Source organism: Dipodomys merriami, unplaced genomic scaffold (genome assembly GCF_024711535.1).
Source record: "Dipodomys merriami isolate MVZ:Mamm:240054 unplaced genomic scaffold, mDipMer1.0.p SCAF_2, whole genome shotgun sequence".
NCBI classification, from domain to species: domain Eukaryota; kingdom Metazoa; phylum Chordata; class Mammalia; order Rodentia; family Heteromyidae; genus Dipodomys; species Dipodomys merriami.
This window is the reverse complement of record NW_027203381.1, coordinates 16,470,718-16,614,896: the sequence shown is the minus strand read 5'-3', so window position 1 is coordinate 16,614,896 and position 144,179 is coordinate 16,470,718. Positions and strand designations below refer to the sequence as shown.

General features: G+C 38.4%; 1 long non-coding RNA gene and 1 pseudogene across 1 annotated transcript; one reads left to right on the top strand and one right to left on the bottom strand.

Moving 5' to 3' along the window:
• The first annotated feature begins 39,566 nt into the window (after positions 1-39,566).
• LOC138831984 (uncharacterized) lies at positions 39,567-116,697 on the top strand. The gene is made up of 4 exons (XR_011373473.1): positions 39,567-39,625; positions 110,942-111,023; positions 113,316-113,507; positions 116,259-116,697. It is a non-coding gene; the product is annotated as an uncharacterized lncRNA (long non-coding RNA).
• Positions 116,698-125,142: 8,445 nt separating this feature from the next.
• LOC138831811 (uncharacterized) lies at positions 125,143-126,826 on the bottom strand (annotated as a pseudogene).
• Between the last annotated feature and the right edge of the window lie 17,353 nt (positions 126,827-144,179).

The window sequence follows — 144,179 nt, the reverse complement described above, 5'->3', positions numbered from 1 at the left end:
TAGTGGATCAGCATCCTGTCCCTTTGTCTTTCATACCCTCTTCATTTAAAGCCCACTATGGACTAAGCACTAGTCTTTGAAGTCATCTATTATCTCAGGGTCATACTAAGATCAGGGCTGAGGACAGGGTGGGATAGATATGAGATTTTTCTCCCAAGCATCAACTCTCAGAATGTCTGCAAGTATGTTTCATTCTATAACAAACAATCAAAGGGGAAAATAAAAAACATAGCACATGACAAAATGAGAGCCTACATTCTTTTTTGGGGGGAAAGAATAACAATAGTATTTTTATGGTTCTGAAATCTAATATAATCATGGGAGGAAATTTACCCTCAAATGATGCTCATCAGCTTTGCTGGGAAGTCTCTCCTATCCTCATCCCCTGGAGTGCCTTGGTGCTCCCATGGCAGGGTCATTGGGCTCAGGGGCCCCTTCTGTCCAGTGATTCTTGGCCACTAGTCCAGGGTCACCAACTTTGGAGTTGCAGAGCCTGCCCACCCTTTCCACCCCTCGCCCCCGAAAGACTGGCTAACTCGCTAGTCATAGAAGGAACTTTTGGATGATTAATTTGGGACTTTGGCTTTCATCAAGTCAGTCGCCAACATTTTCGGTAGTTTGAGCCTGCTGGGATGTGAAAAAAATTAAAGTCAATAGGCCTACTGAGCAGATCTCTGATTTACAGAACTCAGCTCACCTTGGGGGAAACATCATGGCACAGAAATTAACATGGGGAGCTTACAAGGAAAATGTCTACTTGCTTTATATTATTTATTTATTTATTTATTTATTTATTTATTTATTTATTTATTTATTTATTTATTTATTTATTCTGGGTCTGGTCGTGGGGCCTGAACTCTGGGCCTGGGCCCTGTCCCTCAGCTCTTCAGCTCAAGGCTAGTGCTCTACCACTTGCACCACAGCACCACTTCTGGCTTTTTTTTTTTTTTTTTTTTTTTTTTTGCTTATGTGGTGCTGAGGAATCGAACCCAGGGCCTCATGCATGCAAGGCAAAGTGCTGTACCACTGAGCCACTTTCCCAGCCTTTGCTTTATATGTTAAAGCCAACAAATACTTCTAGTTTTATCTTACACCACACATGACTTCCGGTTTTAATGGGATGCTTCCTGTCATCAAACAAGGCACAGACTTGCTCTATGCCCCATCCATGTCCAGGCAGCTGTTCTCTGCTTAATCTAAGAGCCCAGATCAAACATACCCCCTTCTTTGCCCCTTCCTCAGCCTCTCTCCACCCTCTTTTGGAGGCTACCTTCTTTACTCTGGTAATGTGACCCCAGAATGCCTCACTTGGCCTGGTTGGTGGTAGTTCATGGTCTGTGTCCTCTGCTTCACCCTCAGTGAGCTGGGTCCAGATGATTCCTTTCACTGTGCTCTCGCATCCTTATGTAAGTAATTTGGCAAAACTTACTGTGTTTTTTCTTCTGTTCTTTCTTTCCTAAAGCCTACATTCTTAAGACAAGCATACTCCTGTCCATCAACCATGTGCTACTGGTGGGTACATGCTGAGAGATAGAAGGTAAGATGCTATATCTCTTTTGTCTAGCTACAATTTAGGGACATTTTCCCCTATCTTACCCTCTGAAGGCAAGTACTGTAATATATCCTAAGGTGATTCATGTAGGCTGATTTCAACATCGCAAACTATTTTAAAGCATGATATTTTAATTCTGCATATGTGGAGGCACTAGGAAACGAGTTCACTGAGACCAACTGAGTATTAATTATATATTTTTTCATATCATAAAGCACTACGCCTGCACATTCAACTCAAGTCCTCCCTCCCACGCAAACTTAAGTTTGAAGGATTCAATTTTTTGAATCTTTAAAGTATAAAACTACCCTGTGCATTTTTTCCCCTAAATCTGTTCAGTGGTACCCTCTACAATCCTTGGTCATCACTTCCCTAGACCTGGGGATTTGGGTAACATCAGAGTACACACATAAAAGGTTTCCTTTGTCCCAAACTGAATGGTCCAGTGCAGCTGAAGCAGATGCATCAACACAGGTTAACCATCCTGATTGATTCCGTGAAACAAAACTTCGCTGCCATGTGGTGAAGACTACTGGAAACCAAAGCTGCCTGAACAGGTCAGGTGGAAATGAATGGTGCCAGCTGGCAAGTTAGACCTACTGCCTAACTTGTGTTTATCATCAAGCTTTGCAAAACATCAGCAGTGGTTCTTGGAATTAAACAAAGGAATATGTCTCCATACTTAACTGCAGCTTATAAGTGTCACTTCTCTGCCCAACTCGCTAGGGGCTGGGTTCAAGTTCTAAGAATTGAATAAACATTGAACAAAGCACATTCTTAAGACATGACCAGTTTTCTGTGCATAGTTTCTGGGTTGGGGACTGAGGAAAGTCACATAAGATCGTCTGCCATCAGATCGTGTTTAACTTCCTCCAAAACTCCTCCTGTGAGGGTTGTACACTGGACTAATGAAGCAATAAGGATGTGGTATGCATTGGATGTTAACATTTGCTTTTCACCTGGGAGAATGGCTTCAGTTCTTCCAAAAGTAGAATCCCTCAGAAGGGGAATATGAATTTGAGTTAAGCAGAGGATGATTACATCTGCACATATGAGTGAAATGGTCACAAGCTTCCTGGGAATATGCTTGGGAAGGTCAAAGTACAATTATCATACTCTGTCTAAAGCTGCAGAGAAGTCATTTCCTGTGAGTAGAGTTAGTTTATTATGCAAGAAGCAGAGGAAGGGAGGGAGGTAGTTGAGGATTTGTTCCATCTCATTTATTTTACAGCACAACAACCTGTTGTTGCTATTGACAACTTGGATGTGAAAGAAAATGGAAGTGAAAGAATTGAACTTTGCTTTGGCATTCATCCTGGCTGCATTAAGGGACAAAAATTGGCTTTACTGAATCTGAGGTGGATGGTTGGACCAAACTCTAGTTGCCATAGCAGCAGAAATAGTATAATGCATGGACAGGGGTTAGACTGATTCTGGTTCTGCCCTGTCTTTCACTTACTATTGTGAATAACTTGTTGTTTGAGTCTTAATTCATAATTTTATCATGGATGATCTAGTAACTGCCTCATAATTATTTGGAAGACTTACATGGGAAATATAAAGAAATGTGATTTGCAGCTGCTCAACACTCCACAAATTAGGTTGTGCTACTTTTTAAAATGGAGATAGAGTTCTAGCTAACAGTAAACATGGAAATTATTGGTGTTAAGGTGTTCAGCAATGTATCTACTTTCATGTTTCTGAATTGGATTTTTTTATCTATGATGAGAATATTTAAGAATTAGAGTTAGAATGAGAATTCACATTTGCTAGTCAAGTCTTATTGCTGTTATTTTACTCTACCTTCATTTGTCTGAATTTGTAAAGATATGCTGCAGTCCATGTGACCTAGATCACAGCAACAACTGAGAAAAGCAAAATAATCTAAATAGCTTTTGTTCCAGGACTAATGTAATATGGACATGCATCTTTAAATTAATCAGGTTTAATTAACAGAAGCCGAATCAGGTCTTGGTATACGTGGCTGGTAAAATCTCCATGTTGCAAATTATTCCCCTTTGTTGATAAGCAATGAATGACAAGACTATGGAATATTTATGACTCAGAGACCTAAACAAAGAACATGCCTGATAAATAATCACATTGAGACAGATTATGGAATAGATGACCTGACTCGAGACAGTCACGGTTGACGGGCTCTGACAGGCTTCTCCCGTAGTTTTCTTTTCCACTAATGTGAGGAGACAGACTCTTGTTCATTTATTCCACTCATCATAGATACTGTGAAACTCTGAATCACTAAGCATGCTTAAAAATCATGAAAAGTCATACATCATAACTGCTGTAAGAGTTAATCATGCTATGTGGATGGGACTTATTTAAAATTTACATGCAACTAAAATCATAAAATTTAGCCATATTGACTTCCAAAACTAGAGGTGGGGGTGGAGAAACAATGCCTAATGTTAGATGACTACCAAATATCTAGCTTTTTACAATTAATTATTAAAAGCTCTTTTCAAAAGTGTCAACATCTACAAATAAATCTATCTTAAACTTTGAAATGAATGAGATTAAACATCTTTTTACATGCTTATTGAATATCCTCCCTATGTGAAATTATTGAATGTTGTTTTACCCTTAGGTTTTGGCAACTTTCCTATTTGAACCAAGTAGGTTGTACTTTTGAGTCTTGTTGGTTAATGCACATTATGAATACTTGATTCTTGTTTATGCCTCCTTTTAACTTTATCATAATTGTTCTTAACCTGAAAAAGGCATTTGTAAAATTGTATAGCTACTATCATACACAATAGTAAAGTACTGTATGTTTTCCCTTAACAGGGGAATAAGAGATCATTTTTGTCATATTTAAAGTCTTAGTCAATACAATAAAGTGAGAAAAAAAGTAAAAGTACAGATCTAAATGACAGATGTAACATGTTAAAGACAAGATGAGTGCCTATGTAAACTATACTATGGAGTTTACAAAAATCATAAGGAATAAGTGATTATAACAGTGTTTAAAGGTGAACAAGTAAATATTAAATATAAATCTGTGTTCTAATAACAACGAGAGACTGAAACTGAAATGATGGATGATTTACAATAGCTTTATGAAAAAGTGAAATGCGTACATAACAATAATAGTAATAATATCCCAAAATCTATGTAAAAATTAAATTCCGAAAGTAATGAAATATTAATGAAAATAATTTAAGAAAAAACTTGGCCTGGATAATTGGAGAGTCTATTTACATTCATTAAAAGTCCCCATATAGTAAAGAGGAAATTTTTCCCTATGCTTCAGGAATTGTAGAATAATGCAAATCAAACTTCTGTAAGGATATAGTTTATGGGCATAGAAAGAAATCTGATTCCAAAATTTATCTGGGAAAAAACGAAAGCAATTAGTATAGCCAGTGGACTTATTTCAGAAGGGTGCTGGAGTCCGAATTTAGGGCTTGCTAGGTAGATACATGACTCATGATTCCAGCCTTTGATGCTTTTGTTATTTTATTTTATTTATTTTATTTTTCAAGTAGGGTCTTATTTTTTCCCCCCTGTGCTGGGCTATTCTAGACCACAGTCTCCTATTGATATTTCCAGTATAGTTGGAATGACAGGTACATGCCACTATGCTTAGCTTTTTGTTGGTTGAGATAAGGGCTGACGAACATTTTTGCTTGGCTCTTTTAAGACCACAGTCCTCCAGATCTAAGCCTGTTGAGTAGCTAAGATTATAGGTACTAACCACTATGCCTGAATAGAAATTTCCAAAAGAATAAAATTCTAAGCTATACATGCTCAGATTTTAAGATTAATTACGGAGTTAGAGTACTCATGTCACTAGTAAAAATACAGACAATGAATACAGGTCAATGAAGCAGAATAGAAAGTGCAGAAATAAGCTGTTGTATGTATGGGCAATTGGGTTTGGATAAAGGTACATAAGTAAAGCTAAAAGGACTGAAACTATTGAACATTTTTATGTGTAAAGGAAATATTGACTTGGCAGCTTATACAAAAGTTGCTGAAAATGGATCATAGATTGAAATGTAAAATTCAAAGCTATAAAATGTTTAGCATAATGTCAGAGGTGACTTCAGAAATCTGTACTAGGAAGAAGACTCTAGAAATAACATTAAAATTATTGTCCACCAAATTGATAAATGAGATTTCATCAAAACTAAAATTCTTTATCAGGTACAATGACTCAAACCTATAATCTTAGCTACTTGGGAAGTGAAGATGAAGACTTGACAGTTGAAGGCTGTCCAGGACATACCAGCTTGAGAAACTCTCATCTCAGTTATTGGTGGTTGTGATGGCACCTTCCTCTTATCCCAGACACAGAAGAAGTAAAGTATCTGGGCCCAGGGTCACATGATCATCAACTCCATTGAAAACATGGACACACAAAAAGGTGTGTATAACAGCCTATGCTAACCAAAGCATAAAACCAGACACTACCCCCAAAATAATCAAGGAAAAATTGGGCCGAAAGCATATGGCAAGTGTAGAACAGCTGCTTTAAAAGTAAAGAGCTTGAATTCAATCATCAGTAGCACCACAACTAAGAATTTATTTTGTCTTTTTTGATTTTTTCATGACATTTTTAATAAGATGCACAGATAAACACATACCGAGAGAAAATATTTGCCATCATGTATGTGATCTAGGATATATAAATAAGACTCAACATAAAATAAAACACTGGTGCTTTGGGTGCTGGTGGTCCACACCTATCTATCATTCTAGCTACTCAGGAATCTGAGATCTGAAGATCACTGATCAAAGCTAGCCCAGGCAGGAAAAGTCCATGAGACTTATCTCTAACTAACTATCAAAAAACTCTGGGGCTGGGAAGGTGGCTCAGTGGTAGAGCACTTGCTTTGCATGCATGAGGCCCTGGGTTCGATTCCTCAGCACCACATAAGCAAAAAGAAAAAAGCTGGAAGTGGCGCTGTGGCTCAAGTGGTAGAGCACTAGCCTTGAGCTGAAGAGCTGAGGGACAGCGCCCAGGCCCAGAGTTCAGGCCCATGACCGGATACACACACAAACAAAACTCTAAGTGAAGCTGTGGCTCAAGTGGTTTAATGACATTCTTGAGTACAAAAGCTAATGGACAATGCATAGGCCCTGATTTCAAGCACCAGGACCAGTATACTAGATAGATAGACAGACAGACAGACAGACAGACAGACAGACAGACAGACAGCTAGTCATAGATACATACAAAAGAAAATCCCAAACCATAATACAGAGTTGGGCAAGAAAATATGAGCAGACACCTTACCCCATGTTCTCTTGCCATTAGTCATCAAAGAATGGTCTTTGAACTGCTGGAAAATACCCTTCTACATCCATATCAATGGGTTTTTTTTTTGTTATGGATTGGTTTTAATGAAAAGTGTATACAAAGTTCTTATAAGCACATGGAGGAACTGGACTGTTCATGTAAGTCTTATGGGAATGTAAAGGTGTACAGCTGTTCTAGAAAGTGATGTGATGTTTCCTTGTAAAGCTCAACACACACCCTATGATCCTACAATTTAATTCTTCCATATTTACCAGAGAGAAATGAAAATCGAGTTTACTCAGAAAGTATCTGAAAGCTTCGAGCAACATTATCTCTAGACACTGCAGACCAGAAGCAACTCAAATATCCTTCAGTGTGTAAATGGACAAACAATTTGCACTCTGTATAATGGAACACTGCTCTTCAGTGAAAAGCAATAGACCAGAGGTATTCTCTGAATGAAACAAAGGTGGCATAGTATATGACTCCACTTTTGGCATTCTGGAAAGGAAAAATAATTACAAGGACAAGATTAGTGATAACCAGTGTTTAGAGCAGGAAGGTGTTTGGATGTAGAGGAAGAGCATGAGTTAGATTTTGGGGGCACTGGAATTATTCTATCCCCTTATTGTGGTAGTAGTTATGTGAATTTATCCATGTCATAAACCTCCCAAAACTATAAATTGAAATGAATAAAGATGTTACAATATCTATCTAATTTTTTTGCAGTGTAATTCAATTATATTACTTTCAAGGCTTATGATAACTGGACGTTAGTCTTTCTGACACAGAGATCATTAAATATTATTTAATATATATGATATCAATTAAAATAAATTGTAACTAGTGAGTACACACATAGGTACATAAATATATAAATATACATGTAGAAAATTCACACATGTATCTATTTATTTTTCTTTTGCCCATCAGATCTCTGTGTTTATAGAGGTGAGATTGTGGCAGTATCAGGGCAATGCATCCTGTGGCAAGAAATCATGCTTTTATTGAACGTGTAAAAGGAAAAGATAACACAAGAAAAGTTATTTTGTAAGAAAATCAAAGGAAAAGATTTTTTAAAAGACAATTGCGGTGTAATATTTCAAGCTAAGAACCAAAGATCCTGATATGGAAGTATATTCATTCTAAACTTCAAATGGGAATGAACTTTTCTGCCAAAATTACAAAATCCTGCCTGTAGAGTAATATCTTTTTTTTTTTTTGGTGTTGTTGTTGCCTTCAAATTGTTGTAGAAAGCGCTTTCCTGCACATAATACATCTTGATTGGCGTCACCTGGAGTCACCCCTTCCATCATTCCAGCTCTTAATAAATACCCTTCATGAGATCATTAGTAAATGAATATGTAAACACTGACTTGACCAAGGGAAAAGTAGCCAAAAACTTGATATAGAGCATGCAGAATTTGCTTGGCTAATCTTTCCAGGAAAAAGCAAATAACAATGTCAAATCGCCTGCCTTTCATTTTTTTTTCCATTTGTACTTGATTCTCTTTCCCCAGTCATATCCAAGTCATTATTTAAGGTTCAAATCAGACCACACTTCTGCAAAACAGTCCCCTCTGCCCTCTCCACCTCCCTTTGATTTTCTCTTAGTTGGATGCCAATGGATGCCACTTGGACTCGGAAAATATGCTAGCAGCCTCTTATTTCCATTCTGGATATACTCTTAGGCTTCATTTTGTAATATGAGTATGTCATCCTTTTGCTTTTAATGAAAACTCATGGATGGCTATAAGAACCTAATCAAATATATTGTCATCTTTTTTTTTCCTGGAACATTCTTGGTCCTTTCATTCTACCTGGAGTGCATGAAGATTTTGGCAGATGTTGCTTCAGAGTTGATGCTCTTTGTGAACAACCTCATGACCTTGCTCCTGAGTTGACATGGGAGACAGTTCTTCTGAAGCCAAGGGGTTGGTATGTGCGAGGACTAAGGGAGGAGACTCTGAAAGTCTAGATCTCACAGGACGGCATTGGAAACTTGCTGGACAGCATCGTGGTCTCTGAAGTCACATGAGAACACAAGCTCGGTGTCTGGCATGGACTCTGGAATGATACTCTGCACATCAGGACTTGGTCCCGAAACTTCATTCTGTCCACAAAATAACAAACTGGATGGATTCTACCCAGGAAAAGAAAGCAGAGATCTCTCTTAAGGAGAAAATTTTAGATTGCACCAGGTCTCTTGAAAATTTCACTCACATAATTAATATAATTAATATTATTCATTTCCTCCAAGCAAAGAGTAAAAAGTACAGATTTCTGCTAAGTTTTTTTTCTCCTTCAGACAGGGCTCCTAATGAAAAAGGTTTACTATCATCAAATTGATTTAATCAGTAGATTTAAATGGTGCTTGACATTGAACCTAGTGATTATGACTTTGCTGTATTTATATGTTTAGTACATTTACACGTGGGGTGCTTACTAAACAGAGCAAATGATTGGCAACAAAGTTGGCTTGGTTTGTGAAGCCGAAGGAATAAAGTACTATTTCCCTTCCTCTGCCACCCTGAGCCTCTCATTCTAAGAGTGCCCAGACTCACACATACCTGGGAACTGCTTTCCATGCAGAACGTTTAATATTGCCCTGTCTTTTCCATCATGAGTTACTCTTGAGTTGTTGGAAATTTAAAATATAGTTATGGAAAGATGCAAAATTATTTCTCAAATCAGAAATGGTCATAGCTCAGCTTCCTGAGCCTGTCATTTAGAAAAGAAGAAAGAAACTTGGGGCAAGGCAGACGTGGCCAGACACAGGGAGCTCTGATTCTAATCCTACTCACATTTTAATCCCAACCTCTACTCCTGGTGATTCCAATTTATGTTAAGGAATATTCCATCCCAATGCTAAGGATGATTAGTACCCTATAATTTAATACACTCCTAGAGTGTTTTACTATGCTATCATTTGATTTGAAGGACTCAAACAGTTTTTCTCCTTGAGGGTTGGGAGTATACTGCCTACTTTGTGTTTCCCATAGCCCATGGGGTAGTATAAGCATTCAGAGGAGCCCTCAAGAATGTCTGCTGTTTCCAGTGTTTACTCCCTAAAAATGCTTGACTTTTCCCCAACCTTGGCATGAGTACAGATAGTAGCAGACACTCAAATATTAATTTCTTGCCATTCAGAAAAGAAATAGGTTTCTCTAGCCAGAGGGGCTGTCCTCTTGGCCTGTGGCATTTTTACAGTTGTTTAAAATACAGCCTAGCTGTCACTTTTGACTCCATGAAACATCGTACATCTCCTGACCTTATTGGCTTTGCCCAGTTTTAATGAGAATATAAGCAACTGTGAAAGATTCAATAACTTTAGCTCTTCCACACAATCAATATATCTAACAGCTGCTCTCCTCAGCTTAGTATTTACTTCCCCCTATACAATAAGGACAGTAAAGAAGACCTCTTGGAGAGGTGTTGATAACAAGTGGACATCTACAATGGGTGTTTTAAAGGCTGCAGACAAGTATGAGACTTTGTTTAGTTTTCCCTTGGTGCCACCTCCAGCAGCCATTCAAATGCATCTGAAAGTTCTACAGCCCACTTTCAGAATTGCTTTCTCTAGATCACCACTCTGTGAGACTGTGACAGATGACAAGAAGAGCATGTCCGTGTGCAGTGATCAACTTGATGTCAGCCTGAGATACCGCCAGTGAACCATGGTACTGAAAGGAAGTCTTATGTCATTTCTAATTTTCAAATAGCGATTTTTCTATGATAGTGATTTGAAGCTGAAAGCAGCAAAGGTGCAAAGTGAAGGTTGTTAGAGGAGATCACTTCAGGGGACTCTCACCATAGTTTTAATCGGGGATGTGTAGAGAAAGAAAATGCAGTATGGGGTAGAATGCTGTTCAGTCTTCAAAAAGAAGGACAGCCTGCTATTTGCTACAACATGAATCAACTTGGAGAATATTATACTTAGTGATATAAACCAGACCTCATTCATATGAAGAACCTACAAATGTCAGATTCATAAAGGTTAAGAACAGAATGGCATTTATCCAAAGTACAAAGTTGAAGACTTGTGTCATGGCTCACATGATAGAGTGCTTGCCTAGCAAGGACAACTCCCCAAATTAGAGCCCTAGTACTATCAACAAACAAACAAACAATACAAATTTATACAGGATGGTATTTAACAATGCTAATCATATACTTGAAATTTGCTAAAAGGGTACAATGTAAGATAAAGAAAATGCTAACTTTACGAAATGGTCTATGCCTTAAATAGCTTGATTTTGCTAGTTATTTCACAAAGTTGCTAGTTATTTACACAAAATTGTAAACCTTCAGCATATGCTATATTTATTCATTAATCACAATTCAATAATATAGGAAAAGTGTATTCTTATGACATTTTTTGTTTGGCCCTTATACTCTAAGGAATAATTCTTTTTTGTATATATATTTTATTGTAAAAATACTGTACAGAGGGGTTACAGTTACATGAGTAAGGTAATGAGTACATTTCCTATCGAGCATTGTTACCTCCTCCTTTGTTTTTCCCCTACCATCCCTTCCTTTCCCACCCCCCCAACTCCTCCCTCCCTCCACACACAAGTTGTAAAGTTTGTTTTCAACATAGTGTCCTGTACATCTCATTGTTACAAGGAATGATTCTGACCAGTGAAGATCAGTGATTAGAAAATGTCTTGCTTGTCCAAAATGTATAATCTCGAGGAAGAGATAAAATTAAACAATTAAGTATGCACACACTCATTTCTTTTCAATAGTGGATGCTTCTAAAAGGGGAAGGAACAATGCATATGTGTAAGTACAGAAAACTAGGTTAGTATATTTTTGCTGGGAAGGTTGTTTGAAGATGTGATATCTAACCTAAGACCTGAACAAGAGGAATACTGTAGCTCACAAGATGTTAGGATGCTCCAAATAGATACAAGCTGATGTGTGATGTCTCTTACTATGGAAGGGAATAAGTGTGTCAGGCTGGAATTCAGTTAGTAAGGAGGACTATACATCATATATATTCAACAGGAGTATATAGGTACCACAGGAGTAACTATTGCTATTACTCCCATAGAATGGGCATCATGGGCGTTGCTCTACTAAGAATTACTGGCTGAAACTGAAAATTGCTTCTGAGAGCTTTAGATGATAAATGACTATAAATAACATTCATCATAAATATTTGTATAAAAGAGACAATCCAAAGAGGCACCGCTGCTCACGGTATCCTAAATTAGAACTACTCAGGGCCCTGTCATCGTCTTGGCCCTCAGTTGCTGCATTCTTTGTCTGGGATTCCATGTTTTGCTTTGCAGCATTGACACCAACCTTGCATCCCAGGCATAGGACTGAATGACTGCAGAGCAGGCAGGGAAGCCTGATGTAGACTCTTTGTGATGACAAAACTGACACATTCCTGCCTCAAAACCCAATGGCATTCCAAGAGGTTGTGAGTCCCATGGTGTGGAAATAATATAATGTTTGGAATGAAAAGAAAGGCCTGGAGGAAGATGCAAGCCAAAGGGTCATATTTATTTTGGGAATCTTTATGTATCCACAGCATTTAAAAATGTTTGGTGCAGATATCTATCGATCTATCTTTAGGGGCTGGCTTGTACCAAAAATATAAAAATGATAGAATATTAAATTTTAATAAATCCTCAGGTATAAATGCAATAGCTCACCCATGAAGGATGACTGTGTTTCTCTCACTTATGAAGAAACCTTGATAATATATTAATGAGTAGCATAATGCTTACCCTTCAAGGGTGACATGCTCCATCTATATGCAAAACCCGTATCACCCCCACGCTGAACTTTGGAGAGTGTCCAAATGTCCTCCCTCTCTCCCGCTTTTGTCCCTCATGTCTGTTTGCTAGGTGCTGGCTCTGTTACTGCTTGGGTATAAATAATGTCTGGAGGTGTAAGAATCTAACCATGTTCTGTTGATTGATCAATTAATCAATCCCTATTGATTACTAGAATGTTCTATTAATTCCATTATGAAGTCTAAAGGGGAATCCATAGCAATTAAACAAAAAGACATCTGATAGTTTTTTGTGGTAATTGAATTTGTAAATTTATTAGCTTTCAGTTGTTTACTTCCAATATAAGTAATTAATATTTCATGTTACTCTTTTAAATGGTAAAATGTTTATGGGATCATTTTAATTAAGGAGCAGATATTGGTTTGAAATAAAAACCTCTGAAAGCCCAGGGTTTGTAATTGAGTAATATGTCTGTTATCAAAGATGGTACATTCTGATTACATTTGTATTTCTCTAAAATCTTGCTGACACAAAAGGCATAAGGTTTTGTACTTAGATGTTAGCTGTGGCATAAAGAAATCATTAAAGTCCAGCTGAAATAATGTGAACTGCAGCAGGAGACATGAAATATGCATGGGTGGTCGCAAAGCAGATGGTATTTGCTAAGATTAAGGCAGAGAAAGAGAAAGAATTCTGGTGCTCAGGCAGAAGGAGAAAGGGAGGTTGTTGAAGTATGAGGGAAGGGAAAGCTGGGAACTCTGGCCTAGGAGAGACACCAGATGCTAAGGCTTAATTTCTAACAATGGAGGGAAGTACCACTGACCTAAGAACAAGGAAGAACCAAGGAAGATACAGACAAAGCTATATTATCCATGCTCATAAGGTGATCATAGATTTGCGGACCAGAAGCCATTCATCTCAAAGGAACAAATGCAACCAATCAATCAACAGGTGAACATTGGGGAAAGGTGGACTGCTTTTTCCGTAGGTCAGAAAATCAGATTTGCTTCTAGAGGAGGCGAGGTCCCGAGTAGGCAGAATGGAGCTGGTTTGTTCATATTAGTATTTGCAATACCTAGAACCATGCATGGTAAGACCTCATTGACACGTGCTAATGTGATTCAGATGTACACAGAATAAACTCCATTGAGGAAACAGGGTGTGAGCTGCACAAAGGGAAAGTTCAAGTAAGTACTTAAATGCTAGATAGTTTAAAGTGGCCTTTTATAACCTCCAAGGTTATCATTAATCTTCCTGTTGTTCAAGATCTGTCATAATGTATAATTTTGCTTGATCTGTACCTGTATTGTTCCATAAATTCCATAATCAGAAAGAGAAACATTAGAGTGTGTGTGTGTGTGTGTGTGTGTGTGTGTGTGTGTGTGTGTGTGATATGCATGTCTTGAATTTTAAGAGCTGTGATTTGATCTTTAACTTAGAGTTTTTGCTGTTTCTTGTGAGTACTGATGCATAGTGAGACCATTTTTCTCTTAAAGACTCTTTCATTGGAGGAGAGTACAGAGGACCCAGCCTTCCCTAACCATGCTCAGGGGCCCTCTCTGTTCATGCTTTAATCTTTATTGCATCCTCAGTGGCACAATTAATGGCTACCATGTACATTGTACTTCACCAATAGATTGGATGTGTCTTGAACAAATTCCACATGGTGGTGACAAGTTGAAAATGGATGATGATTCATAAGACTGCTTTCAAAGTCAAAGAGAGAGAAAAATAAGAGTTTCCTGATGGTAGGGGTTGCTATATAGAAGGCAATATTCCAGCCAAATGTAAACTTGAGATAATTAACATAATTTTAGGGTAGTATATAGATTCTAGTGTGATGTATTTTTTGCTTGTCCTAAAATAATATTGTTTTGTAACTGATATTCATACTTGACTGCCCATTAAATCTGAATACTTTTCCTCAAGGGTATTCTAGGATCTGGTATGATTTCTCCTCAAAGTGGTGATCATTTCTTCACTTTTTTTTTTAACGTTCATCTGGCACCTTTCAGGAAAATCTTCTCATGCTTTAAATTTGATTCTCTGTTGAGTCACTCCTTCTATTTACTACACACACAATAATTCAGTGTAGAGCATTTTTTGGCATCTAAGGTCTTTGCGCAAATAGGAGACCTCCATTTACCTCGCTCTTGGGTTCTAACTTTCAAGGAGACCAATCATATTTGAGCATGTACCTCTCTCGTGGTGAGTTCAATCTATGGCTTTCTGACTATTACTTCTTCACTTCCTTATCCTGATTGGAAGTTCTTCTTTTGACCAGTTTGATTTTCTGGAAAAAAATAAGTTGCTATTAGTGACAGTGGTAAATCTATGACAATTTCTTTTAATTACCCTGCCGTTCTTGTCTTCTGTTACAACACCACATCAATCTAGCTTTTCTGTATGTTCCTCCAAATGATTCATAGTATGCTTTCTGACCCTCTTCATGGACTTCCATTTAGGTTTAGACATTCTTGAAATGTTGTATTTGAACCTTCCCTGCACTTCCATCACTATGTGGTTTCCCTTTGCCCCTCAAGGAGGTTATGTTCTTCTATCATCATCTGCCAATATTTCTGCCAAATCCCAGTGCCATGCATGACTTTGTATAAGTCTCACAGGGCTAACGTGTCTCAAGCTCATTTTGTATAATCTCTGTACTTTTCTTTCTTAAAATTGCATACACATTTTGAGGTTGTGACATCTACCCGGTGTTATGATTTTCTTCCCTGAGACTTCCTTTTATGAGTTACTTGGTATCTCTCTCATTGCTTCCTTTTTCCTTTCCTCCAAATTCTTACCTCGTAACCTCAGGGGGGCAGTGTTTATAGTGCAAGCTGGGCATTTTCCTCCTCTTTTTTTTTTCCCCAAGTTTCACTTGAAATCTCTGTTTATCATGTTGGCAAGTCTCCTAGAAACTTATTCTTCTCAGGCCCCATGAGATAAACGGTATTCTTTGCCAGAAGCATTTCATTTTGGTGTCATAAGTCATGATCAAAACAAAAGCTAACGCTCTTCCTTGACACCATCGCTGCAGCCAGCTGTTCGTGTCTAATAACCTCTACTTGATTCTAAAATCATGACCTTGAACTGTAAAAAGAGATGGACAGCTCCTTTCTAGCCACAAGCAGCTTTTAGGATAGCCTAATAATTTTGAGAAACTGTAATAATCTTTGTCCATTTTTCCTTGAGGTATTTGTTTTCCTACTAGCCATATAGGGTAAAAATACCATTCACATGCATAATTCAAGCAAATAAATTGTAATGTGAATATATGAAATGCTTTGTAACCAGTAAATAATTGAAAATGGATTCTATGAGCTACATGGGCTAGAGTATGTTGATGCATGAAGTTGGTTGATTGTCTAGTTTAGTCTACATAGTGGGAAAATAAATATATAAGCCTTGTCTGTGACTAGGCTTCCGCACAAACAAATTTAGTGGACTTGAAGGAGACATGGTCATGAAAGCCAGATCTCAGATAGATGACAAGTACAAATGAACCTTTGTGAAGGAAAAAATCACTTCTGAACTGAGAAAGTTATTGGACAAGGTGGGTTTAACCAAGCAAATAGACAGAAATTAGGTGATTGTCATAATACAGAAATGGATAGTGTGAAGGAGTCTGGATACAGGCAAAATCTTCTGTTCATGTGTGAAAATGGAACAATGAAGCTGACTAAAATTGGTTTGGGAAGTCAAGAGGGAAAGTATAGAGTGACAAGTAAATCTGATCAAGGCACAAAGTGTGTATATATGTACATGTCAAAAAATCCCCCCATATAACTAATTAATACAAATAAAAATTTGTTTATAAAATACTAAGTAGAACAGAAATTGTTATTAGTTCAAATTTCTTGGAGACACTTAATTCGCAGAGAAGAAGGGGACTCTATAAAAATATTTCTGAAGCCAGGTGCCGGTGGCTCACGCCTGCAATCCTAGCTACTCAGGAGGCTGAGATCTGAGGATTGTAGTTCAAAGCCAGCCCAGGCAGGAAAGTCCATGAGACTCATCTCCAATAAACCACCAGAAAAAAGGAAGTGGCAGTGTGGCTCAAGTGGTAGAGAGCACTAGCCTTTAGCTGAAGAGCTGAGGGACAATGCCTAGGCCCAGAGTTCAAGCCTTACAACTGACCCCCCCCCAATTTTTTTTCTGAGGTATGAATTTTTTGTGGTAGTTTATGAAGAGGAATATTTGTTTGCCTCTCGGCAAGATGTGCTACCACCTCACATCAAGGCTTATAAGTTCTGAAAAGTAACCACACACACACACACACACACACACACACACACACACACACACACACACACACACACACACACACACACACACACACACACACACAGACAAGCTCAAAACCTGTATTAATGTCCTGATGGGAAAGATTAAGTCTAAGCAAACATTAAAACTTTAAGCAAAGTGAAAGATGAATAGCATCTAAAATGGAATTGTGGAGAAGAGAGCTCCTAGAGAGAAGGTAAACAGGGATTGCATTGTCTAAAATGTATGTAGGATTGATTTTAATCAGGTACAATAGGTAACATATCAGGACAACTCCCTTTGCAAGAAGAGTTTATTGTTCAGAGTTCTCAAGAAGAAAAGACGGGTCATACCAGGCAAAGCCACACGGGTGAGCATTCAAACCAATCAGGAGGAAGAAGGGATGAGGAGAAAACATGAAAAGGAGTGTTTAATACTATCACTGTCACAGTGGGAGATGTATAGATGTGGATGCTTCCTACTGGACTAATAAAAAATATGGTCTCTTAACATGGCCTTGCAATACTGGATGCTGGTGATAGAATGACAAGAATGATTATTCTCTGTGGTAGTAGAGCAAAGAAAGTGTCTGAAAAATCCTACTTCTGGCATTTTTGGAGAAAAAAAAAACAGAACAGAAAAAGATGAGAAGATACAGATAAAGTGGACTCAGGCAATGAAGCCTGTCTCTGCTGGCAAAGGGAGAACATTTTGGAAACACTTAATTCACTTAATGTGAACTAATAGACCATCTCTGGGGACTGTCATCCAACAAAGAGAATGGGCCAGTCATGGACTCCTAGCGAATCAGCACCTACCTTTTGAAGGTAGAAGCACTCAAGTAATAAACTAATAATACAGTAGTTAAGACGTTTCTCCTCCTGGAGGGCAAATATAGAAGAAGGAAAATATAATGACTTTTTCTTAGCTTGGTGAGTCTGTCAGAATGTGATGAAGGAGATGGTTTTTCTCCTTTTGTCTTAATGTTGACCATGCTCTCAAGTAGCAGTACCACCCGAACATCTACTCACATAACAACCCAATGATATGAATGCCAAAGAAAGAGAGACCCTGTATGACACCAAAAAGAAAGTGTAGCAAATGCTTTTACAATTTGGAAGCGGGAAGACTGGTGAAAACTTCTGTGACTCTAATCAGGAGAGTGGCATTCCTTTGGTAGGCTGGGTGCTTTCATTATTCCAGCTTCGGGAAGATGGCCTTGATTCACTGTCTCTCCCCTGATTCCTTCTTCCTCTTCTCCCCTCAGTCTGACTTTCCTGAGTCCCTTTGTTAGGAACCCTTGGGGTTAAATTGGAACCATCTAGACAATCACTCCATCTCAAGATAAGGTATGTGCATCTGCAAGGTGGTTTTTGAGGTATGAAGTGATCTATTCACAGATTCTGTAATTTATGACATGGACATTCTGAGAGGCCATTATTTGGCTCACCATCAGCTTTCCTCTGGGTCACAGAGATTCGTATTCATCCTGCATGTCACATTTATTCACCGTATTCTAAGATCCCCCCCCCAAGTATTCATTCAATTCATTACAATGTCAACTTCAAGTCTATACTTTGCATCAAAATCATATCACCACAAAATCCCAGATTTCATCATTTAAATCCCAAAATGGTTAGAGTTTGGCTGTGATCCAGATAGAGGCAAAATCCCTCTCTGTCTGTTGACCTGTAAAATAGAGTATTTGTTTTAAAGTGCAATGTGGGGCCAGAAGCCAAAGAATAGCAATTACAGAGATTTTCTTTTCAAGAAGGGGGGAAATAAGGAGGGAACAGGGAGTTACATGTCCAAGACAATTTTGAAACCCAACCAGACAAGGCCATTAAGTAGCAAGGCCTGAGATTCAGTGGTTTACTACTGTTCTTTAGGCTTTAGACCTCATGTTTAATGTTATGAAGAGTTTATACACGAAGGGCAGCATGTTTTATCAGCCTGGGTCTTGGATGTAGAAACGTCACTAAGGATCAAAAGCCTTCTTTTTTCACTTTTAAAAATAGTATTTATCAATTATATAAATAGTATATTTCATTATTACATTTTCACATAGGGATATAATACTTTATATATATTATAATGGATAATATATTGATATAATTTATATATACTTATAGATATCACATTTCACATATGGATATAATGTATTTTAATTATATTTACTCCCATCATCCACTCTTATCCCCATACACTTCCCTGCTAGCACCTTCTTCTTCCTAAATAATTTTCATGACTATTTTTTCAAATCTAGATTACACATATAAAAGAACATATGCAATTTTAGTCTTTTTTTTTTTCAGTTATGAGGCTTAAGCTCAGGGCCTGGGTGCTATCTCTGAGCTCTTTCGCTTAAGGCTAACACTACCACTCTAAGTCATAGTACCACTTTCAGTTTTTTGGTCATTATTTGTAGATAAGAGTCTAACAAACTTTCCTGGCCAGGCTGGCATTGAATTATGATCCACAGATCTTAGCCTCCTGAGTAGCTAGGATTGCGGACATGAGCCACAAGCACCAGGCTAAACCTAGTGTTTCTGAGTCTGGCTTATTTCACTGAAACGAGATGATCTCTAGTCCCATCCATTTTCCTGGGAATGAAATAGTTTCACTCTTAATTATGGCTTAATAGTATTTGTGTGTGTGTGTGTGTGTGTGTGTGTGTGTGTGTGTGTGTGTGTGTGTGTGTGTTAAGATGACTTAGTGTCATCACTGGATCACATACTAGATCTCTTTTAGTCTTTTGAGTAGGTTTTATACTGATTTCCATATAGCACAGATTCACTTTTGTTCTCACTAACACTATTAATGGTTCTCACCCACACCCTCACCAGTATTTGTTGCTTGTTTTCTTATTTACAGCCATTGTCACTGAAGTAAGGTAGAATCCCAATATCACTTTGACTTGTATTTCCCTGATGGTTAAAGATGTTGAACATTTTTTCCGTGTAATTATTGGCCAGATTTACTTCATCTTTTGAGAAGCATCTGTGTAGTTAATAACCTCTTTATTTGTTGGATTTTTAAAATTCTTTGATGTCTAGTTTTTAGGTTCTTTATTAAAATTACCTTGATATGAATCCTCTATTAGGTAAAAAACAAGATTTTGTATCTTTCATTTGGTCATTATTCCTTTTACCCTTTGGAGGCTTTTTTTTTTTTATTTGATGCCATCCATTGGTCAGTTTTTTTTCTTTTATTTACTGAGCTATTTGAGTCCTGTTCAGAAACTCACTGCCTATGCCTGTACCTTGGAGTATTTTTCCTTTATTTTCCTTTAGTAGCTTCAAAATTTCAGACCTTTAATAGTAAGGTCCTTTCATCAATTTTGAATTGCCATCTGTGCAGAATGAGAGATCTCATTTCAGTTTTTTGCCTGTGGACATCTAGTATCCCCATCAATGTGTCCAAGAGGCTATTCTTTGTCAAACTTGTGATTATGGCTCCTTTGTTAAAAAAATGTTCATAGCTGTATTTATTTCTAGGTTCTCTATTCTGTTCCATTAGTCTGTATTTTTGTGACAGTACCATGCTGTTTTTGTTATTATGGCTCTATAGGATTATTTGAAGTCTGATATTGTGATACCCTCAGCATTGCTGTCTGCTCAGAAGAACTTCAGTTATTTCTGATTGGTTTCTCCTCTGTATGAACTCTTTTAAAACAAGTTTTCTTTCTGTGAAAAATGTCACTGGAATTTTAATGTGGATTGCACTGAATCTGTATTGTGCTGTAAGGAATATGGCCAGTTTTATAATATGAATCCTAACTCATTACCATGAATGCTTATTTTCACTTCTATATAAAACTAGGATTTTATTCTTTATCCAAAGTATAGAGGATTTACAAAGATTTACTTCATTTATAACGGAAAATTTTTGAATCACAGTGTAAGTCACATGAGCATCAGTTCTCTTCTACCTCCCTTTGCTTCCTGTGACAGTCCCCTGCTAACTCTGACAACCTTCGGTGTCTCTCCACTGCTCGAATGCATCCAACAACAAACCTTCAAACCTTCTCTCAGATACAAATGCAAATATGGCTACAGGCTTGGAGAATTTTTTCTCTTTTTAATACTGTTTTGTATATCCTGTGTTTCTCCAGTAAGCATGAATTACTTTTATAATTAGAAAGAAAAGCAATAAAAGTTATTTTGCAAAAGCAAATACATTTGGGAGGGTTGTTTCAACCTTATTGCAGTTCTTGGAACCCTTGAATTCACTTGCACAGAAGGAATGAGCTTGGACTTGGGAAGGGGAGAGCACATCATTTGTGAATGAGAACCACTTCTCCATGGGTATTGCAGTAGCTAGAGAACAACCAGAGTTTTGCTGAGGGGTAGGACAAAAATGCAGAGATGTGGAAGGCAGGCATCTGTAAAACTCTGAGATTTCCAAACCTGACTTCAGTTATTTCCATATTCATTCCAATAGGAGGAAGCCATTTTGCCTTTTGCCACTTCCTTCAATTACTTCCAGCTGACTTGATTCTTAATTAGGAGCAGTAATCCAAGGAAAATGCATATTTGCTGAATCCATATTCCCCAGCCTAAAGTTAAGAAAGGCTAGTTGGTGACAAGCTCTTCAGGTCAGTAGGAAACAAGACAAATACATATACATAAATTTTCCTTCTAATTTTAATATTGAAGTATTCTCTATGGCAGAGATGTTACAAGAAATTCAGTTATTCTTTTAAAACACTTCAATTCCTTGAAATCAAAACATCTCGTACACTGCATGATGGTTTGGAAGTTTTTGCCTTCATCCCTCATCTCTGAAACCCTGTCCTCAGAACTTGCCTAGTACATAAGACAGTTTAAGTAAATATCTGTGATTCGCTAACAACAGTATTTCAGCTGTTTGCATTTCTGAATTACACCGGGAATTAATCTCATTGAACAACTTTTCAGGTCATGCACCCCAAGTTGGCAGAAAATTTCTCAGCCATACATACATATGTTACAGATTGCAAGTGGCACAGCCTTTTCTAATCCCATTTGGTGTAATTTTTGCATTGTGTTTTGTAAATATATCCTTAGTTTGTTGACTTATTAATAATCTGACATCTTTCAACAAATGTAAACTTCTCTATATCTAGTACAGCATTAAGCCAGTAGCTTAATGCTTTCTGTTGTGTGAAGTGAATGGATTACTTCTCTGCCGTCTGCACAGATGCATTGTCTAGTTATTTTATATCCCATAGCTTTAGGCAAATTAGACATTAAATAATTATGTTTCCATACTTCTTTCTCAACATCCACCACACAGATTATGTGTTACTGTGACATCAAGTCCTTAGAGATGGTGTCTGGGCTGTGTATTATAAAGGTATGTCTAAAATTTCCATAAGTCAATGTTGAAAGATTACAGGAAGGATAGAGAGAGGGGAAGAGGGAATCATGCATCAAGCAGAAGGGAACATAACTCCAAGTTCTGGATGACAAATTATTTCCTTTGTCTTAAGATTTTTTTTTTACTTCTCCAGGATTCTCCTAAACAAAAAGACTTAATATCATCTCTAGTTTTCATTGTGGTCTCTTCAGTGGACTAAACCACTTAGAAGATTTGGTACAATTCTCATTTACTTTTGAGTCTACATACTGTTGCTTGAAGAAACATCCAATGAAGTTTGGATGAATAAATATTTAACTGTACACATCTCCAAGATTTACTGCACTTAGGTCTGTAGTACTTTTAGTTTAGGAAGCCTGTTTTCTGATTCATAAAACTTTGATAGATGAGGAACCATTACAGGGAAATCATTCCAGGAAAAGAAGAAAGAAGAAAAGAGGGATAAATCCAATATGCAGTCTAAGTACAATTTCTGAGGAGACATGTCAGGTGGGAAGAAGAACAGTTCTGGAGTCTACACCTTATGGGAAAGAGAGCTGCTCTAAACTGTGGGGGTGAACGGATAATTTTTCTGGACCCAGAGGTCTTTCCAATGTTGTTACCAATACAACCATGAGTTTGCCCTTGGCCATATTTAGATATGACTCTAATCAAGATATCTTTGATGTTTTCAGTCTCAAAGAGAGGAAGTAAATAAGTTCAGTTTGTCAAAGTTCTTCTGCCATCACCTTCCCAAAATCACGTAGCAAAAATGCCAGATATAAGTTTTTGAATATGTTTATTATTTTTATTAGTTGTGCAAGGGAGTTGCCATTCACCAAAGCAGTTTGTAAATACAGTGCATCTTGATCAATGTCATCCCTTTCAACATTCTTGCATAACTTTCCCAACACACCCCTTCCCTTATTTTTCTTACTTTTTAGATTATGAATTAAATTTTTGCCATTTAACAAACTAGTTTATGTATACCATGCATCTGGATCCGCATCATCACTTCAACATCTTTACCTCCTATTGATCCACCTTTTCCCTCCTGCTGCAATATATACTACTGATTCTCACCCTTTCCCACCTTCATTCTTCTACCCCTATATCCTTGGCCCACTTCTTGCAAGTACCCATTTCCAAGTACTTATTCTGTTGGGCTTTGATTTAGTCTTCTAAAAGAATCACACTGTTTTCACTCTCCATAGAGTCTATTACACTTGAGTTAATTCATTTGTTACCCCTTGCTTACCAAGTGTGTTTACTTATAGATTTTTAGGCACTTTCTAGTTACCACAAATGAGGGAAAGCATACAACCTGTATTTTCTGGGTTTGGCTTACTTTGCTTAACATAATTTCTTTCCAAGTCTTTCCATGTCTTTACGAATGGTACAGTGTCATTCTTTGTGGTGGCTGAGTAGAGTTCCATTGTGTCTGTATACCACATTTTCTTGATCCATTTGTCCCTTGAGGGGTACCTGGGCTAGTTCTACTTGTTAGCAATGGTAAATAATGCTTCAATGGACAGGGTTGTGCTGGTAATTTTAATGTGGCCTTGTTTGTGCTCTATTGGATAAACTCCCAGCAGTGGAAATGCTGGGTGATAGGAAGCTCTAGGCTTAGTTTTTTGAGGAACCTCTATACTGCTTTCCAGAGTAGTTGAACAAGCTTACATTCCACCAAAATAGAAAGCCCACAGAGAGGGAGACGATTTTTTTTTAACCACCAATACATCTGACAAGGGCCTAATAATCAAAATACACTTCAAGTTCAAAACATAAACTCCCAAAAATAAACTCTCAAAGAAGCAGCAACCCAATTAATGACTAATGACTTGAAGAGAGACTTCTCAGAGGAAGAAGTAAACATGTCCAATAGACACTTGAAGAAATGCGCAACATCCCTGGTCATAAAGAAATGCAAATCAAAACAACACTGAGACTCCACCTCAGTTAGAAAGCCAATATAAAAAATACCAAGAATAACAAATGTTGGCGTGGATGTGTCCACCAGGGAGCTTGATTGCAGAGATACTATTTGACTTTGTGAGGGAGTTCAATGTGCCTGAACACAGGTTGCTGTGAAGCCTTCCATTTTACCACTTCACCATAGTAAGTGTTGAGCACCAAACTCTGAAGATCTGGTCCTAAAAGAAGCTTATTAGTGTTTTAGGACAATTATTCCCCATGTTTGTATCCCATTGTACCAGAAGAGCTGATGTAACTTTTAGTTTTTTTAGGACATCTTAAATTAAGAACTCCACTCTTGCTTTTGGTTAGGGAAGAAACTAATAACAAGATGGAGAGAAACACCAGCATTGTTAAGAGCAAATTAAATTATATATCATCCAGTGAAAAATCTCTTTCGTGTCTGTCTTCAGCTAAAATCTCTGCTAGTTCTATAACCTTCCATTCTGTGTGGTGTCCGTAATTATGTCATAAATTGCTTGCCTGCTTCCAGACTTGACACCACTTTTTCTGGGGAAGCGAGCTCCCAGTGACAAGATGGTTCACAGGAATTCCAGAAGGATGCTCAGACTTGCTCTATTTTCAATGCTCTGAAAAGATGTGCAATTCGTCTGGTGAATCAATACCATGATCTATCTACTGGCTGAAGCCTGATTACAAAATGAAATTAATTCCTCATCACACTGCAGTGCCAAGCCTGGATGATGGGGTGTTATATGGAGTCAGAATCTCATGACACACCAGCAAGGTCCAATTTCCATTGAAAAAATAATCAGCATCTGTGAAATGCCCCAAGTGCCCCAGATAGCCTTCTTTTTCCTTTCTCTTTATATACAGTACATTACTTTTTGAACAGTGTGACGCCCCCCCTCCCTCATTTTCTCCCACTTTTTCCCCTCCCCATCTCCTTACCCTCTAGGTTGTAAAGTTCATTTCCAACATAGTGTCTTCTTTTGATAGGTGAGGGAAAATGCACATTGTTAGTTCCTAACTTCCTGGGCTGAGTGAGATTGCCCAGTTTCTAACTAATATGTTAGTCATTTTTAGCCTTTCCATGCTCCTCTTCCAATGTTACTTGTTACTTGATGGAAAACCTTATGGCTTTACCTATCTATCAGTATTAACTAAGTTGCTATGGGATTTACATTTCCATGACTGTTATTTGACTCTAGATCTTTTCTCTCCTCCTCCTACTGTTCCTCCTGCTTTTTCTCCTCCTCCTCTTCCTCATTGTTGTTGTTGTTGTTGTTGTTATTTGTATTTGCAGAGATACGGTTGGTATTCAGGACCGCACAGTTGTCAAGTAAGCACTTTACACTTGATTCCTGCCATTAGACCCTAAACAGATCTTAACTTCAATGTAAGAAAGTTTAATGAATCAGTGATTCTCTAGATCTACTGATTTCTTCACTATCCCTGGGATTCCATGCTAGTGAGCATTAGTAATGGGAATGAATAAAAATGATTCAATTTCTTTACATAAGAAGTGAGAACTATTGCTACAAATGTGAAGGAGGATGTTAGGATAGTTCTGAGAACAGCTTGGTATAACAGAAAAAAGGAAAGGAAGAGAAATGAGAAGAGAAATTCATGCCCTGCTCAGAGTTTGGTAATCAATGGGAAGCTTGGTAGAAAGTATTTTATGGTGCAAGAGCAAGATTTTTTGTTTTGTTTTTTTGCTGGTCCTGGGGCTTGCACTCTGGGGGCGAGCACTGTCACTGAGCTTTTGTGCTGAAGGCAAGTGTTCTATCACTAGAGTCACAGCTTTTTGTAGTTAATTGGAGATAAGAGTCTCAGACTTTTCTGCCTTGGCTGGTATCTTATCACTATCCTCAGATCTCAGCCTCCTGAATAGCTAGGCATGAGCCTTAAGGTCTTTAAAAATAATAATAATTACGTAGCAGTTGGAATGATGGGGGCTGAGAAGGATCGAAAATCCTAGGGGGCTTGAGCAAGCAGACTCAGCTCTCAAGTTCTCAGTTTGTACCAGATGATTTCTGTGGAAATAACACCCTGGAATTTTATGATCAATAGTTTAATGAGTATGCTGGCTTTGCATATATGTAATTTTCTTTTTCCTGCTCCATTTGCTAAATAAAATGGAAGTTACCCTCTAGGGAAAAATGGAATGGCTGCGTTAGATCCTAAAGGACCATATGCTCAACTTAATAAAAAAAAAAAAAGCATTTATTCTTTGTCTTCTGTGAACATGGCTTGAGATGTATTAAAGACTCAAGATATGCCCTAATTATTTTTTATGAAGAATGAATAATCTGATTATGATTAAACAAAAGAGTTAAATAACAGCATGGTGTTTTGATATTATAAATTATAAATCAAACAATAGAATAGCCACTCACACTACAAGAGGACTACAAAGAGACTCATTGGGCATTCCTTAAGTTTATAGTGGAAATATCTCTTGACCTTCATTCAGTGATTTGAGCAGATAAGAGATCAAGGTTCACAGGGAATCAGTGGTAGGCAAAAATGAAATATGGAGATAGCAGTTGAACTTTTCTTCTCAGTAAAATTCATGTACACTTTCTCTTTTGATTCATCTTTAAGTGTGTTTCTGCTTCCTCACTTAACCCCCAAGGTAAGGACGATGTCTGTGGAAATTCTGCACGGAAAACAAAAGTGGCAACTTGTTAACACAAGTTCTGTCATTTAGTTTCAGATATATTCATCCAATTAAAGGCTCAAATTGTTTGTATTCTTGCACACATAGTATTTAGAGGACTGATATTTGCAATCCACAGAGAAGAAAGAATGAGGTTCAATATTTAGAGATTGGCTTATTTTCCATGGACTTGCCACAAAATGAGTCCTTTAATTAATGTCAGATATATATAAGCATTTTCATGTGGGGGGAAAAAGTGTGGGAATCTCTTCCAGAATGTAATTGGGGAGATCCTTAAGTCATATGCTTAGAGACGGGTTCTTTGAAAATGAGCCAAAGAGAATATGAAATTCTCTTTCTTCCTAAGTCATACAAGTTATTAGATATGCTGGTAGTGGGTGGGAATGGAGAAGTGCACCGTGACCTGATTCTGGCACTGTCCTGTAAAGTAAGTCTGTCCTATTCCATGCATTAATTATACAGGTGTATACAAATTTGTGCAGGCATACAGGGGTGTATGTGCACATGTACACATGTGTACATATGTGCATACATGTGTATATGCTTGCCCACATGTATACATGTGTACATCTTCAAATTAAGAAAGACTTTGGATATTATTTATTCACATACCCCTTGGGAAATCAACTATTCTAGATGAATGATAAGGAGCCACAGAGAAGGATTTTGTAGATGAGTATTATAGGTAAGAGAATGTAATGACTTATCAAAAACCCAAAGCAAAAAAACAGTATAATAGACTTGGAGACACACAGTATTCTCTCATAAATTTGATTTGGTCAGCCACCCTTAGGTGGGCAACACTGAATGGATTTTTTTTCAGAAGAGATTTTTTTTTTCTCCACAGGGAATATGTGGATGAAGGGAACCAAGTCATTGTGATTCTTTGTATCTGGAATTTGATCTGAGATCCTGAAAGTGTGGAAGTTTAAAGCAATCAGCAAGATTGCTTTCACATGAAGTAGAGGGAAGCTTACGTCTTAAAGAAAAGTCACGTGGACATAGATAATGTAGGCTGTGAGAGGGAGGACCTAGCACATATTCAAAGGAGGGGTAGCAAAATCTTGTTGATAACAAAGAGCAAGACTAAGAATCAGAGGGTGAGTACCTCTTATTCAATTTCTAAATTTTCAGTTCCCAGTTTTGGATCTCATGCAGTATGGCTATGCTTAAATGTGGAAAGATACTTTCATATCTTTTTAACAGCCATGTTGCATGCTTTTCTAGTCTGCAACCTGAATGCATGCTTGGAAAGGGACACTATTGGTACGGAATTAAAACTTAGAACTTAATAGCCAAGTCAATGTCTCACCCAGTGTATTTTACTGCCCAATGACAACGTTTATAAGCTAGTTTACCTTTACTTAAGGTATAAAAGCTGTTTTCAAGCACTTGGTAAGTACCATTTTCCTTTAGAATTAAAAAAATTAAAACATCAGTTGGAAAGGAAGCATATATGGTACAGAAGGAAATTGAATCCAGACATTAATTCCCTGATTTTTAGTGGTTTCAAATCTTCTTATCAGCATTGCATTCATTTACTACTCTGAAATTTGGGCATGCCTCTCTGAAATTAATTTATCTTGACCTCTTCTCTAATGACAGTCACTATTTTTTAAAACATACAACTAAAAATAATAAACCCATGATGACGCAATGTTAAATGTGTGGGATATCCCTAAGTGTTCTTATAATTAGGGCTGGGAATGTGGCTTAGTGGTAGAGTGCTTGCCTTGCATGCATGAAGCCCTGGGTCTGATTCCTCAGTACCACATAAACAGAAAGAGGTGGAAATGGTGATATGGTTCAAGTGGCAGAGTCCTAGACTTGAGTAAAAGAAGCTCAGGACAGTCCCAGGCTCAGAGTTAAGCCCCAACACTGGCAAAAAAAAAAAAAAAAAGTAAGTTAATAATTAGAAAATTATTGCAAATAAGGGAAACCATGGGACCTATGTTTCTTTGGGCCTGGCTTATTTCACTTAATATAATTTTTTCCATGTCTTTCCATTTCCTAAAAAATGGTGCAATGTCATTCTTTCTGATGGAGGCATAGAATTCCATTGTGTATATATACCACCTTTTCTTGATCCATTCATCTACTGAGGGGCTTCTGGGTTGGTTCCATATCTTAGCTATGGTAAATAATGCTGCAATAATATACTTGTGCTGGTAGCTTTAGTATACACTTTGTGATCGTTTGAGTCAATGCCCCAAAGTGGGATTTCTGGGCCATAGGGGAGCTCTATGTGGACTCTTTTGAGACACTTCCATACTGCTTTCCAAAGTGGTTGAACAAGTTTACTTTGCTGGTACTTGTGTTTGTGTGTGTGCATTTGAGTTGCTACAAATTAGTACTTATCTTCAGCCTAAAAAGATTTCTTCAGAAATTTCTTTCTTTTTCCTTTTATTCATTTTTGGTGCTTGTCTTGGGGCTTGAACTCAGGGGCTGGGCACTGTCCCTGAGATTCTTTTTCTCAAGGCTAGTGCTCTACCACTTGAGCCACAGCACCACTTCTGGCTTTTTCCAAATGTTTTATTAGAGAGAAGAATATCATGGACTTTCCTACCCAGGCTGGCTTTAAACTATGATCCTCAGATCTGAGCCTCCTGAGTAGCTAGGATTACTGTCATGAGTCTTCAGAATTTCTTATTAAAGAGATACACTAAAAAGAAAAAAGTTCTCAGCTTTTGTTTATTTGAAAATATCTTTATTTCACTTGCATTTTTAAGAGATAGTTTTGCTGTGTGTGAGATTTGTGGATGAATTCTTTTTTTCCTTTTAGCACCTAGTCATTCCATTTCCTCCTGCCTCCATTGTTTCAAAGAGAAATTATTTGTTAATTTTAACAGAGAGAACTTTTCCTATAAGGAATTGTTATCTTGTGTTGCTTTCAATTTTTCTCTTTTGGCATTTTAATTATAATAGTTCACAGCAGTTGTATGTATATTGCTTACTTGAAGTTTGTTGAGCTCTTAGAACTCTAGTTTAAAGTAAACTTGGCAAGTGTTCAAAATGTTAAATATTTAATTATTTATTTGTGTGTGTGTGTGTGTGTGTGTGTGTGTGCATATGTGTGTGCATGATCCTTTTTCTCTATAATCTATTTCTATTTCTTCCAGTACTTGTATGGTGGTGCACAGAGTAAAGATCCACATTTTCTGACTATAGTTATTTTTCTTAATTTTTTTGTCTGCTATTGCTTAATCTTTGTCAGTCTATACCAATTTCTCTAATTTATTTTTTCTTCTATTTAAATATTTTTCAGCTTCAGAATTCTCAGGATTTTTTTAAAGTAATTTAGTTTTTAAATTATTTTTCTCTTTTTGATAAGGAATTGTCATGATGGCCATCTTTGCTTCTTCTTGTTTTGAATGTTTCAGCATGGATGCTTGAACTCAGGACTTGTGCTTGCTCAGCTTTCTTGCTCATAGCTGGTGGTCTATCCCACCTCCAGTTTGTCTTTTTGGCTTTTTGCTGGTTAAGTGGAGATAGAGTCTCCTGGATGTTTCTGCTGAAACTGACTTTGAACTGTCATTGTACAGGTCTCACCTTCTGGAGTAGCTAGGATTAGCAGTGTGAGCCACCAGTTCCAGGTCTCCCTTTGCTTCTTTAAGCATATCTCCTTCAAGTCATTGATTCTATTTGTTACAAATGTGTAAAGTCTGTTAAGTCTACCATTTGGGCGCTCTCAATATCTGTGTCTGTTGCTAATTTTTGTTTGTTTGTTTGGTTGCATGGGGTGTTTTGGCTTTCAGTTTACTTTTCCTATGTTTACATTTTATGGAGGATATTATAATGGACTTCCTCCCATTAATGGTTGTTTGGGATTTTTTTGTTTTGTTTTGTTTACTCAGTTGGCTCTCAAATCTTAGTGAAATCCACTTCCCCTTCATTGTGAAGCTTCAGATGCTGCTCTCCTGAGAGCACTGTGCTAGCTGCTCACACGGTCACTCCAGTGGTCTTGCTATCTGGACATCTTTTCCCTAACATCTTAATCTACTCACTTCTGTTGATGCCATTTTCAGGTATTAGCCCACGGTACTTTCTGACTGATTGTGCCATTATTTTCAATGTCCCAGAGCATAAATGTGTCCCCAGTTGCATTCAGCTAAACTCAAACATCCTTTTAGCTTTACATTACTAGGGTTTGAACTCAGGGCAGTGTGCTTACTCAACAGGCATTCTGCTTCTTCAAGCCATGCCTCCTTCCCTTTTTCGCTCTATTTTTCAGATAAGATCTTGATTTTTGCTCAGTCCCTCTTGGACTGTGATCCCCGTATTTATACTCCCCATCATAGCTGGGATAATAGTCACATGCTGCCGTGTCCAGGTTTTATTGGTTGAGGTTGTGACTCACAAACATTTGTCCAGGCTGGCCTCCAACTATGATGTCCTTGAGCTCTGCTTCCCAAATAGCTAGGATTACAGGCATGAGCCACCAGCACTTGGCTCTAATACCATTTTAACAATGATTCTTTTTTTTTTTTTTAAGGCAAATCTTTGAGGCTTTTTTCCCCCTGACCTGTAATATCTCTTCTTATCTGTCTTTTCTCCTGATTCACTTTGGTAAGCTGGTATGTGGTTTAAGTCCTTATTCATAGGAAATTACCTTTTTTAATTGTTTATTCTCAAAATCAAGTACTCTTTTTTTTTTTTGAAAGGGAATCTTGAGGCTTGGCATTCTCCAGATATTCTCCCACATCAAGCTGTGGAGGAAGGCCCATGTGAGTAGACATGACAGACAGAGAAATACAAAGTTCTAGGTAGAAGGCAGGGTGAGCCAAATATGGAAAATGGTTCAAATTTGGAATGTGGATTTGAGAGTCAAGCCTGCAAAATGGGCCAGATGGAGTATAGATGTGAAAATTGAGCTCAAAACCTTTTCCTGAATAGGCAATTCAAACCATTGTCCAACAAAAATAGCATTAAAATAAAGGCAGCCAGTCAACTGAACTCACAAAGAGAGAGAGAGAAAAAACCCATCAGCAAAATCCCCACTAGCCACCAACCTTGTAAAAGCCTATTCTCAACCGAATGGGCACGACAGCAGCAGGAGAGACAGGAGCCATATGCTTCTCTCCCTAGCTTCCTGCCATTTTCTTTAATAATAAACATTTGTTTCTCCTAATCTCCTGTCTTGGTAAATCCTCTTACCAATACACAGCTCCAAAAATATTCCATGCTCAGGTGTTTAGGAAGACATAGCTATTCACACATGTTATTCTGATAGACTTACTTCCTCTTCCCTGGTAACAATCTCCAATTCATTGGTAGAGATGCTGAGGTCCAGGTGTGCTTGGTGAATGCCACAGAGGGAGGGTGCCGGATGCGGGCAGTAGTCCCTAGACCATTTGGTTTGTCTTTACTGATGAAACTTCTTCCTCCAGAAAGAGTTGGGTAAGAGGAATCAGGGCCTCAGTATTCTTTGCCTTTGGAACATGTCATAAATCTTCTTGTATGTACTGGATTGGAGGAAGGGAATCCTTCACTTCTCAGCAACGCTTGCCAGGCACTTAATATCTGCAACATGGAAATACTCAAGGACAGGATGAGACATACAGATGGCTTGCCTTTCCAGGAGAGATACTGTACCTCTTGATAGCGACCTGAAGAAAGTTGAAGGGATTTGGAGCCTTGATTTCTTGGCCAGAGCCTTCTAGGAGGAAACCTGTCATTCTGAGCTCAGAGGAGAGAGGGAGTGGGTTTGTGGCGCAAGTACCACATGACAACTACCGTTACTGGGTCTTGAACTCAAGTCTTGAGTGCTGCCCCTGAGTTTTTGTGGTCAAGGCCAGTACTCTACCCCTTGAGCCACAGCTTCACTTCTAGCTTTTATTTTATTTTATTTGGTAGTTAGTTGGAGATAAGAGTCTCACAGACTTTCCTGCCTGGACTGGCTTTAAACTACAATCTTCAGATCTCAGCCTCCTACATAACTAGGATTAGAGCCACTAGTGCCCAGCCAATATATATTCCTTAATTCACCCTAATTGACAATATAATCATAATTGAATTCGAGTTTGCATAATAATTTTTAAAAATACTTGTCACAGGTTATGGTTATTTCAAAAGGGAGTGAGACCAGAGATCTTCACCATTCTAGAGATCTTAAAAAGAAGTTCAGGTGGTGCAACTTTAGCTTGTCAGAATTTTATACTGATTTCTATGAGTTCTATTATAGTTAGTACTTGGATTAGCAAGTGCAATAAAAGAAATAGATCATAATTCAGCAATAACAAGTTCTTCAACATCAGGAGAAAGTAATATTTTGTAGATTTTCTGAAGACATTTCCTTAATGATTAGAAAGGAAATCCTTTATAATTGAAATTCCCATTATTTTCATATAAACGGATGCCTTTCAGTCAGTTTGAAGACACTTGAAAAATGTCTGTTCTCTTAAGTGTTCTAACTCTCCCTGTGCAATCAGTGCTCATGCCAACATTTTGAAGCTTTCAGTCATGCCCTGGTCTCAAGCAGAATGCCATTGGCTTCCTCCATCCTCTCTAGACTAAGTGTTCTTGAGTTCTCCACTGCATTCCAGCTCATCGTTGGCCTCCGTAGTATTCATCACTGCTGCATATATGAAATAAAATTAATTCAGAACTGATGTATATAAAAAAGAGTCTGAGATGCACTCAAGTAGCAAGTGAACAAATTGGTGTACCAGCACTTCAGAGGAACTGGAAAAAGACACACGAGTCTTAAATGAACAATAAAGGGACACTTTATCACTCAAGTCAATAGGGGTAGCAAGATTATCACCATTTTGCTTTGGTCTGCTGAGCTCCAGTTCTCATGGGGCAGTGCTATGAGAGACAGGTGACAACTGGAATCATTACGGAATAGGAAATAGGTTATGGAATAGGAAAAAAAACCCAACTTTCTGGTGTCCAAATATTTTGTAATAGATGAAAACTTCACTGAACCAGAGAGAGACATTCTAATTATTGTACTGGACAGAAAACAATACTGACACTTGCTATGGAGGGCAGGTCTATGCTCATCTTCCAAGGTTGTCTTCTTACTCATTTTTTTTCTGTCGGTTGTAGGCCTTGAACTCTGGGTCTGGGTGCTGTCCCTGAACTCTTCGGCCCAAGGCTAGTGCTCTACCATTTGAGCCACAGCACCACTTTGGGTTTTCTGGGGGTTATTTGGAGATAAAGAGCCTGCCTGAGCTGGCTTTGAACCATGATCCTCAGATCTCAGCCTCCTGAATAACAAGGATTACAGGTGTGAGCCACCAATGCCCAGCTTTCTTATAGATTCTTTTAAAGACTCCAGAACATATCTAGTTAGTGATGTTTGTGCATACAACATGCAAGATACCAATGGAAAATTGTACAGTAATGGTGTGAGTCACACAGCTTCAAAAGTCATACAGTTACAACCTAGTTAAAATGCAGTACCCAGAAATGGAAAGTGCATTGGAAATGCATTGAGAAGAAAATTTCAAAGAACTGAAGCTTATGCATAAACAGCAGATTTATGAAGAAAACATGCTAATAAGGTCTAACAAATTCTTGTGTCATCTCAAGTAGATGATAGAAACACTGTGAACTTGTGTAAGTGTCTAGGTGCAACATGATCATCATAGTCTGGAAGTGCACTGTGGTTTGGGAAAGCTGATTGTCACTTGCATTAATGACTCCCCAGAGTACCTGTAACGAAGTCACACTGGCTAAAATGTCTAGTTAGATGCAGGGGATTAAATCTTCCAAGCCAGCAGTTGTATTAACGATTACTTACAGCTCAGGACACCGTACTATCTTTGGAAGTGAAAGCATTCTAAGAACTTATACCATGCCTGTGACATAGCGAGAATGTTCTCTACAATACATTAGCTAATCTACACCTTAGATACCATTCATGTCAACCAATTAATATTCATCATTACTTGAATCTATAAAACCCACTTCTTTTACCAATGAAAACCCATTTGGAGCACTAACTATGCTAACGAAGAAATTATCAGTGTGGAATATGAGTTAAAAATGCTTTCTACCTACATTCTTAAATGAGTATTTTTCTTTTTCTTTTAATGGACAAATTAAATTACAATTATTTTTTGTGATGTGAATAAAAAGGAGATTGCAAAATGAATGGTAAGTAAAGAACAGTAAAAACTAAAGCTTACAAACAGGCATAGTAATAATGCCATTTGTAAACTCATGCTAATATGTTTTTTTCTTAAAGCACAGGAATGATATACCATAGCATTATACTATGAGTGGCCAAGGAAGGAAGAGAAGGGTTTCAAAATTTTTTTTTAAATAAACAACCTTATAGAGTGAGTATCATATGGTATAATTCAACTCAACAGATACGAATAGGTTTACTAAGGCTAGGAACATTGATTCTTGATTAGGGCAGAAACCTTCCCAAAGGGGCTAGAGTAAAACTAAAGGAAGTATCGCAGTACAGATGCTCAGGGCGTGCGGCAGCATACTGCAGGAGTTGTAAACCTCATGGCAAGAGGTTACTCAATTCTGTCTTGCAGCTGCGGCAAGAGAGACCCAGGGAGACAGAGCATTTGCTCAGGGTCGCCTTGCTAACAAACACCAGACCTAGTTCAGAGTCAGCATCCCTTTTTATTTTGTGCTGTAATTCACTGCTGAGATCAGCTGCATCTCTAATTTTCTCTCCATTCTGTCTGTATCAGGTTGTTACTTTCCCTTATTTACTCCTTTCATGCATCTCCTTTTCCCCTTTCCCGGTTTCTAACTAGTTAGCAAATGCAAACTTGCTGGGAGCTGAAAAGCCACACAGAGGAGTTCTTTGAACTTTCTGTTTTAAATGAATCACGGTAAGGTTCAATGAACGAAGGAGGGGAGCCTGGATTTGGTACTGTGATGTTGCAGAAGTGGCTTCCTTCCGGGATTCATTCCTAGGGGCTGGGAAAAGCTGTTCCCTGCCTAAGTGGTTTGTGACTGTGTTTAATTTTAAGGTTAACAAAGGGAGGAATGGGAGCAGGTGATGGCTGGGTTGCGCTTGATGACTCTGGCTCCATTCGGGAGCACGTTTCTGTGGTGACCGGCTGGTATTGTGTCAGGATGATTATTAATTCCAACTATCAGCAGGGTCTGAGCCAGATTAATCTCCATATGGCAGAGACACATGAGATCAAGTGCAACCATCGATATACACGGGTCCCAACCTTATCTACATGCTGGCATAGAGCGTGTCAGTTTCTAATTCTTCTTTGGGAATATATCATTTGATTCATGTGTGAGAGATCAGCAAAGGAGGAGCATAAATCCCACTTTTGTTCAGCCTTCTGGGCAGTTCAAGCCTGCTAATTTCTGCAATATGTATGATGTATAACAGAATGGCAAGCCCTCAGATTTACAGTCTCTCCTTCGAGTCAAAATTAAGCAGGCAACCATTTATTAACATTTCAAAGACAGAGCACCATGTTCTGGTTAGCACTACAAGTTTAGGGAATTTTGATGAGTGTAAGTTTTGTTAAATCTCTTTACCAATGTTCTGGATTCAGGGGTATAGATGAACAAATGTGAGTGTTGGAGAGTATGCCCCCATTGCTTTCTCTCTCTGGTCAAATGTTTCTTGATTTCATAGATTTTTTTTCTCTCAGCACATTACATAAAATAAGATTCTTTCCTATCCAGACTACCTTCTTTCACTCTTATTATTCTTATACGCCTTCATAGAATTTTTGGCTACCCCATACATACTTATTTACCATGTAGGGTGGTGTTCTCACTTAGAACTGAAACTTAATAAGAGTAAGGACTTTGTGTTACTTGTGCCTACATTGTAAGAGTCTACAACAGTGTCTGGAACATGGTGGCATTCTGGCGAGTATTTGATAAAGAAAAATGAAATGGTTGCAACATCACTACTTTTCTTTCTCCAGTGGCAATGGGAAAAACATACATAATATTGTTAACATTCAAGGTAAAAAAAAACAAAAAGAAAACAACTGTGATTTACACAATGCTGTTGGCAGTGAATATTTCATTTAACCACCATTAGCCCTTGTCCTGGAATGACTCTGTGCCATTGAATTGCAAATAGTTCTGCTTTTGCTTGGAAGAAGCAGGATTGTGTGGCAGCAACTAAATGTTTCCTGGTATTTTTTTTAACATTCAATTTGCTATCTATAGAATAACTAGATTATCCTTAATGGCAAGACACAAATAATAAGCATTTTGATCAAGACAAGTTGGAGTGAGGCCAAATGCTAATAAAAGTAAGAAAAAAAACCTTAATGTAGTCTCCTCAAATTAAGCAAATTGACTTCATAACGAGAAAAAAGTTTAAATTAGTTACCCACTGGCCCCAAAATGAAGCATTAGTAATGATTATTACTGGAAATCTGTAGAATCTAAATTTAATTATCCTGTTTTTTTTTCTTTTAAGGTTGAATGAATTTAGGCAATAGCCATTTATAATAAACCTTTCAGAGAAGGAGGTCATTATGAAAAAGACAGGTGAGACTTGTTCAATAACTCTAAGATATTGCTAATGTTATTAAATACACATATTCCACAAAATCGCTTTTAGAAATTCCACTACCCTTTATGAAACAATATAAGTTTAGAAAAAAAGGTGGTTTTTTGTTTGTTTTTGTTTGTTTTTTTTACTTTGCCAACATCTGTGACTGAATTCTAAAATCCAGGAGAACAGGGATTCTTAGTATATTTTATACTTTGTCATGTTTTTCATTGGTGATATGTTAGGACTTAAGATAAAGTAAATGCAACGTTCAGCAGCCAATGGCTAAGGTACTTAAGAGGCCATTGTCAAATACTATTTCCATGTGGGCTTTAAGTTGGTCATGCCAACTTAATTCCTTACTTTTTGGTTTTCAATAATAAAGGTTTTTCTCATCCCAGTTCCAGCCACATCTTTAAGACATCTGATAATCTCTGCCTTCTTCTGGAAGTTTAAACTCAGTTTGGATTTTTTGAGGAATCCCTTACTGGTTCCAGAAGCTATGATCTCCACACTCATTGGCATATAATTGTGGTAGTGGTGGTGGTGGTGATGATGATGATGATGATGACGATTGGATTAAAATGAACATTTATTAAGTACTTATAATGTGCCAGGACTATACTTTAAGTCATTTGATCTATCCAACATCTTATCCAGTAGACACTATTCATATTTTTACAAATGAGTGATGTGAAATCCTTTGAAGGACATACACTGCAGCCAAATCCAGAGTTATCATATTATAGAACTTAATTCCATCCTGTCTAATTATTGCTTTCTAATGCATTTGCTCTGCCAAACAAAACTGCTTAAAGGTTTAGGTAATCAAAGGTTTGGGTTTTGCTGATGGCCAAGTGAGCTTTGGTAAATAGATGATGATGACAGACAATGTGATATAAGCATATTTCCTTTTACAGAGACCCAGAAGAGAGATGACTATCACTTCTTGTTTATCTTTTTCTCTCTTCCTGTCTTTGAGAGACTCTTCAGGCAGTTTCTGTCTTTTATTTAAATGTTTTTTTTTTATTGTGAAAATACTGTACATGGGTTACAGTTACATGGGCAAGGTAATGAGTACATTTCTTTTCAAGCATTGGTCTCCTCCTTTGTTTATCCCCTAAGATTGCTTTTCTCATGCAAACCCAACTTAAGAGATTGCCTCCTCTCTTTGATTTAATGACTAGTCTAGGTATTGCCTGTTTTTGTACATTTCTCAAAGAAACTATTTAAGGGGGATTCAGTCCGCTATGAGCCTGATTTCTGGCAGTCCACTCATTGCTCTGTAATCAATCAATCAGAGAATATTCCATGTGAAAATCAATGGGAGGAAGTTTAAACTCACCTTCCCCTCTTTTGTAGACAAGGAAACAGAATAGTTGGTCAAAACGTAGGTTATATGTCTTCCTAGCATTGGTTTGTGATCAGTTCCTTTTTGAGAATTATTATTGTGCCACTTCAAAAGGTAGGGATGCAGTGGAGGCTTATCCTTTGACTCAGAAATGGAGGACCTTCTGCCATAGACAGACAGACAGACAGACAGACAGACAAGACAGACAGATAGATAGATAGATAGACAGACTGATTGATTGACAGATGAGGGAGATGATATTTAAAGAGATAGATATATGCATGGTGGACAGGATAGACAGACAATAGATGATATTTAAACAAATGGGTAGATAAGTAGGTAGATGTTAGCTTATTCTGACAAAGATCAATAGATAGATAATAGATGAGTACATAAATATAAACAGAGCTCAGTAAAAGAAGTTGATAGGTAACATTAAGAATTCACAGATGTGATATCACCAGATACTATGTTGAACATGAACTATACAACTTATGGGGAGGGGAATTGGGGGGGGAAACGGGAGGAAATGAGGGTGGAGTTACATTAACTTATGTAACTCTAATCCTTCTCTGCATCATTTTTACAATTAAAAACAATTCACAGAAGGCAGAATTTATTCAATAATGTTAAGTATTTAAAGAGGCTGCCTAGTAAGAACACCACCACTGCACGTGGTATTCAGGTAAGGGATAGGTTTATTCAGCGGACCGGCTGGCACCAGGCCAGGTTGGCACTCCACGCGGCTGAAAAGAGAGCAGGCTGGCCCCTGGGCCATGCCTTATCTAGGGTAGGGGCAAGAGAAGGTGTGGCCAGGTAAAGGGAGGTGGGACCAGTTAAGGAGAGTTGGGACCAGATGGGAGAAAGGTGTGGCTACAATGGATCCAATTGTGACCTCAGTGGATGCGGATGTTACCTCCTCCAGTTGCCTAGATAACGCAGGTACTAGGCGGAGACTTGGCGGTGAGGAGGCTGCTCGCTGTCCAGGAGCGGACCTTACAAATGAGACGTCCAGAAAACGTTTCTGTGAGTTTCAAGCTAAAGATTGTGAAAGATCTCGCTAAGAGGGAAGGTCGGTCCATATTGGGGCATGATGGAAGCAGTAGGAAGACCATGCTTGAGAGTCCTGAGAGTCTGTGGCTGAAGTGGAGCACCACTGAAAACAGTGAGAAAAATGTGTCCTCTACCAGAATTCCCTGTGTCTAGAGAGCAAGCCTAGGGAATTTGAGAAATGGAAATTAAAGAGGTTTTTGAGTACAAAAGCAGTGCAACAGACACACACACACATAGAGAGAGGTGTTCAATGAAAATTGACCTAACATGGTTTGCAAGTTTGGCTTAAGTGGAGGAAATGGGAAGCAGGCCAAACAATTTAGAAGCTACTTGAGAGATGCTTTAGAGTCTGATTACCTCAGAGCTCCCACTTGTAATAATGAAATCAGTTAGGATCTTATGACTCAGAGAGAAGTAAGATTTAATTTTTGATCTACACCTTTTCCTGGTAGGTGTAGATCAAGGGGGCAGGTGTTATTATACATGGAGATTCTCTTCCCAAATTTCACTTCAAGGAAGTCTGGATTCTTCACCTTAGGATAAGGTGAGTTGTCAGCTTGATCAGGGTCTGTCTCAGAGACTTAAGGCTATTTCACTCCTGTTTTCTGACAGAAGCCATCTGTTTTGTAACTGAAGGAGGACAGATATAAAGTGTGGCCATTTCTGCCTGAAACGAATCATCCAAAGTTCCCCAAGTAGGAAGTTTGAATGGTGTGGGTCTTGCATTCAAGTTCAGCTTTCCTCTCTGCTCACTTGTATTTCACCACTGTTTTGTGCCTACAAGTATTGATCTCTGATAAAGTGCTACAGAACTCCAGAGAATTCAACTTGTGCACAAGAGGAAGGCAAGAACAAAGTTCAAGAGAGGGCAATCCATAGTTTTGTGTTTGATGCTCAAGTGTGTACTAGAGATCCGCTAAAGCTTTCTATGTGGCGGGTGTTTAAGGCTAGAAGTCTATTTAGGGAAAAAAATGGAGGGAATGGTTTGCATCTCCTCTTTGCCTCATCCTTGGGTAGAAATAATAAAACAACAATTTGACACCTAAGAAGCAGTGGTGGGTGAGAAACTCTGCTGAGAAAGTTAAGCTAGGAGAGTATGGCTGACCCTTCAAAACACCTTTGGGGTATTGTCATTAACTACTTTTCATCTCTTTAAATGGTGACATTTACTTACGTTATTAAATCCTGTAGAATAGAAATGAACACTCATATTCCATATCAAACAACTTCCAAAGCCCAGTAACTAAGAACCATGGAGATTTAGAATTCTTACATAAGACAGTTTTCATAATGAGCATCCTGTGGATATTTTGCCCATATTTTGAACTGAGGATTTTGCAAGAAAAGCTCGTAATACTATAGACTTATTCAGCTAGGTATTTCCTTTATTGTCTGCTGCATTAATAGTCCTGGCAAGAGGGGAAAGGGAAGTTTTGGAAGGTCTCAAATTCAGATGAAATACTTGAGGTCAGAAATAGCGCACAGGACTGTTATGTTCACTAGTCACAAGAAATCCTAGAAACTCACTCAACTATTTAGGAAGTACCATCCATGATCTCAGAGGAGAATGGATCTAGAAATACTTGGTGAACTTGACAAATGGCTAACACATTTTGATTCTATCTTCCTACTTCTCTAACATCTCATTTGTAGAGTTTTGTCTGGCTGCCTGAGCTTAGGCCTCCCATCAGATCTACAAATGCTGGTGTGGGTCTTTCTGAATTTCCACAGATGAATTGACATTGAGACTTCTTGCCCTGCCTCAGCCTGTGTGAGGCATTCTTTACAACATGAAATAAGTTAAAGAAGACAATTTTCTAAGAGAAAGAAGCATTTGCTTAGCAAAAGAAAGTGGCGAGGAGGGAAAGGGTTGAGGGAAGGAAAAGATAAAATGGACATCCCATTTTGATGTTATAATGCCATTCCTACAGCAAAAAAATTACCTTATATCTCTGGGAGAGATTAAAGATTTTATTCCTCATGGTTATCAGGAACAACTCCTCTCATTAGCTGCTCATTTCACCACCCATACCTGCATTTATTCAAATGTATATGAAAAATTAAAACTAAATAAGAGGGCACACTAGCTTAGGAAGGAAAAGGTATAAGATGGACAAAATGAAATGGGGAGATGAAAAATAATATTAAACCAATATTTCACAAGGAACAGCAATGAGATTTCTCATTAGTCCATCCATCTCTTTACATTCTCAGGAGACATTTCAGTATTCACTTTTAAAAGATAGCTTTAAAAGGCTTATTTTTGTCTTGCTTAAATGTAGGTTCAAATGAGAAAAATGTATGTTTTGTACCAGTGTTCATCTTTATTGATGATATTGATTTACATGTATAGAAATAACATCTTATTTTTCAAATACCAGCAATCTGACCTCCTTGGGTATTGCTAAAGATAGATCAGCACAGAGATTGCCTGGATTACAAGTGGAAGGATTCAAGTTAGAAAAATAAAGACATTTCTTGACTAGAAAGATTATTGTTTCTGGAAATAGTTTATTATATATTAAGAACATTTACTTACAATAAAACTAATATTGGGTTAAAATTTCATATCTAACTTTTACATATAATATAGTGTATGCTATAAAATACATTATATATATAGTTTCTAACTATACATACAAACTCGAGAGTCATAGTGTCTCCATGATGTGGGTATACATTAATATTTAATAAAAAAGCAGCTCAGAAAGTTTGACTAATTTGCCCAAACAGGCTACATTCTCTGGCGTGAAAAAAGTCTCACCTATAATTTTGAAACAAAATAACTCTTTCAAAAGTGATGATGATGACAATATGTTTAACACATCAACCTATCCTATAAACATTGTGTGTGTGTATGTGTGTGTGTGTGTATGCATGCATGCATGTGTATTTGTCAATACTGGGGCTTGAACCCAGATCCTTGTGTTCTTGCCTAGCTTCTTCATTCAAGAATAGTGCTCTAGCACTTGAGCCACATACTCACCTTCTTCCTTTTGCTGGTTAATTGGAAATAAGAGTCTCAGAGATTTTTCATTCACAGCTGGCTCCAAACCTGGACCTTCAGATCTCAGTCTCAGCTAGGATTACAACTGGTGGCCATTGTTGCCTAACCTCAGTAAGCATTATTGATGCAGTAACTTAAAAAAAATTCCTTGAAAAAAATTCAGTAGAATGTGTACTAAGTTTCAAAGATGCAAGGATTGAGGCAAAGGTGAGAAACATTAAGGTAGTAATGGCAGTTGTTAGACAGACATTCTAGGTTCACATCAATTAATCTTACTTGCCTCTGCAGACATAGCATGAGGCCAATTTTTAGAACTCTAGCTCTCTTCCCATTTTCCCTCATTTCCAATGCCTACCCACTTGCCTATGCCCCCATTCAAAACTACAGACATGAAGCTTGTGAACCCTGGAGTAGACTTTCTGAATTCTAATTGTAGCTGAAACACTATTTGGAAATAGCCCTTTATTCATTTCCTATGTCTATCATAACCAGTTGCCACAGCCTAGGTAGCTTAGAACAATAGAAAATTATTCCTTCACTCTCTGTAAACTCAAAATCTGAAATTAAGATGTCAGCAGGGCCTTGCTCCTTTTGAAAGTACTAGAGATGGACCTGCTCCAGGCCTTTTGAATAGCCTGTGATACTAGACAACAGTTTCTGGAAATCCTTGATTTGTAGATGCATCCTCCCAACCTTTGCCTCTTTTCTTATATAGATATTTCCTACGTAAATCTGTTTCCAAGTTTCCTCATCTTATAAGGATCCCAGCGAAACTAAATTTGGAGTCAACTCCAATCAGTTATGACTGCTATTAACTCGATAATAGCCGTAATGAGATTATTTCTATATTCACAATTTAGATGGGTTTGAATTTTGAAGGAATGGTACTCAATCCAGTCATTAAAATTCCATGCCAGTATTTAATTTTTTTCACAAGTAAAATAATGTAAAATTTACATTAGTATCGTGGATTTGCTTGTGGGACTTAATTTATGTAAAGCTCTCAGAAAAGGCTCAGTACAGAGCAAAGTGTTAACTGTGTTAATTACATGGTTAATATTGACTGAAAGCTTGATAGGATCAAAAGTTATTCCATGCCTCATCCTATTAAAAATAGGTATATGCCTTTCCCTAGACGTTGTGTTTTCCTGTCAATTAATATAGCTGATGGTTGGCATGGGGGTCTCATGGCTCTGGTCTCATCGCAGCTAGGCAATCTTTGATTCTAATCAATGCAGCAACATAGTAAGATCAATACACAAGTGATTATTTATATAGTGACATAAAAGTACTGGATTGAATTCTAGGCCTTTTTGGAAGAAGTATGTTCTCCTTTTTCTTTAGTTTATTATCTTCCCTCTTTCTCCGTAAAGATTTTGCATCTAGTGAGGTATTTGCAACACATCAAAGGAAACTTTCCCTATCTCCCAAACATGAGAAATATTCAGTTCTGATAACAGATAAGTGAATTCAGGCAACAATTGCATCTGCTTCTATGAATTATTTTAGATTTCATTTGGGAGCTTGGTTGCAGTCAAGAAACAAATTAAGATGATCCTGCATGGTAGGGACGTAGGAGTTTCTATGTTTTAAAAGAAATCTTGTAATAAGATGTTGATTCTGCTTAGTGTTTATTACTAAGCCTATGAATGATGTCAGTTGATTGTTTCACTGTTTATTTTATTTATTTATTTTGTCAGTCATGGGGCTTGAACTCTGGGCTTGGGCACTGTCCTTGAGCTCTTCAGCTCAAGGCGAGCACTCTACCACTTGAGTCACTGCACCACTTCTGGTTTTCTAGTGGTTTATTGGAGATAAGAGTCTCACGGAATTTCCTGCCAGGGCTGACTTTGAACGGCAATGTTCAGATCTCAGCCTCCTGAGTAGCTAGGATGACAGGCATGAGCCACTGGCACCCGGCCCAATGTTTATTTTTAATTGTATTTTTTTAACTTGACAAGAGTGGCTCAGAGTACCAAGGGTTATCACTGTATTTTACCAATGAGGGAATTGTCAGTCCATTTTGCTTGGTGATAGGCTATGACATAGTGAAATAGTATGTTTTCTCCCCAGCCATTTTTCCTCCAACACTTTCATTTTATCCAAGCTGACCATTTGTGGCAGTGCATGTACAAAGGTGGTTTTCAGAAAACAAAAATTTGCATCAATATAAAAAGAAAGGATTATAGAAAATCAAAACAAGTAAAAGACTTTCCCATTACTGGAAAGAGTTTAAGGAAGTTGAGCCCAGAGATCAAGGACGTTTCTGAATGGGTACATGCAGATAAACCTTGCTGAACTGCACTGCTTTTTAGGTTTACATCAATTAAAAATTTTAAAGTTTTGAAAAGTGGTTTTCTAAGTTCTAACTCTTAATTTTGATCAAAGGTGAATTTATTTCTAATAGTTTTGGCAGCAACTTCTACAAATATTTTGAAAGATTAATTTTGCTTTGCTATATTTGAATTTTTTATGAACTCATATTTGGTTAGCATTCCTCTTAACTCTCGCCATGCTTTGTGAAGGCTTTGCTTGCTCATGAATTTCTCACTAAGAAATGGAATGTACAATTTCTAGAGTAAGGGAATGAGGCATTCTATCTAGGCTCTTTCTAAAAAGACATAACTCAATTATGGTGATGCAGGCTAATGGTCACAGAAAAAAATAGAAGATATTAACATAGGGACTTAATTAAATGTTCTGTCTTTCTTTTCTTCTGAGATTATATGCTGGCTATTTGCCTTTATACTTTGAAGACTGTTTGGGACTGTGGAAGACCACGGTGATTGGCCACCATTTTGGTTGACCTCTGAAATTAACACTGACCTTATTCTCCTTGCACTGCTGTTTCTTTATCTGTGAAATGTAAACCTTGAATCCAGAGAGTTCTGTTTTGTCTCTTCTTGCTCTGATGTTCATAGTCTTATTATTCTGTGATGTGGATACCCAGAGCACAAACAGCTTTATAGCCCTTTGTGAGTTTGTTTCTTGACTGATCTCAACAACACTTCAAGCAAAACCAACAAAAGGAAATGGCAAACAAGCAAATCCACTCTGATGGAAGCATCCCAGACTGGTAAGCTAGCTACTCTGTGTCTCCCATTAGAGTTAATTATAAAAAATGAATTCACACTGAACTTGGAAGCAGGAGCTCTAGATTCATCTTGTGCTTTGCTACTTCCTGGGGAGCCTCCTAATCTCTTTTGGTTTCAGAACCCTTGACTGTAAAATGAGAATAACAACAGCTTTTATTTCTGACCATTTATGGTTTCTATGATAGGTTACTTAAAACTCATTTGTAAATTTATAGTGTTTTAAATGGAACCTGTTGACATATCCAGCTCATAAAATAAACAAACAAACAAAACCTTCACTTACCCCTTCAAGAAAGAACACTGAATTTTACTTGGCTCCAGCCTTTCTCTCACACAAAGTCTACCAACCATAGTAACATATACAACATTTTTACTCTACAAGATATCTTATGAAACCCTTGAAAGAACAGAGACACCATGTTCCTACATATCTGAAGTTCCTGTCTTTTTTATGTCTTATTCCCAGCTAACCTCAGTGGCTAGAAAGAGGTGATGGATCTTTTTCATGTTCTTGGCCAAATGGGCTTTAGCCTTTGTCTCTGCAGATGTTTTTAGCTCCCAGATTTCATGTGGCTTAGAAACTTTCTCACAGTGATTCACATCTTAAAGGCATCTCAAGTTCATCAACTTTTTTACTCAGTCCTACAGTCAAATTATTATTGAATATTGCTTTGCATTTGTCCTTGTACAGTTTGAACTTGACAAAGTCCTGATTCCCATGACTCTTGTGAAGATGAAAAAGACATTGCTTAGAAGGACCAGATCTCTTCTGGATGTCACGTCCATCTCATCCTTTAAATATCTCCTGAAATTCTTCCTTCTGACAAAATAGGACCAATTGCTTTATACTATTTTGAACACAGAACCTCATAATTGCTAGGTAGAAGCTCTACTACTTGGGCCTTACCTCATTTCTTTTTGCTCCATTTTTCAGGTCTGGTTCCATGTTTGTGCCCACGTTGGTCTTGAAAGGTGATTCTCCTGGCCTTCATCTTTGTCTGCCTCAATTTCCCTGATCTCTGTTTCTAGAAAAGCTAGGATTGCAGACATAAGCCACTGGTACTGGACCCTTCTTGTCTTTCTTTTATTCTCTGTAGGAACTACTTTTCTTTTCTTTTTATGGTTATGCTTTCAAAGTGTCTTTTTTTTAAATAAAATTGTGAAAATACCGTACAGAGGGGTTACAATTGCATGGTCATTGTTGCCTCCACCTTTGTTTCCCCTTCCCATCCCTTACCATCTCCCCCCCCATACCCTCTGCTCTCCCCCTCGCTCCAAAGACTACTTTTATTTTCATAGAAACTCATGAAGTAGCTATTTTTCAGTTTGTGCAGTTGGCATAGTATATAGACCTGATTTACTCCTGTTCTCTTTGGAAATGATAAACTCAGAAAGCCCTGGAGGGGCTTGTTAACAAAATCAAAGTGGAAAAGCTGAGAAACAAGAATTTTCTACATTTCAGTTTATGAGCATGCCTTCCCTTTCTGTAGAATAACTGTCTAGAAATTTTTTTCTGCCTTGTCCTGTCCTAGATGTTGAGATTCCATTGACAAATCTTCTCTAACAGATTCCTATGGTAAATTCTGGTCTCATGGCTGCAGATGAGATTAGAGATACTGCAGCTTTGAAGAATGAAGTTGGAAGCCTAATGCAGTATAATTACTAATCATCAATGCTGATTAGTCTATTGAAGGAGAGAGAATGAGTCAGCATCTGTCATCCATTGCATCCAACAGGTGAGAAGATGGTGCCTTTGAGCAGGACTGCTATGAATCTTGTATGTCTGGATGCAATAGAAGTGACTCAGAACCCAAATTAAGAAAGTGTCACAGCCCAACACAGCTGCATTTCCTATTAGTTGGATTTTTGGGCCAAAGGCAGGGTACTCAATGTTAATTGACATTCGGATGAACATTTAGTTTGTTGAATCAGTCTTTCTCGTTCTCTCCCTTTCTTTTCATGCCATAAAATATAGCCATTTTTTCATATATTATTTAATGGTTCTTAGAAAAGTTACAGACTTGTGCAATCAACTAAAATTATTTTTAATCTGTTTTTTTTAATTGTCCCCAAAAGATCCCTCATCTGTGTTTGAGGTCAATACCCATTTCTGTAACCATCTGGTGAGCCCACGTCAGAAACTGACATAGTTAATTTCCAACTTCCCAGCTATTGCACCAAGTATGATAAAAGAAAGTTTAGGATAGTTAAACAACATTAGTCCTTGTATCTGGCAAGAGAAGAATTCAGGAAAGATACACAAGATGGTATCAAAGTTCATTAGAAAAGAAATACAGCAGAGAAAGGAAGTACATGGTGTAGACACATCATGGGGTGGACTGCACTTCAGCCCGTCTCTGCCATCTTAGTTGTACTCCTTGTTACAGAGCTTGGTTTAAACAGTGACAATTGGATTTCTGATTGGTAGGTCTCCTTTCTATTTCCTGTAAGGTGGTGATGTCAAAGACTTGCTGTCCCATTCTTATTTCCTCATTATTTTGTCTTTGCTTCCTCATTCTTTTGCAGTTCCCTGCTCCCATTTTCTTGTCAGGAAGGTTTTGATTTATTAGCGCATTCTGCTATCTGCAAATTGTATAGGCCACAATTGCCTGATTGGCTGCTCTTCTATTACCTGTATCATTTCCATCCCAGACCCAGTCAGTCATTAATCTGCTTGCTTTATTTCCTATTATTTTTTTCTCTTTTTAATTTTATTTGTTATCAGATATTAGCAATGAAAGAAGGGGATTCCATTGTGATATTTCCACACAGGTACACAGTGGCTTCTAATCATTCTTCCCCATCATTTCTCCTTTCCAACCCTCTACTTTCTATGGCCAGATATTCCATGTAAATGGAGTCATATATTGCAGAAGGTTGGTTGTGTCTCTGTGTGTATATGATTCAGAAAAATTACTTTGTACTTTGTACCTTACAAAGAACAGGATGGGTTTGTTGTTTTCACTGTAGTGTTTGTACCTTATATTTAACCAATTTGTGCTTTGGATTGATGAAACCTCTATTCAGTATTCAGCATAATGATAAATAAAAACCAGCATACTCTACTCAATCTTGACTTTCTACTGAAAGGAAGTAGAGTGTAGTGGGCAAATGCACAGTGTTGGGATCATTATTTAAGTTCACATCCTGGCTCTGTAACCTAGAGTTCTGTGACTTTAGTCTAGATATTTATTCCCTCTGTTTATTTCCTTTACATATTGATATGAAGGAAGTGGCAACCTATCAACAGGCTTTTATAAGGAATTAAATGATTTATCACATGTAAAGTGCTGCAGTGGTGCCAGCTTATACATTTGAGTGATATTTAAATTATTATTCCATTATTAATCAGGAAATAGCATGTGTTTTCAATTGAGAGATTTCTCAGAGATTTGAAAAAGATGACCAAAGGGAATTAATTAGGCCTGCTAGAAGTGAAGAATGCATTTTTTTTTCTTTCTACATGTTTACTTCACATGATACGTTGTTATAACAAATTCTGTTACAAGTTAGGGCAACACTGATTTTCCACTTATCTCATGAGCTTGGAATGTCAAATAGACATTTTGAAAGACAAGATTATAGGTATTACAAAATTGTATATTTGAATAAATTAAAGAAACTATTGAAGTAATTGAGATCATGGCATTTGCCACCTTGCTACAAAATAATACATTCTTGCTGAACACTAGTCTTTTGCTGAGTTTTGGGGAACTATTGTTGGAAGGCATAGCTTGTACTACCCCAGATTTTCTGTCTTCTTGAAAATATTAGCAATAACTAATAAAGTTGATATGGAAGACTGTTTTTCAATCATGCAAAAAGAACAATTAAAGTCACATTTAGAGAAACTTGTTCTTTTGATCATTTTTATATGAAATTTAAGAAATGATTACTATGTGAATAATCTCCAAGATGAGCTTCCTGCTTTACTCTCAACTATAAGCCTCCTCAGTATAGAAAATCTGGAGCTCTAGCTAGGAGTGGGTAATCCTAGATACTCAGGAGGCTGAGATCTGAGGATTATAGTTCAAAGCCAGGCCGTTCAAAGCCAGGCCGGGCAGGAAAGTACATGAGACTCTTATCTCTAATTAACCACCAGAAAATCACAAATGGTGCTGTGGCTCAAGTGGTAGAGTGCTGGCTTTGAGCTGAAGAGCTCAGGGACAGTACCCAGGCCCAGAGTTCAAGCCCTACAACCAAAAAAGGAAGAAAAAAAAAAAGAAAGAAAATGTGAAGCTCTCTGTCTGCTTGGTCCATTGATGAGTGACGATAACTATAAAAAAAAAGAGGAAGAGTATTGAATTTTCAAGGAATTGGAACATATTTCCACTCAAATGTCTAATATTCCTGCTTTACAAATAATCTTTAGTTCAAAATTATAAAGATGCACTTCTTTTTTTCTTTCTCTTTTCATATATATGTATTTATTGTAAGAATATTGCATAGAGGGGTTACAGTTACATAAGTAGGGTAATGAGCACATTTCCTATCAAGCATTGTTACCTCTTCCTTTGTTTTTTCCCTACCATCTCTTCCCCTCCCTACCTCCCCAACCCCACCCTCCCACCTGAAATTGTAAAGTTTCTTTTCCACTTAGTGTCTTGCACATCTCACTGTTACAATGGGTCAACCTATATCCTTACTTAAGCATTATATCTCTTCCCCTCCCCATATTATAAAAATGTATATACAAGATGCAGGACACTGGAATCAGATATAGTGAATGAACAGGGTTTATACCATGGGGTAAGAATATACAAAGGAAACAAAAGAATCACATAGTACATTGTAAGTACATTAAAAACAACAGCAAGTTCCTGTCTTGGGGTACATTTCACTTAATATCATCTTATATGGTCATATATACATAGCTTTAGACCTTTTCTGCTTGTTCTAGAATGTACTAGCTATTACAAATAAGGGAAACTATGGGACCTATGTTTCTTTGGGCCTGGCTTACTTCATTTAGTATAGTTTTTTCCAAGTCTCCATTTCCTAACAAATGGTGCAATGTCATTCTTTATATATATATGTTTTTGTGTGTGTGTGTGTGTGTGTGTGTGTGTGTGTGTGTATAATATACATACCACATTTTCTTTTTATTTATTTATTTTATTTTATTTGTGAACATACTGTACAGAGGGGTTACAGTTACATGGGCAGGATAATGCAACATACCACATTTTCTTGATCCATTCATTTATTGAGGGGCATCTGGGTTGGTTCCATATCTTAGCCATGGTGAATAATGCTGCAATAAACATGGTTGTGCTGGTAGCTTTGGTATGAACTTGTTTGTGATTATTTGGAGATGTACTTCTTTTTAAGACAAGGTATTAGAATCAAGCATTTTAATATTAGCAAAGGCTAAAACAAGCAACCACAGAATCTCTAAGGGAAATAGAAAAGTCAGTGTGGACTTGGATCTGTCTCTTCACAACTGGGCCATGAATGGGCATTATTTCCTTAAAAGCATTAGAAAATATGAAAATCTAGGTCTAAAATTGAAGGGTGAAGATTGAGGTAGCACTAGTACCACATACCAGGGAATGAAGAAAGACTGAACAAGGAACTGATTGAGCCAACAGTTCAATTCTATGACAATTCCTCGTTGTTAGGAAATGGGGCTTTAAGCAAGTAAGTGGAGACTGATGATCAATTGAGAAGACCAATGACTGGGGAAATAAGAACTAACAGAGTAACCCTGGCAATATGGAAAGGAAATTGAATCAAGTCTTTCTCATATGACATCTTGCTGGGAAAAGGCTGACTTGGAACTCACCTGCTAGACTACCAGAAGGCTTTTTATATTCCCTTTCTAGGGACCAAAATGGGATCAAAGCTTGGATGTGAGCCAGGCCATAGGGGAAAAGATTAGGTGAAGCTTGTTTCTAAATTTAGAACCAGTAGAAGAGTAGAACTTCAGACAAGCCTTTACAGAAGCTTATGCTGTTCCTCCCAGAACTCTTCCTGAGATGCTATTCTGGGTGATAGAGAGTTCTAAGACTGTATCCTGGCTTTGCCACTCACTACTTAGCCCATGTTGTCTCCATTTCTTCACCACTTTTACTCAAAGCATCATCATCTAGACAATGCTGAAAGTAACTACTATTATGTCAGACATCAAAGAAGGAAATCTGACACAAAAGTGGGTCTTCAAAAATTAATACACTTAGAGGAGAAGACTTAATTCAAAATCCAAAACCTGTACATGTTCCAAAAATCTGAGGTTTTTGAGGAACAATGCTCGATCAGTAAAATCCAAATACATTTTAAAGCAAAACAAAACAAAACAAATAGATGAAATACCTTCCAAATCTGAAACAGTTCTGGTTCCAGATATTTCAGATAAATGGTATTCAACTAGTTATATTCATTTTGGACTTCCATATGGAGATATCAAAATGTTATTCAACAAATGTCTATTGAGTAACTTAAGAAAATGATGTACTCCTGAACCAAATTATCACTGTGCAAATTCTGGGCAAGATTTAAGTCAAAATTCAGTCTTAGCCAGGCGCCAGTGGCTCACACCTATAATCCTAGCTACTCAGGAGGCTGAGATCTGAGGATGGCAGTTCAAAGCCAGCCCAGGCAAGAAACTCCTTGACCTCCAATAAACCACTAGAAAAACAGAAGTGGCGCTGTAGCTTAAGTGGGAGAGCACTTGCCTTGAGCTGAAGAGTGCAGGAACAGCGCCCAGGCCCAGAACTCAAGCCCCGTGGCCGCCAACAACAAAAAATTCAGTCTCTCTCTGCTTCAGCTTTACAATCTATAAAATGATTCTGATAATAGAATCTACTACATAGAATGTATATGAGAATGACATGAGCTCAGATTTATAAAACATTTACAATATGAGCATAATACTACTACCATATGGACAATATACATACGAGGTTCAAGGGCATCTGGGCATCTTTATCAACATAAACTACATTTCTGTTAATGAGGAATCCGTTTATTAAGCAATTATATTTTGGTGCCTATCCAGAAGAACTTGATATAGTTGGTTTTGATATAACTTTTCTGGTCAGGACTTTCAGGATATGGATAAATTATTAGTACAAGAAAAGAGCCCAGAAATATAGTTAGATGGAAAAAATAAGATAAATCTCTAATGCATGTAATAAATGAAGCTAGGCAAACTGAAAGTTTGTTTGCTTGCTTCTGTGGACAGAGTGGTCTAAATAATCACAACAGAAATTTGACAATATTTAGAATTGAATGAAAATGATGTTATTAAACACCAAAGGAGCTAATGCAGCTGAAGAAATGCTCAGAAGTAGACTTACAGCCTTATTTTTTATGTTATTAGGAACAATGGTAACAATCCTGGAGATACTATGCTAAGTGAAATAAGTTAAGCTTAGAAAGGCCATTTCATCAAGAATGTACTTATAATGTACTATGTGATTTTTTTTGTTTCTTTGTATGTTCTTCCCACATGTTACAACCCCTGTTGTCACTGTATTTGATTCTGGTGTCCTGTATCTTGTATATACATTTTTCTAATTTGGGGAGTGGAAGGGATATTTCAGAACACTTAAATGAGGATGCAGGATGGCCCACTGTAACGACGAGATGTTGAAAACTCCACAACTTTGCGGGGGGGGGGGGGGGAGGAAGGGAGGGGAGAGGAGGGAGAGGGAGGAGTTGGCAAGGTAGGGAGGAAAGGGATACTAAGGGAAAAACAAAGGAGGGGGTAGCAATGCTCAATAGGAAATGGACTCATTACCTTGCTCATGTAACTGTAACCCCTCTATACAGTACCTTTACAATAAAAATATATATTTAAAACAAAAAGATATAGTCATAAACTGCTTTGTTAAATAGAAATTCTTTTGTATAATACTTAAATAATAATAAAAATAATAAATATCAAACTTATAGAAACAGGGAGTAGAAAGGTGATTACTAAGGTCTAGTAAGTGATTTGGAGGGAGGGATAAGGAAAGGGTAGAGACATTATCCAAAGTCTCAGTTAGATAGGAGGATCAATTCTAGTGATCTAGTGATCTATTGCACAGTATGCTCACTTAATCCTAACATTATATATTTCAAAGTTGTCCCAAAAATACATTTAAGTATTCTTACCCTAAAGGAATGAGTATGCTAGGTGATGTGTGCAGATTAACTAGTCTGATATATGTGTTATACAATATATACAATGTATTATCCCATTAGAGTCCATAAGAACATATACTTATTTTTATATTGTTTATAATATTATAATGCTTGCCATTTATTTTTTATGGTTCTGAGGATTGAACCCAGTGCCTTGTGTAGCACTTAATATAACTGGCAAAACATACCTCATTCCACAAAATCGCTCCACAAAATTATTCTCCATTATTTTTTACAAAACAATGTTTGAATTTATTTAACAATCCCCAAAATAACCCACAAAAGGACTTTTGTATCACCCAGACCAATGACTTGAGACAAGTTTCTTAAGAGAAATGTCCATGGAATAATTTTAATATACTGAAATAATTTTGCAAGTTATATTCTAGAAAGGTTAAACTGTTATTAAGCATTCTGGGCATGAAGATAATTGGAAAGTTTTACTTAGAAGGACAATTGTATTTAAAACTTATTTTACTGTTTAAAACCTAGTTTAAAAGGCGTAAACTGTGTAAACCATCAGGATCCAACACAAAGACAGCATATAGCTTATTTTGCAGGGCTATTAACCACGCTTAGGAAACTGCTGAGAGCAAATGATAACTCACTTGGTATCATGCTTGGAAAGGGCTGACTAGATTGCAGACCATCTACTATTATCTGTAACTAATAGAGCCCAAGCTACCCCTACTTTCACATCATCAAATCTCGAGCAATGGGTGTTCCATCATCAGTCACAGTCAGATGTAGACAAAGTAAGATGAGCATCATCCCTTCTCCCTGCCAACTCCATCCATCACTGCCTTGGGGAATTTCCCAGAGCCAAAAGAGGCACTGTAAGTCGTGGAGAAAATGAACCCAGAAGGAGAACTTAGGAGATACGTGTACTTGTCCCAACAACGTTATAAAAAAATAATATAATTTTAGAATGTTCGCGTTAAAGGGAACTCATAAATCATTCTGCCCAGTGTCAGGATTTTACGATGAAGATTCAGAGTGAGGAAGTGACTGGCCGGTGCCACTTTCAAGCCATCATCAATTATTTATTGAGAAGCAGATGGATTTAAGAGAGAGGTGTACTCGTGAGCAAATCCTAGACTCAGAATCTTGGACGCATCACATATCGGGACTGTGCCTGGGCCAATTAGTAACTGTTGTCAGTGTTCTTAATTATCAGGCCCTTAAATGGGTTTCCTCTGAGCCTGCCTGTCCTCATGTTTATTCTGGGGACAGAACAAAACAGAGACATTTAACCCTTTGCTTTATTTTGTTTTGGTGACGCCATCTGTCACTCTGCTTCAGTTTTTAAAAATTCTGTCATAAAGAATTCTTTCCATTGATTAATTCTTTGTCCTAAAGAACTTTTGTCATATCCTCTCTATAGAAGGAAGTTTTGCATGAAAATGCCAATGTTACTCTCTCCTGCAAAACATTGTGTAAATACAAGGGGTAGTAGGTGAGTGGCTTGTTCATCATTTGCTAGATGGTTGCTTTTCCTCCTCAGAGGAATAATTCCTCCCAGAGATAATTCACAAGCATATCTCCTGTATTATGATAGAACCACAGCCAACGCCAACTCTATGGAGTCTAAAAACCCCTATCATTGTATGGTGAACTCAGCCTCCAGTCAGCTCCTTCTACCCCAAGGCCCTACAGGAGTGTATTGATCAATCTGGGGTCACATATTTGGTGCTTAACGAAAGTTTTAAAGCCACAATAGAATTCATGGAGTGTTCATTTTGTTAAAATATTTAGACTATAGTTACTAAGTGAATTAATCCTTTAAGGTATTTGCACAGAAGCTGGGCATTGGTGGCTCACATCTGTAATCCTAGCTACTTAGGAGGCTGGGAGCTGAGGATCATGTTTTGAAACCAGCCTGGGCAGAATAGTCAGTGAGACTCTTATCTCCAATAAATTACACCCCACCCCACACCCCAAAAAAGCTGGAAGTGGAGCTTTGGTCAAGTGGTAGAACACTAGCCTTGAGGGAAAGAAGCTCAGGGATAGCACCCAAACCCCAAATTCAAGCCCCAGGACCAGTAAAAAAATAAAATAAAATAAAATAGCTGCACATAAAATAGACATTCTCAGACATAATGAAAAAAAAAATCTGTTTTGAGGAAAACAATAACAAAGAGAAATGTCCTTTAATCCTGTGCTTTAAGTTATCCAGAGTGCTCAGGAATGTTTTTTGCAGGCTCTGTCCTTACAGATACTTCTCTGCAAAGATGGAGAAAAAACTGTCCTGGGAAATCTCAGAATCAAATATGAGCAATCTTGCTGTTTTGTCCCTCTGTGTGTACTAAGTTATCATCTAAATGACTGGGGTAACTGAGCTTTCCTCCTCAAGATGCTACTACTCAGAGCCACACCTCTGTGTGATGGAGCTGGCTTGCAGATATCACCTCCCCTCTTCCTAAACCCTGCAGTCGTATCCACACCTCTGTTTACATTGCCATTTCAGTTCACTCTTTGAGATTTGACTGTTACTATATTTGAATAAAGACATCCCACTTGGATGAGAAAGAAGGGCTAATGTAATAGGCTAATAAGGTATGCATCACTAAGTGAACACCACGCCTGCCTTCTCAAATGAGGTTCACCCACAGTTTGTTCCTTCTGGTAGTGGTTAGAACTCTCACACTCAGTAGATAATTACCATCCACATCCTATGAGTTTAAGAATAGAAGCTAATGGAAAACTCAGTGGTTCAGATGCCGATAAATGTAACACCAGTTACTACAATACACCTGAATTGAACAGAATTGTGTGCAGAACAGAAATTTTATTGGTTAAAATTTTGTTTCCAATCATGTAGTTTTTCTATCCTTTAGCAGAAATGAAGGAGGTCCCTACACTTCACAGCTTGACAACAAAGGCTGATGAAAGCAAAGTCCCTCTAAGAAGGGACACAAAACAGTGCCACCAATTAGTCTTCTAGGAAGAAGGCTCTGAAATGGAGGTTTCACGTAGAACTTGATGGAAAGTTGATCATTCTGCATGGGCAAAGCTCAGTCTTCATGTGGTGCTTGACGCCCATGGCGAGACCTAATGCTGAAGGAATCCTTCAGGGTTGAGGCAAGGGAACTGAGCCCTAATTTCCTCATGTCACCATGGATCAGGTGTTGGAGAAGAACCTCTAGGGAGAATATGGCCTGGAATGAAACAGAGATGAGTGTTTGCACTGAAGTCAACTGACAGAGGTAGCACCACCGGCCCCCACCCCTGGCACTGCCAGCTGTAACAAAGATCTGGGCTGTACACCACAGGATCTGCTCCACCCAGTGCTGGCCTGCTGTTCTCCATCTCCTCTGTTCCATCTCACACAGTGAAATGGTGAGAATTACAGGTCCATTTGGGAAGCTTGCAGTCTGAGAGATGGTGGCTATTTCCTTAGAAACCATCTATGATCTTTAGGAGCTGAGGTGTGGATTAATTTCAGAAATAAGCAAACACATGAAAAGCACCCAACAAGCTTATTTTTCAAAATTACCATCTCCTTTGACTACTTTTCTATCCACCTGCTAACGAAATTATTTCCCTTTCAGGGTACCATAATTTGCACTTAACAACTGAGATATTTGGGCAAGAAAAGTCTTTTCCTCTTATTATGCTTCTCTTGTTTTGTATATATATATATATATATATATATATATATATATATATATATATATATATCTCCTGGTATACTATAATGCTCATAAAATTGATCCTGAGAGAATTCATAATATTATTTATTCTTGAAGCTAAATATTTCCTGACCGTTTTCATTTCCTTGATTTTTACAAAAAGTTCTTTCACTTGTTTCTTCTACCAAAAAGATCAGAAAATAGACTTTAAAATTCCTAAAGGTGATTTCTTTATGTAAAAGTCGTGTCTCCAACAAATCAAAGAAGGATTGGACAAATGGAATTGCATGAAGTTGCAGAGCTTCTGCATGGCAAAGGACATAGCTAGCAAGATCAATAGAAAGCCCAAGGATTGGGAGAAGATCTTCACTTGCCATACAATGGACAAAGGTCTCATATCTAAAACATACCTTGAACTCAAAAAACTAAGTCCCGCAACAACAAATCTTCAAAGAAACAACTGCCCAATAAATAAGTGGGCTAACAACTGAAAGAGAAACTTCTCTGAAGAGGAAAGAAGGATGGCCAATAGACACATGAAGAAATGCTCAACCTCCCAAGCCATAAAAGAAATACAAATCAAAACAACATTGAGATACCACCTCAGTCCAGTTAGAATGGCTAAAATCAAGAACTCTAAGAACAACAGATGCTAGAGGGGATGCGGACAGAAGGGAACCTTACTGCATTGTTGGTGGGAGTGTAAACTTGTTCAACCACTTTGGAAAGCAGTATGGAGGTTCCTCAAAAGACTCCACATAGAGCTCCCCTATGACCCAGCAATCCCACTTTTGGGCATCTACCCAAATGTTTACAAACAAGACCACACTAATGCTACTAGCACGACTATGTTTATTGCAGCATTATTTACCATAGCTAAGATATGGAACCAACTCAGATGCCCCTCAGTAGATGAATGGATCAAGAAAATGTGGTATATATACACAATGGAATTCTATGCCTCCATCAGAAAGAATGATATTGTCCCATTTGTTAGGAAATGGAAAGACTTGGAAAAAATTATACTAAGTGAAGTAAGCCAGGCCCAAAGAAACATAGGTCCCATGGTTTCCCTTATTTGCAATATCTAGTATAGGTATGAGTCAAGCAGAAAAGGTCAGATAAATTGATGTTAGGGAAATGAACCCTAAGATATGTATTCAAATGTTTTTTTTTCTTTCATGCAATTGTTTCTAACACATTTATAAGATTATTTCTTTGTTGCTATGTATGTCCCTCCCCCACAGTATAACCCCTTCTTTCACTGTATTTGATGTTGGTATAATTTGTGGAGGGGAAGGGGAAAAACAAATAGTTTAAATAGGGATACAGGTGGACCTATTGCAGCAATGAGAAGTACAAGTCATTATGTGGAAAATGAATTTTACAACTTTGGTGTGTGGGGGGGGGAGGGAAGGGCAGGGAGGACTGGGTGGAGGGGTGGAGGGAGGACAGGAAGGGATGGAAAAGGGAAACAAAGGAGGAGGCTACAATGCTTGATAAGAAATGTACTCCTTATCTTGCCCATGTAATTGTAACCCTTCTGTACAGTATTTTCACAATAAAAAAATTAAATTAAATTTTAAAAATGTCAAGTGTCTCAAGAATATTTATGTATGTATTATAGATACATAATGTATATATATGCACACATATACATACATATGGGTGTGTTTGTATATGTATGTGTGCATGGATAGGTAAATTTTAGTCATATAAGTACATTAGTATATTTAGTATAAGTATATTTTATTATATATGCTTAACATTTCAGAAAATGTGAAAGGTACATTAAGTTTGTTCTCTGCGAGAATACAACTGACTTTGATACTAAGTGCTGGTATGAAATCTGTCTTCATGTAAGCAGTTTTGCCTAACTTCATTTCAACTCCAGCATGAGCCCCTTTTCTTTTTTCTTTTACTCTGGGGCATGAAACAGAGGGATAAGCTTGGGGGATATGTAGCAAAGCAAACCTAAATCACAAAATAATAAGATAACAAAAGAGGAGCTGAGAGTAAGAAAAGTGGCAATGTTGTGTGAACTAAGGGGCAGAGAAAATCACCTTATGCATGCTTGAAATCTGTAAGGAGAAGGAAGCAGGGGACAGTAAGGGAACCAGCCTTCCAATAAAAAAGCACAACAAAAAGATTTGTTGGGTTTGATGTTATTCACAATGTCAGGAAGATACATATTGTAGTCATTTTTAGAAAAGTACCAGATTAAAACTATTTTTTTTAAGTTACAGAAAGTGAAAACATTGCATGGAGTCTTGATTTACTTTTTCTTAGTTTTTTTTTCCTCTTGGAGTTGTTAGGTTTTTTTTTATTATTTGTAAGTTTTAAAAATCTTTATGAATGGAGAGCTAAAGATTTAGTTATATATTTCTAATTTCATGGGAAATAATAAACTACCACTGGAACCTTCACATTATTGTTCTTTGAGGCCCAGGCAGAGGCCAAAAATTCAAGTGATCATTATCAGCAAATGCTGGGGGGGGGGGAGGGGGGGGTACAAAACAAAACAACAACAAACTAAGCCCAGAGTCGGTGGCAGTGAGTTTCTAGGATGTGTACTTCCAGATTTTCCTTCCCTGTGTAGTTCTGAGTGCATGTTGGCCAGTGGAGACATCTTGCTTCCCTGTGTAGTTCTGAGTGCACGTTGGCCAGTGGAGACATCTTGCTTCCCTGTGTAGTTCTGAGTGCATGTTGGCCAGTGGAGACATCTTGCTCACAAGGATGAAGACGGAAGTGATATCTCATTACTGTGGCACACTGAAGGCTGGTGCAGATCTGTAACAGGGTGACAGCACACCATGGTGTGCCTTTCTCGTGCCTCACCCTGTGATTGAGGCAGAAGCCCGTCTGCCACTTCCTTGACAGACACAGTCTCTTCCACCACATTTCCCCACCCATGTCCAGATGAGCATTCAGTGTTAGCGAAGCTGCAGCTTGGACCAGTCGGTGACTGCTTCCTGTTCCAGCTGCCCCTCAGGTGTATCTCTGTTGCCCATACTTTGTGTCCATCACATTTTTTTCTTCCCTCAAATCTGTGCTGTAAACCTTAGGCTTTGGCATCAGATCCAGAAGCAAAAGGCTCACATAGACATATCTGATAAACTTAGAGAGTACCAGAACGTTGCTCCCTCCCTTTGGGCACACTATCTGGAAGATGTTCCCTGACAGTTACTGTCTCCTGGAATCTCTACTATGTGAGTGGTCCTCTAAGGAGCACCTCCTCTCATTGTCGCCTGCCTGGCATACTTCGTGGGCCTGCTCCAATGTGGAGCAATGGAAACCTTTTCCCTGGCAGGATCAAAAGTTAACATGAACCAGGCTAGCAAGTAACAAAAGATTCAAAAGTCTCGTTCTTTCTCCTGTGGCAATATCAATGTCCCCTGGTGCCATAGATTCATCTTACTCTTTTATTCGTTTTTGAACTATACTGGAATAATTGTAGTCTGATATTCAATACAGTTGAGAAGAAAATCTGTTGGTTAGCATCTTACTAACATCTTTATAATTTTGTGTCTATGTGTGTGTGTGTGTGCATCCTGGGGCTTGAACTCAGGGCCTAGGCACTGTTCCTCTGCATTTGTGCTCAAGGATAATGCATTGCCACTGAGCCACAGCTCCACTTTCTGATGCTTAACTAGAGGTAAGAGTCTCATGGATTTTCCTGCCTGGGCTGGCTTTCATGTGCAGTCCTCAGATTTTAGCCTCCTGAGTGGCCAAGATTCAGGCATGAGCTGTGGGTACCTGGCAAATTTTTAAAGGAACCTTTATAGTTAGCCTTTGGAAAGTAGAGCAGATGAACAGGAAGATATATTGAGGTAAATCACAGGAATGAGGTGAGAGGAATAGAAATGAAAACTTCTATTTTTCTTTTTTGCCACCATTCAATTCCACTGTGCTTTTTAGTTAGCCGAGATTAAAGTGTGTGGTTATACTTGCACAGAGTATGTAAAGCAGTAGCATGTATTCATAATTCCTCATCAGAAAAATAAACACTGAATCCAAATGCATTAAAGCTATACAGGAACTCTAATGGTTCACCAAGTTGATGACCTAAGTTAACTGTAATCTGCTTTTACCATCTTCTCCAAGGACTGTAATTATTGATCTGATATTGATTCCTCCCAGCCTGTTCCCACAATGTGAAGCTCCATTCTATTTTGGGCATGTCAGATAATTAGTAGTTTTCCTAACTCAGCCACAAACTGAAACTTTCATTCATTAATCGTATTTTTTTTTCTTCAGCAAAAGCTGTTCAGAAAGAATTTTCAATTTTGATTGGATTGCACAGAGTTGGGAATCATGGCTTTGGGTAATCAATTGGAAAGCATAATATCAAAATATGTGCTTTCATCATTTCACAGTTTTAAAATTAAATATTGAAGATCAGATATTATGTCAACAGATTATTTTATTTAAAAAATGACCTAAGACTCTTTCTACAGTTAAATTTTGAAATTTAAGAAATTTGTCCTGATGTTGGTCATTCATACTTCATTGGAAGTAGTGTTTTAGCAACTTTTCCCAGAAGTATAAGATTACTTTTCAACAAAAAATAAAAGTATGCATATAACTTTTAGAAGCAAATCAGTAAATTCAATTAAATATCCATCTTAAGCTTTGTGTATTTGATTTATCTTACAAAAATATAACGTATTTACCACTTCTGATGGCTTTGTAAAGTAGAGCTAAGCATATCTAGAACTAAATAAATCCTTAAACAGTTCATTATTATTATGAAAGCTTATCAAATTTTACACATGACTTAACCTATGATTCTCAAACAGAAAATATACTAATCAGTAGAAGATTCCAATGAAGGAGAGAATAAAGTGATATTATACATTTTACTGTTTTATATTCACTTAGGGTCATTTGTTTATCAGTAGCTATTATTTTGGGAGATAAATATTTTTTGCCTCATTTTTAGTGAGTAGCCCACAAAACCACACTCTGATGTTCTTAATTATGTTATGGATGACAAAACTGAGCCCCTGAAGCATAAAATATCTAACCCACAAGCGCAAGGGCACAAACAGTGCCTGGCCAGCTGAGCAAATGCTGACCCAGCCCATGCTACCATCTTGTAGAAGTCAGATATATTGATATGACTTGGTTCTCCCTATAATTCTGACATGATTTGAGCATTACTGGTGTGTATTTGGTTTTTCCTGAGGAAGTTGTAAACTGCGTTGCACTGACTTTTAACTGACCCACAACTAGAAGTCAGAATGTCCACTGGTGATGTGTGGAAATAAACTTCAGTCCTTTCTTAGGATCCAGAAGACTCTGTAGAATCTTCTAGAATGTGAGTTGGTTTGATCTGCTTATGGAATTATTGGAGACAACATAGACCCTTGGTTGATATTGCTGCACAGTGTCCTCATGTCTGTCCCCACTTCACTATCTGTGCAATATCCTATCTTTATTTCTCTCTTCCCCTTCCTCTTACAGAAAATACCTTGTGTCAATTAATTCTGTACAGTATTTTTCTTACTAGTTCTTTATTTGGTGCAATGATTTTTATAATCTTAAGGACTTCTGCCTCCTTTGTACTGTACATGGTCCAGAGTGAGCCATAAAATAATTGTCTATTTCTTTACTAGAACTAGCTCTCTTCAACTCAGTATAGACAAACTACCAGTCAAACCTCTTGTAGTTACAGTATTCATTTCCCTAAACGTAGTGACTTCAAACAACAGAAATATGTTTTCTTACATTTCTGGGGACTGCAAGTTCAAAATCGCAGTATTGGACTGAAATTTAGGGCATCAGAAGTGACAAATTCTCTCTAGGTATAGGAATCTGATCTCTGCATGTTAATGCTTATGGTGGCTTATAGGCTCACATTCCTTCACCTACCTCAGTGGATATATTGATTTCTTTCTGCTTTGCCTCTTATAAAGACAATTGAGATTCCACCAGGGCCCACCTGGATAATCTAGGATAATCTCCACATCTCATATCACTGAATCCTTTCTAAAATAAATACTTGCTATTTAAGATAACAATATATCTTGGGGCTTGGATATGGATATATATCTGGGAACCATATTCAGCCTACTATATTTATGTATTGCTGACTAGAATATTATCCCCAAAGTTACTACTTTTCTCAGTTTCTGTGGACCAGGAGACTAGGTGGGAGTTGGCTGCATCTTCTGTCTTACAGTCTTTCACAAGGCCATCATTGTCACAAGATTTTGTTTGAAAGGAATTCAATTCTTGTTTGCTCTATGATTATTGTAGTGTCTCGTTGCTCATGGGTTGTTGGACCGCTGCTTCAAGTCCTCGTGAGTTGTTGGCCGGGAACCTCTCTAAGGATGTTATCAGAATGTAAATAACCTATTTTTTCAGTCTTCTCACATCACACGGCTGAGAGTTCAGCAGCAAGCAAGAAGACAAGAGAGAATACCAGCAAGAATACACCAGCCAAATAGTCTTTTGAAGTAATCAAGGAAGTCACATCCATCATTACTGACTAGGTCCAACCTACATTCAAGAGGAAGGGTTTGTCTGGGAGTGTGCATGCCAGAGCATAGATCACTGGGGCCACGTGGGAACCTTCCTGCTGTAGCTCTCAAACACAACATATTCTTTTGCGACAACGTGGCTCAGCATTCACTAATGCTCTTCAAACTAAACCTCTTCACACTGGTGCAAAGCTTCTGAATGGAGAGCTATTCCATAGCTTTCTACCTTCCTCTCAGGTGGTAACTAACACAAAGGGCTTTGTGCAAACAAATTTCAGAATCCCACAGTATCATTTTTCACACCTTTGTATCACTGGGGTCTGTTCATCCATTTGACTTCTCCATTAACTAGGGTTCTTTGAGGTCAAGGACTCTGCCATTTTCCTTCTGTGTTCCCAGTGCTTCTCCAGCACAGTGCCACTCAATAATGTTGCTTTGAACATTAATTCTTTTCACCGCTGCATGCTTTTGTCCTTGTTGTGATTCAAATGTGATGGTTGAACAACGTCATGTATTTATAGTTGGCCATATAGAAGTTGACTTAATCTTTAATGCTTTAGTAATGTGTTTCTGTATAAACAAATCCCCTATGAATTCTGTTAAGATGAAAATTCTTATTCTCTAGGACTAGAAAAGAGCTCAGTATTTGGAATTTCTAATATGTTTAAGCTGATGGCCATGTTGTTTGTCCAAAGGCATTGAAAATAGTAAAGCAAAAGAGTGAAGGAAAAACAAACTGTAAGAAAATTATAGGAGAGAATTGTTTTCTAAGCAAGAGGATTTTCCCACAATAAGATCTGTATGAAAATAGGTTGAGTATGTGAATTCATGAATTCATTATTCCAGAATTCAATTGGATAGGGGCTGGAAATCCAATTGTTGAAGAATGTGTCAGAGGATCTAATGGAACAAACAAAGTAAGTTGGGTTCTACTCAATGTGATCTATTGAGGTCTGTGGTTCTGTGGAGTTTCTTAAGCTTTCCATGAGAAGTCATAAAAACCTAGTCTTCCATTTTATACCTTTTTGTCTGCTGATGAAGTCTGTACAGGGTTTTATTAAACACGTTCAGTTGCTCAGAACACACACTTACAAATACAATATGCACAAGAATATATTCATTGTGCAAGAAGAGTTCTCTGATTCTGTAAGCCCTGATTTAAAAAACAAAACAAACAAACAACAACAAAAGCCCATGGTCAAATTTCAAATAAAAATCTCCCTAAATTTCACCATTTGAAATATAGAGCTTATTTCTCACCCTGGATAATGCTTCAAGGGTAACAAATGATCAACCAACAGTGTCCAACCACAAAATAGCTAAAAGCTCTGAGTAACCAAACTGACTCAGCAAATCCACCGACTGTATGACTCTATGGTTTTTGTGCTTTGCTCATGGGGAAACCCTTTGGGTTTTCCTTCATTCTAATATTCATCTGTTCTTTTTATCTTCTTCTTCTTCTTCTTCTTCTCCTTCTTCTTCTTCTTCTCCTTCTTCTTCTTCTCCTTCTTCTTCTTCTTCTTCTTCTTCTTCTTCTTCTTCTTCTTCTCCTTCTTCTTCTTCTTCTTCTTCTTCTTCTTCTCCTTCTTCTTCTTCTTCTTCTTCTTCTTCTTCTCCTTCTTCTTCTTCTTCTTCTTCTTCTTCTTCTTCTTCTTCTTCTTCTTCTTCTTCTTCTTCTTCTTCTTCTTCTTCTTCTTCTTCTTCTTCTTCTTCTTCTTCTTCTTCTTCCTCTTCCTCCCTCTTCCTCTTCCTCCCTCTTCCTCTTCCTCCCTCTTCCTCTTCCTCCCTCCTCCTCCTCCTCCTCCTCCTTCTCCTCCTTCTCCTTCTCCTTCTCCTTCTCCTTCTCCTTCTCCTTCTCCTTCTCCTTCTCCTTCTCCTTCTCCTTCTCCTTCTCCTTCTCCTTCTCCTTCTCCTTCTCCTTCTTCTTCTTCTTCTTCTTCTTCTTCTTCTTCTTCTTCTTCTTCTTCTTCTTCTTCTTCTTCTTCTTCTTCTTCTTCTTCTTCCTCTTCCTCCCTCTTCCTCTTCCTCCCTCTTCCTCTTCCTCCTCTTCCTCTTCCTCCCTCCTCCTCCTCCTCCTCCTCCTTCTCCTCCTTCTCCTTCTCCTTCTCCTTCTCCTTCTCCTTCTCCTTCTCCTTCTCCTTCTCCTTCTCCTTCTCCTTCTCCTTCTCCTTCTCCTTCTCCTTCTTCTTCTTCTTCTTCTTCTTCTTCTTCTTCTTCTTCTTCTTCTTCTTCTTCTTCTTGTCCTTCTTGTCCTTCTTCTTCTTCTTCTTGTCCTTCTTCTCCTCCTCCTCCTCCTCCTTCTTCTTCTTCTCCTCCTCCTCCTTCTTCATCTTCTTCTTCTGCAGGTCCTGTGGCTTGAACTCAGGATCTAGGAACTGTCCCTGAGCATCTTTTTGCTCAAAGCTAATACTCTACCATGTGAGCCACAGTTCTAGTTCTAGCTTTTTTTTTTGGTAGTTTGTTGGAGATAAGAGTCTCAGACTTTCCTGCCCATAGTAGCTGAGTAGCTTTCCTGAGTAGCTGAAGTTGCATATGTGAGCCATCAGCACACAGCTTCATCTGTTCTTACTTTAAAGACAATTCTGATCTTACTTTAAAGACAATTCTGAGAGATAACTTGATATAAAAGTGGGAATGATAAGCACAGGCAGTGAGGGAATTGCAGCCTATACAACTGGCAGAGGACAGAAGAAGCTGAAAAATCAAAACTTGCCTGACAAAGAAATGAAGGGAGGGGGCTGGGAAGGTGGCTCAGTGGTAGAGCTCTTGGCTTGCATGCATGAGGCCCTGGGTTCGATTCCCCAGCACCACATAAGCAAAAAGAAGTGGCGCTGTGGCTCAAGTGGTAGAGTGCTAGCCTTGAGCTGAGGAGCTGAGGGACAGCACCCAGGCCCAGAGTTCAGGCCCCACAACTGGACCCCCCAAAAAAAAGAAATGAAGGGAGGGGGTTACAAAAGAATTAGGAAGTAAGACGGTGAAAAGATTGAAGAGATAATGATGGAGCACTAAATCTTTGGCTCTGTGACCTTATACAAAATCAAAGAAGACCCACCACTCAAAAATACATCTTCAAGAACTACAGTTCACTCTACTTTTTAGTCCATGGCTATTCTCTGTAACCTTGATGCTGGCACACGAAGGCTGAGATGGACTGAAGTTCTGTTTTCCCATGTTATAGACATGCCGTATGATCTCTTTCTCCTCTAAATTTCATTTCAAATAAACTTCCCTATCACTTTAACCATATGTTCATATCTTCGCTACATTCGTCTCTTGACAGATGCTAAGACTGAAGTCATCTTAGCTGTCCTAAATTTAACCTACTTGGTGCATTGGCTAGGAATTTATCATTAAGCATATCTTTTCCTGACTTTGATTCTTTAAGTGACAGAAATCCAGAATATGGCTGAGATTCATCTCTGTGGGGGTAACTCTTAAGGTCACATACACTTCCTTTTTTTGAAAATCATTTATTTCCAATCACTGGTGGCTCACAGCTGTAATCCTAGCTACTCAGGAGGGTGAGATCTGAGGATCATGGTTTGAAGCCAGCCTGGGCAGGAAAGTGCATAAGACTCTTATCTCTAATAAATTACAAAAAGAAAAGAAAAAAAAAAGAACAAAAAGCTGGAAGTGGCTCTGTGACTCAAAGGGTAGAGCACTAGCCTTGAACAAAAGGACAGTACCCAGGCCCAGCGTTCAAGCCCCAGGACCAGCCAAAAAAAGAAAGAAAAGAAAAGAAAAGAAAAGAAAATCAGTTTCTTTCTGAGAAGTTTGGCTTACATCAAAGATTAGCAAACTTTTCTCTAACTAGTCAAACTGAACATACACATATATTTTCCTATTCAACTCTTCCATAGCCAATATGTAAACAACAACAACAAAAAAAGAGGCTGCATTCCGAGAAAACTTTGCAAAAATAAATGGTGGACTAGATTTGGACTCTCAGCCATATTTACCTAACCCTAGTTTTAAAGATTCTGTATGCACCTGCCCAGTTGAGATATTTCAACATGTAAAATTAGATAGACATTTTCACTGTGGTATGAATAGATTATACTCACTTGAAGCACATTTGCTTTGGAACTGAGAACAGTATGTAAACTCAAAGTGACACTGTTTTACAGAAGACTTTCGAGGCCTTGGCGTCAGGCAACAGCAGAGGTGTTATTGATCACAGAAGGTCTCTGGAGGATGCTACAATCACACCATTGCAAGTTATGGCTCTGTCTGTTTGTATGATCGGTGTGGCTCCTCAGAGGGAATGATTAGGATTGGAGTTTCCCTGTTGAGGTCTTTTTGGGACTGCTCACTGGCCAAGACAGCTAAGAAGCCCCAAGGGAAACCCTGAGCCCTATTGTTGGAACTGTAAAAACTGTAAATAATGGACTGGCTGCAGTAGTTCTTTTCCATAGGGCCCCATACTGACTGCTATTCAATTGTAAATATCCCCTTTCTGCAGATATACCAGAGGGCATAGAAGAAGCTGCCATATATTATGCTAAATATTCCCTGGAATACAACCGCATGAAGAAAGGACAAGGCAGGCAGCAAAACCGACCCATTAACTTGCTGTACATCTGTTTCTGCTTCCTCTTAACTCAGGGCGCTAAGACAGCTGACTTTCCCTTTGAGGCACGTAGGTATTTTTATAGGCACTGAATGCATACCTGCTTATGTGACTGCATCACTCTCTTATTCCTTCCATGTAACACCTTACTGAAGAAGATTGACTTACGTCATTTACTTTTCCCTGCAGTGTTTTCCCCTTTTCATTTTAGTCTTGTTTTGCTTTAGCTGGTATATAACCTTGCCTCCTGAGAAGCTATTAAGCAGCCTCGGAGAGATTTCAGAGAGGCTTGAATTAATATCTATTTACATCTGCTGCTGGGTACTGTCACCAAGACCTTGGCTTAAATTTCTTATTCATTATTCCATTAACTCTTTTTCTCAATTCAATTCATTTATTTGCTAGTTTTCTAGATTGATTCCTGACACACTCCTGCTGTTTTGAACTTTGAGATTCTGAGCTGTGAACGATGGCATGGCTCGCTGGATAGTGTGTATTTCTCTTTAGATACCTGAATTTGATTTCAGGCACTGAGGATGCTTCCTGGATTTGAGGAATATTTTCTTGCTAATCATGAGATACAGTAGGCTACTTGTTCAATAAAGGAAGTTAACAGACCCTTAGATTTTTAAAGGGATCTTTGAAGTTATTAATGATACCCATTCTACAGTACAATGAAAGCAGTGAGATCCTGAGAAGGAGATACAAGCTTCCTCCCCTCCCCATCCTCATTCTCTCTGGCAGTATCCACTTTGCTTTGAACATGTTGGGGAAGAAGTGAATATTTCTTTCTACCCTGTGTGCCTTGATTCAAGCTCCTGAAATGAGTGGCTTTCAGAAATTCTGGGATTTGGGGGGGGATATTTTAACATTATGCCCCCATTCTTTTAAGTGCCATCAATTCAAGAATGTTTTGTGGTAGACTCCCCGAAATGTGCAGGTAAGATATGTGAAGTATTTGTTTAGCCTAGGACAACAGAGATTAAAAATGGGACACAACCATGCACATCTACATTGTTGGAAACATTTTTTATGTCTTCTGTTTTTGACGATGTTCTCATTATCTTCTTTTACAGTAAACCAAACCTGAGGTGATATTTGCTCAAGCATCTTCCATTTTTATTGCCCAGAGTTCATCTGTATAGAATATCTTCCAAATGCTCTTAATTCATATTTACTTATGCAGAGCAATTTAGGTCTCAGTCTCTTTCAAAATACACTTGAAAGACCTTGGATTTTGTTCCCATAATAACCAATCAACTAATTTGGAGAGGAATCAGAGCATTGTCTTAGCTTACTGAGTAAGGGGAAGGGAGTTTAAATTTTGCTTGCTTTCTCTGTCTTTCACTTTTCTCAAACCTAGAAAATAGACAGAGAATTTAGATTCAAATTACAAATTTCTTTCTCCTTTAACTCAATATTACACACATTTTAAAAGTAAATGTAGAGTGGCTTTTAGAGGTAAAAGAAAAGAACCTTTATCTCAGGTTTTCATCCCACATAATGGTAAACTGTGTTGAATGGTATAGATTTAAACATTCTTTGTTCTTCCTATGTATGTCTCTAGCATTCTGTAGCTAAAAGTTTGAGTTAGGCAGAAGAGTCATGAATCAGCCTAACCCATTTTTACTTGTAGTCACAGCAAATTGTCCTCTCCTGAGAAGCTGTATTACAGTGGGACATTAAGTTGGAAGTCTGCATTCTTGGAGTCCAACCCTGGCTTTGTAAAATATCAGCCACATGACTTTAGTTAAATCCTTTTACCTGTTTGGAATTCAGTTTCCTGGAGGAATATTTTGGGCTGTGAGAAACAGAAAAATGGCACAGCAGCAGCTTCATGGAACAAGAAGGAATCCAACTCTGAGCATCCTGCCAGCCCAATCATGTTCCGTCCAGTGACTCAACAATTCTCCTGGCCTTTCTTTATTGTCTCAATAGCCAAGTTATAGCTCCAGTGCATTTAGGGTAGGAAGGAGGTTAGGCAAGCATTCCCCATATCTATTTCTTTTGTTAGCAAAAGCAAAAACCATTTAAGAAGCTGCCTTCAGGTTTTCAGTGCTTTGACAGAACCATGTGAATAACTCGGCTATAAGGGAGCTGAGGAGTTTTATATTCAGCTGTTACAATCTCCATGGTGGAGGCAGAAGGACTGCAGGATTGCATGGAGCCAGCTTATCTACAGAGCCCACCACACCTTCCATGTGATAAAAGGCAAAAGTTGTGGTGACAAATGATCTGTGAGATCTCATCTGGCTCCATCTGGAGGTAGTTCATTGAATCAGAACAGCAACAAAATTTCAGTGTGAAGTATTAGTTTCATATATCTAAGAATTTCTGGGTTCCATGCAAGTCCTTATCTAGAAATACCTCTTCTACTATTCTATGTAGAGGTTGGAGGAGTTGAAGAGAAACATCATCTGTTTCTCATTTGGCAGTGTAGTGTCACTTCCAGAAGGAAAGAGGAGCAAACAGTATTCACAATATAATGCTGTTTTCATAGAGCCATGGGGGATTTGGGGAAGAAACACAAATAAAGCAAAACAAAACAAAAATCATAGTTAGGCGGGGACATTCCTAAAGAAGTAATATTCATATGAAATGACATAATTAAATTTTATTGATGCTTTTGGATTCTAGAATACTTAGAAAACCAAGGAGGAAAAGCATGTTCAACTTTTAAAAACTCCCTCTCAGGCTTCCCTGCACAGTCTTACACATATGCTGTTTTATATCCTGATCTTTCTGTTTCACGTGATCATATTATTATTATTTTATGCAAACTAGAGTAATAGGAACCAGAAGGGGCAGCAATGGCTAAAGGAAAGTGTCTCAAAAGAGACAGGAGAATCTGAGTCCTGATGAAATACTTGGCCCCATCCCTAATGTGATTAATTGTGTGATTCATAAAGACAGGAACATAATGAAATCATGTGAGCTACGGCTTTTTAGACAAGTGTGATTCTCTTCTGGAATCTGACATAGGTCCTTAAGGTCCAGCTGCCTCATGGTTGTTCAGCATTTGGTGTAGGAAATAGCTTCTGTCCCCTGAGTTTACCTCTCTTTAAAGTCCACGGTTGCCTTTTTGAGGGAAGCCCATTCACAGTTTCCTTCTTTAAGAGGGTATGTTTGTCTATTACATTTTTAAAGAACTTCCTAATGGGGGAAAATGATCCCTATCTGGCAATATATTTTCCAGTACCAACATCATAGTCACAGAGGTCTAATGGAACCGGGCTGAGAACATACGTGATTTCCCCAGAGAGGCAGTAGAAAATGGTGCCCAGATGTATTCAGTCTTCATTTGTTTGGGTCTCTGCAAGTACATCGGAGCCAGGAACGTCAATTTTGAGTATATAGGTTTGCTTTTAAACTCCTGTGTAATGCATCAATGACTCTGGTATTTTGTCTATTTCTGGTATGGTACTTCGAGAGTTGCATAAAAGAAAGGAAATTAAACATGTTGTGAATCAATAATGCAGTTTTTCAAAGCTGTCTATTGTCCCTTCTTTTTAAGCAGATAATAGGATTCCATTTCTTGGTCTCTTTGTGGTTGGTTGGGACACAATTAGTTTATTTTTAATGAGTTCTGAGCTCAAATGATGAATATTACTTCGATTATAAGTTAAGTATCATAGATGTGATTTTTTTTACTACATTTCTCTTTTCCTCTGGCATAAACAACTGACAATGTTCACAATGGTCACTACTCCATTAGTCTGTGTTTATGAGTAACTACAAAGGAAAGAATTCTTAGGGGAAAAAACCCTCTGTTCATAGGAGTCAGAAATATACCTTTGCTATTAAACCCATTCACTTTAGGGGACTAATTGTCTATCATAACAGGTAAAGCCGCCTTGGATTTTTTTAAGCTAAAGGGCATTGAGAGAGAAAGAGAGAGAGAAAGACAGACAGACACAGAGAGAAGGAGAGAGGGGGAAGAGAGAGAGGGAGGGAAAGAGACCATTAGTGCTATATCAGAAGTTTAAAGATAGCATACAAAAACATATTTACATAATAGAAAAGGAATTGGGCCTGGGCCCGCCTTGTGATCTGTTGGTAATTACTCGTCCCTCCAGTGGCATCTTCAGTTCATGTAAAGGCAGGATAAGCACATGTCTTCATTTTAGTTACCCAGTTTTCAAGATAATCAGTCACTTCCCTTTCATCTTCAGAGGGCAGACAATTACCTTGAGTTGGAGCCCCCTGTAATTCTTACCCTTATTACAGCTCTCATTGTCCCAGGCAGGAGCCCCTTCCTATTCGGTATATACTTTTGGCATTAACCTAGTGGTTATGTTCGGTACTCTCTGATGTCAGCATAGAATTCACTGTTTCTTCATGAAAAAAAAAATCTTTGTTTGCTTAATTTGAAAATGGATTTTAAGAAGAGTCTGGACTTGGTATTCATATTGGTTTGGTCACATGATGCTGAGCTTCCAATGAACAGAACTAGAAAAAATATGCTCTTATTTTGTGCATAGACTGTATATGGCTATTTCCAGTTCCTATTCATCACAAGTCTTTTACTTAAGTTCTGTGTTGCTGTAGATCAATAATTCACCATCAGTTTCTCGTGTTTCTGAGTGGAAAGTTAAGGTACTTTCTTGTAGACTATGTATGTAGGTTATCTGTGTAGAAACCTCATTCCAGGAATGAGGTTTATAGTTATTTATTGTCCTGTGTAAAATACCTCTTCTCCTAAGGGCAAAGGGAAGTGTATTCTCTTATTTTATTATTAGGCCTTCTTGTCTTATCTCTAATAATAGGCAATGTATTTTAAATTCTTATGCTTTGGCATTTTGTTTTCCTTTTATATCTCTGATATTATGGTGTTTGGGATAAAAATATTCTTTAAGCCAGGCATGGTGGTTCACCTCTGTAATCCTAACCACTTATGAGGCTGAGATCTGAGGATCATGGTTCAAAGCCAGCCTGGGCAGGAAAGGCCAATAAACCACTCAGAACACCAGAAGTGGTGCGATGGCTCAAGTGGTAGAGAGCTAGCCTTGAGCTCAAGAGCTGAGGGACCGTGCCCAGGTCCAGAGTTCAGATCCCAGGATTAACAAAAAAAAACAAACAGCAACAACAACAACAAAAAATTATGCTTTAAATGAAAATAAATAGCTGGAGAATTCTGGAAAGATAGCAATTTGTGGTGTACCTGGTCTTGGATCTTCCTGAGACACCGCAAGTAAAATACAGGAACAGGACTGTAGAAGTACAAACCTGTGTGGAACACTTTTCCACAAGTCTGGTGCCAAAAGACATTCATGAGCCCATCATGAGAATCTGTGTGTTACTCAAATCTGTGTGGGAGACACAGAGGGAACTGTGGGGTTTGTGTGAGCTTCCAGGGAGCCGGACATCCTAAATAGGGAGTCACTACACTCAAAAGTGTAGCAGGTCCATATAAAGACTTCAAGAGCTGTGGCAATGCAAGAGACCCATGCACAGACTAGGGAGGCCTGAAGCAGCCTGCTCCCTGTGGATTGATGAATCTGCCCGGCTCACTTTGAGGCAAATTTTCTGCTGGAGGCATCCAGACAGAGAAGCCCTGCAACAGAGTAGGAAGGAATGGAGAATTCTCCCCACGCAGGCGGTAACTGAGACCAACAAATCTCAGCTTTGACTTTCAAATGGGACAGGATTCTAGAAGTTCTGTGGCGAAAAGTCACTTATTTGAATGCATTGCTAACGTTTCAGAACAAAATCTAAAATTCATTAACAGGAACATTAGAAAAGTCTTTGAGATTAAACTCTGGGGAGTTACTTGGAAAACAAAACAGATTTAATAGCAGCAGAATAATACCTTTGCCGACAATGAAAGAATTCCATAAACTTATGCTCAAAGGAAAAAGGCAAGTCAGGAATGTAAAAAGGAAATTGATCGAAAGTAGATAAAAATACAGGTGAAAATTATATTTTTAAAAAAGAAACACAGAACCACATAACTCAGAACAAGAGTGTTTAAAATGTGGTGCAAACTCAAGCATCAGAAATAAAAGAGAAACACATTATAGGGAACCAATGTGGAAGGAGCATGAAAGAAGAGTCACAAAAATATGTTTTTTCAGATATGGACAGGAAAATTTCAGAAGTCAAGAAGCGAAATGCTATCTCAAAGAACTAGTACAAGATTGGGAAAATGCTTTGAATTCTGTGACTTTTTTTCTCTTCAGTTTTTAAGTTTCATTTCCTTTTTTTAAATGTTTTTTTTTTTTATTGTGAAAATACCATACAGAGGGATTACATTACAGGAGCAAGGTAATGAGTACATTTCTTATCAAGCATTGTTGCCTCCTCCTTTGTTTTTCCCCTTCCCATCCCTACCCTCCCATCTCCACAGCTACACTTCCCCCCCTCCTCTCACCAAACTTATAAAGTTCATTTTTTCAACATAGCAGCATGTACATCTCATTGTTGCAATCGGTCCACTGTATCCCTATTTAAATGATTTGTTTTTTCCCGTCCCCTCCACAAATTATACCAACATCAAATACAGTGAAAACAAGGATTATACCGTGGGGCAGGGACATACAAAGCAACAAAAAAAATCACCTTATAAATATGTTAGAAACAATAGCAAGAAAGAAAAAAACCACTTGTGTCCTTATCTTGGGGTTCATTCTGCCTAACATCATCTTATCTGACCTTTTCTGCTTGTCTCAGATGTACACTAGTTATTGCAAATAAGGGAAACCATGGAACCTATGTTTCTTTGGGCCTGGCTTACTTCACTTAATATAATTTTGTCCAAGTCTTTCCATTTCCTAACAAATGGGGCAATGTCATTCTTTCTGATGAAGGCATGGGATTCCATTGTGTATATATACCACATTTTCTTGATCCATTCATCTACTGAGGGGGATCTGGGTTGGTTCCATATCTTACCTATGGTAAATAATGCTGCAATAAACATAGTTGTGCTGGTAGCTTTAGTATGATCATTTGGGTAAATACCCAAAAGTGGGATTGCTGGGTCATAGGGGAGCTCTATGTGGAGTCTTTTGAGGAACCTCCATACTGCTTTCCAAAGTGGTTGAACAAGTTTACACTCCCACCAACAATGTAGCAGGGTTCCCTTCTGGCCACATCCCCTCCAGCATCAGTTGTTATTAGAGTTCTTGATTTTTGCCATTCTGACTGGGGTAAGGTGGTATCTAAATGTTGTTTTGATTTGTATTTCTTTTATGGCTAGGGAGGTTGAGCATTTCTTCATGTGTCTATTGGCCATCCTTCTTTCCTCTTCAGATGAGTTTCTCTTTAAGTCTTTAGCCCACTTGTTTATTGGGCAGTTGTTTTGTTGAGGATTTGTTGTTGGGGGATTTTTTGAGTTCCAATTATATTTTAAACATGGACCCTTGTCTGCTGTATGGCTAATGAAGATCTTCTCCCGATCCGCAGGCTTTCTATTGATGTTGCTAGCTATGTCCTTTGCCGTGCAGAAGCTCTGTAATTTCATGCAATCCCATTTGTCCAAGCTTTCTTTGATTTGTTGTGTTTCTGGGTCTCTATTTAAAGAAAATTTCGGCCTGTGCCAAGGAGACCTACGGTTTCTCCTATTCCATTCTGTAATATTTTCAGGGTGTCTGCTTTGACTGAGGTCTTTGATCCATTTGGAGTTGATTTTGGTGCAAGGTGATATATAAGGATCTACCTTTAGTTTTTCTACAAGTGATTTGTCGGTCATGGGGCTTGAATTCTGGGCCTGGGCACTGTCCCTGAGCTCTTTCAGCTCAAGGCTAGTGCTTTACCACTTGAGCCACAGCACCACTTTCAGTTTCCTGAATAGTTTATTGGAGATAAGAGTCTCATGGACTTTCCTGCCTGGGCTGGCTTATAACAGTGTTCCTCAGATCTCAGCCTCCTGAGTAGCTAGGATTACAGGCGTGAGACACTGGTGCCTGGCTTAATTTCTTTTTTGAAAAATGTTTTTTTATTATGTTCAAATGGTTCTACAAAGCTGTTGCCATTCAGCAAAGTCGTTTGTGAATATGATGCATCTTGATCAACATCGCTCCCTTTTCAACATTTTCACCCATCTTCTCCCAACACATACCATCCCTCGCCTTTCACTGATGTTTTTATTGCCTTCTTACCCACCTTCTACTGTTCATTTGTACCCCTCTCCTTGACCATACTGCACCCATTTCAAGTACCTATTTCTTGGTGTTTGTTTTGTTGCGCTTTGATTTAGTCTTTCTAAGAACTGATACTGTTCCTTTTGAGTTACAACCTACATCTTGCACACATTTCCTAAGTATATGGTTTGATGAATCATCAAGGAGTGCTCAGATTATGCAACCACAGTTAAGTTGGTACTCCACTAGCTTTCCTTGTGCTCTCTTTCCTTGTTTAACCCCATTATGAGTAACTAGGAAAGCACTGATTGGTTCATTATGTGAATGGAATCTCATAATACATACTTTTTCTATCTTTCTTTTACACAATATAATATCTGTTATTGCCACTTTTATTGTTATATAGAATTACATAGAGCATTTTTTCAATGTGTACACATTGTGGAATTATACCAGTTTGTTTTTTTAAAAAAGTATAAACATTCGCATATTCTGATTTGATACTATTAATGATAATCTTGATACAAACAACCATTGAAGTCAGAATGCCTCTACTATGTGTTTTCTGACCAGCTAATATGCACATATTTATTGAGCCTATATATGACCAGGGGTAGAATTCCTGAGTCAAAGATTATGGATGCATAGACACTGGTGGCTCATGCCTTTAAGCCTAGCTGTTCAGGAGGCTGAAAGCTGAGTATCAATTTGAAGTCAGCCTAGGCAAGAAAGTGAGACTCTTATCTCCAATTAACCACCAAAAAGCCAGGAATCAAGTCTTGATTCAAGTGGTAGAGCACCAATCTTGAGTACAAATAGTTAAGGGACAGTGTCTAGGCTCTGAGTTCAAGCCCCAGTACCAGCACAAATAAAAACATAGGAATGTATTCAGATACAATAAATACTTGCAAACTTTTTTTGGAGTGATAATGCTACCACCTGCATCTTCACTCACTTTGATGGGAGCACATCAGATCTGAGTAGGGAAACGTTATGACCCAAGCTATTTTCAAGATAATTTTTTGAGGGAATTTTATTTTTTTAGTTTGATGACTGTAGAAGAAAATAGGGAATTAGAATATGTTAAGTGAAATAAAAGGGGAACTAATAGAGATGAGTCACTGGGTGTTGATCAAATCTGCAAAGCCTGTGTAAGAGAAAAAAAAATGACAGTTTGCATAGAATTTTGAGTAGGGTAAAGGTGGTTGCTCAAATAGGCTCTGTCAATGAGCAAACACCTCCAGGCAGTTGTATTCTTCTCCCTGACTTCCCATGTCTGTAGTTCAATGGTGTTGGCAAGTTCCCAGGGACCATATAAATTGACAAATAAAGGACCACATTAAAAAAAAAACTTAACTAGTAATGCAATGATTTCAATCATATAGGGTCACAATAATATAAAACACCCATTGAGAAGAATCTGCAATTACTGCTTTCCACTCCACACTACTGTATCATTTTTATTTTATGTGGCACACAAAAGTTCTTTAAAGGAGCTAATCGAGATTGACAGCACCTGGGCTGCAGCTCTTCCTTCTGAGGTAAACACTTGAACACCCACTTCTTTTATGCCTAAGCAGACTTACACCCACCCCATCCCTCTGTTAAAAGCCAGAGACTCTGAATTGCAGTGACTTAGTTACTATGCATTTCCCCAGCTCCTCAGGAGCTGTAAGGAAAAATGTTCTCTTGTGACCTGTGAAGGGCATCTGACTCCAGCGAACCTTCCACATGGTTCACAAGTCTCATTTGGGTTCAGCCATCCTGTTTCTTACAATTTTCTTCAGTCTTCTAGTACTGATGAAATTTGCATACGAACAGACTATTTGCTTCTTATAGGCCCATCTGTTCCTGCTGTTGGTTGTTCACCTGGAGCCCTAATTAGAACTGACTCCAGACAGAACTCTCTGTGACGTCATTGTCAAGAGATTATGGCTTCAGGTGGAAAATATGCTGCCAAAGCAGATGGACATGGTCTAAGCAAAAATCCTGATGTTTTGTAAATATTCACTGCCTAAGAATGAGAGTAAAGAGAAAGACTGAAATAGGAAGCTAGAAAAAATAATTCCTAACTATAGTGCTTCCCTCAATTATTTTTCCTTTTCTAATTTGCCACATGGCACTAATAATTCAATAAGAGATTTGCAGGTATTAGAACCTTACATTTAGTAAACTTGGTACCACCAGGGTCCAACATGATGGAAGAGACACCATCTTAGCTTACAGGTTAACAGAGGACTCTGTACAATCTATGATGTAAGCACCTTCAGAGTGGTCAAGGGAATATCTCAAAGACTATTCATAGGAAGACACTCAAATAAAGTTTCTATAGTTTACTTCTCTCTGCACTGCAAGCATGTATAGTCCTTTCAGACATAGCCCTGTTCCCTAGTCATGATCCGACATAGGATCGTAGCTCTTTATAAGAAGCCAATGGGGGAGACTTTTCTCTAGTCAGTCTATTTGATGCTGAGCTTCAGCTAATCATCTGTCAAGGAAATGACCAGCAATATGAAGCTCTTGACAATGTGTGAACTAGGAATATCAGATACAGAGTTCTTCCTCAAAGGTAAATCACAAACATAACAAATTCAACAAAATGAAATGAGTTAAAGATTACCTGCAAAATGACATGAAGTGTAGAAGGGATATGGAACATTGCAAATGGGTTTCCAAACAGTAAAACACCTAGCTCCTTTTCTTTCCATGTTTTCCCAATACTGTAAGAGCATTCTTCTATGACTGTTCTACCACACTGATCCGGTAAAGTGTGCCCAGGCTGGGAAGAGCTAACACTTGAACAGAACTGAAAGAAGGGTGTTTTGGTAGTCTGATTAAGGAACCCATCTCTACTGCCAATGGTGGAATTGTAAGCATGGTTTCCCTACACATACTGGGTGAGTAGGGCCTCACACAGACACTTAGACTCATAGAAAACACAGGGATTCACAGTACAAATTATCGGTACCTTTCCCTATGTAGTGATTGTTTGGAACTTACTTGGATGGCAGAGATGGACAAGTAAATGTATGCAAATCATCTTCAAAAGAAGGTTGAGTGTATTTTTGACCACAAGAGGGGGAAGAGCAAATAAGGATATTGACAGGGGAAATCAAATTATAGATGGTGGTTTAATGAATGACTTGCCTCTGACAGTGATAACGGATGTCTGTCATGTCATCTCTTTCACACCAGCTGAGTATAGCATCTTACTAAAGATGGACAAGGTCGGAGTAAGGTTGTCCATCACATTAAAAATAAATCGAGATTTTAGGGCTCTTTCCTACTCATCTTAAAATAAATGTCATTTGGACACTTAAAAATCAGGCATCAAATAACACTGATTTGAATGTGTATAGAAACCAGGCATATGTTCCCATTTCTGACATAGCATAAAAGAAAATTCAAATTATAATGCTATGAAGTGACATCACACAGGTACAGCTGCTGGTTTCAAATACTAGCAGTGGTAATCTCATAAACAAAAATTAGCAAGTTAGTTATGAAATTGCATCTACTCATCTTATCAAGATAGATACAGGAACAAAGAGATAGGGAGGGAGGACCATCTTTGATAAAGACATAACAAAGCTTGGTTTTTCTTGGTGGCTAGTGATATACTTTCATTAAAAAAAAAAAAAACTTAGCTAGCTGGGAAGGTGGCTCAGTGGTAGAGCGCTTGCCTTGCATGCCTGAGGCCCTGGGTTTGATTCCTCAGCACCACATAAGCAAAAAGAAAAAAAGCTGGAAGTGGCGCTGTGGCTCAAGTGGTAGAGTGCTAGCCTTGAGCTGAAGAACTGAGGGACAGCACCCAGGCCCAGAGTTCAGGTCCCATGACCGGACCCAAAAAACAAACAAACAAACAAAAAACTTAGCTAGTAGATAGCTGACAAAACCTAAGAATGAGATTCAGTACTATATTTATACTAAGTAGGAAGAAGATGGAAAAGAAAATCTAGTGAGTTGGAAGATTTCAATAGACAAGTTTTAAAAATTAAGACAGGAGGTAACAACTTTATAAAGTCCAAGTCAACACCAAATTGCACATGTGGTATTTATTTTACATTGCTAATTTTGGAAGGACTAGAATTTCTTGTCAGTAGGTTCTATTTTATAATTACATCAATGATACATGCCTTTATTTTTCTGATCATGAGCCTTGAACTCAGGGCCTTGGCACTGTCCCTGAGCTCTATTTGCTCAAGGCTAGTGCTCTATTACTTTGAGCCACAATGCCACTTTCAGTTTTCTGGAGGTTCATTGGAGATAAGTGTCTCATGGGCTTTCCTGCCTCAACTGGCTTTTGAAGCATCATTCTCAGATCTCAGCCTCCTGAGTAGTAGTCTCTCTGATTGCTTTCATGTTATAGTAGCAGAGATGAGCAAGTATCACAGAGACATATAATCTCCTGCAAAGCAAAAATGTACACTGTCACTTTCTGGAAAAAATGGTGTTATCAATTTGGTGCAAATATTTCCAAATCTGTTATTAGAAAGTTGGTGAATTTTATCATAAAGTCTCAGCAGAGAAGTTAAAGATCTCTAGCCATCTTTGAATTTTTCTGTGTGATATGGTAGAAAGCTTAGTATTGGCAGTAAGGAAGCCAAAGCTTAGCTCTTTCACTTATATTTGGGATTACAAGAAGTTTCAGAACTTCTCTAGACTTCTCCTTCAATATGAATTTCAAAATGCTTGTTTCACCAGAGTTTTATGAGGACTAAATTCTGAGCATTGAACACAAATTATCTTATTCCTCCCACTGCTTCACCTGATTTAAGGTGTTGTGGTCCTGCTGATTGTGTTGTGTAATTCCTTAGCCTAGAGGCTGGAACTAATCCACTTGAAAAGGATTTGTTCACCTTTGTTCTGGGAAGAGTCCAAGGATTTAAGCAAACTGCTGATGTCTCTGAGAAAGGATTGGCCCCAGCCACCATGAGCTATATAGGCTACCATGATTTCTTTTACAAAAGAACAAAATCCACCTTGTTCCTCTCCATCTGCAAAGGGAAAGTAAGAGAAAGGGAAAGATTTGTGTTCTAAGAGAGTGGATCCGGCTTTTCTACTGAATGAAAAGTCATGTCAGCACTACTGGTGCAAAAGTCTTCTAAGGCAATGTTCTGACTACTTTATCAATAGGTATTTGAGTACACATCAAAACAGAGAGTGAAATATTTCTTTTGAATAACCGCATAATGGTCCCTAGCTAGGAAATCTGATTCAGCATTTTTATATTTTGTGTCAGAGTAAGCTATAAACAAGCACAAAACTTTGTTTATTTCATTCTGCATTATAGCCTTTAAACATGCTTTCAGGATTTTAACATTATTATTTTTCCAAAGCAGATTTTTGTCTTTCATTCTATAACATTATCTAACTGGATATTTGTACCACTTTTAATCATTGTGTATTGTCATAGGGTCAGGCAATTTTTTTTATCATAATGTATATAGCCATTCACAGCTAATGAATGAGTTTTGTTTTGTTTTTGTGTTTTTTCCTCTTGAAGCCTTTTTGTGTCTTGAAATTGTTTATTAGGAATTGTTTATTAGGAACTCAAAAATTTATTTTCCCACAGGAAAAAATATTTTAAAGTATGGATAGGTTGTTAAATTGAACAACGTTTTATTTCTTTAAAGAATATAGATAAATAGTAAAAATATATTTTATACCTTTTGCTGCCCATGACAATGCTATTTGTTATAGTACTTATTTAAGTTTTTTCAGTAGCATGCAATGGAGTGTATATACAATGAAATTCTATGTTTCCATCAGAAAGAATGACATTACCCCATTTGTAAGAAAATAGAAAGACTTGGAGAAAGTTAAATGAAGTAAGCCAGACCCAGAGAAACTTTGGCTATGTGTTTTCCCTCATTTATAATAACTAGAATGTGTCAATAAAACAAGTCAAACCCAATGGATAATAAAAGACAAAAAAATTAAACTTGGACATGCTTAATTAATTAAACAGCATTTTAAGTACACAGTGAGACTGAAGGAAGCCTCAGTCTTAAGTCTGGGCATCCTCTTTTTGTTGTTATTATTGTTCTCCAAGGATAGGAGAAGGAAAATTCTGAGTTCTCAAGGAGCACAGGAAGAATAAAGAAAAAAAATCTCAAGCCGACTTTCTGTTAAGGTAAGGCTAAAGGAAGGGAAGGGAATCCGTTGTATGAAAGAAAGATTTGCTAATTGAGCATCATGAATCCGCTAATGACATCCAGCTTTTGGGGTCTTTTCATTTGTTTTTTCCCAAGCTCCTCTCATAAGCAAACAATAGATTTTTAATAAGTACATAATTATCTTGGGAGGCAATACTTGGATGAGGAACCAAAAAAAAAAAGCTATTTTTAGGTAGTATCTAGCTAAAACAATTTTTTTTTGTCAGTCCTGGGGCCTGAACTCTGGGCCTGGGCGCTGTGCCTCAGCTCTTTAGCTCAAGGTTAGCACTCTACCACTTGAGCCACAGTGCCACTTCTGGTTTTCTGGTGGTTTATTGGAGATCAGAGTCTTATGAACTTTCCTGCCTGGACTGGCTTTGAACCGTGATCCTCAGATGTCAGCCTCCTTAGTAGCTAGGATTACAGGTGTGAGCCACTGGTGCCCAGCACTAAAACAATTTTGTTCTAATTTATTTTACGTTTAGAATACTGTAAGCTTATGAATATTTACAAACCTTTAAATACTGTGGCATACAAAGATCAGTGTGAAAGCATGCTGAAGTAGAATTCTGGTAAGAGAAGCAAATAGAAACAAATACTCCAACACACTACTGAAACAATACAGCTACCCAAAATAGTAGCAGAAGAGGTATGGTCTCCTACTTAAATTCAAACCAGACTGGATTTAAATTTTAATTCTTGCTGGTGCCAGTGGCTCATGCTTGTAATCCTAGATACTAAAGAGACTGAGATCTGAGGATCATGGTTTGAAGACAGCCTGGCAGGAAAGTCCATGCAATTCTTATCTGCAATTAACTACCACAGAGCCCGAAGTGGACATGTAGCTTAAGTGGTAGAGCACTAGTATTGAGCTAAATAATTGAGGGATAGTACCCAGACTCTGAGTTCAAGCCCTAGTTCCAGCACAAAAATAAATAAGTAAAAATAAATAAATATAGTTCTGTGTGACATAGCGAACCTCCATTATTTTTTTTCCATAAACAAAATTGAAAGTACTGTTAGAAAGATTTACTGCTGTGTTGGGGTGGTGTTGAAGATTAAATAAGATAAAGGATGAAAAGTGTTTGGTGCACTGTATGAATCTAATAAACTCTCGTTCGTAATATTTCTTACTTTCAGAAAATGGTATCTAAGACAAAGTGAACACGTTCCTACAGACTGTGTACCTGGGTTAAGAATCAATTTCAAAGCTCAGCTGCCATAGCTGAACTCCCTTGAATGCAGATGACAGACACTTTGGCTCATCAGGACCAGAGAGAAGGGGGGGGGTAGGGGAAGTGACGATCACGTGTTCCCCTGTGGGTTTGTGTCGCCCACCATGACTTCCACAGCCTTTGTGTCTGTGCTCCAGGCTGCTCTATTATTAGTTTCAGCTGCTGTTCTCCTCCAGCTGTGTGTCCGTCAGAGTCTACAGCAGAATGCCAATCTGTCCTCACATGGCACAAAGCGATGCAACAGTCTATTAAAACATCTCCCCCACCCTTCCCCCAGAACCTGAGGGTTCTGTTAGTCTCCACCCTCACTGGGCTCTGCTTGGAAGATATTGTTCTGGAAGTTTCCAAGGTCTCCTTTGTAATCCACCTCTTATCAGTTGTACCTGCAGCTTGTCACTGTGAACTAACTAGTTCCATAGCCCAACCTTTGAACAAACATTCAGGCTTTTGATGGTATTATGTTTCCTCCACAGAGTAGTCAGAGCTTGGGTATGTTTGATTTTGAGAGATTATGGTTTCATTCTTCCTGGAAATGCATGCAAAACATTATCTTTCATCTTCTTCCTTCAAGTCATGGCCCCAAAGTCAGTATGTCATTACCTCACCTGTCACCTATGCTGCGACCTTATTAACTGTGTGGTACATGATGTCATCATATAAATATCCTCAGTGCTTCTTTGAGTTTCCTGCTCCACATGTACCTCCTTTCCATTAATCCACATCTCGTCTGCTTTTTGTTGTAGTTGCTGTTGTTATGATTTTGTTCTGGGGATAGGACTCAGGGCCCTGCTGCTGTCCCTGAACATTTTTCTCAAGGCTAACCACCATACACTTGGTCCAGAGCTCCACTTCCAACTTTTTGGTGGTTAATTGGAGATGAGTCTCATGGATGTTCATACCCCAGCTGGCTTTGAACTGTGTTCCTTAGATTTCAACCTCCTGAGTAGATGATAGGTGGGAGCCACCGATATCTGGACACATCTAGGTATGGTGTCTCCACCACCATCTTCGTTCCTGTGTAAAGTGTATAAACAGCTGCCTATAATGTGGGGGGCGAGTTTGACACTTACAAGCTTCTTACTTTCCAAGATAATTTCAGTGTCATGTAGTAGGACTATGGCTCAGATGAGGCCGGTTCTCCTGCACACTCCCTCCTGTGACTCTGAATGTGTCATTGTGGTTATGAGGTCCTCTTCCTTTTTCCTTCCTATCCCAGTTGTCATCTGAAGAAATTGGGTGGAACAGTAGCTAGTTAACCAATATTAGCAAATCACTTGGGGTTTCCCTGTGTCAATTTCACCAAGAAGGTGTGTAAAGGAAAAGATTGAGTTGACAACATGAAAGATGAGACTTGACATGGATAGAGGAAAAAAAAAATACTGCTTAAAGCATACATGAGAACGGAAGCTCTGGGATCTGCTGTGAGCTCCTCTACCCTCTGCAGAGCTGAATTCTTCCACCAGATATTGTAGGAAGGCACAGATGGAGCACAGGAGCGTAGATTTGAGAGGGAGGGTGTCTGGGTTTGAATTCTAATTCCTCTACTTGCTAATTTCTGAGGTCTCGAGAAAGTTCCACAACTTTTCTGGGTCTCAAGGTTCCCCATTTACAAAATGAAATGGATTATGCTTACGTGTATGGTTCTCCCAAGAATTAAGTGGATGAGCACACATAAACTTTATGCAGAACAGGTCTCAGTACGTACCAAGACTCTATTAAGAGTTACTTATTATTATTAAAATATGGATGCATGGATAAACAACATTCTCTCATGCATAGTACAACCACACATGGTATATTCCTATCAAGAAATGTGCAGCCTGACTGCAAACACATACAGCCCTGCAGCTAGGCAGTCATCCCTAAAGATCATTGCCAGCTGCCCTCGCAGTCCTTCAGTAGAGCAGAACACATTCCACCACCACATCTACCCTCTCCTGGTGCAGCGGGGCCAGCACCAATGACATCTCACACTGTGTTTTGTGGCAGTGTTTAGCATATATGTTTCAGGAGCATTTTAACCTTTTGTATATTATTACCATCAACTTTTGAATCCCTTCTGTTACTTGAAGCAAATGGGGAGCTAATTAAATGTCATCTTTCTTGGGGGAGGGGAATCCTTTTTGGATTGTATTAGGCTCTATTTTATAACTCCAAGCTGAGATTTCCCTACTAACCATTTGGGAGTCTTTCATTTATTCATTAGCTCAAGGGGAAAAAGAAAATTGCCGGACGCCGCCGATGGCTCATACCTTTAATCCTAGCTACTCAGAAGGCTGAGTAGCTGATTATGGTTCCAGTCCAAGTAGGAAAGTCCTCATGAAACTCTTATCGCCAATAAACTACTCAAAACCGCTGGAAGTGGTGCTGTGGTTCAAGTGGCAAAGCACTGGCCTCGAGCACAAAGAGGCTCAGGAACAGCACTCAATCCCTGAGTTCAAGCCCCAGAACCAGAAAAAAAGAAAAAGAAAAACCCTCTGTACAGTAGCTTTACAAAAAAAAATGTATATTTTAAACAAAGAAGCAGGGCACTGGTGGCTCATACCTGTAATCCTAGCTACTCAGGAGGCTGCAGACCTGAGGATCATGGTTCAAAGCCGGCCTGGGCAGGAAACGCCATGAGACTCTTATCTCCAACAAACTACTAGAAAACCAAAAGTGGTGCTGTGGCTCAAGCTGTAGAGCACATGACTTAAACTGAAGAGCTGAGGGACAGCGTCCAGGCCCAGAGTTCAAACTCCATGACCGACAAAAAAATGAAAGAAAAAGAAAAAAAGAAGAGAAAAAAAATAGCCAGGGAAGCTCTCATGGGGAGAAACACACACACACACACACACACACACACACACACAAACACACACATTGAAAAAGTACATTTTATTATTAGGAGACTTTCATCTTCCCTGGTGCTCACCAGAGAACAAATATTAGCAGTTATGAAGGATGATGTCTGCTTCTGAAGGCCTTAAGCTCTTTGCATCATTGATAGATGGTCCAGCTATTACATGCTACGCCATTGTTCATGAGCGAAGATAGTTTGTCACTGTAAGCTCACTGAAGATATGCACCATTGCCATATGTTCCCTTATCATGCCGGGCATGATAAGGAATCATGCTTTTGCGGTTCACTCTCAGGACTGATCTTATAAAACACTCCGGTTACAGTTGTTCTGAAGATCCACTTTCTTGACCTGGCTCCACGAAGATGGCTGACTATGCCTTCACTTTTTCTGTCACACAATGCTTCGTTATATGAACATCCTCTCACTGTTTGGACAACGCTCTGAACTGCTCTTACACAGGTCATCTGAAGACATTGTTCGTCCCTTCAGTGTTCTTCCTCTACCCTGGCTCCTTTACATGCCTCATTCCCCCTCCTACTTCATGCTCATTCTCTCACAGTTTTCACTTGACCCTTCCCACCTCACCCCTGCACCCTCCTCACATCCACCCACTTCTAAATCATCATTCTTTGATATAAGCAGTAAAAGAATGATCTGCAGTTCACTGAAGGAATTTCTCAGTATTTGTAATCAGACTTTTATTGATGCCATTGTTTCATAAACCATTTTCCTGATGAAACCAGAAACTACATGATATGAAGAACTGGATTTTTTTTTCTTTCTCTCCACCATTGCCTCTTCAGCATCCAGCACAGACTTTAGCACCCAGGAGAGCTGCTATAAACACTTCTGAGTTAATTAATGTTTAACAAGTATCAGTTTATTAGTGATTAAGGGCTTGGTGTTATTAGATTTGTGGACTTAATAAAGTCTTCCAGAGCAAGGACTGAGTGTATGGTTTCGTGGTAAGTAGTTTCGGCTCTAATGATGTTATGGATGATTGTGTCTGGTGTACAGAAGGATATGGGGTATAAAGGTTGGGATATAAAGCATCTCATACCTTTAATCCTAGATATTCAGGAAGCTGAGACCTGGAAAACTGAAATAGAAAGCCAACCAGCAGCAGAAAAGTCTGTGGGACTCCACCTTCAGTTTACCAGAAAAAATATGGACTGGAGGTATGGCTAAAGTGCTAGGGCTTACTTACCTATAAGCAAGGAAGTCAGGCACGAGTGACAAGTCCTGAGTTTAAGTTCTGTTATTGACACACACACACACACACACACACACACACACACACACACACACACACACACACACACCAAACACAAACACAAACAAAACAAGGAGAGGAGTCAGACTAGATGACACTGCCTGATGGGTTCCGCCAGTGTGCACAAAAGCATCAATATCAGGATAAGTTGTCATGCACAAGGGTGACCATAGGACACAGGGTCACAACCAGAAGAAGGAACATTGTAGGGAATATGTATGTGTGGACTGGAGTTCCAACAACTATCATCGGTTAAAAGCTTCATACAGAGAATAGTGAATATTGAGAAAGAGAAAATAGCCCGACAGCAGACTACTTTCCATCTTGGATTGATAATGTGAAAGGAAAATAAACATGGATCTTATTTAACCCTGTGCTATCAAATTTAGTCACAATGTAACTTAATGAGGACAAATACATGGACCATGAGATGCCTACACCTGGCCATATGAAAATGTCCCGAAGCCAGTTAGACATTGAAATCTGCTGCAAATAACCAAGATCTATGCTGTTGATTAAAGTTTGTGTGCGTTATCATAGTACTGGCAGGGAAGGAAGGTGTGTGTGGTGTGGAAGAGAGCTAAGGAACCCTGGAGACTCCAAATATTTAATAAATGAAAAGAGAACGAAGAACCTGCCAAGAAGATGAAACAGAGCCACTAAAGCATTGGCAGGAGAACCAAGAATCAGGAGAAAGGGGTAACCTAGTTGCCAACTGGTACTGAAAAATTAATTGGTCAAGAAAGCCAAAAGTTAAACTATTCTCTTTCTCTTTTCTCTCCTTTTTATTTATATATACACATGTATATATATTTGTACATATGTATATACATATATATGTATATATGCTATATATGTATATATTGTATATATACAATTCATTGTGATATATATGTATTTACAATATATGTGATATATATCATATATATGTATATATATCATATATTTGTATATATGTCATATATCAGATATATTGTATATATACATATATGATATATATCATATATAGAGAGAGGGCTTCATTGTGATATATATGTATATATACAATAGATATACAATATATATCACATATATTGTATATATATATATATCACAATGAAGCCCTCTAAAAACCTTATTATCTTTAAGAAGTTGTACAAAGAAGTTGCCACTTCATGAGTTCAGTGCAGCTTATGAATGCAGTGCGTCTTGATCAGTGTCACCCCTTTCAACATTCTCACTTATCCTTTCCCACCCACCACACTTTACTCTGAATTCTTGACTGTATTCTCCCCCCTCCTCTCCTCTTCATTCATCCTTTCCCCCTGCCCTCACCCTACTCCTTCCTTTAAAGTACTCACTTCCTGGTGTTTATTTGGTTGAACTCTGTCTTTCTAAAGAATTACAGTATTTGAGTTCTCCCTTGAATCTACCTTATTTCAATGAATACATTTCTATACAGTTGCATACCACCCAATGTATTTGCTTACAAGTTTATAAGTGAAGTCTAGCATCTACATAGAAGGGAGAACATGTATCATTAGTCTCTCAGGGCCTGACTTAATTCACTTATCATATTTTTTTCACAGTCTTTACATGCTTTTACACATGGTACAATATTATTCTTTCTAATTGATGAGCAAAATTCCATTGTGCATGTGTATCACATTTTCTTGATCCATTCATCCATTGAGTTGAAAAGGTGGAAGCAGAGAAGGAGGCATCTTCAGGAAAGATAATAGAGCAAATAAATTTGAATAAATTGCTTCATGTGAATGTACAGAAATATTATAATAAAACTCTTTAGTACAATTGGTGTAGGCTGGTAAAAGAAATTCCCTTCAACACAAATGATCCTAAGGAAATGTACCTGGAGTTTATTACAGGGATCCCTTCCTTCTGACATCTGACGCAGTGGTATCTAAAAAAGGCACGAATACCATAGGGGAGGCACAGAATAACCATGCAGATACAGAAATAAAATATTATAATGTGAAGATGTATCAATATGAAGATCCTTGGTACTCCTTGGCCAAAGAGTACAATGTGAAGATAGCTGAAAGCAATTGTACTGGTTGGAAGTGGATGGAAAGAAAGAAATTCCCTCAAATGGATGTTTGTAAGAGATGGAAAGCAATACTGAAATGATACAGTTAGAATGTGAAATGAGGGTGGTTGATTCCTCTTTTTCTTTCCTTCCTTTTCATTCATTCTTTTTGAATTATGGGGACACCCAATTTGGTTGTTCCTAAATCTCTCACAGTTACTATTTTGAATACAGCAAGATCCTTACCTTTTTCTTACTCTTTATTCAATTTTTATTTTTATTTTATGCCGGTTCTGGAGCTTGAACTCAGGGCCTGAGCCCTGTCCCTGAGTTTCTTTTCATTCAAGGCTAGCACTCTACCACTTGAGCCACAGCTCAGTTTCCTGTTTTCTGGTAGTTTAATTGGAGATGAGTCTCATGGACTTTCCTGCCCAAACTGGCTTCAAACTGCGAGTCTCAGAGCTCAGCCTCCCAAGTAGCTAGGATTACAAGCATGAGCCAACAGTGCTTAACTTCCTACTCTTTTATATTTATATGATTTTCTTATTGCTGGGGTAGGGACTTGACTTTTCCCTCTTCTGCTCCATTCTACCCTACACACTAACAGTCTCATTTGGTTCTGCCACCTTTATCTTCTCTTTATCCAAGACATTTAGCCATATTTCTGTTCCCAGTACTTCATTTGTACCTAAGTAGTTTCCAAGCATGTATCCTAAACATTGTCATTATTATTCTCTCACTGAACCTAATATCGAGTTTTGTGGAGAAAAGTAAGTAGAAACTTTAGAGTTTTGCTATTTTGGATTCCTTTCAATTTTTTCCTCACCTCATTACTTGAGATCAGTAGTCTTATCTTTTAACTTTTGGGGACCTATAAGGTTATTGTCAGTGAAGTTTACTCGTGATTGATTCATCACCTGGACATGTAAGTTCCAGAATCTTCTATGTCCTTGAGATAGCCAAAGTATTTGAACCTGAAGGTTCAGCAAGGGTTGTTGTATGAATAAAGGAAAACACACTAAGAACTCAAGCTACTTTCCAAAAGTACATATGAAATCTCATTGATTCACTTCAAAGCCACTTAACAGAGCCTGAATAAGTTGGCTTACACAAGTAGTGTAACAATACTGACTTTAGACCCTCGCATTTGAAATCTGAGAGCAGTAGGTATGTCCTGCCTGTTACATCTTTAGTACCTATGTACTTTTAGCAAACTTCTTGGAACAGTTTCTTAATTTGTAAAATTGTGATTAGTATCATCATCACAGGGCTATTGTAAGATTTTAAGGAAGAAATATATGCTAAGTGTTTCATATCGTTAGTATATAGTCTGAAGATAGTAAATCCTTAATAATATTGTTCTAGAAGTTAAAGTATTATTGTCTGAGGACCACAAAGTATTTATTTACTCAGTGTTTCTAAATTAAGGATCAATCTTTGGGCCAAATCTTACCCTCAATTTTTGTCCTTATTTCCCCCAAAGGAGATAGATATCTTCATTGATCTCTAGAACTTTTCTCTCCATCATGTAATCAATCCCTCTGTATCCTTGTTCAATACCTGCAGGGTAAACAGCTCATGTGTTTAACTCATCTGTGCTAATGATTTAATTTGTTTCTCCTCCCAAGTAACCTTTGCTTCTAACAGGCCATTTCTCAGTTTCAGTCAGGGCTTTGTGGGAATAAGCGACTAATGGAAGACGTGGGGGCATCTGACAGGGCCAGGGAGTGAGATGCCACCGGGCATCTCCTGAGGAGTTCTACATCATTCCACACAGAGAACCACTTAGCCTGCCTACAAGGCATTCTTGTTCTATAAGAATTAAATTGGTGTGAAATCAATACCAGATACTGTTGTTTCAAAGTTTACTCGTTGCCTTCTGGCTGCAGACCCAGAGTACGTGAAACAGTAAATGTTTACAGAATGTCTGGGTTGAAGAGGAGTGTGGAGCCGTGCATGGTGACACATTATCAGTGAACTTAGATACATTGGAGGCTGAGGCAGGAAGATTGTGAGTTCAAGACCAGCCTGACCTGGGTAACTTAGCAAGAGCCTGTCTCAAAATAAATAAGGAGAGAAATAGGAATAATAAATAAATAAAAACACAGGGAAAAAGGTGATTTTTCTAGCTTACCTTGAGAGGTAAGAGAATATCTGAGGAAAGATCATTTGACCTCAAAAAAGGAACACATAATTGACTCAAAGTAATTTTTTTTGTTGTTTGTTTTATAATCTTTCCCTTTTTTATACATTTTCTTAGGCTATAACAAAGAGCACATATCTCTCAACTAAACCCTATAATCTAGAGTGGAAAATAAGACAGCTTATCGACTAACATTGCTAACATATAGTGACATATGTCTCACATTGTGAGACACATAGAGTCTTTTGAGAGAATGCTTAAGTGTAAAGTTAAAACTATGATGGTGTGAAAAAATTGCAGGTATGTAAATTGAGAAAGACTTTCTGATATAGTCTAAAGGGTATTTTTTACATTCAAAAGTCAGAAAACCTGAAAGGTTTAATTTAACTAAGAAAATGCACAGGCATACAAAATCACACACAGAATTCTGAAGGATTATCAAGTCTGTGATTCATACTTTTAAATCTAGCAAATCAGTTTCCAGGTTAAGATCATTTAATCAAAGCTAGCCCCTTTATTTCTGGAAAAAAGAAATTAGAATTCAGAAGTTTACAAGTTTTTACCACCTGATTCTGAAAAAATTCTACTTACTGTAATTACCTTCAAAAAGAAAAAAAGAATGTGACATATATACAATTACATAGTTTTTACACTTATTAGAACATTTTTGATACAAAGCTGCAGCTTTATACATAGAATCTGTGGAAATTGCAGTCATAATTTTATGCATCAAGTGATGAGAAGAACTTTTCTTCTTTTAAATTTTGTGGACTCATGTATTAAATAAGTTCAATAAACAGATAAACAATGATATTATAGAAAATACAAACATTATAAGGATTTTAGATTATTTTCAGTAAGAAAAAATTCTGTTATTTTTCCAAAATATAGAACTGGATATCAATAAAACAGTAAAATAAGGCACAATGTTTAATAAGACAAAATTTACATAAAAGATCAGTTAATACAAGATTAAAATGTTTTCATATCTTGGAAGGGGTAGGAAGTACTCGAGGGAATTTCTTTTTGGAGAATTTACCATTATTATGTAATATTTAATTTAATATAGTAAACTTTATCTTATCCAGAAAGCAAAACTTTCTTCTTTTTTATATGTTTTTATTGTAAAAATACTGTACAGAGGGGTTACAGTTACATGAGTAAGGTAATGAGTACATTTCCTATCAAGCATTATTGCCTCCTCCTCTGTTTTTCCCCTACCATCCCTTCCCTCCCACCTCCCCAACTACTCCTCCCCACCCTACACCCATCCCCCAACTCCTGCCTGCTGAAGTTGTAAAGCTCGTTTTCAACATAGTGTCTTGTACATTTCATTGTTACAATGGCTCAACCTGTATCCCTACTTAAGCATTTTGTAAAACTTTATTCTTGAATAATATTGCTGAGTTACATTTATTTTTTTACTGTTAGACCTTAATTATATACTTAAAAAGACAGTCCTAATTCAAAACATTTCAAACATAGAAATTTCAAATATAGAAATTAAAAATTCAGATTATAAATAGTTATTTGACCAAAATAAAAGTACAATGTACTTAAAAAATTTTTTTGCCAGTCCTGGGGCTTGAACTCAGGGTCCCTGAGTCTCTCTGTGCCAAGGCTAGCGCTCTACCATTCAAGCCAGAGTTCTACCTTCAGCTTTTTTGTTTATGTGGTACTAAGGAATCAAATCCAGGGCTTCGTGCATGCTAGGCAAGCACTTTACCACTAAGCCATATTCCCAGCCCACGCTACAATGTATTTTCAGTATCCTCCATGAATACAATACTAGTTATTCTACAGGTTTCTCTCCCAGCTTTTGAATTTTGTTTTGCCTTCGTTGCTCATATATGCCTGGTGCTAGGAGCTAATAAAGTATTGGGACCTCAACCTTGGCTGTCTTTACCCCCACTGAGCTGGCTTCCTAGAGATGATAAGAATCCTCCTGGAATGCCCTCTTGAGACCACACTAACAGGAAGCAAATGTTTAATTATAGCCATCGTACAAGTCATATTAATAGATCCCATAAACTTGATTGAACCATACATATCTCCAAATTCTTTCTCCCCCACCCGAACTTTCTTAAACATCCCTCTAAGTGAATGTTATCAGTACAAGAGATGGAAGTTGGATTCAATGGTTCAATTGAATGATTCATTGGACCTGTGGTTAAATTTCTTGCTTTGGGAAGTTTTAATAACACATGGGACTGCATGAAGACATTACTAGAGCCCCGGCTCCCATGTCTGACACAACTTAAAACTCAAACATCATCAGCTTCAAAATGAAGCTGGCTTTGATGCAAGAATTTCTAATGTACCGATCTTTCAGCCTTCCAGTGGCCCAAGGTGCACTCATTAATCTTTTCTTTTCCTTTTTTTTGTTCAATTATATCCTCCTTTAATTATCTCAGCCAGCTTCCTGGCTTCAAATATAATCTATATTCACATAATGTCCAAATTCTTTTATTGACTCTCTGGAGCTACAGAATCATACATTTATTTCCTCACTCTTTCTACTTGGAGCCTCAGAAAACTCTCAAATTCAACATCCCTACCACTGACTTCCAGATCTTTCTCCCTAAAACTTTTCCATCCTTCATGTTTCCATTAGTGATGATTTTATCTTTTCATTAGTTCATGCCAACCATAGTAGAGTCATTTTTTTCCAATAAGGAAATGCTGTGGCTTTAGTTTGAGAATACATATAACATTTAATTCACTTCACAGCCACCTGGCTGCTACTGTTTGGAGCATAGCCAGAATCCTCCATCACTGGCCTTTCAGTCAACACCCCCTTAAGGGCTTCTGCCACCTTTGTTTCCTGTGTCAGTTTCCACACAGTAGCCTTGACCTTGTAAATCCGATCATCTCACTCCTCTGCCTAAACGCATTTCACTCCAACAGGACAAAGGCCATAATAGGGCCCAGAAGACCTGGTGCGCTCATCTCACTTCCTCTGCAGATGCTCCTGAGTGCTACAGCCACCTTGTGTCCTGAAGCTTGGTGGCCATGAGAGCTGAGTGCCTCAGGCTCTGTATCTCCGCATGAAATCACTCTCTTCTCTTTCAAGAGCTTCCTCAAGTCTGTATCTTAAGAGATGTGGCCCTCATCACCATGTTTAATCATCTTTTATTCATTTCACCTTCCCAGCCTTTCCATTTCTTTAGGCCTGCTCCATTCATTCTGTACCTCCACAATACTAATCCCTTACTAACACTGTACACGTCCATTTTATGTCTTGTGGTCCTGGCACTCAATTAGAATGTAAACAGGACAAGTGTCTTGGTTTTGTTCCTCTAGTTCCAAAAGGAAAAAGAAAATCCTAAAATAAATTTCACTACAAATGACCACAAAAGCAGTAGAGATGGGATTCATTTTGTGATGTATTTTTAAAATGATCATTCAATAGTTTCAACTCAACATATCAATTTCTGAGTACAATACATCTTGATCAGTGTTTAGACCTAGATAGTCTCTCTCAACTGCACCCTTAGCTGGTATGTGTTACTTCCAACTGATGTGAGGGTGAAAAATGGACTAGATCCTACCCAGACTGACCACTGCAGGCTGCTAACCTATAATCTCACAGAAGATGTTCTAATGGTATCTTTCTTTAGAAAGAATAAATCATTTATCCACAGGTGACTTAGTAATCTTTTTTATTTCCTTAAAAAATAGTGATAGTCTCCCCTTCTTTGGGATCATTTGGTACATTTCATTGGGCTCTCTGCTTGGCTCAATTACTTTTATTAGATGAAATGTTCTGAACTGATTTATCATTCTGTGTTAATGAGAGGCATGAAAATCACAAGGATATGCCCAAACACATTATTATAATAGCACAACATTTTGGAAATTATGATACTTTACATAATACAAGAATCACCTGAGTTCTGGAGGAACACCTGCTGAGGGAAGAGAAGACAGGCCCAGCAGATGACAGAGGCATGGAAAGCCATTTGTGTAATGTGGCTCTCATGCTGATTTGAAAAAAAAATAAAAGTAGTAAAGATGAGAATAATTCTCTGCCATGCCTTCATCATTTCTGAGTTTAGAGGCAGGTGTGAATATATAAATGGGGACAATTTTGCAGGTGTGCAATGGTCCATTTTGACAGCAACAATGAGCTATTTTAAGACTTATGTTTTGATAATCGACCTACCACTCAGTTTATGTGTCTGTGTGTGTGTATTTCCAGACACTTAGCAAAGCTTATATATAGTTTTATATATATATTTATATATAGTTATATATATAGTTATATATATAGTTATATATATTATATATAGTTATATATATATATATATATGTATATATATATATATATTCTTCTTACTGTAGCTTTCTTCTGTTCAGGCCTGTGAACACACTGCCCCTAAAATTACCTTCCAGAGCCAGCATAGTAGCATACCACTTCTCTAAGCATAAGGCTTTACCTTCCTTTTAAGTACTATCCTTTTTGGGGTAACCAAAGTAATTTAATCTGGGCAGGCTTCCTGATTGCCAATGACAATCTAATTTTTAGTCATACAACATTGCTCATACATGACCTGTCTTGTTCCAGTTCCATTCGTTGAGTTCCCACTAGAACTCTCTCCTCTGTCTAGCCAAATTGTACCACAATTTCTAGGAATCCTTCCTAGATCACCTCAGTCCCCACCAATGCCCTTTGTTCATGATTTAGAGCTTCCAAAAGTCTCCAAGTCCTAGAAAATCTCTCTTGGTGCTTTTGGAAATGAGTTAGCAGGTCATCATGTTTTGTCATTATGGGTTGTTCATAATCCAGATCGTAGTCTGAAGGTTGAATTGAAGAAGTACAGAGTCTGGCGGAAAATGTGCCTGGCAAGATTTCTAGTGGTTTTATCCATGGTGTAACCCCTGTGAATAATTAATTTATGCATTAATAAAATGAGTACCAGGAAGCTGGAACTCGTATTAGGGTGGGTGGGGATTGGAGGATTGTGATCGAGGAGTGGCAGACAAATGAAGAGTGAGTAGAGTCATAATATTCAATGCACATACATGAAAATGGGAGTAGGAAAATTGAAGGGATGGATGGGATGCGGAGAAATGGGGACAAGTGACGAAAGTAGTGATGTTGACCAAGATGCCTTGTGCGCATAAACCGACATGTCGAATTGAAACTCCTGTGTATAACCACTTAAAGATGATATAGTTCCTGAGAATAAATAACAAATACCTGGGGGAGGATGATGAAAGAAAGGGGTAAAGTGATTGAGGTGATGGATTCTATTTAAATATTTTCATTATCTTTAACTAGTTAAGCAAAGTCACTAAAGCCATTTGTGAATACGAAGTCATTTGTGATCACTGTCACCCCTTTCAGCATTCTCACCAACCCCTCTGGCCCATGCTTTCCCTCACTTTTCTTGATTTTAGGTCAGTATTGAATTTTTGTTGCCATTTAACAAAGCAATTTATGTGTATAATGCATCTTGATCTGTGTCATCCCTTCAACATTTCCACCTCCCTCCCAACTACCTTTTCCCTTCTATGTCTCCATGGTGTGGTAGGGCGGTGATGAATTGTAATCCTAAATGGACATGTTACCTTGAACACATCTTGGTACAGCTAGCTTTTGGAAAATAATAAAATATTTGATGAAGGAACATAAAAGATAAAGGAAAGGGAATTCTTGGTTACTACCTACAGCTTTTCATCCCAACTCCCTCCTGAGAAAATATTCTCCAAAGAGGTTTTACTGCAAACTGAAGGGCTATTGGTCCCCGAACCAATAGTAAGAAAAAAGAAAATAAAAACTAGATAAAAATAAATTTAAATCCATGGCCCCCTGGAGAGGAGCATCCCTTGGGATGTTGCCCCTGAACTCTTATCTTCTGTTTGCCTTTTTTCTTAAATGACTTCAAAAACACAGTCCCTTAGGGTTTGATTGCTTGGAAGCCTTTGGCTTTAGGGACTAAATGGAGGGAAGAGAATGTTTTTACCAGGATAATAATTATCTCTCTTTCTTGTCCCTGTTATTTTACTTTTTTTTATTCCCATGGGGACTCTGGAAACATCTGTATTCAATGCAGTGGAGTGGGAGAGTATGAGGTACAAACACACTTGTGTCCTAACACTCACTCATAACTGAGGTTGGAGGATAGGAAGGAAGACAAAAAGAAGCTCATGGTATTGATTAACACACCTGCAATCACAACACTTCAGGGTCTCTCCCAACAAGCCCAGAGCTACAAGGTAGGGCGGATGCAGAAGGATTAGAGAAAGGTAAAATGCCGAAATTTCTGTTCAGCCATTTTGAGGGGAGTCACCAGGCATTTGTCAAAGGAAGTCTACACCTCTCAAACACATGCATCTGTAGCAGAAAAACTAGGATCCTCTGTCTTTGCACCTGGGTTCTTAAAACTTATGTATTTATTTACTTTTTCTTTATCTGCCACCTAAGAGCAGAGCAAAGACTTTTGGAAGAGAGAATTTTCTTCCTGGGCATGCATTATCCTGTTCTGTTCTAATCATTTCAATATTCAAAAACCAGAGTTATAGGAAAGGCTCACATAGGAAAAAGAACAGCCAAGTTGCTGAGGGCTGTTGAATTTTTAATCCCCTAACATTTTTCTCCCCATTCTCTATTTAGTGTCTACTTCCAAAGCCCTCGAGAAAGGGATTGTGTAAACTCCATTCATTGGCAGTCATTCAAAAAAAAAAAACTTCATCTTGTTGTAGCATGACTAGGGAAAACCCAACCGTGAATTTTTAGAAGAATTGTGTTGGGAGTCAGTAATGATGTGAGAAACTTAGTGTTTTATATTGGGGGGGGGTGAGAAATATAGGTATAAAAACAATGGCTCAGTGATTATAAAATAAGCAGGTCTCAGTCTACAGTTTCTAAGACCCTCATTACTATGGTTTCATCCAAGCCCCCTTGCTAAAAGATGGCTAGAGTTTTACCCAGGGAATCCCCTGTATCTACCTGTGCTCCCCTAGGACCAGTGTTCACTTATTCATTTCCCCAACCTCCAAAAGTTCTCACCTCTGCCCTGTGGAGATAGAATGTTCTGTCCTTTCTCAAAAGCCTTAAGGCATTTGTTGTGGAGGTGAACCAGGAAAGAGGGGCTCCAGCACCTTCCCAGTCACCAGGGATCCTCATCTGTTTATCCACAACTCCTAATCTTTCTCCTGACCGCCCAAGGATAGGTGAGGGGGCAGCCTTACAATAGGTGAAAATTCTCTTCAGTTGGATTTTCTCACCCTAGCCACCTTGTGCCTTTAGCAGTCTATCGAAAATCTGAATTGGTTTCTCTTGCCAGTAAGTACAGTCTTCAGGGGTGTCTGATCCAGGTAAGATCTTTTCTTTGCGGAGGATTCTTACAATTTTGGGATTACCATTTGCTGCAAAACTTCAGCTGTCTGGTAAAATAAAAATAGTTGTCATTTGGCAGATGGTCTGGTATTTTGTTTTGTTTTGGGTGGTTGATAGGGATTGTCTGGCTTAGCTTTCTCCATCCTAAGTAGAATATAAAACTTACCTGTTAAGTTTTATCCCATCAGAGGGCTTTGCTTCCTGGGCTCTGAAAAATACTAGTTCTTTCTCATTCATTCAGCTTTTAGATGATAACAGCTTCTTGTTCCAGGGTTCATTCCTTGTTTACTGTTTGGCTTATTAGTGTTTTTTCATAAGCAGCACCATCAAAGCTCATACACAATAATCCTATTGTTTAAATACATAGAGATATTCTTCCTGTCTTCATGATGGCCACATTACTATGTCACCATTGATAAAACATTTAAAAATCTTTCTAGTTTTAATTTTTGTATCTGTCACATATAGAAATGCATGACTTGTGTATGGACTAGTTGATCGATAATACTTTTTTTTTTTTTTACAAATAACAGATCAACTCAGAACATTGCAAATTTATCATTTTGAAATTCATGTACCTATGTAACTTGCCTACATGGGGTGTGGCTTTTGAGAAATTCATGTTTTGGAAGAATTATTCAGTTCTTGTAGGACTTTAGTGTAGCGTTTTAAAAAATTCATTATTTATTTATTTATTTTTAAAAATTTTTATTGTGAAAATACCATACAGAGGGGTTACAATTACATGGGCAAGGTCTGTGTAGCCTTTTTAAGGCCTAAGATTGCTAATCTTCTTGGAGATTCAGACAGTCATGGAAAGAGGAAGAATTCTTGTGGAAAGCTGATGATGTTGTTTTTGAAAGATGCCAAGAAATAGGAGTGCATTTAGTTCCAGAGACTGAGCATTTGTAGCAAAAATGGTCAAAAAGCCCAGAGAAAACTGTTCTTTTTCTTAGCATTAGACAATTCCCACCCACAGGGTTAGATCCATAGATTTCCATCTCTTTAGTGACTAGAACCACCTTACAGCCGTATAGGTATCTACTTTCATCATTGGACAAGCAATTTAGAATTTTTGTAATCTAAGGATTAACAGTGGAGTAGGCTTTGTTAGTTCCCCCACTGAATACTCAATTTTAGGCTGTAATTGGAAAGATTTCCAGTAATTTGTGGTAGCTTTATTTAGTAAAAGTAATGGAGATGATCTTTTTGTTACTTTATTCTTTTGCTAGGTCTTCGTAGCCTGTATTTGGCAGGGGTGTTAAGACAATCTATAGATAACATAATGCATCTTGGATGAGGTTTGCCTTTGTGACTCAATTGCAAAAGGGCTGAAAGTATGCATCTTACAAGCTATTTACTCTGTCTAGGAATTGTCTGACCTCATTTCTCTTCATATTAAATGATAGAATCATATTCCAGTCAATGAAGAGCTGGAGTTAAGTTGTCTGAAATTAACCCTTCCATATTTTCTGAATTTCTAATTTCTAAATCAATGCTAAATAGTAAAAATGAGACATCATAAAGGAAAATTGTGCCAAAATGATGCACTTTATATGGATACTTATTTTTTTTCTTTAAAAAAATCCAGCTTTTCCTTTCTTTAGTTTAGATCAGAGACAGATATCCTAACTTCCACATAAAAACACACAATGGGCCCAAATCCCCCAAATTTAGTGCATGATATTTACAAAAGCCTTGATAGACAGATTCCTTAACAGATATAAGTAAATGTAAAAATGGTCTTCAACAGTCTGTGTCATTCCAAAAAGTAATCTAATTTAGCACCTTTATGAGTCAATAAGGATGTGACAGATATTCTAAGACTCTTTGAAAGATGCAAAGGAAAAACATAATGGCATATGTCTTCAGCTTGTACTGTTTGCAGTTCAATTGTAGATTGAATAATATCATAAACCTGAAATTTTTGTCTAAACCCTATGGCAGTTTTAGAAGTAAACCATTGACTTCTGCAAAGAATAAGAAACAAAAGCATTATCTGCTAATATCCTGAAGCACATTGGTTTTTTGATTGATACTAGAATCATGAGACCTGAAGTTCATTCTTGGCTCTCCTATTATGTGGTGATATTAACCTGTATTTTGTTTATATGCTTATAACATTTAGAAGTTGGGTTAGGGTATGACTCTACTGGCTTGGAAAGCTACTGCTGGATTGTGATGAGTGTGTGCATTTTGTTTCAATAAACATAACAGAAACTTGACACAGCACAAACGGTTGGTTGCAGTTTGTTAGGACTAAATAATGGGGTTCAATATGAAGCCATAGCTCCAAATAGAACTTGTGCTTATCCGGACATGTCACTATCTTGCTTCTTCAGTAATTTAAGTTGTATGCTTAGACTGATAAACAGCTTGATATAAATAGCTAACCATTGGTACTGACCAACAAGTAGTATAATAACTATTGCAGATTTATTTTATTTCATTGCTTTTTTTCAGAACATTATTTTTTAAATTCCTGCTGACATACTCATCTTTTCAGGCATAGTTTCACAAAGCCAAGAATTCCATACATTTAAAAATGTCTGATAACTCTATTCCTAAAGGAATTTTATCTATATTAAATCCAGATAAAAATTTCCACATCCATACAGGATACAAAAAAATATACAGAAGGAAATGTCTTTCTTATCCTACCAGCTATTTTTAAAAATGCTTGGTAGTATACAAAATATTGTGTTACTTTTTATTTTTTACCAAAATAAACTAATAGTACAAGGGAGTTTCATTGTGATAACTCTATAGACATACCTTGAACAAGTTTATCTCCTTCACTATATTTTCTTAGCTATATCCTCCCTCTTCCCACATTCCATTTTCCATACTGTCTTTGATGGATTTCATTATTCTATCTATCTATCTATCTATCTATCTATCTATCTATCTATCTATCTATCTATCTATCTATCTATTTTCATATACCTTGTATATACATGACCCATCATCATCATCATCATCATCATCATCATCATCATCATCATCATTTTAGGTTTAGAATTCACATATGAGCATAAATACATAACACACAGCTTATTTCATTCAACAAAATCATAACTCTTTCTTTAGCTTATCCATCCAATTGTGAAGTTTGCCAGGCATACATTTCATATGGTAGCATTCTGCCAGGTGGAAAGTCTGGAAGAAAGAGCTGTTTGATTTTTGGCTGAGCCAATGATGAAGAGATTTTTATCTGTATGAGTCTTTTAAGAAGAAATGAACTAAATTTTGCTGAGCTTTAAATGCTGAGTCTAGGTTAGCACACCAACTTTTGAATAACTATGAATCCTAGACATAAAGAAACTATGCATTTCTTTGCAAGCTCTTATCTGAGGCCTCCATTGGCTATTCATAGGACACACGGGACAGAAGAGGAGACTGAGGCTGAGACCCTCTGTGGTATGGCTAGGTAGGCTGGCGGCTGAATGCAGTGTCACTCAGGAACAGACACACACCTCTGTCTGCGTACACGACTACGGGAAACACGTGTCTTTACCAATGGGCGAAGGTGTGCCAGACCGTTCAGATCTGGGCCTGCTTAGTTTCCGTTTGTTTGCATATGAAATCTTTAAGATTATGTGTGTATATCTATCTGTGTTTCAATTAAACATTAACTATAAAATACTAATGGGAAAAATAAAACACTTGGGTGATGAATAACATACTATCAAACCTGGAAAGGAGATAATAAATTTTAAAAGATAGAAGATATAAAATACAGGGCCAGTAGGTGGCTCAGTGGTAGAGTTCTTGCCTGGTATGCTTGAGGCCCTGGGTTCAATTCCTCAGCACTAAATAAACAAAAAGCCAGAAGTGGCACTGTGGCTCAAGTGGTAGCTCTAGCTTTGAGCTGAAGAGCTGAGGGACAGTGCCCAGGCCCAGAGTTCAAGCCCCATAACTGACAAAAAAAAAAAGATATAAAGTATAGAGTAGACAAACCTTAGTGAATGGGGGCAGAAAGTTTAGAAGATGAACCCAGAAAGTTTAAGGTAGGTCAGATAATACCAGTGACAATGAACGTGGAAATAAAACAGGATTGGTGGAAAGTCTGTATGAAAAGAGGGTTTAGCTTACTCTCAAATCCCTCTGATCCTTCAGAGATGGGAAAATTATTTTCTCCCACATGGCAGATGATTATTGGACATTTATTTTATGGCTACAATAAACTTGGGAACAGCTAAACAACTTAGTCAGGAATAACATTCTGAAAATGGTATATACACACTGAACTCCCAGAATACAAGCAGTCAGCTTTGTACCATTTAGTAAGTGATAACTTTGCTCTGCAGCTACAGTGGTTTGGGATTTGGATAAACACTCAGAGCCAACACACATCCTTAAGAAATCAGACAAGAAAAAGCTATGATATTTCACAATGTTAAACAAAAAGGGCCTAGGGATAGCCACCTGATTCTTCAGGCTGATTTCAGAACTTCCCAGCCACTGCAGACGTAGGAAGCACATGGACAGAAAAGACAAACACATGCAAGAATGATACCACATGAAATGTATTCCTGGCAAAGAAAACTCTCAGGCCCTGGATAGCTCTTCAATTCATTCTTCCTCAGTGATGCTCCCTTTGGGGCCATATGAGTAGTGGTCCATCTGGAGTTGAGCTGTGAATAGTCTTGGTTACCAGTTATTCATTGCAGTCCCAACAATAAAATATTCATTCTTCCTTTGGTGCATAGTTATCTCAGCTGAAAACTTACTTCTCTTGGATAAGCATACAGTTAAATCCCCCTAGTTAATATTACAGAGGATTTACTCTTTCATCCAAATAGCCAGACATCATTCTGAGACAACATCCAATGGCTTCTCAGGATTTTCTATGTTGTTTCAGCATAGATATTGATGTTAGTTTGGCCCATATTTCTCTTTCAGGGATCAGTTATGAATAGTCTTGGAAGGTATAGTGTCTCATCATAAGCAAGGGTAAGGATTTCAGTTATCTAGTATAAAAAAGTTAGCATCTGCTTTCAAGAGAGAAGTTAGCCATACTTATTCTCTATAAGAGATTCTGACTTTCCTAGGCTCTTGAACCTCTCAACGGACTCTGTTGAAAACCTGTGGGCATCCATCAGACAGAATCCCAGTGATACTCAGAATCTCAATGTTGCTAAAGTTGAAATAAACCAATCTAATCTGTACTGAAATCATGCCTAGCACTTCCCAGGAGTCTGAAACTTAGCATTTCATCAAGGGATTCTACACCACAGATTCAGATATCACCAGAACCTACAAATGTTATATATTCAATATAAGCATCCTATGATCCCTGGGCATACCCTCCTGTATTCAGGTATTCAGAGATCTGAAAGCATTAGCTCTTTAGCAGTTATTTAGTTAAAGCCTTAGGAGCAGATCCAAAGACATGAAATCAAAGCTCTAGATTGTTTCTCCATTTTGTTGATTTTAATATTTAATGAGAACTGAAGACTTACATAGGAAATAAGCAAGGAGCTATTAACATTTACATGTGTTTGAATATATCTTGATATACAGACTCCATTTTTATTCTTTTTTCCTCCTCATTTGATTCCAGCAAGTATCATTGACCTAGAGTAATGATATGGCAGGAAAGAATGAGAAAGACTTTCTTTATTCTTTTTACTTTGAAAAGCTTAACATAGAGCTGTGGATTGCACAGTATTTCTGTAAGTCAAATACTAAAATAACCTAAACGTTTAATAAATGACTGATGGAATAAACTGAAGTAGAGTCACTAAAAAAAGACTTTAGATCTGTAAGAAATCATATACCATTACAAAATTTTCTTCAGATTGTATTACTATATGGAGAAAGGAAGAGGAAGAAAAGTGCAGTTTTCTGACACACAAGAAAGGCTCATGCACATACCTAAATACTATTTTTGCTTATATTAAAAAATCAACTTAAGTGTCTATTTTTTTAAAAAAATTAATTAGGGGAAGAAGTATGGAGTATGTTAAAGTGAATATGGAATAAACCCTTGCTTCTCTGAATATACCTTTTTTGCCAATAATTTCACTTTTAGAATTATGTAAATATTTTACCTAATTTGAAAACATAATTCAGTTTTAAAAAAACATATTTAAACATATGAAGTATAAAAAGAAACAAGACCATATGCTTTTATTTTTATATTCAATTGGTAGCACACCATAGAGAAGCTAAGCTAGGAATTTTAAAGTGCAGTAATCTGGCTGTAATTCCTGGCACGATGTTACCTGAGAACACATAAAACCGGGGAGGGAAAAAAAGACTTTTAGTATCATATTGTTAATGATGGTTGTTGGTATTCTTATAGAAGATTAGTGTTTGGATACTGTGGATTGAAACAAAGGTACATTTTTACCGACATGGCTGCAGTCCAGGATTGAAGCATAGCCATAACTTATTAAAATTTCTTGTGTACGTATTCAGGATTATTAAAAAAAACTCATTGTTTTGAAAACTGACAAAGAGTAATTAGCATTTACCTTACTTAATTTTCCCACTAATTGTATATTAGGATAATCAAATTGTTAATGAACCTTCTAGAATTATTGCAGCCAGTGAGCATGGAAAGAAGATAGAACTAAAACATGCTCATTTTGCTATAGTCCTTTGACAAGCAAATAGAACCAAATGGTCCCCATGGCTACTTGTGACACAAAACCATAAGAAACATTTGGTAACTATGGGTAGAAGTACACAGTTTTAATTTCTATTTTAGGCAAAGGTATTGATCCTGAATCAGAGTAAATGTACAGTAACTGCTAAAATTCAGTATGCTAAGTGATATTACATGGTTTGAATCACCAAACATAAATTGTAAAAAGCACAACAGTTTAAATGACCGGTTTTTTTTTAGCAATCAAGTAAGAGAAGGAAGATGAAAGGGAGCCAACACAAAGAAATGAACTCTAGGGGGAAAAAATCTAACAAACAAGTGAACTTTGTTAGATTTTTTTCAGATTCAAGTTGACTATTCAAAGTTACTATTTCTTGCTTTGCAACTTCTCTTCTTGATCTATACTCCACCTTGTCTATTAACCAAAATATATACCCCCATACATGCAAGTGTGTGCATTTCCACACACAAACAACACATGCACACATATCATTGAGATAAAACACAAGCTGACAAAGAATTTATTTTTTTTACTAAATTGTTACTTACAGATTTTTTGAAAGACAAGCTTCTTAAGTTACACATTTTATACAATAAATGAAACCTAACTAATAAATGAAATGAAGTAATAAATTTATGAACATTGAAATTAATGATTTTAAAAATAGAATTTTTTGACAGAAGCTGACATCAATTATTTCTTAAAACATAAATATACTTAGTTCTAATAACTGAAACCCAAATTGTATAGTCTCATACATGCTCACAAAATCTATTATTCACATATCTGTGAAATAATTTGACTCTCATGTGGCATAAAATCTGAAGCTATGTATTGAATATGTGTCTATATTCTTGTCCTTTGTCTATAGTTATTCAAGTATCTCTTTGGTACCAACATGATGGACAAACTAGATACAAAGGAAAGCAATGAAATCACATGTTAATATTTCATTTTAGGAGACTACACATGTGATCTAGAATATGCTTAACACACCTCAAAAAGAAAACAAAACACGGAGAAACACATTTAGACATTGTATGTACCAACTTACCCCACAGAACCCAGGCTTCACAATGAACAAGTAGTGGAATGAAGGCCCTTACTGTATCACGCACAATCAGGAGCCCAATAGAACCATTGTGACAACAGGATGGGTGAAAAGAGGCACAAAACACCCTTGCTATTGCAAATGAGCTGCCTTACTGCATCTCAACAAGACATCCAAGCTGGACTTTCCCATAGAAAGCAAAGGTTTGATTTGTGTGTGTGTGTGTGTGTGTGTGTGTGTGTGTGTGTGTGTGTGTGTGTGTGTGTGTGTGTGTGTGTGTCTGTGTGTCTGTGTGTCTGTGTGTGTTTGTGTGTGTCTGTGTCTGTGTCTGTGTGTTCAGGGCTTGATGTCAGGGCTTGCGTGCTATTCCTGAGCTCAAGGCTAATGCTGAGCTCCAGGCTGATTCAAGGCTAAAGCTCTACCAGTTGAGCCCCTGCTCCACTTCTGGCTTTTTGGTGGCTAACTGGACATGAAAGTTTCCTGGACTTTCTTTCCTGGGCTAGTTTTGCACCATGATCCTCAGATCTCAGCTTCCTAAGTAGCTAGAATTACAGGCATGAGCCACTAGCACCTGGCCAAATATTCGATATTTACTGCTTATGAAAAATCAAACTTCCAGCTCTGCTTAGATGAGTCTTCTAAAACTATAATTAGAAGTTTCTTAGTAATGAAGGCAGATAATCATGTAATTAGAGTGATTATGTGTTTGTTTCTATGTCTATATACATACCCTATATATCTTTAGTCTTGGTATAATTATTAATAACTAACCTTTTTAATCTCAGAGTTATATTTTGGATAATAAATCATGTATGATTATATTTACATCAATAAACATACAGTTTTCATATTACTTCAGAAGTCATAGTATTTAATGTGTCTTTCTTTAATATTTCAGTTTAACACATTGCCAGAGCAAATAGCAACTGACTCGCATGGTGGCCCCCAGTAAGGGAGTTTGGTCTCTCCTAAAGAAGGCCAAGTAGATCTTGAAAACTCTCTGCTGGGGAAAAATAACCCTTGAAATTCATAATGCTCTTGGGCAGACATGGACATGATCTTTTTCTTTTTCTTTTTTTTTTTCCTTTCTGGTTTGCTACAAGAAAGGAAGGAAGCAAAGGTTTGAGCAGGGAATTTCTAAGGGCAAATATAACCTTTGGTTTGATGCACGGTAAGCTGACAGTTAAAGGTGTATCATGCTAGATAAATGTCAAAAGCCAAGTAAGAGCCTTGATAATAAGCTGACCAGAGGTTTAAATCCAGAACCCTCAGGTGGTAGGCGGTAGGGTAGGATTAATCTTAAAAACAAATTTAACCTCAACTGAAAGTGTCTTAGGTGACTTACCATGTTTTAAGATATACTAAACTCAGGGTTGGAGCCTGTTTATTGTGGAGAAGAGAGAAGGAAGTGGCACTAATCCAGGCGGGATAAGATAACCCACTTGTGCCAAGATTTTGTGTTTATTTAGACTTAAACATCAAAGAATGGAAGGAAACCCAGTCCTAGTCTTGTGTACTAAATCATGTTTGCCCAAGATTCATACACTGAAATCCTTATCCCAGCACCTTAGCATGTGACTGTTTGGGAGACAGAGCTTATCTACAACGAGCCTTTAGAAGTTCATTAGGGTGGGTATAATGCAATAAGACCCGTACTTCTTTTAAACAAAAATAATATAAAGGGGTTATAGTTACATAAGGAAGGTAATGAGCACTTTTCTTTTTGAACAGTGTTACCCCCTCCTCATTTCCCCCACTCCTCCCCCACACCCCTCCTTCCCAAGTTGTGAAGCTCATTTCCAACATAGTGAGATCCTTAAGCCTGGCCTAGAAATGAAAGGATTGGACAATCCTTCTTTCACCATGGACCTGATCGCTGCTAGGACCCTGCTCTGGTTCTCTTCCCCTCTATTCTAATTCTCTAGCTTACAATATGCAGAAGCCAGACCAGGGAGGCTTGATGGAAAGTGTGATGGTAGACGTTCCTATGGATCTCCTTTATTTCTAGCAAGAAGAAATTCGTGCGATGTTGGTGTAACCGAGACACAGAAATCTGACCGAGCACTCATGTTGGCAAAGTGACAATGACACTGCCCTGCTTCTGCTTCATTCACTTTGTGTCCTTTGTTACCTTTTCTATCGGCTGACTTAAAAAAATGTATGTGTGGCCTTAATGGTCACGAAGAAAAAAAAACCCAACTGTTATATAATCTTTTTTTCATTCTGCCACAGGATCATAGTCTCACCCTGATTGTGGTGTGTGTGTGTGTGTGTGTGTGTGTGTGTGTGTGTGTGTGTGTGTGTGTGTGTGTGTGTGTGTGTGTGTGTATGCATGCCAGTGCTGGAGTTTGAACACAGGTCTTCAGTACTGTCCCTTAGCCTTTTCACTCAAGGCTGGTACTGGCTTCTTGGTGGTTTAATTGGAAAGAAGAATCTCATGCACTTTACTTCTTGAGCTGGCTTTGAACTGTGATCCTCAAGCCTCAGCCTTCTGAGTAGCTAGGATTATAGACATTAGCCACCAACATCCAGCTCCAAGTGACTATTTTAACTTCTGCAGGATGCAATTGACTATTTTATGTGGTAGAATTAAACCTTTAAAATGAAAAGTTTCTTTTCTATTTTATTTTATTTTATTTTATTGTGAAGGTGATATACAGAAGGGTTATAGTTACATAATTAAAGTATATTTTCTATACTTGGAAATTCTAGTATGGGATTGCCAATCAACTGTCCAAAATGATCCACTCAAATTTTAGGGTTACAAAATATTGTAAGAAGAAAGGCCTTGAAGAGTTTTGTTCACCTTAAAGAAAAAAAAATACATACTGAGTTGACTCCAAGGGGGTCTTTGGATTAGCTAATGTACCAAGCAGTGATTTGGGTAGATGACCTTTGAGAGTGTAGGGCCTTGTAGAGAGCTGACTGGAATTTAAGAGCTCAACTCCTCTTGTAGTAATCTTCCTGCAGTAGTGTTGCTTCTTTGTGTCATGCTGGGTTTGCTAGTAATAACAGTCCAGTATTCACACTGGAGATTAATCAAATCTGGGTCTTGGTTGCCTGCTGTCACTTGCTTACAAGACTTTCTGGGCGATTCCAAAACTAAGATGGTTGAATTACCAAAAGCAATACCTTTCGGCTTTGAACTCTCCCCTAAGCCTGTGGTGCTCACACAGTAATACAAACATAGGAACAGCTTGACCTGTAGAGATACAGTGTGTTTTAATGTCTATTAAGAGCTCAGGAGATGCTAAACTAGCATGGGGAGGATCTACCAGCTCATTCCGATGATGCCTTGCTGGACTGAAAAGGAAATGATTTTTGGGGGTGGAAGGAGGGGGGATTAGCTTCTTCTCTGCCTGTAACAGGGCCATACAGAATACAAAACCAATCACTTTTCATACTTAGTACATCTGAAAGCTTAGGCAGCCCCTTCCAAAAATGGCGTGGGTTGTACATTACTCTGGTGACCAAACGATAGATTTTCCTTCTTCAGTGGGAGTACTGTTCCCTTGTCTCACTACTCCATGAGTAAATTTAGCTGGCTGACATATTTCTCACAAACATTCTACTAAACCATCATATTTCTATATCCCAGGTGTGAGACTTGGAAGAAGAATTCATGACAATATCATTACAGCCCAAGAAATCCAACAAGTGAAACAAAACATGTTTTTAAAGTAAGATAAAGAGTAGTGAAGACAAAAACAGAAGCTTTTTCTATTCCAAATATTTTATATTCTGGTTCTGTGGGTTTGGACACTGCTTACTTGTTAGAATCACCTAGGCAGCTCTGCCAACCCCCCTGTCCTGGGTCACTCTCCCCCAGAGCCAAAGGCAATGACTAGTAGCTAAAATCATCAACTACAATTGTGATCATGCATGTGTATGTTTTTAAAAGCACCATATTAAATTGTAATTCTTGTTATAACTTTGGAAACAATTGTGAAGCTCTCAAGATGTATATGCATCATGTGTTAATATACTAGCAGTTGAGAGGATGAGGCTATCCATTGCTGAATTTTTTTGAATTCTTAACCCAAGGAACATGAAACATGTTCAGTAAACAGTAAATACATCCAAGGAAAAAAACCTGCATAAACTTCATCCATATGTAGTAAGCTGATCACAATTGAAGACTCCATCCATAGAATTACATGAATTATCATTCTCCTACAGAAACCCCTTGGTCAAACTGTCAGCTCTTTGCCTTCTCAATGTGAGCTTATCATCCTAAGCAGGATCTATGTCACTTCAAAAAGCACAGATTATCTAATTTCTCAGAGTTAGAATGGCCCTATATAATGTCCCAATATGTCAGATTGTCCCTGGAGAAGGCTTCAAGGTGAATTGTTAAAGAAAGGAGACACATAGTACATGGATGGAAATAACAGGTTGAGAAAAATCACAGGTGAATGGACCATGGGAAATGTCGGGAGAAGTCAGGAGAGAAGTGGGTGGGGATGAAAGATACAAGTATGAGCAAAGCCCATGGAGGAGCCTCAGCCCATGCAAAGACCTAATAGATTCAGGGTTAAAAGTTGTTCAGTGTTTTCATGACTAGTTGTCAATTTGCTCATATATTCTTCACAGAGTGAACCTGCTTACTGGTCAGATAGGGAGAAGTATCATTTCCACAATAGAGATTCAGAAGAAAAATAAGATGTTCTTTGTAGACTATGGATTATAGTCTTCCTGGTGGTATACTCTAAGACTCAGACATTTGAGCAACTTGGGTACTGTTTAAGAATTCCAGCTTTAGATAACTTGTCTCCTCCCAAAATGAAACCATCCCCAAAATATGTTTAAAGGAAATTCACAGCTTTGACAACAGACTAGCTCTGTTCCCACCCCTGTATTCATAATGCATAAGCTTCTCAATAACAGAAATCACATCTTCTTTTGTTTTTGCCAAATAATTCTAAATCAAAGTCTTCATACTGTAAGCAGTGATTATTTTGCTCGTTAGTTTGAAACAATTTATATTCTAACTAGACTAGCAATTAGAGAAAAGAAGATCATGGAAAGAATTTCTAACTGTAACCATGATTTATCTTCAGCAATAAGGCAAAAATGACGACTCTTAGTGTAGTTTAAAATCTTCTAAGTCTTGACAATGAAATAGTCTTTTATGAAGAAGGGGAAAGTTTATAATGGTCAGTAGAGCTTGTCAACATTTTTGGATATGTGGTAAAAAGTAACAAAAGGCATAGAAGTATAAGGTTTTGCATAAATAGTTGTTTCAAATGTCACAGAAACAAATAATTTGTGTAAGTCTGATAATACTCTTTTATAAACCAGCACCTCATTAAGACCAGCACAGTACCTCCTTAGCTAGTTGAAAACCACTTTATTGTCTATTTTATGGGTTCATTCCAGTGATTTTCAATCTTTCAAGGGAATTGTTTTGCATCAAAAATGGAAAAGCTTGAAACATTTTGATTAAACATTAGCAATAACATTCTCTGTTCAAATATCACATTGTATATGAATAAAATCTCTAGTCAATATATATAATTTTACATATAATTATACATAATCTTAACTAGTAATGAGTAAAGCAATCATATTAAATGAATTTTGCTTTATGTAATAGGGTCCTTGCATCAGTATTGTTTTAATTAGTTTCAAAATGTACCATGCTTATCCAAATAGGATTCAACCAGATTGTGTGATAGATACTTTATTCATATTAGACTCCTCTCTATGTTTATTTTGCTTTGAGTCAGTGAAAAAAAATGCCAAAATGTTAACAGAATATTTGGTGAGCTTCTACATAAGGCAGAAAGTAAAAGCAAAATATCATTCCATACAGCATCTTCCAAATACACAGGTATTCTCATGCTTTTAAGCTGTAGTACAAAGCCCCTTTCCCCCCAATAAACAGAACTTACAAAATGAAACAGACATAAATGGGTCAGAAACTTGTCTAGAAACAGTCTTCCTCTTTCATAAATGTTATTTCTCTTTAGCAGTTTAGTGAAGTTGGAAACAAGACACGTTTCATCATTCTGTACCTGGCTGGGTAGACGGTGCGCTCTCCCCAAGAACTGAAAAGAGAGAACTGCCCAATCAGTTCTCCACATCCACCCTGGACTTCCGGGTCTCAGCGCACAGCTCTCCATCCGCCATCCGTGTTGAGCACAGTACTATGAATAATAATGGTTGGTGTATTTTATCTAAAAGATGTCTAGCTTCTCTCCTGTGCCAGAAAAACAGACGATGAAACCCCAAAGTATTTTCTTGAATATAAGTTCTCAGCAGAGGCTGAAAAGAAAGGGAATACAGGTTTCTACATTGTGTTTTTATCTCCTGGACAGAGCCCATGGTTGTGAGCTCTAGAGTTGCCCTGCCTGAGTCCTATCGTATGCTCCTCTCATTTTCTGGTTTGGAATCCATCATGTCTCTATGACGTAATTGCCACCCTCTGTAAAATGAGGAGCGTATTGGCAACTATGTCGGTACTGAGAGACACATTTAAGGAGATGATGTGTATTAAAGGCTAGGTGGTGTTCTGGTACATATTAAGCACTCAAAAATAGTTTTTATAGGTATTATTAGTTTTGTAGACATATTGGGTTCTCACATCTCACTTCTTGACAGCTATGTCTCCATTTCCACCAAGTTCTGTTAAGAGTGGGATTCCAAGTTGAGAATGTGTACAAGTTGAGAGAGATGAGGGAATATGATGAAAGGGATGACATTAGTCAATGTGACATTGATCAATTCAACATGTTGAATTGAAACCATGTGTAAAATGCTGAAAGATAATGACGATGATGATGATAATAGTAATTAAATGAATGGGATCTCATTCACTATGTGTAAGGGCAGCAAAAAGAAACCATCTTTGGAAACATGGCAACAGTACTGAAATGTCTGAAGACATTTGATGGTTGACTAATCAAGAACCACTTTATAATCCCATATGTACCCCTCCTCACTTCCCTCCCCCCAATCTATAACTACAATATCCATATGTAACATTTGATACTAGTTCTTGTGTTCACATAACTGATCATGTAACATTTTGGCTCTATGAATGCTGACAGGACAACCTACCTGACATAGGGTTAGTAGAAATTAACATGACTGGAATAAAACATACCCATGCTTGTTTTCCTTAAAGAGCTTTGCTTGTGGTTGTGGTATAGACCCGCTACCTACCATTAATAAGTCATTTTTTCCTCCCTAATATTTCAAAGTTGTTGCTGGCGCCTGCTATGCAAGAACTACATCCCCTAGAATCCTTCCTATCAAAGTGGAGCAAAGTATCAAGTTGCCACAAATAGAGTATGAATGCAAAGAATGTATATGCATTCAATATGTGGCTGAAAGCAGCAGATGTGTCTTCCTTCTCTTGTCCTGTTATGGAGGACTCAGGTGACTCTGAGTCACCAGATGGGGAAGACCTATAATTCTGTTATATGTAATTAAGAAATGTACTGTATTGATCCCCTCAATACCATAGTGGGGAGGAGGGTTGTTGCATCTGTTTATGCCTCCATACCCACTATGAAAGTAATGAAGTAGCCAGGCACCAGTGATTCATGCATGTGATCTTAGGTACTCGGGAGGCTGAGACCTGAAAGATCCTTGTTTAAAGTCAGCCAAGGCAGAAAAATTTAAGAAACTCCATCTTCAAGTAACCAGCAAAAACTAAGCTGGAGGTATGGCTCAATGGATAAAGTAATGGTGGTCCAAGGAAGCCAAGCAAACCCAATGTCCTGATACCAACAAAAAATTTTATATAATAAAATTATCTCAATGACTCACTATTGAGTCACATATCCTCTTGATTTACTACCTGGGCTCTTCATCACTGGTATTTTTTTTTTTTTATCATTTTAAGTGAACTTTTAACCTCCATCAAAAGCCATGCTAAGTAAAGGAAGTTGAAGTGTAGAAATTTTCAATGTGTTATTAGAAACCAGTTTTATCATATAAATACAGTTTAATCCCAGAAATAGAGACACTTTGTAAAGTGAGTTTTAAATAGAACATCACTTACACTGAGAGCTATAGCAAATGGCTTTCTCGAGTCATGATAAAGTCTTATCATCTTGAATCATATTAGTGCTTAGAAGAGTTGGTTTTGGATTTTGGCTCTGCTTCTTGACTTCTTTGAGCATCATTTTTTTGTCATTGAATTAGACAAATAAATGCCTATATTGGTTGTTCCTAAGAGTTGTTCCAAACTTTACAAGAATGCATATGTTTGCAAATTGAAAAAATGGCGATTCAGTGTAGCATTTAAAAGCATTTGGAGTTAGACAGAATGGAGCCAATGCTTAAGGGTGTTGATAGTAATTTGTGGACAATAGCTTAAGGTGCCAGCGATTTAACTCTGTGTTTAGCACCTGTTCAGAGCTTACTAAACAGCAACTACCAGGACTATATTGTGGCTTTATAGAGCAGGGCATGACACTAATGGCTCATCCCATTATAGACAATGACCTTGATGGCTAGTGAAAGGAATCTTAGCCATTGAACATTGCAGGAAGATCCTGAGGACAAATACACAGAACTAATAATTCCATCAATATGTTTATAAGGTATAGGACTAAAATGATAATTTGTTGCTAAAATTAGTAAGAAAACACCACTGTGAGCTTAGGAGTTTTGTTCCTGAATCTGTACAAGCAGTAACAGCCATAAATTTTGAATTTGCTTTCCTTTCCTTTATGGAAGGTAATAAACTGATTTATAATTGAGTTTTGTATAAAATGACATTGCAATGGTAAATTAGCCAATTAATTTGAGTATTCTAACCACAGAGAATATTTTTCAATCTAATAACAGTTATTGACAAATATATCACTTATACCGGTACACATTTATCAGTTGACATTATTTTATGTTGCTTTGTCTACGATGATCAAGTTACAAGTACTACTTGCTGTTTCCCCTTACAGAAGGAAGAATGTTTAAGGAGAGGATTTGCAGAGGTAAAAGTCAATAGTCCTCAAAGTGTGCTCCCCACCATATTAGCAACATAAAAGCTTCTAGGAAACATACTATAAATACACATTTTCGACCTGTCAGAGACCTATTGAATCAGAAATTAAGAAATTCTGTGGATTAACATTAGCATGTGATACTAATGCAAGCTAATGTTCAAGGAGCATAGGTGTATGAACAACAACAACACACTGGTGAAGAGACAGGATGTGGCCAGATGGAGGAAGATTTGGATGTGTGGGACTCGAACTTGCTGAAAGGCACAAGGTTATCCTTCAAGCAAAGGGAAAAGAATGGATTAAACAGAATGGGATTAATGGGAAACAGGATAAAATGTTAATTTTTAAATTTCATTGTTACAATAGGTCAACCTGTATTCTTGTTTCAGCATTTTGTTATTTCCCTTCTCCTCCCCAAATCAGAAAAATGTATATACAAGATGCAGGGCACCAGAATCAAATACAGTGACAACAAGGGTTATACCATGGGGGAAGAACATAACAAAAGAAACAAAAAATCACATACTACATTAAAAACAACAGCGACAAAGAAAAAAACCTCGTGTCCCTGTCTTGAGGTTTATTTCCCTTAGCATCTTCTTATATGGTCATATGTACATAGGTTTTGACCTTTTCTGCTTGTCCAGAAAGATTATTCTAGACGTATACTAGTTATTGCAAATAAGGGAAACCATAGGACCTATGTTTCTTTGGGTCTGGATTACTTCACTCAATATAATTTTTTTCCAAGTCTTTCAATTTCCTAACAAATGGGGATGGTGTCATTCTTTCTGGTGGAGGCATAGAATTCCATTGTGTGTGTGTGTGTGTGTGTGTGTGTGTGTGTGTGTGTGTGTGTATTTTTTTTCTTGATCCATTCATCTACTGAGGGGCATCTGGGATGATTCCATATCTCAGCTATGGTAAATAATGCTGCGATAAACATAGTTGTGCTGGTAGCTTTAGTATGGCCTTAGGGATGGTAGGGAAAAACAAAGAAGGGGGTAACAATGCTTGATAGGAAATATACTCATTACCTTACTCATGTAACTGTAACCCCTCTGTACAGTATCTTTACAAAAAAAGATATACATTAAAATGTTAATTTTTAATATCTTGTCTGGTTGTAGGAGGAGAAGGGCATTCAAAGATGCCAAGGCAATTATAATAGAAGTTAGGTTGCACACTTATTTATGCTATAATTTGGAAATAAAGCTATACCTCCTTTATTTTGCTTAAAACTAATTTGCTACTCTTTGGGAAAATTCATCTACTTTGAAGAAGGAAAACAAAAATTCTGCACTATTCAAGTTAGTCGATTGTTTGACTAGATTCTAATATTCTGAGACTCAAAATTTATTCTAATCTCTACCAAATATTAAGCCTTACATTGTTTTCAATGGAAACAAAAGTTCATTCCTTTCCTCATGATCTTATTAGACAATTGATACAAACATCTTTTAAATATTAAAATATTATTATAATTTTGTTAAAAATAAAAACCTCATTACTTCTCTAACAATTAGAATCATTAATCAAGAGATGCATTTTGTCTTTTTTTTTTGCCAGTCATGGGGCCTGAACTCTGGGTCTGGGTGCTGTTCCTCAGCTCTTCAGCTCAAGGCTAGCGCTGTACCACTTGAGCCACAGCACCACTTCTGGCTTTTTCTGCTTATGTGGTGCTGAGGAATCGAACCCAGGGCCTCATGCATGCAAGGCAAGCACTCTACCACTGAGCCAGCTTCCCAGCCCCAAGAGATTCATTTTGTCATATCCTGAAGTACCCCATTTTCAGATGCCCCCTCAAAGACCACCAGAGACCACAATCAATGCAAACAGCAAAGAGTTGTTTATTGCAAGCTCAAGCTTGGTCGGCACACGCAGTAACCGGTGATGCTAAGAGGCCCCAGCATAGAATTTTATAGTATAAAATAAATGACTTTAAGGAACTATTACATGAAAATCACATGATTGGTTATCATTTGCAGCAAGCTGGGCTGGGCAGATATAATTGGTTGATCTTTACAGAAAAATATTTTTGTCTCATCACTTGACCCCGAAGGTGATGAGTCACACCTGGGCCAGCAGTATGCAGGATCAGGGTGTGTTTTGCTCTGGGCTCTGAGGAACTGGTCAGTTGGAAGGTTAAGTGTTTTTTCTCAGAACCGAAACTCTTAGCCCTAGGTGGCTTGGGGGCAACACCACCTGGGGGTAAACACCTGCTTCTACTGAAGGCTAGTTTCGGATCCTTACTTCTTTCATTCCCCCCTTTCTCTACGGGCCCAGGGAGCCAACCATGGATCCCTGGGTTTCAACTCCATGTGAGGGCCAGTTTTGGTGAGTGGCTGGTATTGGGTCCGCAGCACCATCAGCTGTACCATGTTAATTCTTTAATAAAAGATAAAACCTTGTTAATTACACAGGGCCCGATAGTGAGGGCAAGTAAAAGGAGTATTAGGGGTCCTGCGAGGGCAGAAAGCAGAGTGGTCAACCATGGGGAGATGTTGAACCAGGACTCAAACTACCCTTGAGACTCTTTTCACCTTTTTTTGCGCTCATTAAGTCTGCAAGGCTGTTTTTAATTGGCCCTGTGTGGTTGGCCTAGAAACAACCCTCTTCCCCCACGACTATGCATAGCCCCTCTTTCTCTAGGAACAATAAATCCAGCCCTCGCCTATTTTGAAGTGCCACCTCAGCCAGTGAGTTTAGAGACTCGGTCAGCTGTTCAATGTTTTTATGCACTTCCCGAAGATCAGAATCTATTTGACCTGCTAAGGAGGGAAATTCAGAGGTCTGCACTAGAGCAGCTAGCCCAACCGCCATGCCCCCTGCTACTAGGACTGGAATCAACGCGGGGACTGCTCGCTGGAGTTGGGTCTTCATCCAGCAGAAGACAGAAGGGGTCCGAGGAAAGGTAAGTGCCCCGCGCGCCCGGTCCCCAGCCTCCCTTAGCCTTGGAGACAGTCAGAGGCAGCGGGGAGTCAAGCAGGAAGCACTTTTTAAAGCAAAACAACAACAACAACAACAAAAAACAAAAACGCGTGGCATGAAGGGGAGGAAAAGGAACCAACCAATCACGGTAGAGGTCACCGTCTTGCGCCTAAGCTTTCTATACTTTCCCTGCTGTCCACAAGCTGTTCACCCACTGTGTCACTTTGCCTGGTTGTGGTATCCAGTCGGATTTTAACATAAACAACTCGGGCTCTGCCCACTCACCTTCCTCTCAGCGCCATCTTTGCGGCCCATGTGCTCCACACGCTGGTTCGTCTGAGGCCCTGAACCGTGGTGAGTGGCCCATCAGTGTCCTCAAGGTATTCCACCTTAGGTATAATATAGGCTATTATATTTTAGATATGAGACCCTTGTCCGTTGTATGGCTAGTGAAGATCTTCTCCCAATCGGTGGGCTTTCTATTGATCTTGCCAGCTATGTCATTTGCCCTGCAGAAGCTCTGCAATCTTATGCAATCCCATTTGTCCAACCTTTCTTTGATTTGTTGTGCTTCCGGGTCTCTATTCAGAAAATTTCGACCTGAGCCAAGGAGACCTAGGGTTTCTCCTATTCCATCCTGTAATGTTTTCAGAGTGTCTGCTTTGAGTTCAAGGTCTTTGATCCATTTGGAGTTGATTCTGGTGCAGGGTGATATATAAGGATCTAGCTTTAGTTTTCTACATGTAGTTAACCAATTTTGCCAGCACCATTTACTGAAGAGGCTGTCTTTCTTCCATTCTATTGTTTTAGCTTCCTTATCGAAGATTAGATGGCTATAGGTCTGTAGGTTCATTTCTGGGTTTTCAATTCTATTCCATTGGTCCTGAGGTCTGTTCTTATGCCAATACCAAGCTGTTTTGATTACTTGGAACTCAAAAAATTAAACCACCCAACAACAAATCCTCAAAGAATCAACTGCCCAATAAATAAGTGGGCGAAAGACTTAAAGAGAAGCTTCTCTGAAGAAGAAACAAGGATGGCCAATAGACACATGAAGAAATGTTCAACATCCCTAGCCATAAAAGAAATGCAAATCAAAACAACATTGAGATATCACCTCACTCCAGTTAGAACAGCAAAAATCAAGAACTCTAACAACAACAGATTCTGGAGGGGATGTGGACAGAAAGGAACCTTACTTCATTGTTGGTGGGAATGTAAACTTGTTCAACCACTTTGGAAAGCAGTATGGAGGTTCCTCAGAAGACTTCACATAGATCTCCCCTATGATCCAGCAATCCCACTTTTGGGCATTTACCCAAATGTTTACAAACAAGACCACACTAAAGCTACCAGCACAACTATGTTTATTGCAGCATTATTTACCATAGCTAAGATATGGAACCAACCCAGATGCCCCTCAGTAGATGAATGGATCAAGAAAATGTGGTATATATACACAATGGAATTCTATGCCTCCATCAGAAAGAATGACATTTCCCCATTTGTTAGGAAATGGAAAGGTTTGGAAAAAATTATATTAAGTGAAGTAAGCCAGGCCCAAAGAAGCATAGGTCCCATGGTTTCCCTTATTTGCAATATCTAGTATAGGTATGAGTCAAGCGGAAAAGGTCAGATAATGTGATGTTAGGAAAATGAACCCTTAAATATGTATTTTAATGTTTTCGTTTCTTTCATGCATGTGTTTCTAACGCATTTATAAGATTATTTCTTTGTTGCTTTGTATGTCCCTCCCCCACAGTGTAACCCCCGCTTTCACTATATTTGATGTCAGTATAACATGTGGAGGAGATGGGGACAAACAAGTCGTTTAAGGATTCAGGTGGACCTGTTGCAACAATGAGAAGTACAAAATGTCATGTCAAAACCAGCTTTACAATGTCGGTGTGGGGGGGGGGGAGGGGGGTATAATTGGGTGGGGGGAGGGGGGTAAAATTGGGTGGGGGGAGGGGGGAGGCGGGGAAGGGAAGTGAAGGGTAAACAAAGGAGGAGGCTGCAATGCTTGGTAAGAAATGTATGCATTATCCTGCCCATGTAATTGTAGCCCCCCTGTACAGTATGTTCTCAAATAAAATAAAATACAATTAAAAAAAATAATATAGGCTGTTATACACAGTTCTTCCCAGGAGCTATTTTTAAACAAGGCTCGATTAAGGCAGGGAGTAAGCCCTGAGGTACAAGCAAACCATACTCCCTTCGGTGCAACCAGGAAAGTGGAAACGGTTTTTGGAACGATGGTCCTATTGCAAAGGCTACGATAGCGCGAAGCAGTTTTCCCTTTTGATAGCAACATATAGCCCTTGCCCTTGTAGGTCTCCCAAGATTATTTTGGGTGTTTGTCCCCACTTACAGGATGAAGAGGAACTGTTACTTTTTATGTCCTGATCTATTGTTCCTATCGGAATGTCAGTGTTAATTCCCATATAATAGGGTGGCTGTGGGTTTAAGCAAACCCAGCAACTGTGAGTGGCATTAGGGTTAGATTTGTTTAGCAGACCGAAATTGGCATTAATTAAGGGAAAGAAGCAGCCTATAAGGCCCTATTCTTCTTGTGCTCTTATCTCATTTCTTTGCAGTGGGGGGGGGTGGGGGTAGGGGGAGTAATGGGAAGAGATGTATGGGTTGAGGGGGATACCATAGCTGAGTTACTGGGTTGAGTAGGTCGGGGTTTAGGGTTTAGTACAGGGTTGGGGCCAATGCGCTGGGGCAGAGTCTGTACTTCTAGCATCTGTATAGTGATCTGACCCCCTCAGTCAGTCCCTTGTTCATAATATTTTAGGCCCCAAATCTTTCCATAGGCCCAGTTTGGGTCCAAGGGCTTTTTGATTTTAATAAAAATGTGGGTACAGGGTTTATGACCCTTATCTTTGAAATAACTGCCCCTGAAGATGTCACTAGACATAAGCTGACAAGGAGGTGTCCCTTCCTTGTACCACCCCAAGTACCAATGGATTTTCTTCCTCCTCCAATAGTGATAGGCAGCCCATCATCCTATTGGGGCAATCTTCCCACTGTAATGTCTGGATCATTATCGACTCCCTAGTCAGAAGCTATAGTTTCGCAGCCCCAATGGGTGCAATAGTAATGCCAGGGTTGATTGCAGGAAAAAATCGTACTAGGGCACATGTAAAAGGGGCTATAAGAATAACTGGGGTCTACGGGGACCAAGGCACAGATGGTTGTATTAAACTGAATGGTGTATGACTCAAGGCTTGGGTTTTGTGCATTACCTCCCCCAAATCAGTTTTTTGGAGTTCCCATATGTATTCTTTAGATGGGTGGAGGGTGGCCAAAACCCAAGGGCCAGCAAACATTCCTATTAACCTAATCAGGCCCTGCCACATCTTTACGGTGCAATTTTTTTTCTTTTTGCTTTTTTTAAAATTTTGTGAACATACTGTACAGAGGGGTTACAATTACACGGGCAGGATAATGCATACATTTCTTACCAATTTTAACTTTAGGGTGTTAGAATTATGGCCTAGAATCAGTTCCCACTCAGGCTCCTGTCCCTTTACAAAATAGTCTCTCACGTGGGCCGACTCCACCAACTTGATGTGACAATGATGAATCCAGGGGGCGACGCCGTCGATTTTGAGAGCGGTGGGAGTGGTGAGAAGCACTATGTAGGGTCCCTTCCAGCGAGGCTTCAGGGTCTCTTGTTGGTGTCTCTTGATGTAGACCCAGTCTCCGGATTGGAACTCGTGTGGCTGGGGAGGAGGTCCTGTCTCATAGAGTGCTCTGAGCGTGGCCACACATCCTGGTGAACCTGTTGTAGCACCCACGAAGAGTGCAACAGTTCTGAACCATCAAATTCCACAATTAGATGACTTGATAAGCTGGAGATAACAGATGGGGGCAAGCCAAACATAATTTCAAAAGGGGTAGCTCCTAATGTTTAGGGAGAGTTGCGGACCCTATATAAGGCATAAGGAAGGAGAGCCACCCAGTCTCCGCCAGTCTCCATGGTCTCCTTTAAGGTTCGATTCATCCTCTCTACCTGTCCTGAACTTTGGGGGCGATAAGCACAATGTAATTTCCAATCTGCCCCAAGAATGGAAGCCAATCCCTGACTTACCTTGGACACAAAGGCAGGTCCATCATCATGGGGAAACCTCCAACAGCTTCTTGGTTACTACCTGAGCAGTTTCCTTTCTTATGGGGAAAGCTTCTACCCATCCTGAGAAGGTATCTACAAACACTAGTAGGTATTTGTACCCACACTTTCCTGGTTTCACTTCAGTAAAGTCTATCTCCCAGTACACTCCCGGCCTGTCCCCTCTTTCTCTAGTACCCAAGCCCACCGTGCCTGTGTCCCAGATTAGTGAGCTGGCATGACTTGCAAGCTGCTACAATCCACTGAATTTTGCAAGTGGCACTCTTAATTTTAAGCTGTGCATGTCTTAGCAGGTCTTGCATTCTCTTTTCCCCCAGATGGGTGGTTCGATGCATTTTTAAAAATCTGGTGGCCTAGTTTCTCCGGAACTATGATCTTTCCCTAATAGTCCTGCTACCATCCCTGTATGCACTGTATCCATGGGCGCATTCCCTCTATCCAGTTTAAATTCTCTTCTGAGTGTACTGGAGTACCTCGGGCAATTCTCGGGGCCCTGGATCTGGGAGGTTAAGGGCCAATTCATGCTCTGCCTGAAAGGCCACCTCCCGAACTGTTTTGTCGGCGTCATTGTTGCCCCTGGATACTCTGTCTCTCGCCTTTTGATGTCTAGGACAGTGGACAATGGCCAGTCTCTTGGGTAGCCACAGCACCGCTGGGAGAGCAGGAATCTCTTCCTTATTTTCTTTTTATGGTTTTTCCCTCTGCCATTAATAGTCCTCTCTCTTTATAAATGGTCCCATGTACATGAGCTATGGAGAAGGCATATCGGCTGTCGGTGTAGACTGTCAGCTGTTTGTCTTTTCCCAAAGTCAGAGCTTGAGTGAGGGCTATGAGTTCTGCCTTTTGAGCGGAAGTTCCCGAGGGGAGGGGCTTGGCCAAGATCACCTCAGTCTCAGAGACTACAGCAGCACCCGCGTACCTCTTGCCATCTCAGATGAAACTGCTCCCATCAGTGAACCAGGTGACATCTGTGTTCGGCAGTGGCTGGTCGCTGAGATCTTCTCTGGTCCCATGAACTTGTACAAGGATCTGTGCGCAGTCATGGAGGGGAGCCTCAAGGTCTGGGGCTGGCAACAGTGTTGCAGGGTTGAGTGCGGTCAGTGCCTGAAAGATGATTCTGAGGGCATTGAGTAAGAGTCCCTGGTAGTGAGTCAGATGGGCATTTCTGAGCCAATGGTTGGGAGGTTGTTTCAGCACACTCTCTATGGTGTGGGGGCCGGCCACGTGCAACTCCTGTGCCATGGTCAGTTTGTCAGCGTCTTTGACCATGAGCGTGGAGGCTGCTCTTATCCGTGGACATGGGGTCCATCCAGCCGCAACTGGGTCCAGTTTTTTTTAATATATATGCAACTGGTCACTTCCAGGGTCCCAGCTGCTGTGTCAAAACCCCTTATGTTTGTCCACATAGAGGTAAAACGGCTTAGAGAAGTCTGGCAACCCCAGGGCCAGAGTGGACAGCAGGGCTGTTTTTAGTCTTTGAAGTGCCTGCTCTGCTTCTTCTGTCCATTGAAAAGGTGGTTTTCTGTGGTCATCTCATCTAGGGGTTTGGCTAACTCTGCAAATCCCAGGATCCATAAGAGGCAGAAGCCAGCTGACCCCAGGAGCTCCCTCACCCCTCGTGGGGAGTCGGGTCATGGTATTTTAAGGACAGTCTCCTTTCTTGCCTCAGTCAACGCTGCCCTCTTTTAGAAGGTACCCCAGGTATGTCACTTCTGGTCTACATATTTGGGCTTTTCTTGTGGATGCCCGGTACCCCAGGTTACCCAAAGTCTAGAGTAAGTCCTCTGTTCCCTGAGTGCACTCTTCCCGAGTCTCTGCAGCTATAAGCAAATCATCCATGTACATTAGTGAAGTCAGGCCAGGGTAGCTTTCCCGAAACTCATCCAAATCCTCATGTAAAGTTTCATGAAACAGGGTTGGTGAGTTTTTGAAACCTTGAAGAAGCCGTGTCCAGGTCAGCTGGCCATTAATGCCTTTTTCTGCATCTATCCATTCGAACGCGAAGAGATTTTGGCTCCTGGGCGCCAAGGGCAGGCTGAAGAATGCATCCTTGAGATCCAGGACAGTGTACCAAGTCCTATAGGGTGGGAGGCCACTCAAGAGAGTATAGGGGTTAGGTACCGTAGGGGTGAATGTCCATGACCCTTTTACTTCCCTTAAGTCCTGTACTGGCCTGTACTCATTGGAGTTGGGCTTCCAGACCGGTAACAGTGGGGTGTTCCAGGCAGACCGGCAGGGGCATAACACCCCCTGCTCTAATAGTCTCCGAATGTGGGGTGTCATTCCCACTCGGGCTTCCTAGGTCATGGGGTATTGGTGGACCCTGACCGATCAGCCCCTGGTTTTAACTCAATAAAAAGGGCTGATCAGTGTTTTGTCAGACCCAGCCCTCCAGTTTCTGCCCAAGCCCCGGGGTACCTGCTCAGCCAGTAGTCGATGTCTGTGTCTGGAGGTTGCAGTTGTTGGTGAAGGCGGGACTCATCTTCCAAAGCTAAAGTCAGCATAGGAAATGGCTGGCATCATGAATTCATCACCTGAGGGCCGGCGGTGTGAAAATGGATCTGTGCCCCTATCTTAGTCAACAAATGTCGACCCAGAAGGGGGTAGGGGCTGTCTGGCACTAAAAATGAATGGGTCACTCTCCCAGTCCCAAGGTCAACAGTTCTCTTAGTGGTCCACGCGTCTTTCTTTACTCTGGTGACCCCTTGCACCCGTGCAGCATTGTCAGAGATCTTTCCGTTGGGCTCAGTCAAGGCCGAATGTTTAGTGTCAACTAAAAAGGCTACTGGAGTCCCCTCCACCTTAAGGGTTACCCTGGGCTCGGAGAGGGGAGCCAACCCCTGAGCCCCCAATCTTCATTGGGGGGGAGAGGAAGGGGGAGGGAGGGCAGCCATCAACATTGATCTGGGGGCACTGTCTAAATTTTTGTTCCCTTTTTTTTTTGGGACATTCTCTAGCCCAATGCCCTGTTTCACAGCACCAGGTGCACTGGTCTGGCCCTAGTCCTCAGCCACCTGTCTGTCTCTGGGGTCTCTCCATTCCTATCCTGTACATCCCTTCCCCGCCCTTCCCCATCCCCTCCTCCCGATCCTTTTTCAACTGCCACTACTAACATCCTAGTCATTTCCCTGGTAGCTCGTACTTGCTTTTCTTCCGGGGCATCTCTATTATTGTATACCTTTTGGGCTATCCTCACCAAGTCCTGAACATTTTTGCCCTCCAAGTCCTCAAGCTTTTGTAGCTTCCTTTTAATGTCTGGGGCTGCCTGGTTAACAAAGGACATGGCTACTACGGCCTGATTTTCAAGGGCTCCTGGATCCATGGGGGTGTACTGTCTAAAGGCTTCCATTAATCTTTCTGGGAAACTAGAGGGGTCTTCATTTCTTTCCTGCATTATTGAATATACTTTTGCCAAATTGGTGGGCTTGCGAGCAGCCGCCCGGAGACCCACCATTAGAGTCTGGTGATAGACCCGTCGCCTCTCCCTCCTGCAGCCCTATGGTAATCCCAGTCGTCTGGAGAGGGCCTGGCCAAGGGGAAGGAAACGTTAATTAGATCGGGATTAATGGTGGGTTGCCCATTGTCTCCCGGGACTAGCTTCCGGGCCTCTGCCTGGATCCTCTCTCTTTCTTCAGTGGTGAACAGGATCCGAAGCAGCTGCTGGCCTTCATCCCAGGTAGGCTGATGAGTAAACATTACACTGTCTAAAAGAGTAATCAGATCTTTAGGGTTATCTGAAAATTTCTCACTTGGTTGAGAAGGGCCACTATTGCAGTCTTGGGTTCCCCGGTGTCATCGGGTGGTCTGATCTCCCGAAGCAGCAAGGCCACGGTGGGTGGAGTCCGGAGGGTGCTGATTGGCGGCCCGAAGGGTGGGGCCCCACATGCTCCGGGCTGGGCCCTCTTAAGTTTTCCCCTTTGTCTTCTCCCCCTCCTGCCGCTGCTACTTCTGCTTCTCCCTAGGCCGAGGGCGCTGCTGGGGGCCATGGGACGGGTAAGAAGGGGTTGGAGTATGGAGAAGGAGCTTCTGATCACCATCCAACAGAACAGGAGCGGGCGCTGACGGATTAGGCGCCTGTGGACCTTTTAGGGCCAATATGGTGGATGCACCAGGAGTGGGAACAGGAAGGGGACACCCACCTGGGGGGATCTTCTACCAGATCTTCCCTTACCAGGATGTAAGGTATCTGATCCGGGTGTCCCCGTTTTCCAGGCAAGAATATTTTGTGCTTCACCTTCTGAATAATGAACAGGTTCAAGGTGCCTTCTGGAGGCCATCCTACCTTGAAGGCCGGCCACTCTGAACGACAAAGAGTGACTCACTCGCCTTTTCTGATTTCAAGACTTAAATTGTGGGCCCTGTCTTTAGCATCCTTGAAACGGTTGGTCAGGAGCGTCAAGGGAGTCCTTGGACTGCTCTGGTCCTGTCCCATTGTGGGGTGGGAAAGGACCCAACCCAGGAGGAAACTACTGTGAGGACGAGGCACCAAGAAGGAATTGATAAAGTCGGCGCCGGCGCGGGTTGGTGACTCCGGGGCACAAAAAGACGTCTTCTGGGGAATAAGCGGACCCGCGATGTCGTCCTAAAATTCCAAAAGGATTAAAATGGGAGAGTGGCCGGGGTGAAAGAAGCCACTGGCTGCCCCTTCCTGGGGGCTCCAGCATGCGCTTTGATCTGAAAATTAAAATGAACAAGGAAAAGGAGGCGCCGAATTAAAAGGACAAACACAGACAAGGACAGCATGCGCGTTGTAGGCTGTTGGATGGACAGTGCCGGACACACCAGGGGACTCGAACCCCTTTGAAAAGTGCCGGGCTGGGGATTCGAACCCCTTCGGAAACAGCCTACCCTGTAAACTATCTGGGGACTCGAACCCCTTTCTCGATAGTTTACCCCCACTGGGGATCCGGCCGTCTCCCACCGGCCTGCTGGTAACCTTATAGCGTGTCTGCCAAGGTTTCTTGCCAGTCACAAAACCCTATTGCAAGTCAGACACCGAAACATTTAATATGAAGCAGCTGCACCCTCACGTACAGGCCGGCTAGACGACTCACTGATCAGGCGTCTGGGGGGGTTGGGGGGGGTGGTATTTTGGTATTCTGGACGAGCCCCCAGCTGAAGTACCCTGTTTTCGGATGCCCCCTCACAGACCACCAGAGACCACAATCAATGCAAACAGCAAAGAGTCGTTTATTGCAAGCTCAAGCTTGGTCCTCCATGCACTCAGTGACCGGTGATGCCAAGAGGCCCCAGAATCAGCACACTTTTTATAGTATAAAATAAACGACTTTAAGGAACTATTACATGAAAATCACATGATTGGTTAGCATTTGCAGCAAGTTGGGCTGGGCAGATATAATTGGTTGATCTTTACAGAAAAAATATTTTTTGTCCCATCACCTGACCCCGAAGGTGATGAGTCACACCTGGGCCAGCAGTATGCAGGATCAGGGTGTGTTTTGCTCTGGGCTCTGAGGAACTGGTCAGTTGGAAGGTTAAGTGTTTTTTCTTGGAACCGAAACTCTTAGCCCTAGGTCGCTCAGGGGCAACACCACTTGGGGGTAAACACCTGCTTCTACTGAAGGCTAGTTTCGGATCCTTACATCCATGCTAATATTAGTTTATTTTAGGGTGAAAGTGAAGCTTTAGTTTTACTTTCACTTTTTTTTTTCTTTTTCATAAACTTTTTTGTGTGTGTGTGAATACCGTATATAGGGGTTACAATTACATGGGCAAGATAATGAGTACATTTCTTATCAAACATTGTTGCCTCCTCCTTTGTTTGCCCTGCCCATCCCTTCCCATCTCTCCACCCCCCCCCAAAGTTGTAAAGTTCGTTTTTCGACATAATGACTTGCACATCTCATTGTTGCAATGGGTCCACCTGTATCCCTATTTAAACAATTTATTTTTTTCCCTTCCCCTCCACAAATTATACCGACATCAAATACAGTGAAAGCAGGGGTTATACCATGGGGGAGGGACATACAAAGCAACAAAGAAATCATCTTATAAATATGTTAGAAGCAATCGCATAAAAGAAAAAAACATTTGAATACTTGGGGTTCATTTCACCTAAGCTTTTCTGCTTGTCTCAGACATATACTAGTTATTACAAATAAGGGAAACCATGGGACCTATGTTTCTTTGGGCCTGGCTTACTTCACTTAACCAATTATTTTCATTTCTAAAAAGGCAAGAGAACAAATCATGGGCAAACTATATAAATGTTTTTATAAAAGGCTTGAAATTAAAAAAAATAAATGCCTGGGTACCCTTTAAATGGTAAGTAAAATATTCATATGGTAATAATATCAAGGATACCTACATCTTATAACAAATGCTGATATAATTCCTTACTGTTGGTGAAATAATTGGTCTTAAAATAGTTCTATTTAAATTTCTAAACCCACCTTTCGGCAAGCTACTTCCCATAATCAGATGAATAATATTGGAATATAGAGTTGTGCAATATTTATGTCATCCAGCATGTTATCAGTGAGGCAAAAACAGCCGGAGGCAAAAATTCAAAGGATTTCTGATATGGCAGGATGGGTCTCTGGAGCAGGACTAATTTTCTATAAAACGGTGATGAGAGACAGTGGGTTTGCTCTCTAAAATTTCACTCTGCTACTACCTTCTTATGATACTCTTTAGAACTGAACCCCAAATATGTGTGAATCCAACATAGTTTTTATTCCTAAGCATTTTATCACTGTTACGCTGTCATGAAGGGAATCAGCTTCATTTCTTTTTCACATAGCCTATTTGTTATTGAAATACGCTGATTTCACAAGCTGATTTTTGTATCCTGCACCTTACTGAATTTAGACTAGTAATTTGGGGTGTGATAGTTTCTTTTAATTCTCATAATAAAATAGATCATGTCTTTTGTAGACGGAGACAACTTTATTCTTGCTCTGCTATTTGAGTGTATTTTATTTCTTTTTCTTGACAAATTGCTCTGACTACAACTTCTAATCTTACTTGAAATAGACGCAGCAAGAATGTATTTCATTGTCTTGTTCCTGATTTTAGAGGAAAATATCCATCTATTCATCATTTAGCACCATGTTGTCCATTGCTTTATCACATACAGCCTTTATTACATGGAAAATTTTCTCCGATACCTAATTTCCTGAAAATACTTTTATTATTAAAACTTGGTGAATCATGATTGTAAAACTAGTTAAAGCAGGAGACTGAGTCTGAAGGATTTCATTTGAAAGCCTACTTGGGCACAAAATGCCATGAGAGTCCATCTCTAATTAACCAACAAAAATGTTTGAGGCATTGCTAAAGTGGTAGAGTACTAGCCAAACAAGCTGAAAAAGCTTTAAGCCCTAAGTCCAAATTTCATTATTACTAAGAGAATAAAACAAAACAAAACAAAAATTGCAAAACAAAAATCTTTTTATCATGAAAGGAAGTTAAACTTTATCAAATATTTTTTATATCTCTGTTGAGATGATTGTAAGATGTTTTCTGTTAATGTAGTACATGTGGTTACTGACTAGCATCGTTTGAGCCACTTTTATATTCTAGGAATAAATCCCACTTGATCATGGTGTAGGAGCCTTTTAAGATTCTGTTTAATAGTTTGCTAGTATTCTGTAGAGAGGCTTTTATTCATTGATGTGCATAAATTATATTTCCTGTAATATTTTATTTTGAGGTATTCTTTTCTAGCTTGTTATCAGGGTAATATTAGTCTCATAAGATGTATTTGAGAGTTTCCTCCCAAATTTTTGGAACAGTTTGAGAAGTTAGTATTGATTATTTTTAATATGCTTATAAAAATCACTTGGGAAACCCTCTGGCCCTGAACTTTGGAAGGAGGGTTTTTCTTACTACTGCCATACCCTTACTAGTTACATACCTGCTAAACATTTCTATATCTTCATAATTCAGTCTTTGTAGTTTGCTATGATTCTAGGAATATAATTGTTTACAGTATTGTTTAATGGTTCTTTATATTTCCATAATAATAAACTATATATTCTTTTGATTTTCTGATTTTACTTCAGTTTTATGATGATCAGTTTTTTGTCAACTTGGCTATCTTAAGGAATATCCAGATAGCTTTTAAAACTGTGTGTGTGTGTGTGTGTGTGTGTGTGTGTGTACATGTGTGTATGTCTATTGAGATAACTATTTAAATTAGTAGTTAAGTAGTGAAAGTCTGCTCTCAGAAATGTTAATATTCCCTAAAGGAGTTCCTATAAGGCTTGAATTGCACAAAGACAGTGAAAATAACAACAAAGTTTCTCTCTTTGCTAACTGGTACATCCATCTTCTTCTACTGTAGGGCATCTCCACTCTGTTCACTAGCCCTCAGATTCAAAATGATTATTTCACCTGTTGCCTGGTTTCTCAATTCTTCTGACTTGAACTGAAATCACAACTCTGCTCTCCTGGTTCTCCAGGTTTGCAGGTAGTAAATCACGGTATCTCTCCGCCTTCATTATCATATAAGCCAATTTTCATAATCTTCTCATACATATTAATAATTCTGCTCCTCTAGAGAATCCTGAGTAGTACAAGTCTGTACTCTCATTTTTTCAGTCAAAGCTTTTCCAATTACATCTTTTCATAAAACCAACTCATTCATTTACCTTTTTACTGTTTTTTTTCTGTCTTAATACTATCTATTTCTATGTTGATCTGTTATTTCACTCCCTTATTCAAACTTTGAGTTTAATATGCTCTTTTTAAAATTATTATCTTTAAGTAGTTATACAAAGGACTTGCCATTTAACAAAGCAGTTTATGAATGCAATATATTTTGGCCAATGTCACTTCCCTATCCATTTCTTCCCTTACTCTTCTTAATTTTGTAGGGTATATATATTGAATTCTTGACTGCATTCTCCCCTCTTCTCTTCTTAAAATGTTTTTACTCCATGTTTAAGTTTGAGATTAAAAAAATGAGTCCAGATGTTCATCACTGTAAGCTCCTCTCTTACAACTGTGTTCACTGTATTTCATAAGTTTGTTATGTTTTTATTTCTGTTTGTCTCAAGATAGTTTTGGTTTACTCTTCAGCCAATTTTTAATGTACACATTTGATTTTTTTCTTATTTCCTCCTCTTACTGATTTTTAGATTCATAGCATTATTTTTGGAAAAGATACCTTACATTTTATCTTTCTTTGTGTGTGTATGTACTGGTCCTGGGTCTTAAACTCAGGGCCTGGATGATGTCCCAGAGCTTTTTTTTTTTTTTTTTTTGCTCCAAGGTAGCACTCTATTACTTGAGCCACAGAGCTCCAATTCTGGCATTTTGATGCTTTAATTGGATATGAGAATCTCATGGATTTTCCTTTGGCTTTGATTGGCTTTGAACTATGATCCACACTTCTCAGCCTTCTGAGGAGCTAGGATTACAGCCCTAAGCCACTGACACCCAGTTGATTTCTTCTTTCTTAAATTTAAGACTTTTGTGGGGCTTTAATATGATCTATCATAGAGAACATTTCGTGTGTCCTTCAGAAGAATATGCTCTGTGTGTTTGTGACGCAGTGTTTTGAATAGGTTTCTTAGCTACACTTTCTCTAAAAGTGAGTTCAAATCCGGTGTTCCCTTATTGTTTTCTTTCTGGATGACTTATCTTTTATTGTTAAAAGTAGATATAAAGTTCTCAGTTATTGCTTTAGTGCTGTCAAATTTTTATCCTTTTATATGTCTGAGTTTACATATTTAGATATTCCTATGTTATATACAGATATATTTATAATGTTTATATTCTCTTGATGAATTGAATTCTTATTATTTTATCACAATCTTCTTTGTCTCCTATAGCATTATTTTGCTTATATTCATTCTGGTCTAATACAAGTATCGCTACCCCTGTCATCTTGTGGATTTTTGTTTGTGTAGAATATTTTTGTTTACCCCTTCTCTTTCTATTTGTGACTGCTTGTTATGGTGTGGAGATGAACTATCTCCCAAAAAGGTTCAAGTATCAAAAGTTTGGTCAACACTTGCAAGCAGTGTTTGGAGGTGGGGCTTTGGAAAGTGACTGAATTGTGAATGCTCCTTCACTAGTGGCCCATTGATGGAATCAAAATTTGATGAGTACTCTCATGGGAAGTGATATAACTGTGGAAAGTTGGGCCGGCCTGGTTGGATAAAGGAGGTCATTAGTCAGAGAACCCCTCTCACCATCTGTATCTATAACTGTTCTCTGTAAATTCCAGGGAACAGATCAGAGCAGAACATCCTTGTGGTCAGAATACATAGGCCTGCATAGCTCCCGACATTATAAGATCTGAAATTATCTAGGGTCCAAAGTGATTGAGACCCACTCCAAATCATTATGTTAGCACAATTCTGATGAGTCAGTATCATACAATCACCCCAAAAGAGATACTGTCCACCAGATCTTAGAAGCTGTCACTCTTCCAATAATTGACTCAACTAAAGGGCTTTGGAGTGGCCACACAAGCACACATCTGAGCATCTGGTTGACCCAACATAACAAGATTAAAAGGTCTGAGAGATTCTGAATGAAATAAACAGATTGTGGAGTAGGCATCGGGAACTCCCAGCTGGCCTTAAGCCAGTAGGGGGAAGAGAGTTTGATAATTCTGACAAAGACTTTCCAAAATACAGGGCACCCCTGAAATGGAGGACACAGATTATAGAACTGTACTTATTTGTTATAAAACTAGAACTGATCTATTCAATGACCCTCATTTTATTGAAGAAACAGAAAATACGCACTAGACTGAACCTAGATTCCTACCCCTTTCTAAATATCTCCCCTCCTCTAATCATGAAAAACACATTGTAAATTCACTGAAACCTTATTTTGCCACCATTATAGGCACTGAGGGAAACAGAAATTTAAAGCGTCGTGGATCTTTTCTTTTTCTTTTTAATAAAAATGTGCATGTATCCTGAATCATCTTCCTTTAGGCTCCCGTTGCCTGATAACTAATTGGCAGAATTAATTCTGACTAAGATGTTAATCCTGATAATATCTTAATTCCTGATAATGCCCTTTTAGTTAACAAGATCCTTTGTGATGCCTGAACACAAAGTTGTAACTTCTGACCGTGCTTAACTAGCTAAAGAACATTGCTGATCTTCAGCTACTTATTGGGGATTAACCTTTTAAGTTAACCCTGATGAATACATTTCAAAGATGCAATCAAGAGAAACAATATTCATTTAAAATCTTTGAGGTAGGAGGTGATATTCAGTCTATCTAGTCTTCTTTGATACTTGAGCTTTGAATTATAATAGGTAATTAATTGTGCCAGGTGATTTGGGGCTAATTCTTCCTTCCACACCTTGCCTTTCTCAGTCACCACAATTCTGTGAGAGTTGCTTTTCTTGGCCTGTGTTTGAATGTGATTTTACAGGGGGGGAGCCTAGTCAAACTTTACACTATGCCTTCTTTTTTTATTTTTTTATTATTTTTTTTTATTGTGAAAATACTGTACAGAGGGGTTACAATTACATGGGCAAGATAATGAGTACATTTCTTATCAAGCCTTGTAGCCCCCTCCTTACACTATGCCTTCTTAAAAAGATGTTGGTGTGAATATTTTGCATCAAAAGGCACACTTGTGTGAAAACTTAGAGTAGGAAAAAAATGGGTCAGTGAAATAAAATGTCTGATGTTTCTAAGTAGCTAGTTCGCTGACATGAACAGAATATGGAGACCAATAGGCATGTTTTCTAGTGTGCTGCTGGAAATATACAATCAAGTTTGAAATGTACAAAGTGGCTCAGAAGTACTGTGGTGGGCCCTAAGCTGATGTCATGGTCCATTTGGTTCTTCCATCTTTACTTTCCTAGCTCATTTAGCCTTGAGTTAGAACTTATTTCATCTTTCTGGAACATTTATGCATTTATAAGCTACCTTATATCCTTTATGGAACAAGTCTGTTTATAAAACATTAGAAAGTTGTGACCAGTCATGGCTGGTGGCTCATGCCTGTAATCTGAGCTAACCACTCAAGAGGCTAAGATCTGAGGACTGCAGTTTGAAGCCGGCTCAGGCAGGAAATTTTGTGAGACAGTTATCTCTAGTTAACCAGCAAAAAGCCAGAAGTGGAGTTGTGGCTCAAGTGATAGTGTTCTAGCCTTGAGAAACAACAACAACAACAACAACAAAACAAACAATAACAAAAACAAAACCCTCAGGAACAGTGCCTAGGCGCTGAGTTCAAGCCTCCTGGACTGAAACAAATAAAAAGAGGTTGTAACCAACATGCCATACAGAAACCCTATTATGATGTTCTATGACCATTAATAGGCTTCTACCTTAATCTAGTGTATAATATTTTCCAGTAGGCTCAGAACTATGGGATCAGTGCCAGTCTGTTTGTTTATAATACCATCTTAGGCATGCTCTTTCCAGTGACCATCTCTCTGTGTTTGCAAAGTGAAGTAAGATACTTAGAAATGAGCTTCACTCTGAAAACAGTCCAAGTAAACCTGATGTGAGCTACATTCTCTTAAGAAAACTAACCGCCTTTAAAAAAATCTCTCATTTATATTACAGTAATGTAAGAATCCCTATAATTTTAATTCCCTGTTCCATATACAAGAATCCATAACCTGTTCTGTGGCTTAATTTATATCACTGATTTCACAGGTTCCAACCAGAAACTTAAAACAAAGCACTTAATTTTTTTTGGCTGCCATCAATATTTTCCCCATTAATATAAACAGGAGTATTTCTCTCCAATATGCTGTATATCAATGAGATAGTTTCTGTCCTTACAAACAAGCAAAAAAAATAATATACCAGAGATAACCAAGTTCTCTTCTATCTAATGAATGAATTTATAGTTTGACAACACAATAAACCCATCAGAGACAATGACATGATACACTGCACCCAGAATCACTTCTGTGCCTGGCATTTGTTGTGGGTTGTTAGTATGAGTTGGGAACATAGAACACGTGGACCTTTGTAAATAAACCTGTCTGATACTGTTGTCAAGGGTGATGGTTTTGGAGAGGAAAGTGGCAGGCAGCAAAATGTATCATGTAAACATAAATGGGATATCTTGATTCTATTTTAAAATTTCTCATGAAAAATGGTTTTGTGATTGGACTTTTAACAACACTTTATTTATAATCGTATTTGCAACTTGGATAGGTGTCAGCGCCGAGGGCGAGCGAGTACATTGCTCTGGCTTTTGTAATTCTGAAAATGTCACTGCTGTCATTTGTCAAATCTGCCTCAAATCTGCCTTTTCATTAAGTGACATCTCCCACTCCTTTTTGGTTGAAACTTTTCATTCCCCTCCTTGTCTTTCCAAAGAATTATAAACAAAAGGCAGATGTTTTTGGATTTTGGTTTATTTTTACAAGAGGAATGAGAAATTAATTTTTCTTAAGTACCAGCAGTACCAAGCAGTAATGATTTTAATGCAACACAATTGAGCAACATTAGACTTCTCACATTTTATTTGTGCTTTGGGATGTATTGGCACTCCATGTATTTACAGGATGTATTATTCTTTTTTGTATTTTTTTTATTGTAAAAATACCGTACAGAGGGATTATAGTTACATGAGTAAGGTGATGAATACATTTCCTCAAGAGCAATGTTATCGCCTTCTTTGTTTTTCCCCTACCATCCCTTCCTTCCCCATCTCCCTCACTCCTTCCCCTCCCCTCAAGCTGTAAAGTTCGTTTTCAACATAGTGTCTTGTACATGTCATTGTTACAATGGGTCAATCTGTATCCCTATTTAAGCATTTTGTTTTTGCCAGAGCATTTTGTTTTTCCCCTCATTATCCTTGACAAGAAGAAATACTATGGAAGAAGAATTGCATTCCTAGTACACTGATCTGAATCCACTCTTCTGTGAACAATTGTCGCCTTTTCTTTCCATAAGCCTTAGACAAAGTTTTCCTTTTCCTTCTGCTCACCTGCTGCAATCCATATCCTTGTACTTTCTTTCCTAGAACTGGGGATTTTCAATCCCCACCGTCATGTCTTCAGATTTACAAAGGACTGACCTGTCTGTCCTTGGGCTCCTGGTTTAACTTCTCCATTTTGTAGGGATTAATTAATGTTTGCAGTACACACTGATGTTCTGTAGGATGCTATATAAATTCAAAATACCACTATGTTAATAGCAGGCTCAGGACAAAGCTGCCAAACACAGCCTTTCCCCTCTCTGGAGCACAGTGACCTTTTTGTATTTCCTTCTAATTCCATGTCTTCTCCCAGAGGGGTAGTCTCTGCCTCTCTAGCCCTAGATTTGTTTGGGACTTAATAAATGCAGCAACCCTGGATTTATTTGTTTAAGTAATGATTGTTCACGTGGAACATACTAGCAGCTGGATTGCTGCTGAATCAAGAATCTATTTGTTCCAGTAGGTCACTCCATGTTGTTTATCAATTTTCATTCCCACTAACAGAATTAGGCTCTTAAAACCATTTCAAATCAATTTTCTCCCCTTCATTTTGGAGGCCTTCATTGGAAAGGATATATTTAGCATCACCATAGTCCATTTCTTACCAGAGGAATGGTGATTTCTCCACACTCTATGCAAGAACTGAGGCTATAAAAAAAAGCCTTCAAGACACCACCTAATGCACAATTACCAGACATTCCAAATAGCCTGAATGCTATTGAAGGTATTTATATATGACTTTATTTCTTAAAGATGTTCGTCTTATGTACTGTCTTATCATAGTGATGCACTTAGGTCTTTAATCATTAGTTTAATCATATTCTACATCTTAACAAACTGTTTCTTTTGAACTAGTTTTCTATTCCTGTATTTATATATAGGAATAACTAGACTGAAGATACTTTTTTGACTTATTCTCCACAGGGCTGGTGGCTAAGATGACTTACTTGCAGTGTCTTAATTAGCTTGCCTAGGACAGCATCTAGGCCCTAAGATTGAAAAAAATAAAATAAAAAAAAGAACAAGTAGAAGTCCCAAGTGAAAGATGGACAGCAAAGACTTTATTTAGATCAAATGGAAACAGAAAGTATACCTCGTTGTCCAATAGTAATAGATTTCTATGAATAGGCATGCAATTGTTGAATACAATTTGTGGACTCAAAAAACCATGTACATATTCTCATTGGGAAAGAGAAGGATATTGCAAGCCTGTCTATAGCTGAGATTTTCTAGTTGACATGAAGAGAATTTGCAAGTGCATTCATGATATTATCAGAAGGATCCTCATGTCCCTCAGTAGAATTTTTACTTTCATAAACCACTTTTTCTGGGAAACTTATCTGTCTACTCAGATCCTAATTCAACACTAATGCCTTTTAAAAGCCTAAGACTGTGTGGTGTTGTAATGGAGAAATTCATTTACTCTCCATTTCATGGGATGTGACAGATTATGTGTTCTAATTGCCTTATTTTACAAATGACAGACCCAGAGCAAAGAGAAGGCATATGTTTCCCCCAGGTTTGTTAGAAGCCAATCAATACTCAGCAGCATACACATTATTATTAAAATAGCAATATTTATTCAAAGAAAAATATGACTGAAAAATTATACCAGTCTCTCAAAAACTGAACAAGAAAAACTCTTAATTCTTTCTTCCTTTTGTCACCAGATTTGACTGCTAAGCTTTCTTCCCAATGATTATCTTCATGCATGTTGTTTGTCCACACTTCCTTCCATTTTTCTCCTTTCAGACTAGGTCTTGATATATAGCTCAGGCTGGCTTCAAACTTACTGCATAGTCCAAGTTAGCCTCAAACTTAAGATCCTCCTGCCTCTACCTCCCTAGTACTCATATTGGCAGCGTGTACTACACATGTACTACACATCTCTCCAGTTGGAGAGATTTTACCCATGAGTTCTAAAAAGTTATATGTCACTGGAAGATTCTTTATTATATGTTTTGAGCGGTTTTTCTGTAATCTCTGTATTCTTGTCAAGACCTAAATCTGCTACATGCTATCCACAGAAGCACATCATGATAATTTAACTCCTCTGTACATCACCTTGACAGTAAAATTAAATTGAAAAAATAAGTCATGGGTAGATGCATGATCTAACAACATATTTTAACTGGAATGTTTATTATCATATATATATATATATATATAATAGGCTCTCAGTAAAAATCTATCAATGAAAGATGAAGACTAAACTTCACTAAGCAAATAGAGGGTTCTTGTCTATTGTATTGGATGAGCCAAGTCTCCTTTTATTGGGTTTTTAAAATGTTGTCCCATACAGATTCTAGGACTGTATTCATTGGTTTCTTTCCATCTATCAGGCAGGTGCTGATCAGTTCTCAAGGCTTGTCACTGTATTGACAAACTGTTCTTTCTAATCTTTGATGGATATTGGATAGAAGATTGAATACTTTTTATTTTTCTCTTCTCATACATGGGACAGAGTATTATTCAAAACTCAGTGTAATGTGGAAAGGGGAGAGTCAGTGATACTAAAAAGACAAGGATATAAATTTCATTCCTCCTACTTAGTGTAAACTTGAGAATCTCAGCTTCTGCTGTGAAAATAAAGTCTGTGACTTCAGATGGCTCAACTTGGGAATTTTTCAACTTTACCATAGTGCAAAAGGGATCTGCATTCAGCAGAAACTTTATCTTGAATTTTGAACTTCCATATTTTCTCAGGCTGGCATTATGGTACAATATTCTCTCACAATGCTGAGGAGCACCAGTGAGCCACCACTTCCAATCAATCACACATAGATCTAAGGGGAAACAATGGGGGCTTCAGGGTGCTAAACACTGGTATTCTGTTGGGCAGTTGTCTTAAATGAATTTTCAACTCACTGCATTTTCAGTTTACAATGTGTTTATCAAGGCTTAACCCCCAATGCAAGATGCCCAACATGTGTAGTTCTGTCTGCCATACAATGTAAGCAGATGAGGCATTTTCTGGTGATACGCAAAATGATATTTGGTTAACAAATATTTATTTCATTCTGTTCTTTCCTTCCTATTTCTCCATAATCTTGGTAGCTGTCTTCTATCAGATAATGCGATCACATTGAGCCTGTTTAGGTACCAAGTTGAGGGTACGGCTTAAAATCCTTTCTTTGATCTCAAAGCAATGATTAAAGGGCACAAAATTGTAGAGGGGATAGTGGATAAGTGGATATAGATGAAAATCATCACATTTGGGAGGCAGAACTAAAGAATATACTGCAATTCATATCAGACTCAGAGGAGGAGAAAACCTAAGGATTACATGACAATTTTTGGACTGGGTTTCTTAGTAAGTATTGGAGCCATTTAGATGACACAATGAAAGGAACCAGATTATTGTGAAGTACAAAACAGAATCAAGGGCTGGGTCTTATGTGTGACCATATTGACATTTCCACTGGATAAGACAGTAAAGATGTCATACGGTGGTTGGCTCTGTATGTCTTATTGCAAGGGGATGAATTGTGGCTACACATGCTTAGTTAGCAATTGTGGATATATAAATTACATAGGAAACTGTTAATAAGGGCAAATTGCAGAGAGTATAGATAGAAGAAAAACAGGGAATCTGGTACCAAAGTAGTAAACACTGATTATTCCAACAGTTGGAGGTGATACAAAGGAAAAAGAAGAAATATAACATCAGGTACAACGAGATGGGTCCAAAGAAATAGGAGGAAAATGAAGACACAGCAGGAAATGATAATAATAATAATAATAATGTTTCAAGAAGGCAAGAATGTTAAATTGAGTTGAGAATTGTGTTGAGGAGAGACATTGCTTGTAACAGTATAAAATAACTAACAGAAGCCATTTCTCTTACTATAAATTTTAGCCAGACCCAGAGAAGCTCAGGTTGCCTGTTTTCCTTCATTTGTAGTAGCTAGAATGTGCCTATAAATCTATAAGTAAACACACTGGGTGGTATGCAAGCAGTCATAAATGAATTAACTAAAGTATAGGACATTCTATGGAGAGTGCAAATAGTATAATTCTTTAGAAAGATTAAGTGAAAGCCTAAAAAACAAGTAACAGGAAAATGGGTATTTGCAGGAGTAGCATAGATGAATGAAAGAGGAAGAGAGTAGAATGTAGGCAAGAATGTATTGTACACACCATAGAATTGGGGAAAAAATAAGGGAGAAAGTGGGTCAAAGTGTGGGGGTGAAGATGTTGAAGGAATGACACAGATACATAAATTGCTTTGTTAAATGAAAAAAGATTCAATATACAACCTAAAAATTAAGATAAGTGAAGGTAAGGGTGAGGTGGGAGGGGTGGATGGGAATGTTGACAGCGGTGACATTGATCAGGATGTATTGTGTTCATTAACTGCTTTGTTTAATGGCAACTCCTTTGTATAACTACTTTTAAAAAAGCAGTTTCTTTAAAAAAAAAAAAAAGCAGTTTCTCTTGAATGGTAGAAGCAAGAGACCATTTGAGACAAGTTGAAGAGAGAATGAGAATAACATTAGTTCGGTAATATTTCCTTTATGCTGAAACATGATGAGATAAACACTTGTAAGCTGCAAGTGCAGCTTTGCAAAATTGGCAGTCTCAGATTATATGCCTGTTATTTCTTAAGACCTTCTCAAGTAAGTCTAACCAACTATTTTACCGTCTTCGGGGATATCCATCTAGTACAACTCCAACTTGACCTCTATGTTGCCAAGATGGAATTAGCATTTTTCCATTTCTAGTCAAAAGCCTTGAAATATGATGGTTCCTTTTCTGCCACCAGAAAATGTCTGAACTTACTCACTAGTGACCTTGCAGAAAGAAATTGGGAAGTAAAGCAGAAGCCAATGCTATGCATTAGTTAGGAAAAAGAAAAGAGAAGTTGTCATCTCTATATTTAAATGTCCAAGAGCTTGGTATCTTGATTGGGTTTTGTTTTATTATGGACCAAGAAGCACAGAAAATATGTTTTTAAGGTTGTGGTGACTATGGCTTGAATTTCTTCTGATGGATGGAAAATGAATAATTTTGGTTAAGATAAAATGTCAGAATTATTTCTTCTATTTTGAATGTTAAATCTATTTCATATTTTGAAGCTAGAGAAGAAAAACCAATAATCTTGTCAAATAAAACCCAGGGTGCCCATGATTTATGCCTGTAATCTTAACCTATGCAGGAGGCTGAGATCTGAGGATCACATGCTTGAAAGGAAAGTCTGTGAGACTCTTATCTTCAGTTATCCAGACAACAGCCTGAAGTAGAGATATGGTTCACATGGCAGAGCTCCAAGTTAAAGGAAAAGGCCAAGCAAGATGCCAGTCCCTGATTTCAAGTCTTAGTGCCAGCATTAAATGGATGGGTGGGGGGCGGGGGGAGGATGGGAAGGGATGGGAAGGGGAAACAAAGGAGGAGGCTACAATCAATGCTTGATAAGAAATGTACTCATTACCTTGCCCATGTAATTGTAACTCCTCTGTACAGTATTTTCACAATTAAAAAAAAACAGCTTTATTCTATCTGTCCCTCTCCTATCTATCTACGTATCCATCATCTATCTATCTACATATCTATTTGGTGGTATTGGGGTTTTAACTCAGGGCCACCTAATCGCTGGGCAGGTGTTCTATCACTTCAACCCAGCATAACATTCCTTATTTTTTAATAATTATGTTCATGGAGGATCTCCTGGCTTTGCCTAGGGCCTCAAACCATACTACTACTCATTAAGAATGCTACTTGGTTTATTAAATCACATAGGGTCTGACTGTGCCTAACATTTTAGCAAGGTTAGCCTTGGACTCTGATCCTGTTGATCTCTCTCTCTCTCAAATAGCTGAGATTACAGGAATGAGCCATAATGTCCTGGACAGATTTAGGAGGACAACTGACTATTTTACACACATTCTGTTATTTCTGCATTAGTATTTCTGACATTCAGATCTTCCTTTAGTTATTTCCCTACTTTATGAAAGATTTCATTCCAGATATAGAAGGCTCTCTGTTTTAATAAATTGTCTTTATTTGATTATGAAAAAATTCTTAACAAAGGAGGCTACAATGCTTGATAAGAAATGTACTCATTATCTTGCCCATGTAATTGTAACCCCTCTGAACAGTATTTTCACAAAAAACTTCTTAAACCTTATTATTCAAGTGTTTGTGTTGTGTTCTCAATGTTTATTTCCTAGGATTATATATATATATTATATATAATATAATTAAACATTAGACATATGATATATTGTATATATCTATAATATTATTATATAATATGTTCTATATAATACACTTTATATAGGAACATAAAATACATATATATATACATACATACATAATTATATTTATAACATAAAAAACATATATAATAAATACTAGACCATTGGTTATTGCCTGTAGCTCATTGTTGTTCCATAAAATTTTTGTTCATTTGTTTTATTCTACTTATTGTTATTTTGTTTTGATTTTTATTTTGGATGTCTTTGGTATTTAAATCTGTGTATTTTCTACTGACATTTTCAAGTTCACTTGCTCTTAGTGTTCTATTCTTTTCAATTCTATTTATAGGCCCATCAAAAGCAAGCCTCAAGTTATGAAGAAAATGCATCTTGATCATTCACTGGTTCCATCATTCTCCCATTAGAACATTTTCTGTCACCTAGCCCTAAGAATGTTGCGCTCTTTGCCCTTTCCCAACATCTTAAGGCTTTGGTTCCACTGAGGAAATGGGAGAGAGGAACTTGAGCGGGGTTCTTTGCCTTCTCTGTCCTGCCCACTCTAGCAATGGCTCTCTGCCTACTCTTCCTCTTCTGCAGGCCTGATCCGCAAGCAGGGCTCTCTTCTGCCCTTACATTTCTAGTGATCACCAAGTGCAACACAGCAAACAGCCTATGAATCCATGCTAATTTTCCCCAAAGTCTCATCCTCTCCACATGTTGCT